Raw genomic sequence first — 140,298 nt, forward strand, 5'->3', positions numbered from 1 at the left:
CTTTGTCCACACAATCCACAAGCAAGGTTATCCTCTAGAAGTTGAATTTGTCTTTTATAAAGGAAATCTTATTTAGAATTTTGATTTGTCAAAATCGCTTAAAAACTTCCTCCTCATTTGATCCCACCTTCAACTTTTGTAAGGTTATATATGTGGATTTAAGTGTGAAGTTATATGATGGGTTGAAGGTCCAAATCCAATTATCTTCTCCAAGGCCTTCAATATTAACATTGTTAACCAAGGCAAAGAACTCCTCCACCAATTGATCCTCCCATTGGAACCATTCTCTCCTCCATCTAAATTCTAAAACCCACCTACCATTTCTCCATGTATCCATCTTTTCTACACATTCTTCTTTTTGTTTTGAATTATGGAACAACCTTACAAATTTATGTTGCAATCTTTCACTGACACTCCCACTCCACCTATCCTTCCAAAATCTAGTATGTGACCCATCTCTTATTTTCCATTCCACCATCTCATCAAACCATATATCATCTTCTCTTCCACACACCTTTTTTATGTCCCTCCACCAAATAAACTTATTTGATTTCCTTCCACAATCCCTCAACCCTTGCCAACCCAAATACTTAAAATCTAACACCCTCTCCTAAAGCTCTCTTCTATTGTGGAAAAGATTTCATCTTCATCTAATAAGTAAAGCAATATTAAACAAAAAAAAAAAATCATTGACACCCAAACCTTCATTCTCCTTAGAACAACAAATTTTCTCCCACCCAACCCAAGATATTTCCTCCCTCCCATCCTCACACCCCCACAAAAAACCTCCTTTGTATAACCAATTTTCTAGAAATTTTTTTTGGATTTTTTTTTAAAAAAGAAGGAAGAAAAGAGGTAAAGAAGTGAGTACCTCCCAGGTATTAAAGATGTTTGTGGTGGTGCTAAAGAGTTTGATGAGATGCTTTGAATTTGCATCAGATTGAAGTGAGTTTCCACAAAAGTAAATTTGGGAGTATCGGAGTGGCAAGGGAAGAAATAGAGAGATTCTCAAAGTACCTAAATTGTAAAATTTTGACCATCCCATTTGTGTATTTGGATATTCCTATTGGTGCAAATTTTAAAAAATTGAAGACTTGAGTCAATCATAACCAATTTTGGCAAGAAGCTTGCATCATGGAAATCATTACTAACCCATAGAATGACCTGACATGTCTAACATTTTTGGCTAGAAAGTCATTAGATTTAATTACTCTTGTTTGTTGGTTCTTATATTTTGATTTTCATAGTTTTAAAGCTCATTTTTAAATATTAATCATTTTCAAATTCTTCCAATTAAGTCCTTCATCCCATATTTTCACCTAATAATTAAAAAGGATGCAATAGAATTGTGACGTATATATAATTGTATTGTGTAGATTCAAAAAGAAAAAAGTATAAAATAAAATCAAATAATCAAAGTGTATAAAATGTAGCGAAAGTCATTTTTTATCCCTACATTTTCATTTATATATTTGATATTCTTTTATGAAGTTATACAAATCAATAATATACCAAACTTATAGCTAGTTAAATTTCTATTAATTATTGGATGATAAAACAATCATCTAATAATTAAAATTTAAAAATAAAACTACGCATAAATGAAAGTAATAAACAAATAAATTATGAATTTTACTAAAACAATTTGTGTGGATTAAATATTATAAATAATTGAGCGAATAATATTCTCATTATGATTGACTAAAAACAAAAATTATCATTATGATTCTAGAATTCAGTGAAGCGTTCCACATCTATCAAGCTAGTTTTTGTTGTGTTAGGGTCTATGACGTACTCATCTCGTCATGTAATAGAATTTCAAAACACTACAACGGCTTAATCAGAATAGGACATGTGATATGATATCAAAAAGAAAAAAAAGAATTGGACATGTGAAAAATTCAAAACCTTACAACGGTACATTTTCCAAAGCGCGATCCTTTTCTTTATTTCCAAATATCTCTTTATTTTTGGGATTTGCTTTTTCTGATTTGTTTGGACTTTGGAGTATTACTATTGTTTTTGTTTTTTCTTTATTCCATTCTTCTTTCTGTCTCAAGCCTTTTAGTCAAACAAAATAAACTTGTAAACGGTAAGCCAGGTCAAATAACGAGTGTTGGAAGGCTCGTGATAGAATTAGCCAAACGAATTTAGTTTCGATAAGAAATAAGAGATGTGAGAGGGATTAACTTATTACGCTAATCAATTTTTTTGTTGAAAGAATTACCTAATCAATTGGAGTGCGTTACTTTCGTTATTTTTTATTTTAAAAATAATTTCTTATTTTTATCTTTTTTTAAAATTTAAAAACATTAATTATTATATTTTTAACCATACTTTTATTTATATATTTCTTTGAATAATTAAACATTAATCATAAATGAGAAAAAGATAAAAATTATATTAGTTAACAAGATAAAAATAACATTAATATAAATAATAATTACACTTGTTAATCTTCATTTTATCTTTAAAAGTAGACAATTGCACTTTTAAAAGATGACACAAACACATTAACGGAAATCATAATAGTATAATGACAATTGCACTTTTAAAAGACTGATAAAGTTAATCAGTGTTTAAAGTTAAAATTGGTCACAACAACCGATTTTGCAATATCTTTCTTGAAAAGAAAGTGAATAAGTTCAACACATTTATATTTAAAATAATTTGAAATTAATTGACAGCATATCTATGACGTCTTTTTTTTTAATTATAGTTGGTATCATAGTAATTATAACGTAACTAAATAAAAAAAAATCTGTAACAGCAAAACGTATTGAATTGAGCATGCGTAAGAATAATTACTTAATGTGATAGGGGCATGTATATTTGTCTTACTCGTATGGTTTTGTTGGAGAAGAAAAAGAAAGAGAGAAAGGGGACAAGGAGACGTGGGAGAGTGATAACGAGGTGTCAATAATAAGATGAGATGATGTAATGTCTGTCATGTTATCACTTGATAAAAATAGACTAACAATAGATATTAAAATAAAACGTAAAAAAAATTTCAAGTACTGGATTAAAAAATTAAATATTAGTAATAATTTAAAAATGACTTATATTTCAGATATGAAAAACTTATCTTTTAAATTCATATACTACATCTCATATTTATATTATCTATCTAAGATATTAGTATACCGATTGATATATATATATATATATATATATATATATATATATATATATATAATATATATATATATATATATATATATATATATATATATATATATATATATATATATATGTATATATCAATTTTAGTAAGAGAGTGAGGTCTTTAATTTATTATAATTTTTGTTAAACATTTTAGGAAATGATGTGAAATAAGAAAATAAGAAATTTCATAAATACATGGATATAAAATAACATACTTGAATCTAAGAGTATTTTTAATTGGTAAGTTTTGGTTAAAATATATATTTATTTTATAAAATTATCAAAGTTCATTTTTTATTTTTTAAAGTTTTTTGTTTATTTTTTCTAACAAAATTAAAATGTGTGACTTTTTTTATTTGGAATTAGATTTAAACAAATCTAAACTTACATAATATTTTTAATTTAAATTTTAAAATTTAATTTTTTTACTATTAAAAACCAACACAACTTATGTTAAAAATTCAAAACATAATTAGTGGGATTAAAAATATCCAGAAAACACAGGAAACAAATTAAAAAAAAAAAAGTGCAAGAAATCCCTTTGACCCTTTCCCTAGTAGCGCCGCACCACCCACTTCCAGGAATATCAACAAATTAGAATCAATCTAGATCAAGAAAAAGAAAGAAAAAAAACACACAAATTAAAATCCAACTCAACTCATTCATCTACTCAAACAACTACAAGGCCTCATCTCCATTGGTGTTATTTGGATAGCCGCGCATCATCAAGTGCCAATAATCCATATTCCTGTTGGGCATATGTCGAACACCCTATGTGCATCAATCATGCTTTTACAATTCTCATACATTTCAATCACCTTGTTGTTAAATGTGAGATCGCTCCTAAAAGCAACTAGCACCAATTTTGACACATTTGTTCAGCTTTGATCCCTTTGTTCATCCATTCAACTGTCTCTTTAACTTTTCCCTATCTGCACTTTCACACCAGTATCAAAGATTCCCCTCCCATCAACAATAACCTCAACGTTTCAACCACAGACCCATCATTCCAACCCTCCTCCTTCCAATCAATTTCCTCACCATAACCATCAACCTTGTGTTAGCCCATATTTTCGACGAGCTAAAATATGTTCTAAGTATGCATTGGATGTCGTCTCGAGGTTCGGAGCGTATTACAGAGCAAGAGTCTGGCCAGGACCTGCTCGAATCGAAAAGAGAGGAGAGTCTTTAAGAAGGAATTCCCAGGTTCAAAGGAGTATTTACGAAGTACAAAGCTAAGACAAGAAAGAGGACTTCGAGTTATTGGGCAATTCGAACTGGTGTATGGACGAGTCGAAGTCGAGGCAGCAAGAGTTCTGGACTTAGCATAATTTCTGAACAAATCTTCACTAAACCAGTTCGACTTCGAGCAAGATGGATAACCGTTCTAAGGAGCAGTTATGTGCATGTAAGATGTACATGCAGGACACTTGGCATTCGGATAATGTTCGACCGTTAGGGCAGTTTATTTTCGAATGTCTATATATAGCAGTTTTTAGTAGATTTTGAGGTCGCAAATCATTTCTACAGAATCCTTATACACTCAAAGTATCCCAGCGCAGAGAGAAACGAGTACACAAGGAGAATGTATGTTTGTTTGTGAACCATTTTAAGTTTCTGTAAACTTTACATTTCGAATGCAATGTTACGTTTCGTTTTATAATTCCTGCATTTTAAATGGTTCATTCGATCGAATGAACTCGCTGAGCCTTTACATTCTGCAATTTTCCTTTCCTTGCCTAGTTATTTCCAGCCTTTCGATTTCTGTTAAACAATTTTACTTTCTGCAAATTTCGAACCAGTAAGTGTTTGTTGCAACGATGAACATTCAAAGCTTTAATTTAAACGCAAAACACACAATGACATGCTCCTGAGATTCACTAGTTGATCTCGCAAGCAATTAACTTAGACTAGCGGTTGTTTACCAAATTCCAGTGTAAACAAATTGGCACGCCCAGTGGGACGGTCAATTGTGTGTTTTGGTTTTAAATTATTTTAAAGTTTGTTTGTGCAGTTGGTTTATTGCTTCTTAATTGTTTTGATTTTGTATGCATTTAAGAAGTGGGAAATCTGTTCCACACTTAACAGAATTCAAAACTCGTACAAGGATGGCTAGACCACCCCCAAGCAATCGAAACAATGACCTTCCAAATATGGAGGGGCAACCAACGCAAACATCTGTCAGTAATGCCAATATAAATTCTGGTATAGGAGCAATTCCTGACCAAACTGTTGGCACAATTAGTTCAACCGCTTCGACGGTTATGAATCAGACAGGGGTAACCTCTCCCATGACCAACATGACGTTGGCAAGTTCGACCACGTCAGCGTCTGCTTTTGCCCCTTGGAACAATCCTAGTTTAGGGAATCCCAGTGGAAGTCCCTTTCGACCGCCTCAAAATCCTCTATATGGCATGCCTACATCTTTGATGGTAGGGTTGCAAAATTCTCAACCAAACATAGAGAATCTTAATATGGCCTCTCCATCAGGATCTGTAGCGGGCAATCAAGGTAGGGTAATTCCGCAACATTTAACTAATACATCCGTTTTGTCACTCAGACAACAAATGGATGAAAGTAACCATGATATGGTTAACATGTTAACACAACAAATAGGAACTGTTATTAACCCCTTTAATTCAAAATACAAATGACAGTTACCAAACGTTAACAAATCAAATAAGTCGAATTGCTGACTTTTTTGGGGCACCACCCATACAGCAACCACCGATTCGACAGATCCAAATACAGGCGCCTGTCCAAGAGATACAGATGCCTAATAACCCGGGATGCAAATGGCTCAAGCACCACAACCAGTGGCACGCATAGAGCCACCAGGTCCAACAGGTCGAACCAAACCCTGGTATAGTATTGGTAAATAGGAACCAAAATGCTGATGAAGTAATAGGGAATATTCAACAAAACCGTTTCGATATGCAGAATAACCTAGCCCAAATGGTCGAAACGATTTTGGTGCAGAATGGTTTGAACTTAGGCTTACATAGGCCTAATTTTGTGTCTCCATTATCTGAGTATGTGTTACAGACAGAATTACCAAGGGGTGTGAAAATCCCTAAGTTTACCAAGTTTGCGGGAGAGACAAATGAGTCCACTGTCGAACACGTTGCTAGATATTTGGTCGAAGCAGGGGATTTGGCTAATAATGAAAATTTAAGAATGAAATTTTTCCCTAGTTCCTTGACTAAAAATGCTTTTACATGGTTTACAACCCTTCCTCCTCATTCCATACATAATTGGAACCAATTGGAAAGGATTTTCCATGAGCAATTTTATATGGGACAGTCTAAGATCAGCCTTAAAGAGTTAGCCAGCGTTCGACGCAAGGCACTTGAATCAATTGATGATTATTTGAACAGATTCAGACTCTTAAAGGCAAGGTGTTTCACCCAAGTCCCTGAACATGAATTAGTCGAAATGGCTGCTGGTGGCCTAGACTATTCGATTAGAAAGAAATTAGATACCCAGTTTTTAAGGGATATGGCTCAATTGGCTGATAGAGTTCGACAACTCGAACGGTTGAAGGCCGAAAAGGCTAGAAATTCTAAATTCCACAAGAAGGAAAAGGTTGCATATGTCGAAACCAATGACAGTGACCAGGAGTTCGATATTATTTATGAAGATATCGAAGACAGTGAGGTTGATTTAGCAGAATTAAAACCTGGACCTCCTTATGTTTGTAAACTCCTTAGACCTTCCAATGGAAAAAACCCTGTTGAACCTAAAAATGATAAATTTGTGTCTAAAACTTATACATTTGACATAACTAAATGTGATGAAATATTTGATTTATTAGTCACAGATGGCCAGATTGTTGTTCCTAAGGGCTTGAAAGTACCCCCAATCGAACAACAGAAAAAAAGGGGTTATTGTAAATTTCATAATTTCCTTGGCCATAAAACCTCACGTTGTGTTCTTTTCAGGGATTTGGTTCAAAAGGCTCTTGACGAAGGAAGGCTAAAATTTGGTGAGAAACCAAAGGTTGTTCAGGCAAATGCTGAAACATCCAAAGCTGCCGAAACTCTCTATGCGGAGCCCCAAGAAATAATGATGGTCGAAACAATGGAGGTGTCCCATGTGCAAGTTCAGGATGTATCTGAAGAGGATTACAACGAACAGATGAAGGTTGTTTATCCTCAAGCTGAGGAGGAGTTAATTGATTTCTTGAACAGATGCAAACTCGAAAACAAGATTGTGATGCTCTGCCCTCGCTGCAGTGCAGTATGTGATAAGGAGGCTACTGAGGGCCTCAAGAAATACCAAGTTGTTAACAAGGGGGCAAGGCAGAACCAACGTTTCGATAAAGGCAAAAGAGTTATGGTGCAGTCGAATACTAATCAGAAGTCAGGTCGAAGGAATACTTTCGCTCCTCCTGGTTCAGTGCCGGTCGAAAAATGGATGCACCAGGGACTCATAAGGTTCAACAAAGGGATTATGGAAGTAGGTGGTTCGAGTGGAACGAAGCAAATTGGCCCACAGGAGGCCAATAGGTACTCGTATAGGAACAATTACAAAGGAAAGAATCCTATGACGAGGACCCAATGGCGTAGGTTCCAGCGTCAGAAGAAATTGGCCCAGCAGAACCCGCAAATGGGCCAATATAAAGAAGTATCTAGGAGGCCAGTAAAGGAGAGACTCCTGCCTCCGGTGGATGAAGATAAGATGGAGGATGAGGATCTACTGGATTCTGAGCCAGATTTCGATGTCATCTGTGTGGTATCTATCTTGCCATCTGAATATGATGTCCAATCTGAAGTTACTGAGATCGAAAGTGAGTTCGATCATTTTGATATGGCTGACCCAAAGCCAGTATGTTACTATGTTATGAATAATGGCTGTGTGGAAGAGCAAGTAGCTTATTTCGAAAAGCCAGATTTTCAGATGAAAAGTCATCTCAAACCTCTTTTCATCAGAGCAAAAGTTGAGAATGTTGGAATCAACAAAGTGCTCATTGATGGAGGAGCGGCTGTCAACTTAATGCCTCGATCTATGCTCTACAAGATCGGGAAACATGACACTGATCTATCTGCCCACAACATTGTGCTTTCGAATTATGAGGGTAAAACTGGCTATTCTTTGGGAGCCATTCAAGTAGATGTTGCTGTAGGCAGTATAGTTCGACCAACTCTTTTCCTGGTGATACAGTCTAAGGCTAATTTTAACTTGCTATTAGGAAGGGAGTGGATTCATGGAGTTGGAGCTGTGCCATCTACCCTTCACCAGAAGCTCATTATCTGGAGGGAAGATGGGATTGTGGAAAATATAGAGGCGGATCAAAGCTTCTATAAGTCAGAGGTCGATAATGTTACTGCACAAACCTTTGACAAAAAGTTGGCTAACATAGCGCCTTGTGGTGACAAGGAGGCTGTTGTCGAATCGAGTGACAATGTTGTCCACTCTGTCAAACTCCATCCTACTTATGGGTTTATATGGGAGAGGGAGGAAATTAATGATGTTCCCTCTGAAGATGGAGTCATTCCACCAACTGGGTGGAATATATATGAAGATTAATATGACTGAGGCCGCTGCATGGGCCAGAATTACGGCTTATATGGCCGAAAATAGACTAAATACGGCCTTCGAGGCTGAGTCTCAACAAAATATGGCAGTTGAAGCCAAGATCGAAGATCATGAGAATAAAGAAACAAAGGATCGAAGACTGGATTGCATATATGACGATGAGCCGCTGGGTTTCGAGAAAAATCCCGTAAGTGAGGTGCCAAAGATGCAGGCTCAAGATCCTTTGGAAGAGGTCGATATGGGAGATGGCTCGATTAAAAGGCCAACTTATATCAGTGCCAATATCACCTCAAGTTTAAAAGAAAAGCTGGTGCCTCTTCTTAGAGAGTTTAAAGACTGTTTTGCTTGGGATTACCACGAAATGCCTGGGTTAAGCAGAGAATTGGTCGAAATGAAGTTACCTATCAAGGAGGGAAAAAGACCAGTAAAACAACTACCAAGAAGATTCGCACCAGAAATCATGTCCAAGATCAAGGAAGAGATCGAAAGGCTGCTGAGGTGTAAATTCATCAGAGCTGCCAGGGTCAGAAATCAATCACATCAGATTTCCCTTTTTACTCCCCAGCGTGACACGTGTCCCACTCAGCCTAGAAAGGTGGAATTAATGATGGGTAATGGAGATCGAGGCGACGGTTACACAGTGAACGTGCGATCGTGACGTCGTTTCAGGAAAGCTGGTAGAAGAAGAGAAAAAATGTCAACTTCTCATCTTCCTTCGATCTCGAATCGAAGCAGACATTTTTTGGGGGCAATTTGTTAGCCCATATTTTCGACGAGCTAAAATATGTTCTAAGTATGCATTGGATGTCGTCTCGAGGTTCGGAGCGTATTACAGAGCAAGAGTCTGGCCAGGACCTGCTCGAATCGAAAAGAGAGGAGAGTCTTTAAGAAGGAATTCCCAGGTTCAAAGGAGTATTTACGAAGTACAAAGCTAAGACAAGAAAGAGGACTTCGAGTTATTGGGCAATTCGAACTGGTGTATGGACGAGTCGAAGTCGAGGCAGCAAGAGTTCTGGACTTAGCATAATTTCTGAACAAATCTTCACTAAACCAGTTCGACTTCGAGCAAGATGGATAACCGTTCTAAGGAGCAGTTATGTGCATGTAAGATGTACATGGCAGGACACTTGGCATTCGGATAATGTTCGACCGTTAGGGCAGTTTATTTTCGAATGTCTATATATAGCAGTTTTAGTTAGTTTTTGAGGGTCGCAAATCATTTCTACAGAATCCTTATACACTCAAAGTATCCAGCGCAGAGAGAAACGAGTACACAAGGAGAATGTATGTTTGTTTGTGAACCATTTTAAGTTTCTGTAAACTTTACATTTCGAATGCAATTTACGTTTCGTTTTATAATTCCTGCATTTTAAATGGTTCATTCGATCGAATGAACTCGCTGAGCCTTTACATTCTGCAATTTTCCTTTCCTTGCCTAGTTATTTCCAGCCTTTCGATTTCTGTTAAACAATTTTACTTTCTGCAAATTTCGAACCAGTAAGTGTTTGTTGCAACGATGAACATTCAAAAGCTTTATATTTAAACGCAAAATACACAAGTGACATGCTCCTGAGATTCACTAGTTGATCTCGCAAGCAATTAACTTAGACTAGCGGTTGTTTACCAAATTCCAGTGTAAACACCTTGCCAGCACAATGTTACGAAGACCAAGACGAAGGAGAGCTCGCACTCACAAAGAAAATCATGGCGGCAATGACGACGACGATGATGGAGCAAGAGACTCCGATGATGGCTGTTCGGGAAGCACGAGGGAGGAACAAAAAATAGATGAAAATTCTTACAAAGACTAAATCCGAATTTTACGTATTTCACAAGAACAAAAATATATTTTAATCTCTAGTTTTTTTTATCATATTAACTTCATACACATTTTATTTTACTGATATTTTTAAATAATTCTTAAATGATTTATCCTTAAATGACTCACATTTAAATTTCTATATACTTAGAAAAGTAACAATAAACATTCTCACAAAAATATTAAATTTAATAGTAGATACAAACTATTATCATAAAAGTTTATACACTTTTAATTATTTATTTATTATAATTTTTAAGATAATTATTATAAAAATAATTATATATATATATATATATATATATATATATATATATATATATATATATATATATATAACCTTTTGAGAATGGTGAAAAAACAACTTTTTCAATTACAATGACATATTACTATTTTAACGATAAACGTCAACCAAAATGATGGTTTTGTAATACGTCTAAAAATTCAATGAATGTAATGTATTATTTATTCCAAAGAGTAAATATAAATGAAAACAGTTGTATACATTGACCCATTAATTAAGGAAGTGTAGTTTACATTTATTATATTGCTTTTTTAAATGTAGAAACGTCCGTGTGCAGTGCCAGATTGCTCGTTTGATACATAGACAACTAGAAGCAATCAGTTATTCCAATTTAGTGATTTACAACTGTATCTTGAGATCATCAATCGTAGAGTAAACACTGTCAAATTTTATCCAAAAATGTAAACAGTATCATACATAGGAAGTAAGAGAGGTTGCAGTTGTAGGAGAATTTTTACAGCAAAGATGTAGTATGAAAATGTGGAAACATTCTTAAAGAACACTATGGTTATATATAGAGGTAATGTGGTAAAAATTTATTTGGCATTCACATATTCTGTTTCTACTTGTATAAAACAGAGGAAGCTAGCTACTCTTTAGAAGGAAGAAAGGGATTGAAGTTGAAGACAATAAAACTTGCTAAATACTAACTAACTAGAAGTAAGTGTGAAAAATATAGTGCACACTGACATAGTAGAGTAAATTTAAGTACCCTTGGACCACTGACAGCAAATATAGCCAAACACCCATTAATGCTATTTGCCAATCCCACATGTTTGGAAGTGAAGAGCGAATTCAATTTGAGACTTGAGAGCATATGATGGTGATCCCAAATTAAGCCAAGTCTAATTTAGTAAAAAAACCAAAGACGCACCCACTCACCATTCAATCCCAAATGGGTAGTATCTCTATCTCATCAACAAAACTCTGTTGCGGAAACAACTCATCAGAAAAAGCGGCACAGATCTCGATTCCCTCTGACCCCATTCCCATTGGCGGAAACACCCAACCGTCAACAACATCGACCAACACGAACTCCGGTCTGGAGTCAACGGAGTCAAAGCTGCTGTCTTCAATGTTGGGAAGTTCAACAATCTCGCTCAGCTCCGAAGACTCCGGAGTCTCCGAGTCCGAGGATTGCGTCACGGGGTCGAATTTAACCATGGAGGCCGCGGCCGTGGCCGCAGCCTGGATGTCACGTGGAGCGCACGTGACGGGCCTGGGGAGCAGGTCCGCAATTTCGGGGAAATTGAGGATTGCTGACTCGCCCTTGATGGTGAGAGCCGCCACGTCGTGGGCTCGCGCCGCCATTTCAGGAGTGGCGAATGTTCCGAGCCAGATTCGGGACTTCTTGCGTGGCTCGCGGATTTCGGACACCCATTTGCCCCAGTTGCGCTTCCGCACGCCGTGGTACACCGGGTGCTTGCTGCAGTCCCTGGGCCTCTTGCTCTGTTTCTGGGCCTGGGCCTTTGGGCCCGAATGCTGCGAGGGTGAAAATGTGGAGGAGGAGGAGGAAGAAGAAGAAGAAGAGGAAGTTGTTGTTTCGGAAGAGGTTGTTGCTTGTTGTGTCATTGTGATTTGTAAGTGAGTGAAGTTAAGAATGGTGGGAATGTTTTTGGTTTCTTGGAGCCCCAGGCACATACATATAATAGAGGAGGAGGAGGAATGAGGAACACAATCATATGGCGTAGTCTTTTTGTAGTGAAATAATAATAGGCTCTCGTACAGCGACCCTTGACCTACCAATTTATATATTTCACACACTTCACTCTCTTTTTTCAACTTTTTTAACCATCCATGAAAAAATATCATCCAGCATGATTTGACTAGCTCACTTTGAACTTGGAACATGAAAATTGATAGCGTGAAAGAGTACACTTTATTATGTTAATTTTGAAATTCAATTATTTCGTAATTTTTATTTGTTTTCATTTGATGATAATTGTGATCTTTTTTACTTTAAAGGAGGAAAATTCTGCATCCAGCAGGAACAATGGCAGTGCATTTTTTATTCTCAATTTGTTTTTAATATATTGAATGAAATTTGATGTTCACTTATTAAGTAGCTTAGGTCTACCTTTTATTGGCGAGACTAATATAAAAGTACACTTCTAACGTTTTAGATGTATTTAGAGCGAAAATAGTGACTTTTTTGTCTTATTTTATTTGTCTTAATTTTTTGGTTGATTTTTTTATTTGTTGTTTAACATAATGCATACATATTAAGAAAATAATTATTTAGACTAAGGTTTATTCATAATAAAATAAGCTTATTTGCCGTTAATAACTACCTTGTATATTTCCTTTTTAAAAAAATTACAATATATATATATATATATATATATATATATATATATATATATATATATATATATATTAGTGTATTTATTTCTTACAGGTATTACGAGAAAAAAATAATTAGTACTTTTTAAATACTCTAAAAGACTAAAATAGTAAAAAAATTGAGAGAAAATAATTCAAAAAATAACAATTTGTTCGAGATTGACCAAACTAATACGTAATAGATGGCTAACTGGAACTAAACTCTACTAGCAGAGATCCAAGATTTTTTGACTAAGATAACCAAGTTGATGTGTCTAAGATAGATTATTGAGTAAAACCAAACTCTATTAGATAGTTTTGTCTAAGATAACCAAGTTGTAGTGTCTAAGATAGATTATTGAGTAAAACTAAACTCTATTAGATGAGATCTAAGATTTCATGACTGATGCCCAATTTCCCATTAGAAGAATTGGGCTCAAGCATAGTCATAAACAAAGAAGAAGTATACTAATGATCGTTTTTAAAATAAAATAGTTGCAGTGATTTTTTCACTTCATTTATTATATTTATACCAACTCATTTAACCAAAGAATGAGACGAAAGACTATTGAAAAGTCCATTTCTCTCATTTCTCTATTATTTAAAACCGTGTAATGGAAGTAGTTTACAAAATAACATTTTTGTCTCTGAAATATTTATTTGGACAAGTACTAGTTGATGTATGTGTGGAGGATGGATTGGAGGAACGAAACGCAACGGGTACAAGTGGCCCCACACCAATATTGTAGCTGCAACGTTCATTATATGATTTCTGGCTAAGTCTCATAAGTCCACATCTCCTCTTTCTTGTGCCCGTTGCCGTTGTGATCAAATTGTCTCTTGTTTTGTCCAAACCCCGTTCCTCACTATTTCAAGAAATTCACAAACCCATTGGCTTTCTTCCACCTTTTTACCATATAGCCTTTGACAAAGTCTATTACACACCATAACTTACTTTTTTAATTTCCTTGTTGTTATTTTTCATTCCTTTCCCTCGGTTTTCCTCCTATTTTTTTTTTCAATTTTCGTGTAATAATTTAGGACTTGGGGTGAAAATGAAGTAATTAGAATCATAACCTTGTATCCTTTTGTTGGAAATTAAAAGAGGAAGGAGCGTATCTACCATAGGCCACACTAGGATTTGGGTTGTCTAATGCACTAGTAGTGTCTTAATCATCCTTTCTAATAAGAGAGGAAAAACATCTCTACCATTGCAAAAGCGTTACTATAGGATTGCAAATTTGCAATGCCCTAGATGCTTAAATTTAATTCGAGCTAACCTCTTGCAAGAGATTGATAGATGTGACACTTAAAAATGGTCAATAATTTGGAGCTAAGATTCTTCCCGTGGAGGAGGTTGAAAAGAAAAGAAATATATATCATTTCGATACAACCACTTAGAGTTGGAGTGTCTAACGGTAAGTATATAAATAATAAAACGTGCAATTTCCACCTTAGTAAGTTCTGTGAATGTTCAACGACTGATATAATATAACAGTAGTATTCAAAGAAATTCAGCTCTATTTTCACAGTCCTAATTGGCTCGTGAGATGGAAGTCTTATTTTGTTACTAATTAACGGACAAATGATGACAAAAACCAAACTATTAATATATTTTTTAATGGTCCCGGAAAATATTAACGTGGTTCCATAATTCGCATTTGTCTTGACATATATATGATCATTATAGCGCCTCGAAAACTAAAAAGAAATAGGACAAAACATGGGAGAGGGGTGTGTTATTAATGATAAAACGATGGTCGCTAACACAAGAGTCGTCAGAGAAACTTCTTTTAATTTGTGCTTAGTTTACACGTTTACTTGACAAAGAAATGGATCTGGTTACAGAAGTAGTCTTTTTCTATTTGCTAATTGCGGTTGGTTTTCATTATATTATTATCAATGCATATTACTTTACAATAATTGAGAGAATTCGTTGATGTAAAAGACCTTTTAATTTGCTGAATTCACATGCCGTTTTATAAAATTACTCCACCAAATGGTCATTAAAATTGGATTAGTACACTACATAAAAATTAAAAAAATTGGATTAGTACTACAAGGTTAACTTACACAAGGGATTTCATTAGATATTCTAATTAATGGTACGATCTTAGTCTATCTTTATCACTGCTATGGTCCTAAAACTACGGCTTTTAATAAGGACATATTCATACATGAATTATAAAATTGGAGGAACTTAAATGCTAATTACTACGGTTTGCGACTGTTTCGACTTATTCAGTAGCCTTAAATTCAAATCTTGATTATAATTACATTAAATACGTAGAGAAATTTTTTTGTTTCCATATAAAATAATTTTATTCGACTTGAACAACATATTATATAAAATAGTTTTATTTGACTTGATCATCATATTTACTAGATACATGTCATCTTTATTTAAAAATAATATAAATTATTAACTTAGAATGATCTTTTTGTGTATGATAATTAACCAGTCACAGTATTGAAAATATATTTGATTGTTTTTTTAAAGAATTATACTGTATTATTTATATAATGTTTTTACAATATTATTTTTTATTTTTTCATTATACCGCCTGTACTCTTAAGTCTTAAGACATATTTTTCTACATTTTTTTTTATCTCTGTCCTTTTTGTATTGTATAAAACTAATGTAATAATAATTTCTAATAAAAACATTTTTTTTACGACAACAGCGAAAAATATTTATCATAGAAAATTATGTTTGAATCAAATATTATTATTATTATTATTATTATGATAGTCAAAAAATTTTCCTCTAAATATTTAATAAAATTACATATTCAAAAAAAAAATCCAAAAGATCAAATTACCTCGTCATAATAAGGCTCACGTGGCCTTCATTTTTTTTAAGAAAGTACAACTAGCTAGCAGAAGTGTCACGTGATAGAATCTCAATATTTTGGATGCCATTGACATCATGATTTTTTATTTTCTCTTCCTTCTTGGCTTGCTCCACTTGTCTGCACGATTCTCGCATGTTTTCCTAGCTTCCAATTTCATCAGCTAGACATCTCTATATCTCTATGACTCTATCACTCTTTTCCCTCTCACTTGTCTGCATTGATTTTAATTTTATTTGTTGGGTGAGTGTAAACTCTATCAATTCTCTTGTGTAAAATCAATTTATGTGGTCAACGTGCATGCGCTGGGCATGAAATAAATGGCGTTACTGACGCGTGCATGCATGATGGGTCCAAATTAACCAACATCTCCCACTATAGCTGGCAAGGTTACCCACCACGTAATCAAAGCCAGTGTTTCTTGGTCGCCATTAACCAAGTTCAATTTGTCCACTCCAACACTAACCTGCTACCTTGTGGTATAACTAGCTTGCTAGTACAACTTCTGCACTTCCCACACCAAGTACAACTTCATTCTTGGACTTCATTATCGCTATATACATATCATTCCAACATCTCAGCTGACAGCACCAACCAATCAAATCGCCTGCTTTTAACCTAATCTACTATTTATAGTCTTATACTATTCCATCAGTTCATTTATACGCTCTGTGATCATATAAAAAGTGGATTTAATTAATGAAGAGACATGTTATTGTTGATATTTAGAAGATTTATTTATTTATCAATCCATTCATAACAATATTAAACGCTTTTTAATTATATTTTTTCTTTATTTAATTCTGAAATATTTTATATGCTTATTATATACACGAGAGAAAAAAATAATAGCATAGGTCATATTAAGAATTTTTTTTTAATATAAATAAAAATGAAAGGAGTGTCAATTTTCTTTAATCTTTCTAATCAAGTATTTTTTTTCTTTTTGTTCTAGCTACTGTCCTTTTTTTTTTTTTTTAAAGTTGTGATTGTTTTATTGATACGTTTAGAGGGAATAAACTAACATAATTGAGATTGTAAAGCAAAAAATTGTTGTTTGTCCTTCCTTCCTTATATAAATAAAATTGTGTAGAATTGAACCTAATGATCTTTTGTCAATGTTTATACAACTACTTGTACTAAAGAAATTCTCAATTGAGCATCAATGCGTTGTATTTTTCTTAATTTATAAGAATCAGAATCTTCAATTAATACTATTAAGATGTACTTATTTATAATATCGTTCTCAATGTGCATTGTATTAATTTCACCTTTTCTAAACAATAACAAATTGGGTAATTAAGAATGTCGCTCTACTTAAATTCCTAATTAATAAAAAATAAAGAAAGAAAAGCTCTGACTTGTTTATCGACAATAATGAATTAAATAATTGTCATCAACAGTTATATACCATTGGCAACGTGTAGCACGGTCCTATTTAATTTGCCATTCCCTTTGTACGATGTCATTAAAGGTTGAATTTGGTAAACTAAATAATGTCATTTGATATTTATTAGATCCACGTACGTACGCGATGCGATCTTGACAATATACGCTGAAGAAACTTTCTTACCTAAAACCTTACCAAATCCTTTAATTAAAATTCCAAGATCTTAATATGGTTGAAGGATCTGGGTTCCCTTTGGATAAATTACCGTGACACAAGTAAAAAGAGATTAAATACATTTTTAGTTTTTTAAATTATCATATTCTTTAAGTCTTTAAATTTTTTTCCTTATAAATGAGAAAAAACACCTACTTTTAACTAAAATCGCACATTTCCTTATAACATACAGAAATTAATTTTTTTATAGAAATTAAAATTAACAATTATAATATTTTCATTTTTCAGTGATTAAAAATATGTTTTAAAAAATTACACGGTATTTATGAGTAATATATGGAAAATATCATATTCTCTTGCAAAATTTGGGCATCCAAAAGATATTAATAGCTATGTCGGTTTGTCTTATTATTCTTTTTAGCCCCGCATGCATATCAATCAGATTAGGTGTCGTCTGTTTTCTTTTAGGCCGAGGGTTTTTGTATATTTAATAAGAAATATTTTTTTATGTATTTAATTTTTTTTAGATCTATAATAAACAATTTATAATTACTGATCATTTATTTTAAAATTATTAAAAAATTAATTTAGAGATTGAGAGAAAAAAAATAGTACAGCACAACAAAAGAGATAAATATATTAAGAAATCAAATCAAATCGATCAATTAACATGATATAGTGCAGCATCAAAATAATTATTGACATGGTTAGCTGACAAGAAATAGATGGTCGATGTTATTTCCCAGCTTCAGAAAATAGAGAAATTTAATGTGGAACACATGTTTTTCTTTATTGGTTATTAACTATTAATTATCTTGTTAGGTTGGGTCATTAATTAGTTCCTTGACTTGACTGGTTAAGGTGTTAACCTTGTTATACTAGTACTATTATACGAGATCACCATAAACAGTAAACATTTCATACTGTCAATTTCATGTTTTTTTAGTTCTCATTTTCTTTTAGCACTCTCTTTATTTCCTGGTAGGGTGGTACATCTCCTAACACCTAAATCATCTGGCTCTCTATTTTAAGGTCAGTTAGGAAGAGAAAATAAAATCACAACGAAAATTACATTGAGCAAATAGTTTTTCGAGAGGGGTTTGAGTTCATTTGCTTCTATCTAGCACAAAGGGAAAGATATTTTGTTTGAGTAAGTAATAGTGCTACATTGTGTGCTGAAGTTGGCTTTTATCCAAGGTAAATAAGCCACAACTAATCGGCAATAGAGGAGCTCAATATAGATATGTTATAAAAAAATGTTTTTTTTTTAAGTTAAAAAAAGGAAGTTATGCATTAATAATATAAAATAATTTTACAATGTTATTTAATTATAGTTTGTCATGGTAATTATCTTCAAAATCATTTCAACAATAATGTTTAATTAGTTGACAATGTAACATTTTTTTATCTTGCATGTTTATTAAACTTAAATGTTTTATTTGGTTCATATGAAATACATTTTTTTTATAGGCTATCTAAGCAGGGGATGATATCAACCACATGCTTGGACAGATATTCAACAACAATATCACTTGGTTTAGGTCAGTAAATTATTGTTGCTTTATGCACAAATTAGATTGTAAACAGAAAAATACGAATAGAACGATATGTGAAGATTATTTCTATTATAGTAAAAAGAAACTAATTGAGTTTTTAGTTTGTCAACATAATTAATACAGTTTGAATAATTTAACCAGCAGCCATGGACAAACAGCCACAAATGCATTTTAATATCTTGCACCATAAAAAAAAGATTTAGGAACGACATCTTGGCCCAATAATCGAAGCATAAAATTAGGCAAATAAGTTAAAGGCCCATAAGGCACTGAAACGGGACAAGCAGAAGCAGAATTCGGCACTGAAACAAAAGGCTCATGTTATTCTTGCCGTTCCTTTTTTCTGTTCTCACTCCATAGTTTTTCTGTTTTAATTTTCTATTGCACCCCTTTCTTTACATCCTTACCTGTCTCTTTTAACTATTTTCTCAACTTTCTCACGAGACACCTCCCCTATTGTACCTTTTTTTTTTGTTTCTCATCGATTCAACGAGAATTATTTTTTGTCATGTATGAATACACAACAAAAGCTACTTTTCTTTTGTATACAAAAAAAGTGCATGCTTGAAAATCAGGGAGAAATTATTTTTGAGGCAAAAATACCTTTGTCAAAGGATTAAGATCCTTGTTTTTGTTTTCATTTTGCTTTTATTTGTTGGATCTGCATTCTAACACGCGATGCAGTAATTTCAACTGCAAACCAAAACATGCACAAAATCAAACATATCAAAAACTTGTTTTCTATTTTTAGTTAAAACAGAAGAAGAATGGAAAGATAAAAAAGGGTATGGAAATAACATGGACTAAACAAAATTTTAAGAATCAAATCAAGCCTCAACAAGGGCTCTTGCTATTTACTTCCCATTTTTCTAAGTACACTCCCATACTTCCTTTCTTCCTTCCAAGTACCCATTATACCCTTTTCCCTTAAAGATATACATCTTTTTTGCTTTCCAGAAATGTGTTTCTAGAAATATATCTTCACAACTATAATTCATAGTTTAGGAAATTTACTTCCAGAATGGTATACGTTATTTCAAAAAGACATTTTTGGTAATAACAAATCATACATCAACCACCTGTTATTGCTCCATACCCCTCCTTTCAGAAATTAAGACATGTTTGTCCTTTGAGATTTGATACAATCTCGGAAAAATCTCCTTAAGAGAAGTTGAGCCTAATCAAGTGTCTTCCCAAAATTAAATTCATTTGTCTTACAATCAAATTGAAATTGTTCTAACTCTCCATTACTCATCAAAGCTCTTACCATCCTCAAATTTACATCATGAATAAAAAATCCATATATTATTGTCATCCAGGCACAATGCATAGCATCCCAATTCCCAATTCTATTTATGAATAAAGAATTCATATTGCAATTGCACTGTAAGGTCATTGAAGTTCAAATATGCCTTCCCTACAAATTTTAAAGTAATCCATTTTTGCCACAAAATTTAGGATCACTGAAGGTCTGAACTCACAAAAGAATTCATAATAAAACATTCATTCTTGCCACAAAATTTATATGGGGTCACCAACGGTCACCAAGGGTTCATTGAATTCACAAAGAATTCAAAATAAAGAATATGTTCTTGCCACAAAATTTAGAGTCACCAATGGTCCTTCAATTCATAAAGAATTCATAATAAAGCATATGTTCTTGCCAAAGATTTAGGATCATTGAATTGACACAGAAATCATTATAAAACATTCATTCTTGCCACAAAATTTAGGGTCACCGAGAGTCATTGAATTCACAAAGAATTCATAATAAAGAATATGCTCTTACCACAAAATGTAGGGTCACCAAGGGTTATTGAAATCATAAAGAATTCATAATAAAGCATTTGTTCTTGCCAAAGATTTAGGACCACCAAGGGTCATTGAATTCACAAAGAATTCAAAATAAAGAATATGTTCTTGCCACAAAATTTAGAGTCATCAAGGGTCATTGAATTCATAAAGAATTCATAATAAAGCATTCGTTCTTGCCACATTAGGGTCATTGAACTCATAAAGAGTTAAAAATAAAAATCCATTGTTGCCACAGAATTTAAGGTCACCAAGGATTATTGAATTCACAAAGAATTATCCGTTCTTGGCACAAAATTTTTGGAGTCACCGAGGGTCATTTTAAAAAAATTCAAAAGTTTGAAACAAAGAATTCGTTCTTGCAGCAGAATTTAGGGTTATTCTGTTGTTCGTGGAAAATAGAACGTTTTTGAATAATCTATGATGAAAAAAGAAAAAATTACCACTATCGCAAACATAAAGGCAGCCACAAAACATTTGTTCGAAAGACGATTTTGGGACTGAGTGGCATTTGCTTAACGAAAGGCACCATTTTCCCATATCAATTATAAAGAAATTCAAAGATAGCAGAATCAGAATGAAACAGAGGGAGAGAGAAGAACCTGCCAGACGAGCAACACCAAGGGTTCTTAGAAGCCCATGTGAGAGTTTAATTCTGTTTTTATGTGGTGTAGATTTAATTGTACATTGGATATAAGAGAGTAACAGAATTTTAAAATTCTGTTATAAGTACCTAGCCTAAGTGAGAAGGGTTGTTGCTCTGTTTTGCTTGTATAAAAGGGCATACATGCATCTTAATAAACAGGTTTTTCATTCTATCATTTTTCTGTGTCTCTAGTGCTATTCCTAGTGTGTAGGTGTGCAATTCTGTGTAATTTTGTGCTTAAAAACAGTGAGTGATATACGAGTGAATGTGAGAGGAAGTAAATTGCATCTCTTGCAATTGAGTGAGGAACAGTGTGTTCCAACAGCCCAATCAAGAATACTCTCGTTTCCCCTCAGTAGCATTGAAAACTCATTCGTAACGTTAAGATAGCAAAATGAAACAGAAGAGAGAGAGAGACTGAAAGCTCACATGAACCCAGACGAGCAACACCATGGAGTACTCTTCTTCTCTCTCAGTAGCATCGAAATCGAAATCGAAACTGACCTAAGCCGCAATTCGAAACACAAAGCATGTGAGCCACGCCATGGTGATGTCTCGTTTGTGAGTCAAAGCTCATGTGTAGGCCTATTTATAGTAGCTTTTTTTACATTAACGTTAAAAATTACCATAATTTAATTTTTAAAATGCCTTTTGCTGTGTATATCAAGTTTACCGTCTATATCTATATCTTAGTCTACTTTCTATCTATTGGTTCTTTAGGAGGGGGAAAACTCAATTTTATTGATTTTTTTTTGTCTTTTCAACTTTTTTTGTCACCCTTCTTATACACGATTAGTATGTAACCCATGCCTACTCCGCTAGGTTGCATTAGATTTATTTTTTTGTTTAGTAGAAAAATTGTGATTTGATTAAGAAGTAAATTTATTTGTTAAAGGTTATAATTTAGAATTTGGAATGATATATAAACTTTAAGAGTGTTACAATAATAATAGATACAAAATTGTATAAGAGGCTATGATCACATGCTATGTATTAAGCATTTTGGAGTGGAAAAATTACATTCTAATTACGTTAAGTAAAAAATGTTTGCTTCAAAATTGTACAAAAAAAACAGATTAAAAATATATATCATGTCAAAAGGCAATTGGATTAATCAGCAAGCACCAAAATAAAATATATATTAAACCATGTACAACATATCCAAAATTCAAGAAAAAAAAAAACAGTCTTTGCTCAAGGGTGATGCCATCCAGCCAATCCAAGAGGTCAAACTCTATTGTGTTAATAACCTTTACACTGCATAGATTAGATACTGATCAATGAATCCCTCAAACAATTAAATTCGTCCAACTATTTTCTTAGATTAGACACTGCAAAGATTATGTACAACTCTTCAAGCATTTTGATATAGCTTATCTTCAGTTAAAAGTATCAAGTCCAGCTAACCTTAGAATCCTTTTGTAGAGGTATTAGAGCAGCAACCGGTGACTGACTTTGGATTAGGATGCTCTCGTGGTTCAGATTGCAAACTCATATCTTTATGTTATGTAGGGTGATTAATTTTTGTTTCATCCTATAGCTCCAAAGTAACAGCAAAATCAAGTTCTTAGCCTCTAATTAGGCATTTAAATTAATTTATAAAAATGAGTGTGGTAGACAAAATACTCCAACAATGATTCCTCTGTAACATCACAATAAAAAAATATGGTTTACTCCACTTGTTTTAGAATAGGTGAAGAAAATTGAAAGAAATATGGATAATAATATACTAAAAAATGGAGGAAAACTAAAAAGAGAGAATAAAACCAAGTTCTTAGCCAAGAGAGGAAAGAAAGAATATAAAAAATCTATTCCTCAAAAACAAAATCTGAATCACAAAAGCAAACACAATCAAGTTGTTAACCAATGGAAAAAAAAGATTAAAATATATAAGAGACGGTTTGATTTGGTTGTTTTCTGTTTTCATTTCCACTGAAAATAGAAAATAGTGAAGGAAATGTGTTTGGTTGGATTTCTGTTTTCATTTTCAGTGAAAATATTTTTCCAAACGAACTAAAAACAATAAAATTTCATTTTCAGTGTTTTCCATTGAAACCAAGAAACTTATTTTAGGTAAAATGAAAACACGGTAACAAGGAAGGTAATTTTAAGCAAATCTAAAATGCATTTTTAGTGTTTTTATTTCTTGAAAGCTGAAAACAAGAAGTCAAACCAAACTTGTTTTCAGAATTCTAATCTTTTGAAAATGAAAACAATTTTCAGAAAATAAAAACAGAAAATGAAAATGCAACTTAAACACACCCTAAAGGATTGTCTTATCTTTGGAGAAGAAATTGAAAGATGCAACAAATCCAATTTTTTACTTCGCTAAAGTTAGCACCGCACATAAATCCCTCACAGTCAATTCTAGGCATTGCTTTCATCTTCTTTGATCGGCATTCAAAGCTCATGAGACCATGCTCACTATGAAACATACCCCCTGCATTTTAACACCAGTAAAGCGTTAAATTCCACATGCAAGTTATCCTTTGAAATGTATTTTACTATCTCTGTTAGTTACTCTGATAAGACTTAGTAATTTGAATGGTGGTTTACATACCAGTTGGAACCCAATCTGGCCATTAGAACCCTGCTCAAACAAACAAATTAATAATCAATCCCAGAAAGATTAATAACATCATTTATACATTGTCAAACCACACACCATTTATACATTGCCAAACCACACAAATTGCCATGTATAGATCAAGAAGATAGAGACTTAGAAATGTTACAAAAGTTGTCCTAGATCATAAATCCAAGACTACCTTGAAGTTCCTTGAGGACCTGATGAGCATGGTATGGACCCCTGTCGTGAAGAGTTTGATATGCTTCGGTGATAAACATGGCCTCATTTGTTCCCTTTGATAGCCCATACTGCTTGAGAAAGCATTGGAGGAATTGTTGGACATGAAATTTTCAAGAGTTGTATATCAATAATTAGATATTGGTTGTAAGAGGGACCTTATAAAGAATATGCTCCAAACTAAATGAGTTAGATAAGTAGTCAGGGACGATGATTATATGACAATTTACCCCATGAAAATATCTAAAATACCAAAGATTTAACGCTGTAAATAATATGTGTATTTCTATTTATAAATTTCAACTTGCCCCCCTTGAATTTGAAATGCCAGAAGCTGGAAGAGGAAACAAAGCAATTGAAGAAGAAGTCAAGCAAATTAATGGAAAGAGGCAGATTGAGAAAAAGTGTGAAGGCAAACAAACAAAACTCAATAGACTAGGAAGATTTAGAAAAATGTGAGAAAAGAATTACCATAAGAAATGGTTTAAATTGATAAATTTACCTTCCACCTTCCACCTTCCACCATCCTTCAGTTGCAATTAACCTAAACTTACCGTAATATTGTTGGTAGTAATAGTAATGGTTGTTAGTAGGGAGATTTGAATTTAAGATTTAATAACATTTTTAATTTGCCTCGAAAAGATCCATCCATTATTACTGCCAACTTTGGTGTGGTTTATTTGTTGTTTTTTTTAACTCATATCCTTATCTATTTTCCCCACTCGATTCATACCCAAGTCCAGTTCTAGTATTAATTTTGCTGCCCCTTTAAATAATCCATTTGTTTAAGCAACCTTAGTATTTTGTGGTTGCCGTAGTATTTGACTTGATGCTGTTGTCTCAACCTCTCAAATGCTGATAGGATTGTTTAATAAAAAAAAGTGTTATGGATAGTAGTATAGTAGCATTGCAGAAGTGTTATTAGTAGTAATATATTCGGAAAAGGCTTTTGTTGTTGAATGACTGAACTGAACGCAAAGACATAACAGAATTCTAGTGGCAATAGCACTTAGACAAACCCAGGGAAGCAAGCTTATGTGTCAACATGTCGAAAATAAAAGGAAAAAACATCAATTAAGTGAATATATGAACCGAGGAGGTAGTGTCTTAGCATCTGAGATAACAATCAAAAGATAGCACAGATCAAATATATTATATAGCATAAACAATTGTAGTAGCTTGAATTTAGAAAGAAAAAAAAAGTAAAAACTTTTCAAAACTCATCCGATGATACAATTGTATCATTTGAAGCATAAAACTCACCTAGACTGGGATATCTTCCTTTCCTCTATCGTAAGACATAAGAAATCCTAGCTTTCGCTCTCGTCATCACAAGATAAAAAAAAACCTTTAGCTACCGCCTACATAATAATAATAACAATAATTAAACAAACCCAAAAAATACACAAACTAACAAAACCTAATTGGAATTGGAATAATAAAAGAGAGAGTAGAAAGAAGACTTGTACTTGTTAAAAACTTCACTTTTTTAGCCCACTCAACAAAGCAACAATTGATATCTTAAAAAATTGAAACTCAAGTACCCATGATTCTATTTTAGTTTATTTTTTGGTTAAAAATTTGAGATTGAAAGTTAGAAAGTGAAAAAGGAAAGAAAGATTTGCAAGTAGGAGTGAAGGCACCGAGGACCCCAAAGATCCCAAAGATGATGACCTTCTTGCTACTGGTTGTGTTGTGGTAATTTGGTTCTTGTGAAGTAACTTCAAAATCAAAATCAAAGTACAATTTTTTTATTTCTAATAAATGACTACTTTATTATTTTATAAATAACTATTTTAATACTTTTAAATATTTATAAATGGATGAAGATATTAATTTTTATTATTTTTTACCTTCAAAACAATATTTCTATAAATATTTAATACTATTAAATATTTAGTATATATACAAATATATTAATAAGAAATATTTTTCTTTTACAATATTACCTATTTTTTGTTTAACTAAATTTTAAAATATATAAATTATAAAAATTTACAATTTTTTATTTAAATATTTCAAAATAACTATTTTAAATATATTAAAGTATTAACATAGTTATTTATAAAATAATTAAATAACAAAAAAATTATACATTGATTTTTAAATATAAAAAATTATTAAATAAATTATTTATTAAATAAAAAATTGTTTCAAATAAAATAAAATAAAAAAATAGTTAATTAAATAAAAAAATATTTAAAATAAACAACAACAGTTATTTATAAAATAATTAAATAACAATAAAAGTTAAACATTGATTTTTCAAATAAACAAATTAATTAAATTAATAATTTATTAAATAGTGGAATAATTTAAAATAAACAAAAAATATGGATTGGGAATCCGTATACTTCGTACCGATTACGAGATTGATAATCTGTATGGAGCATACAGATTATCTGTGTGAATCATACATATTGACAATCCATATGAATTATAGAGATTTCCATTTTGTATATTTCATACAAATTATCAATTCATATGAATCATACAAATTCCCATTTTGTATAATCCATACGGATTAATGCCAATTCGTATGAGTTTAGTGTAGTAAAAATTAAACAAACACACAGTTAGAGAGATAGAGACACTCACGGCGATGACAACAGCGGGAGGCGCACCAACAAAATGATCCATAGAATGATAAAGATGAATGGAAGGATGAACATAAAGAAGAGACTCGCAGCGGCACAATAGGAATGGCGAATGCAGAAACACGAGAGGGGGGACGAGAGGGGGGATGGACGTATGGAGGGGATGAGTGTATTCTAATTCTAAGTGAAGGACAATTTGATCATTTTACTTTAATTGTTGGGTGTAGAAGAAAATCCTCTTTGGTGTAGGAAGAATAACCCATGTGTTTTTTTTTATTATATATTTTGTAAGCCCAAATTATTAATGGTTAAACGAGAAATGTCCCCATGCATGGAATCCAGCGTGAGTCAGTCCAAGCCATTTCAAGTGGTTTGCAGTGAAGTGAAGGGGGTAGCACTTAGCTCAGAATTATAAGGCTTTTTGTTATTATTTATTTATTTAAATGCTCTTTGAAGTTGAGACTTTTCTTATCTTGGATTATGATATTATTCTCCCTAAAAAAATTGTTGAACAAAAAGTGATGATGGGATCTCTTTCATTGATCAAAATAAGAATGGTGGGGAAAAAAGATGATAAAATTACTGCTCTATCATTGTGTTAGATTGATTTTTATGACAACCACAGTTTTTATTTTCGGTCAAAATCTTTAAAAAAATGTTTTTTTGGGGGGGACGGAGAAAAGTGCTCTTATTTAAAATTATAGAGACAAAATATGATTGTTGAGATGTTACAGTTTTACTATGCATAGAATGATAGAAATGTGAATTAAACTAATTATGGAGAAGGTGGTGTTTATTTGCATAGATCTAAAATAATATATACGTTTACGGATGATGACAAATGGAACTATATAAGCATTACATATTCACGCTTTTGATTGGGTAGGATGTGAAGGAAACTAGTTTTGTTAGTGAGTTTGTTCACCTAAAGTCTTCATTATCTTCCGATTACCACCTTCATCTACCATATCAAGCCATGCCCCGCAGCCTTCAAATTTGGTTTAAACAAATTAGATCAATAAGCCTTTAAACGTCAACCCCGTTACTTAAAATTTGCAAATTAGTTGGTGGTTAAATGCATCACCAACATCACTTGCTTTGGTGAGTTTTGTCGTTTAATTTAAATACTAGAATAAACTGACAGATACGTATTTCGTGAACAACAACATGAAACAGAACTCCTTTTTTTTTTTTTATATTGTTTATTCATCGTTTTAATGTATTATTGAAAGGAATTTCGGAATGAGTAACCGAATAATCTTAAAGCAGCATTGTATAAAAAAGTAAGGTATTTCACTTGTGTTACATTACATGTTTATGTTTATTTAACTGAAAGCTTACAAATGCTTTCAGAGTGGTCTTCACGACTTCAAGTCCTCTTCCACGCGCTTATGACAAAGATACCCTGTTAAATATTAATATTAAGAGAATGTCTAAACAACCATATCTTGTTCTTTCGTTTCCATTTAATAAACAATTAATTAGAATCAATTCACCATAATAAAAAAAAAATCAATGTTTGCATGGATAATCTTTTGATGAGATGCTCTTCACACAGGCATTGAAAAGACTCGGAGTGGTTTTGGCGCATGACTCCACTTCGCACCAAAGATAGTTACATCCCACCAACTTTGTTTCCCCAAAACCTGGTCCATCAACTTTGCATTTTAATACAAAATAAAAATATGGCCGGGCTTAATTAATTAAACCCATCTACATTTATTCCCCAAAACCATATCCATCTGTCAAAGTAAGCTATCATCATGGTTTTGCACCAAATAATTAATTGGATTCAGTCAAATACTATTTTAACTAAAAAATGTTTAGGTGACACAAGATATATATATATATATATATATATATATATATATATATATATATATATATATATATATATATATATATATATATATTTAATATAATTTATTTGATACTTACCATCAAAATTCAAATCTTGAACAATTTAATTAAAGAACATAAGTTATTATCATTTGCATCAATTATTATTGATAGCTTAATAAAATTATGATAGATAACAAAATTCTTTCAAAAGTTTATTTAACTCATCTATATTTATGATTTTGAATCCAATATGACTAGTAAAATTGAAATAAAATTTTGATCTACTAGTTAGATGACTTACTTAATTTGAATTAGTTTTGAGATAGTGGTACTAGTGGCGCCACATAATTTACTGAACAATAGAAAGCAAACCAAAGTTTATTGATTAATGATTGATGAAACGAAATAATTGAATTACGGTTTTGACTGATTAGAAGCACACAGTGGCCACGTCTGAGACGTGTGCAACGCTCCAGCGTATAAAAAGGCGCATGGTAAGATTGAAGTACAAGTGCACAACCCAACGCAACGCAACGACGACGACGACGACAACGGCACAGAACAGTTTAAAACGGAAATAACAGTCGCCGGCAGAGAAGCGTAACTTTTCCGGCAAGGAAATGGCGCGCTCCGGCGACGGTTACGGTGTCGGAGTGGACGAGTCGTATCGCGCGCTGCCGTGGCTGTACCTGACGTTCTTGTCGATCTGGTTCTTCTCTGCTTGCTCTTGGACCGTTTACACCTACAAAACGCGCCATTCTCAGGTTTCACTTTCACGTTAATCGTTGTTTCGTATCATGTTGGCTTTTCGAACTCGTTAATATTCGAGTTTGATCTCTTTTGCTTTATTGATAATAATATGCAACGCGAGAAAATGATTTTTGTTGCTCTTTTTTTTAAAATTAATTTTCGGTATGACATAAATATTGTTTGAGTGAAATTAAGGAGAATTTTCGATCAATATGTGATAATTAATTGTTTTGGCAGTGCATAAATGAGGCAGTGCTGTTGATTTGAGGTTTGAATTGACATTTATGCTTTGAAGGATGTGATTGCTTTGGTTTCATAAATGCTCTGTTTTATGATGTTGTTTTTGCTAGAGCAGTGGAATAATTTGCAGTGGACACTTGCTTCGGTTCCGTTGATTAAAGCATTACAGCTCATGCTGTCCTTCCTCTTCTGGTAGGTTTTTCGATTAATTTGTGTTTTGATTTTAATCAAATGCTGTTTGGAAAGAGTGAGTGACGACTCTTGTCTCTGTTGATAGCTCAGGAGACAAATTAAGCGTATGATTGGTGCAACAGAAGGGGATACCAAAGTTTCTATGTTAATTAAAAACATTCCATTTATTTGAGAATCATTACTTGTTTTTTGTTAACATTTCCTGACACTTTCAATTTAGAAACAAAAAGATTAGCCAATCCATCTTGAATCAAAACCTTAAGACATCTTTGATTCACGCTTGCATTCTTAATAGTTTAATTTCCAACAAATAAGATTATATGGGAGAGTACTCTGCTTTTCAGAATACTTGTGTTCGTGGAAATATGTAGCTATATTTGTTATTTGCAAGTGAAGGACAAAAGGTACTTGTGATGGGAAAGGGCAAATAATTTTGATAAAATTTAGATTCATTAGATATGACTGAGTCGTGCAAGCCTTCTGATGCACAACTCTATCGTTCAAATTTTCTGAACGCGTGCGTGTACCTATATTATTTTGCATAAAAGGCAAAGGGATTCAACCAGTGGAAAGCTTATGACGGGGAGGGAAGGGCAGTGCTCAAATTATTAACCCCAATTTTGAAGTGTTTTTGTGGGGTTGTCTTTTTTACTGAAGAATCAATTACGTCATGTAGCAGTTCAATTTCAAAATGGTAGTTTGTGAGGTCCACTGTCAAGTAACCTCAAGTTTATAAATGTTAAACTGTGTGTTTGGTGACTTTGGTCACGCATTTGGGACGTAGTTTTCTGCCTCAACAGAGTAGTTACCACCTACCAAATGTAGTTTCCACTTTATTCACCATTTTGACGGTATTTTTTTTTTTTTTGCATTTATGATGTTTACCAAAACACATTGTCAGTTTGCTAATGATTCTACGTGCATTTTTAATTTGAGACTGGACAAAGCATGGCAGGCTATGCAATTTGTTTGATAACACATCATAGAAGTGCGAATTTGTATAGTTTCATTTGTTGTGTGCAAAATTTACTTCATTGGGTCTCATGACACTATTCTTGCAGGTATTCCTGCTTCAATTTTCAGGCCTGCTCTTTGTGGATGTCATTTGGGGTGTATGTAACAGGGGTGCTATTTCAGACAGCTGCTTTTGTCTCCTTTTTGCTCATTTCTCATGGTTACTGCATCATGTGTGAGCGTCTTTCTTTAAACGAACGCCGTTCAACTGCCGCACTTGCATGTGTTTTTTACTTGACTCTGGTTGGTTACAAGGCTTGTGTGCCATACTTCTCTGTAAGTTACTAAGCTGGTCTATAAAATGTGCAGTTTAATTGATAAAACTGTCTGTTATTTGTGATTTATAATAAGCATGCATGGTTCTTTGATGCTAATTCATAATGGACCAAATGTACAGGTTCTTCTGCTACTAAATTATTTTATATCATTCTACATAATATTCCACCATATATCCCAAAATCTACTAGTGTTGCGAGAACAATTGAGCATTATAGAACATGAGGATATTCAAGCAATGCATGATGCTGTGTATAAGAAGTACACAATGTTCAAGTAAGTGCCACACATCTAAGAAGTGTATATGAGTAACTTATTCTCAAGTGCATAGATATATTTCACCCATGCTAACAATAATTCATACTAAATGGTCGACATGCTTTCCTTTGTGCAGGAAATTTCAGGGTGCAATGCAGATAGTAGCTACAGCAGAAACTATGGTATTATATTTGGGTTTCTCTTCATAGTTTATAAACTTGATATATATAAATATCTGACTTTGACAAGCTCATCAATTTTAGATATATATGAACATCGATGACTCTTCAGAGAATTACTGGCTTCGTTTATTGCTCAGAGAATGGGCACAATTCTGCATCTTTTTGTACATTGGGTATGCATATCTGTGTTCCAGTGCAAGAACACTTGAATTATCTCAACTTCATAAAATTTCTCGTAAAAAAAAACGCGCAGTATGATTTTCCTCCAATTATATGATCCTTTTATATCCTTAAATAGCTCTTAATCTATTCCTTTACATACAGATGGATTTTCAGGTCACAAGATTTGGCACCAAACTTCTCTGTTATGCCTACCACAAAGTGTAAAGGCGAGACTCTGGTGCCTCCCACCTACAGTATTGTAAGTTATTCTTCTTCACATGTAGATCAAGATTCCTAATAGTATGTATTATGTTAGCTTGTCATGTGCCCTTGGAACATTTTCAATATATATAAATTCTAAAAATCATTATCTGAATTTTCTTTTCTCTCATCCAAACACATCTATAGTTTATTCCCGTCTTTAAATCATGTAGTTAAAGAATTAATCTAGTTTATATGTAGTTTACGGATTATTTTCTGTTTTCTGACCACACTAAACACCTTGATGCAGGAAATGGATGCAGGAACATTTAAAGAATTTAGTAGCCATGAATGGCACATTGGGGTGGTAAGAGTTACATAAATCTGCTCTCATGTTCTTGAGTTATACAGTAAATAGTTTACTAATTTAGTAATGGTATGTTACATTCTTAAAATATCATCACAGCATTCGTATAAGCTTTAAGTGACTTATGTTACATTCTTAAAATCTTCCTTTATTATTTTTTACTCATACACTCTTTATGAAGATCAACTAATTCAAATAGTTTCATGTTGTATTTTCTGCCTGTGTAGCCAACCTCTACTTCTCATGATGAAAGCTCCAAAGATGAAGTTTTGGTAATCATTCAGCATCCTCGAGCACAGAGGCTAAGAAAGCTCGATGGTTTTTCGCAAAACGCTGACTGTTTTGTTGTGTCAGATCTCAATGCAAATTCACCTCCATGCCCAACATAACGAACACTGCTGCATGATCAATTATACCTGCATTCCAAGCTTATGCCTTTTTCCTTGCAGTCGGCATGGGCACGATGATTTATATCTTTAATTAATATACCATCAATTTTTCTCGACTTAGGAATCATGGGCTAAGGGTAAAACAATGAGTTTTAGCTCGTTTACCACAAGTTAGAGGTTAGAGGCAGCTGCAAATATGTAACAATACATTATCAAAGTAGTTATACATGTGTATATTCCTCTTGATCCAAGTGTAGGTTACACTTACATTCATTTTCAAGAAAAGCCATGTTAAAGGGTTTTAAATTTACTTAAATATATTTTTATCTATATTATATATTTAACTTTTGTGTTTGATCTCCAATAAATGTTTTTTTCGAATAAGATTTTTGATATTTGAAAAAGTTTTATTTTTAGATCCCAATAATAATGTGATGATGTCTATGTCAAATATTAGATAACTCGATTTGTAATGACTTAAAACGGTTAGTTAAGTGATGATGATGTGTACAAAATCATATTTAGATTTTTTTACGGTTATGGCCAGAATCAATTGAAGGGGTTTTGGTTCAGGAAATGTGGCCATCTAGTTGGGAAGGGTCAGAAAAAAAAGGGACACTGCAGGAAAAAGCCAAAAAGCCTTGATGTGTGACAAGTGACCATGTACGATTAATAGATTGACAAGTTTGAATCAGCTCATCATTTCCCTCAGCACCCTCTCTTCGCAATGCTGGAATGGAAGCCACTACTACTCTCTTCAACAACACCCATCAATAAAAATACATCATAACAAGTCTTACTGTTGGGTCAAAAAGTGCCTTTAATACTAAAGTCATAATCATCGTATTCATTAGATGCACTGCACTTCCCGATTGAAAAGTGACACTTCCTGGCAGTGGCAATATCCAAACACGTGGCTGCGGCGGGGGAGCTGCTCTCGCCAGGCCACAAGCCCAATGGATCGGCGTGGACACCTTCACCTTTGCGAGCCCGGATAGGTCGAAACACATGTCGAAGAGTGAGAACTCCGACGCACGCTTCAAATGTGAGGCCTCGATACGGAAGGTGTCTTGGAGGGCAATGTAGGCGGGTCGGGTCATGGAGGTTGATGATGCCACAAATTGCAGTTATCAGATAATTGACAGTTTTTTTAGTGATTATAAATTATATTATCAAATATTTAACAAATAAATTATCGATTACATAAATTTAAAACAAAACTTTTTAAATATCAGACATCCAATTCGAAACAAAAATTTATCATAAATAAAAAAAAATCAAATATATATATTAAAAATAAAAAACATATTTAAACCTTTAATTTTTATATGCTTCATGAAAAGTTGATCAACTAATCTGTTTACTTTTCTCAAGTAGGGGCAGGTCTTCGTGAAAATCAACTTTGATTTTTGTCTTCTGTATTTAGTTACATACTTACATTCAATATGCCGACAAGTTGGCATTTTAAAACAATATGAATGCTTAATTTGCTGAGCAAATGTATTAATAACAAATTTGAAGCAAGAATGTTTTTAATAAAAAAAATGCACAAATATATATTATAAATACAATATCTCTTGTTTTTTTTTTTCCTTTCAAAATAACAACTTCTCTGGTTGAAATAAAAATAATACAAAATTATAATAATAGCATCAGTTGACATTAAAAAAAGAAGATGAATGATAAATTTCATTCCTAAAAGTGTAAGGCCCTGTTAATTTAATTTTGAAAGTAATAAAATGAGCGAAAGTTTTTATTATCATTTTAGTTCTATAGGAAATGTTAACATTGTGTTATACGTTAACATTTTTTGAATTTTGATTTATGTTAATATTGTTTTTGACCTTAACATTTTTTGAATTTTGAAGGAAACGATTGATAAATTGTTTCTTGAGAAACTTTTTATTATTTTATTATTTTCAAGGAATAAACTGATAATGTCTTTTTTTTAAGAAATCGATTATTTACTCTAAAAAAAATTTCATTATAATAAGGATTAAAGATATTTGTTTTTTTAAAAAATGAAAACTTCTAAAAAAAAAATCGATGTATCTATTGAGTTGAAAAACGTATTTTATTTAGCCCCACAAGAATATTTATCATTTATCAACGCTCTAGCATGGGGAAGTATCGTAGGTCTCCCACGGTAGGGAAAGGTGGTTCAGACCGTTGGATTCCATTCAATTTATTTATTTTTTAAAACCAATTCTTTTTGTTTTTCTCTTTACCCATTTACCCCTTTAATTCATTTTTTGTCTCTCTCCTTCCTAGTGTTCATCCTGCGGCGGCACCGGCTACCTCTGCTACAAATCTTAGCTCCTGGCCTCCTGATTTGATCGGCCCGAACAACAGAAAAGATCGAACTTGCAGCTGAAATTGAAAGTAACTGCTTTCTGAGATTCTGCAACCGCATGAAACCCTAGAAATGAGTGCCGTAGGTATTTGTTTCTCTTTCACTTCTCATCCTTTGTTCCATCAATTGCTCACAAATTGTTGAATTTCTTGTTCCTAAACTCAATATCTGTTTGTTATTGCCATGAATATGAAACGAAAGGTGGTGCATTTGGTGGCAATAGAGGGCTCCGTCCAGTGCCTCCCGAAAAGGGAATTTTCCCATTAGATCACATGCATTTGTGTGACCTAGTAATATGCTTCTTCTTCGTCTCTAACCGTAACATTTATTCTTACTTTTACATTTTCTGTTCCCTTTTTCATTTGTTTATTCATTTCAGGAGAAGATAGAATATCTCAATTGTCTAAAGACTGCTGGGCACCAGTCTGAGAAATGCAGGCTATTCTCAAAAAAATACCTGCAGTGTCGCATGGAGAAGTGAGTTGCTTTCATTACGTTCGTTTCTTATCAGTTTTTAATGCACATTTTGTTTTCTGCCGCTAAATAGATTGTTCTCACTTATGTGAATTCAGCTAGACCTACCACCAATGTGGTTTTTCACTTGTCATATTGTTTTTACTGTTTTAGTATTTGGTGTTAGTATACTTAAGTAGGCTACCCTTTTGAGCTCAATGTTGTAGCGTACCTTGATCAATAAGCAGCTTTACGGATGAAAGCATTAATATCTTTAGTGGATTTGAATTAGTCATTCTAAATTTTTTAGTGTGTTCTGTCTGAGAGAGCAATGCAGTTTTGGTGAGGAAAAGAGTGAGCAGTGCTCATTGAAATTAATTGTGACATTGAGTGTGCAACTAAATGAAATAAAAGAAAATACGCATACAACCATACCATTTACCTAATTATAGGAATGATTACCTTTATACCCAAAAAGAGAGGAAAAATACAGGGGACAGCAATAGCATTTTAAGGCATAGGGTCATTATATGGAGGATTAACTCCTGTAATTCCTTCGGCTTCCATTATTAATCTTTGTGCCCAGGCAGTAGTTTTGTCATTATTTTTCCAAATACGTATTGTTTTTATGACACCATAGGAGCTTGAGAAGATGATAGTCACAACTCACAAGTAGAATGCCATTTTATCTAAATTTGTTTTTCATTTGGCAATGAAATGGTGGAATCTCATCTCGTATGATCCAAAATACTATTCTCATGATAAATTTTGAAGCAAAGAAGTTGATGGTTTTAGTAGATATCTTTGGTCCTGTTTTCTTGTTCATTGTAAAATGTTGATATATTATGCTATTGATATTGTTTGTGGCATATATATATGGTTCTTTGGTTTGTTTTGACTAAAATTTTTATAACTGGTCCATGAACTATATAATTGGCATCTTACAGGAACTTGATGGCAAAGCAAGACCTGGGTGAACTTGGTTTTAAGGAAAGTAATGTAGAAACTCCTGGAGGGAAAATTACTGACAGGGTTGATAATCAAGACCAATGAACCCCAAGAATTAAGAATGTATATTGATTTTGAGGTTGAGTTTTGGTGATGCCATTTTTTCCGTTGTCTTTCAATTCATTTGATAAGTAACGTCTAACCATGCGCTGTGAACGTATATTGATTTTGAGGCTGAGTTTTGGTAATGCCATTTTTTTTTGTTGTCTTTCAATTCATTTGGATAATTAATGTACCAGCACTGTGAACAAAATATGATGGACGGTTTGTCCTATTCCCTCTATTAGACATGTAGTTAAGATTATATAGACCTAGATAATTAATGCAAAGAGGAATTTTGGGTTTTGTTCATTCTTAGCCATGATTAAAAAAATGGACCGGGTTAGGGTAGTCAATTCAATCGAAAAATTGATGAACGAGTTAGGTTTTTGGTCCATTCAACCAAAAAACCGGATGATCATGGATTAGGTGGTTGAGCCACTCTTGAAACAAGTTTTTAATTTTTTTAATTCAATCAAAAGAACTTTTTAAAGCCAAATAGACTAAATGTTAAACAATAGAGCTCTCATATAGTAATTTATTATTATAAAATATTACAATATCTATTTGTTATCAGTTTGATTTGTCGGAGTAATGAACCTTAAATTGGTATTTTTAACGAATCAAATAGATTGCCGATATAATGCAAAATGTGAGAAAATATGTCGAAAATTCAGTACAATTTTTCAATACATAATTTCTTCTGTACCGTAAAGAATGATATTAAAATGTGTTTTTGAATAAATTCTTCCATGATTTATTTGCTTTTAATTAATTACAATGGTTGTTTACTTCACCGAATCCCTGTCTCAAAAAAAAAACAATTTTTTTTTTCGAATCTTTTACTCCTACTTAAATTAAGACAAAATAATTGTCCAGTTTTGAAATTTTGGGAAAGTTGATAAAAATATATCGTTATATTTTTTTTAAAAGTTGAACTTGACACGTATTTTTCGTAAAAAAATAACTTGACACGTATTTATTGTTTTATATACAATTGTAGATTAATATAGTTTTATAATATGAGATGATATAGTTTAGTTGGTGGAATGAATTATTATAAATTATTTCATAATGTTTTCAATTTTTACCGAAAAAAGTTACAATTTCAAGCAAGAATTTATAACAACTAACACATTCAATTAAATTAGATTTCTTTGATAAAATTTTATTTATTAAAATGAAAAGTTAAACTAATATACAGTTAATTCAAATATAATTTATGAAAGAATTAATTCATATTTAATTTTTCTTTAAGTCAATAACAATCACACATTAGACATATATTATTCTATGAAAATAGACACAAATTTTCATGTAAAGATGAGTGGCGACCATGTATCCACCCAGCTCTAACTCTTCAACAACAGAACAGAAACTTAAGCCTCATTCAGGGCAATGCTTGGTGTTGACTTTGACTTGGATGAAGCACAGTTGAGTTCAAGTTTATCTGTTTAGATTTCTGACATCTTCATACTAGCCATTGTTATTTATTTATTTTTGTTTTAAGGTTTTGTTATTTACCAACTTAACATTAATTAGCAAGCAAAACAGCTAACAGGAGCTAAATCCTAAGGGCAATGTATAGCACATTGGATAATGAAGTGAATCAATTATAAATTAGTCTCTCTCTCTCTCTTTCTGAGCCTCGATGCCACCGCTCTTACATTAATCCATTATTATCTATATGTTCCAACATGCCTAATCTTTTTCCTTTTTCTCTTCTCTTTCTTTTCCTCTTTCCATGGCTACTCACTTCAATCTGCAACACCAACTATTTAACTACTCGTAAGCTCTTTTTTTTTCCTTCAGTTACTTCAACTTTTGTTCCAAACTCTTCAAAATGACGGAGTGTGACCCCTTATGTCGTGTTAAAAGAATAAATAATATTTGATATAGATTATGTATATTAAACTCACTACATATTAATGTTAAGAACAATCATTTCCATTTTGGAGATTTTGCTACATGAAATTTGAAATTGGTTATCATGCATATACACTTTAGGATTTGTGTAGATTATACAGAAGATAATATAGCTAAGTTTCTGAGTTATGTGGATGAGTTTCCATTATTGGTATATATTCTTTTGCTACCCCCTTTTTTTTTTCTTTCCTTATGAAATTAAGCTACTCCTTTTTCATATCTTCCCTGTCTACTAGAACTTCTCCAGAAATAAACCAATTATCCGTTGAATTACTATCAACCAAAAAGTTTATGCATCCCTGTTTCTTCCTACAGCAGATCCGTGGGATTAGATATCAGACAAAGAACAACGGCTTATGCCAATTCAAATGCATTATATGAGAGAAACAACAATTCTTTGAATAGTGGCCTGCTAGTTGGATCTCTGTCTGTATGTTACACATCCTTAAAGAAGTGCTCATCATTGGCAGCATCAACTAAGGCTCATTTTTCCTGTACTGATGATCAAAGCAAAGAAGCAGATGAGGTTACCAATGTTACATCCACTAGTCAGGGAATGAAATTTAATAGGGTGGATTGTGTTGTGTGGTTATTGCATGAATCTTCCAGGAGCTTTTCCGAAGCAATCAACTCGCTCGGACTAGCAAGGAGTGGTCCAGCTCTTGCAATGGCTTGGATTGGGAAGGATGTGCATGAATGGCATAGACGTATTGCTTATCAGGTACATGCAGCAAAATATTTAGTTGTCTCCTACAAGTTAATTCACTTTTTTTTATATACATTATTAGCTAACAAATTGTGATATAAGCCTGTTAAAGAAAAGGTGCATACACTTATTTTCTGCCCTGAGTCAGAATAGTTGATTGGATCTAATAAAAATATGACAGATGACATATTCATTCAGGTTGCAGTTCATGCTTTAATTAAAGCAGCAATTGGTTTGGAGATATTGCTTTCACATGAACGGCTAAATGAATTTTCCCCTGTTAAAGAGATGTAAGCTTTTACCCTTTTCTCTTGCATACTTGTAACATAATTTTGGGACATTGCTTTTCTTGTCAGTTGTAACATTGACATATATATATATATAAAAGATGTAACAAGTTAGGCTTTTATCAACCCTATGATTGGAAGAATAGTTGTGCATCATATTATATTATATTTACTACTTCCACTTTATCCTTACTAGTTATGACTAGTAATAGTAAACGTGATATTGCCAAATTCAACTGATATAAGCATTGCTCAGATCTGAGTAACTTTTCATCCCTGGTTTCAGTCTGAGCCCAATAATGAATCAAATAGGAGAGCACATTGAAATTCGACTGAAAATGAAGCATCCGTATTTGGTGCAGTGGTTTAGAGAGACTGAAATGCCACGAATAGCTGGATATTTTATTCCACTTCTAAAAAAGTGGTCTGTGGAATATGCAGGAAGGTTTGCTTGAAACAACCTTGTTTTCAGAAACATATATTTGAACCTTGGGGATGAAAATCCTTTTTCATAGTCAACAAATGTCCTTGCATTGGCTTGACTTTCAAAGTTATTCTTCAAGTTGATGATTTTATTATGTTTATTTCTGTTAGATTCGCCAAATATTCAGCAGAAGGAATTTAGCCTGACAGAAAACTATTCAGCGGTATTGCAGGAATTATTGTGGCTATAACCTGTTGTAGTGCAGTGGTGAAATTGGGCGCTAGGCGCATCTGCTGCCCCTTACTTGTATTGTCTCTTGAAGATGTTTTGGTCAAGCTCATGGATTTCTCACTCAATCTTGCACCTGTGGACAAGTTACACCGGTTAGCAACTGAGGCGGGATTTGAACTGAATTTCTTGTCCCATTTTGGTGGGAAGGTCTTTCCCAATGAGAAAACTGAGGACCTAGAGTTTTTGATTGGTTTGGCCCATAAGAAATTATTGAAAGCTTTCTGTGAAGAAAGCATCACTTCAAAGAAGCAAAATTTTCAGCAAAAGGTCAAATTGCAGACTCATGCAGAAATTCATGGATTCATAAAACTTAATCTTATAATTTTTATTTAAGAAATTTGCCACATTCACAGTGAATAGCAGAAACATTTAGGCAAACATATTTTGGATCAAATTTCAGTCCTGTTCTCTAGATGCACAGTTGACATGAAGAGAACATGTTTTATCATTGTGCATGCATTTTTCTTTTTTCAGTTTTAAAAAACAGAGAGGATATATTCCTAGTCACAGTTTACATGATCACGTCTGACATGCCTACCAAATACCCGATCTTGTTAATCTCGTTTTTTTTACACGTGTAGTGTTTATATATCATTCTACATTCAGATAGTTGTTTATGGTGTACCTTTTACAGATAGAAGCAGATAGCTTGGCCACATTGGGACTTTTTACATATCTTGGAAGAAGGACTAGAATATTTTTGTCAGCAATGGGCATTAAGGATCTTGACGGAGTAATTATGAACTTCCTCAGGTTGATCTCTTTGCTTGTTTGTTACATTTTAACCATTCCAATTTTCAAGATACCGATCCTGAAGATTCAATGCTTTGATTTTAGTTACTTGGAATGTGGAATTCTTTTTGTTTATCCAGAATTTTCCTCCATTCGAGTGTATCAGTGTTTCATGGAGGTTAGTTTCTGTTAATTCAGCCAATGCTGATGTTAAATACCTTTTCTATGTCGGGCTTAAATGTCACTAATTGTAATCTATTCTGTCTTTCAGGTGGTAACTGAGGAGATAGGATGGCTTGATTTTTATGGTTCATATGTTCAAATAAATTGCAAGGAGAAAAGGTCTAAATATAATGCTCGCCAGGCAGAGAAAGAGATAATTTCTTCTGTAGTGTTTACTGTATGCTATGATGTTTTCTCTGGATTTGCACACTTCAATCGCTCAACTCAACAATCATTGGACACAGCTTCGCGCTCATACTTGCTTCGTTGGTAATATTTAATTTATACATCAGTTTTACTAGTCAAAGTTTCTTTGCCTATAATTACTATTGACCTTGTATTTTTTATTCTCTTTTTAACATCCTAGTCAGGGTTTGTTAAGTATTTGTCTGCAATATCACTGGGCTGCTTATGACAATTCAGGGTAGGTTGGTTCTGGTTTGATGGATTCTTATATGCACTAAATATTGTGGATCATTAAATAGTGCCTATTTGCAGTGAATCACTAAATACTGCGGATCATGCTGCATTTGACAACCATACATCATATATGGGAAGTATAAATGGACCCAAGTTACCTCTGGTGTTTGAAGTGCAGCAGATGCCACATGATTTAACTACAGAAGGATGTCCAAAGAACAATTTTCAAAACAGTTGTATATTCAATAAGGTATGTTACTTAGGCAACGCACATGATAGATACTAAGTTAAGGAAATTCATTATCTTGCTAAACTTGGGATGTAAATTGCTGCCTTCTATGATACTCAAATTTATCTAGCCATTTTTTAATTCGATTGCAAGGTTTTGGTTCAATTTTTGTTCTCAGTGTTGGCCTTTTAGCTCATGTATTTTGGCAATGATGAAGGTTGGTTTTATTGATGTTTATTTTTATCAAGTATCCTTGGTAGTTGGCAATTTATTCTTGAAGGATAAGAGAGAATCTAAAGGGTTTTAATAATTCCTTTAGGAAAATCAGTAGGATTAGGAAACAAAGTGAATCTTGTTGTCATGAGATTTATTGAATAGCTTCATAGCTGAGACTGAAGGCATTGTAAAAACAGAAATCAGCTACAGTGATCAAAGTACTCGGTAGATATCCACCAGAGAGAGAAGTTCTTCAGTAGTGAATTTTTTATAATGAACTCCTTTTGTTTTAGGAATGGGGTTTGAAAGGCAATTGCTATGTGGTCATGATCTTTTCTTTTCCTTCTAAATATTAATAATGCAAGTTAGCAGAATAAACATAGTTTGAGTGTAAAAATTGAAAGTGATGAGCTCTATTGCAGTATTACTGCATGTGCTTTCTGCACGGCATGGATGCATGGTAGTAAGATTCCCTATTCTGCACGAAATATGTTGGCCCAAGATTTAATGCATAACAAACCAATGACCTACAGTTTTGAACTAGTGTTTTCAAGTGTCAACTTTGTGGAACATCAGTTATACATATTCCTTGCTCTTAGTAACCAATTCTTTCTCATTTCTTTTAATCATAGGCTCCAATTTCAGCAATCACGAATAAGAAAACATACGAGGAAGATACCTGTGTCGACAAGTCAAATCCTCAGCATGAAAGTTTTATCAAGAGATACAGCATCAAGTTGGCATCCACAAGTGCAGTAAGAGTTCTAATCACGTGTTTCTTGTAAACAAGTTGTTTTGTAGGTTCTTTATTTGTGGAAAATTTTACTAGGACCTCTGGATGGGTATTGTATTGCTCTTCATAGACATTATGGTTGCTTTAGAAATACTTGTAAGGCAAGTGCACGGCTGCAAGGCTTCCGGGAGTCAAAGAAAGAGACTAAACAGAACCATGACTGACATTATTGTGCTAATTCCAGTGACAATCTTGATGCTAATTCCTGTGAGCACCTTTACACTTTCAAATCCATGTGATCTAGTTTACTTTCCGTTTCCTCTTATGTGGATGTAATATCAACTAATTGTTTATCAGCTTCATAAGAAGTTTGGTAGATTTCCCGTGGTAAATAGAAGCATCAGACTAAAGAAGGACAACAAAACTGTGTTTACAGATAGTGAACCCAAAGTTACAAAACTTGAGTGTGGATATTTTGTTAAAATGCAGTTTGTGGGCTTACTTTAATTACATTTCAATTGCTTTGGTTTGTTGAATGTTTTCCATGTTGACATATACACAAGGGGAATTCAAAATTTCAAATTCAGATCTTTAGCTGTTTAGACACTGAGAGAATCAAGAGGTGCCATTGTTGAATAAATAATTATTGTCAACTTCTAATTGTCAAATGTATTAATAAACTTAAGAGTTGTAGAAATGTGGAGATATGTATCGGGTTAATCTTTGTTTTTATCAGTGTTTTATGAAAGAGTTTACACTTGGACTTCAAAGATGAATTTTCAATGTTATTTTTCACACACATTCATCCCATTTTTAAGGCCATACTAAACTACCCATTAATAAGATGATGTGTAATGCTTTTTCTAACATATATTAAATTTTTTTAATTCCTCTAGCATTTTCTTAAATGGTGTCCACTTTATTTTAGAAACAAAATCAAGTAGTTTTACACTAGTATTTCAATGAAACGTTTGATTTTCATTGTGTTACCAGGTAACAGCTGTAGGCCATGCAGCTATTCTAGCAGCTATCAAGAAGTATATGCCATGCTTGGTAACTTTTTGCTGCCTTGTCCATTACTATTTTCATTTACTCCCTCCATTTCTAATTAGAAGACCCTTTCAACTAATTCACACCCCTTAAGAAAACTAGTTAATCATATTAAATTTGTCAATTATTTGAACTATTATTCCAAAATTATCATTTTCTTATCTCTCTATCCACTTAATTGTTTTTCATTAATGTTTGAAGAGAGAATAATTAAGTAAGGATAAATAGGAAAAATTAATTAATACATCTAAAAATTAAAAAATGATCTTATAAAATAAGACAAACAAATTTTTGAAAATGATCTTTTAATTAGAAATGAAAGGATACACTATTGATCATGTTTGCTACTGTATGTAGATCCCCTCCTCTTTTTCTTCAGAGCGGTTGGATGTTGTAAAGCAAATAAAGCGAACTAGAGAGATGGGTTATCAGTTACATTTGGCTCAGTTTGACCTTGAAGATCAACCAGCAACCACTTCTTGACTATGAACGAGTCTCGATTCATCCATATTGATTAAATTGTTTGAGTAGTTTATCTCTGCTATTTGTCAGTTCAAACCCTCCTCACTGAAACTCGTATCAAATTAATTTCAGATTAAGTACATAGTTTACAAATAGGAGTTTTCCTTTGGAATTAAATATGATTTCTTTTGTTTGCCTGAGTCGATATTGAGTTGAAAGCTATATGAAATAATTTATATAGCAGCAGCAAATAGAGATTAGAAAATATCCAGTGTCTTAGTCTTCTTAATTCTCATCCGCATAAACCGTACACCATGTAGAGGCCTCAATGATTTTCGGATATCAGAGTTCATCTTTATACTCAACTGGTTGCTATCAAAGACTCGTCTGCAATATGATTGAATCATGTCATTCGAAACATTTGAGAATCTGATTCTTCTGAAGCTAGAGTCCATGGTGCCTCTCACTCGGAGCGGTATAGCTTGGTTGAGAATCATACTCAAGGCTCAGATCTCTTTCTAATAGTTGTGCTTTTCATTTCCTACAACTTGAGCTCTGATTTCTTTCAAGGACGTGTGACAAGAGAGAATTTTTTTGATTTTTCGAGAATCATACGTTGAAAAATTAAGTTTTTTTTTATTTTTTATGTTTAGTATATAAAAAATAACATTCCCAGGAAAAAGAGGATTCCCATAAATGATTTTTAATTATTTCGCATGAAAATTTTTCCGTGAGAAAAAGTGAAAATATTATTTTTTAGAGTTTATTTTTCTTTTACTATAATAAAAATATCATGTTATTTTTTTATTAAATATAATACAATAAATAATTAAAATAATCGATAAAAAATATGTATAATTCTTTGATTTCTAAGAAATCTTTAATCTAAAGATTTCTAATGGTCAAACAAACAAATTTTATTTATTTTTAAGAAACATAATTCTTAAAATTTATGATTTTCGAGGGTAAAAAAAATATCTCAGATTAAAATGTTTTTCGTCATAATAAATATGAAAATGTTCGAAATTAGTTCATGCAAAATTTTACATCTTTAATGTAATCCTACCCCAAGTGTATTGGATAAAAGACTCTAAGAAGATTAGGCCAGAGACGTAGGAGAAGGTCATAAAGTTCTCATGAGCCTTAAGTTAAATTTTGGGTTTATAAGTTAAATATGAACTCACTTATCTTTGTATATATTATATTATTGTTTTATTATTTTTGAGTTTTGTATTTAGGACTTTATAGTGTAGGGAGGATACCCTAGTAATGTAGGATTTTTCAACTCTTATATCTTAGGACACCTAGACTAGTTTTTGTATTAGGGGTAATTTTGTAATTTCACATGTATTAAGTGTTTGGGAGAGAATTTTAATTGAATTGAGAGAAGCCTAATCCAATTGAATTTTGGACTATCGTAAGGGGAAGTGAGTATTTGCTTGTTACACCTTATTGTCATATCATATAGTCACACACCTTGTGTATAGTCACACACCTTGTGCATAGTCACACACTTTGTGCATGTCTTTCATGCTTTACATGTCTCATGATACCTCAGCACACACTTAGTGGAGAATCTTGAACTTGATTCATGATACCTCAGCACACACTTAGTGGAGAATCTTGAACTTGATTCTAGATTAGTGGACTGAACCATAGCTGAAATTCACTAAGACTTTGCGTGTGCATTTTTTGAACTTTGATTTTTGAGAAATTAAACTTCAAAGTTTAGACCTCATTCTCCCCCTTCTCTCTTTCAAAATTTCATTTCCCTCTCCGCCTCTCCCTCCACTCATCTTCTCCTGCATTCAAACTCTTATCCATGACTTTTTATGATGGTGAACTTTTTCTTGACTCATCTTCATCTTCTGCTTAAAGTGGCGTCTTCAATCACCTTTCCTCCTTTTCCATTCCGTTGTCATTGATCTTCAAGAAGCAAAAGACTCTATTGATGAAAAATATCTAAGATCTACAAACTCTACATAAAGTTACATTAATCTTTCAACGATGATTTTATTACATTAATTATATGCATTACTAATATAATTATCACATTTTTTACATCAGGAAAATGTGATGTTTTATAATCAATGTAAAAAAATAACATATAAGTTTGGATGTCCAAACCTTACTCTTGGATCAAAAAGATACATTTCTATTTTGAGATAAAAAAAATACTAAATTTTTTACCCTTTCTTTTATCGCGTGCCTAGAAAACTTTCCATAATCTATGACAAAATCGTGAAGCTACAACAAAGTTTTCACGTAGCCTAAAGACCATTTCTCTATTTCACATACAATGGATAACAATAAATATGAATGGAAATTTGCAAAATCCGATAGTTGTATTTTACTTGACGCCTGAATTACAGTTGCAAAATCTCAACCATTAACTACATAGACAACAACATACCATGAAAATATAACATTACAGCGCTACACAACACTCATGCTAAAATCTAATTAAAAGCAACAACCAATTTGAATCCCTTCTTCATGTCCAAAATGTATTCTCATTTTATTATTTTGTTGTCAACATGGACATGTAGATTGTCATTATAGTGCCCCATCATGGCAAGAGAAATAAACTTTTTTGCAAAGGTAAGGAAACTATAAACTGTTTGATCTATTATGTAAAACCAGCAATTCCACACCGTAAATATCCTCCACAACAGCACAAGATAGAAAGTTTAAATCATTCTCCTTGAATCACGACCAGAGGTCATATGGTCCTACAAACACGAAACAGTGTGATCATGTCATTTCACCAAAAGCTAAACAAATTGTATCATCTCAATCAATTCTGCCCAAAGCACACTTTAAAAAAAAAAAAACTTGAATATGTTAATTGAATTACCTATCCCATGCACAGCATATGGATTAACCGAGGACTTGTGACATTGTAATAATCCAGTTTATTAAACCAATTTTTAACATTTTAACATGAACAGGAATATACTTCAGTCATCAACAAAAAGGCAAACCAGCCGGTTACTGGATGTTCAATATTAAATTTCTTGTTTCAAGCCTATGTTTACATGAATAGCCTGTAAAATACCAAATGAACTTTTTTTAAAGATATTCACATTTTAAATGATTTAAATACAAGTTGCTAAATTGAATACTAACAAATCTGTATTTCACAGAGCAGTAAATTCAAACCAGACCCTTAACAGAAATTAAACCAATGGAACGTACTTGTAAATTATTTATGCCTAACTTACCGAGATAAAGTCAAATGCTTTAGTTTCTTCTTTCCTTGAAGTGTTGATCATTGAGCTAGGAGTTTGAGTTTGAAAATTTGGTTGAAATATGTCTGGCAAAGGTGATCTTCCATTGGGTCCAGCCATTTGAGCAACACCATCATCTTGCATGTTGACATTACTAAGGTGTTGGAAATTAGCCATTGTTGCCAGGAATTGCTGTTGAGCTAAAAGGGTTCCCATGGCACTGTAATTGAGGGGCTGGGAAGAATAAGGTTGGTTCAACATGAAACCAGGCTGCATATTATAAGGCATAGGACCAGTAGGAAACATAGGATTTACATTAAACCCCATTGGCTGAGAGCTCAACATGCCGCCTGAAGTATTGTCAGGGATATGATTATTTAAACCTGAAAATAAAGATTCAGAATGTATGGAAGGAGACGTTCCCTTCTGCTTCGTACTTGAGGTATTTTCATCCATTGACAGACCGGCCATTAAATCACTAACAGGCTCCTTATGGTTTCCTTGTTCAGAATTGGAAGCAAAAATGTCAAAAAGTTGAGGTTCAGTTATATTCCCCTGCCTGTGACTCTTAAGATCGCCCTGTTTATCGCTACCAACAGTCATTCCAGAAAAGAGATCATCAGCATGTTCTTTGTTCTCACTTGTGTGAAATGATACATCAGCAAATGGATCACCATTTTTTGGTTCTTGACTAGCTCCAATAGAGCCACTAAAATCTCCAAATAGATCATCAACCAGAGGAGTTGATGATGTCAAATTTGCTATATTTTGATCACTTGTACCCTTTAGAGTGTCATCATTTCCATGGTAATCATTTGAATCACCAGTGTCTATCAAGTCAGGCAACTCAGCAACAGTAGCATTCTCAGTTTTCACAGCCTTCTCTGAATTTATCATAGAGCTGTTTGGCTGGCCTCCACCTAAAAGACCAAGAACCTGTCCATCAAGGGGCAAAGTGATAAATTAAATTACAATGGTTGCTCTAAAACTTATTAAGCTCACATTTACTAAGTGACAAGTGGTCTAAGCTATTACTATTAAAATATTTTAAAAAATTAAGATGGCACTTAGATATTTCATATTTGGTATAGAGTAATTAATTTCCTGTACAATTAACGAAGAGAAAGAAAGAACAGCACATTTACAAGGCTTTGAGACTCAGAAGAAATTCCTTACTGCTTCAATAGGTAACCTCAAAATATTTAATTATCAAGGCTGTTTTGCAGAAGAAATTCCTTAATGCTTCCATAGGTAACCACAAAGTTTCAAACCTTAGTGCTCTCCAAATCCACAACAATAAAGGCATGCAATCAAATCTGCTTATAACATCAGCTTAGAAACCTTTGATGATATTATCCAAATTACCATCCTTTTCTTAGGGACAACAATAGCATGCACAGTTGACTTTAGCCTGTCAACTATTGAATTTTATATTACTACATAATTGCAAGCTCAGTACAAACTAGTTATCCATATTACCTAAGTTAACTCTAAATGACCAATTTTTCTTCTTCCTGGTTCCCTAGTTTTTTCATTACTGCAACTTGAGGTAACATATTCACACATAAAAAACGGATTGGAATAAGTGTAAAATGTAAAAATGATTGAGAAGATGGAATTTTCACATAATAACTATTCATTTAGATTGATAATGACAGTACCTTCACAGTCCTTTCCCTTAAAGAGGCTTGGGGAGATTCAGAACATCTCAGCACCACATCTTTATTTTCGGTGAAGTAAGAATCCACTGGTGAAAAATGATCATCGTCCTTCTTTCTAAGGATGGCCTCAAGGACACAAACAGCTTTCATGCGAACCTGAAAAAAATATTCTCACTAGAAGTTAAAAAAATAAATCATTGCAGCAAGACCTATTAAAATTAAAATGCATACAAAACCCATTTAAATGTAAAATGTTTTACCACCAGAAAAGGGTCATGTAAAGTCTCATCATATTGTGATCCAAAATACTTGAAAAAAAATTAATCTGCAAATTTTAAAGACTTATTTAAATGAACAAGTGCATGTTTGTATAGTTCACATGGTCTTTCATGTGTGAATTTATATTTTTGTAGAAACATCAACATAACAGACTTGCCTGCCAAATTGGAGATTGGAGCTTCAGCTCAAGGGCGTGAGATAAAGCCAGTGCATCCAACTTTGCAGCTTCTGTTAGGAAAACTTGAATGGCATCTCGAGTAGGTTGCAGGCGAACACCTCCTGATGTTACAATTGTCTCCAGCAACTTATCCTCTCTTGTCTTACTCTCTACATAACTTGCACCAGATTCCCCATTTGATGTTTCCACCTTAGTTAGTCTTGAATCCTGATTCCAAGGACCAGTAGATTGATTCTTCGATGCTCCAAAACTACTCTGAGTTTCATTACGATATGCAACTGGTTCATATCTGTCACCATGTTCTGTTTCATTGGTCAAAGACCTTCGAAGATTTGGACTCTTGTAGCTTCCAGGGTCATTCTTCATTAGCGAATGCCCCTGTGTCAAACTATTAAGTCCTTGCTTAATCGATGCGCTTCCAATACCAACAACCTCACTGATAAAGGATTTCTTATCTTCCAGTGGCGGTTCATAGTTTGTATTCCCAAACCCTTGTATCCGCCGATTTAGATCTTCAGCAGGCGCTGACTTATTATTATTATTGTCTTCTGAAAAGATGGCAGAGATAGTCTCATGAGCAGTGTCTCTCACAGCCTTATTTAGGGCATCACCTTTCAAAGGATCCAGCTGTCCCTTGTAATGAAACAACTGACGAACCGCCACTGAATGTCTCTGCATTTCCCTTCTGAACTCCACACCAGACTTCCCAACCGCATACTTTATCAATCTTAAAGCCTGCCATCATTAACAAAAGCATGTAGCACAGCATAAATAGCTTAGACAAATGATATATGAATCTGTGATGCAATTTCCAAACTGACACCAAAAACGATTATGATTCTTTCTCATATCCCCACCTGGAACTTTTCACCATATAATTGCAAAGCTAGTTCTAACTATTTCAGTTTTCAAATCCACTATCTCTTTAACGCCCTATGCCAACAGCTATTTCAAAAACTCTCCACACCCCATAACAATAATAATAATAAAAATAAAAACTTTGAATCACCCAGATCCAACTCATCCAATCTCATGCAGTTAACATTAACCAAAAACAAATGTTTTTTTTTTAAAGTACCTTCTGTTTAACAATTGGGCTTTTATGTTCCAAACGTTTTAAGACAAACTCGGAAACCTCCTTCACAATACTAACATGCGAAGAACGCAAAAGTTCGCAGATTTCCTCCAATTTGTAAACGGGTGCGACTTTATCTTCATCGGACGTAGCTGAATCGATCAATCGCGACCGCCAGTACGATTCAACCGCTCTCCGACTTGATTCCATTTTTCCCCCAAATCACAACAATCCCAAACCTACCCACTAAGATTTTAAATGCATCAACTTTATTGAAACCCGAAATGAATGCTAATTGTCTGAATCTCAAACCCACGGATCGATCGGGAATGAAAACCCAGATGGAAAAGCCAAACAGGGATTTGAAAAGTCGCAAAATTTTGAGGGGAATTGAACGGAAATCAAATCCCCGAGACGCAGTTTTGAGATTTGGGAAGGAATCGAAGACGAAGACAGAGGAAGAAAAGACAATTTGTGGCAGCAAATATAACTTCGTTGTTGCGAAAATAAACTCGTAGAATGAAGTTTCACTGTATTTTCTTCCTCTTCTCCAAACTGAAAAAACAAAAACAAAAAAATCAATTATAAATTATAAATTTTTAATAATTAGTAAAGAGTCGTGAATTGATAAATAAAAGAATAAAAAAAATTCCTACGTAATCTGATAATAATAATAATAATAATAATAATAATAATAATAATAATAATAATAATAATGTTATCTGGAGTGGTTATAAAACTGACTAATTTTAATCAAATAGTATTTTACTTTTAATCTAATTTCACGTATAATTGTATGGTGTTATATTTATACGTGGGAAAAAAAAATCCAGATGTACAAAAATATTACGTGAGGTTTTTTTTTAATTTTTTTTATTGTAGTAGAGTAATATTATTTTTGACAAAGACAAAACCAATTCTATTAATTTGTGATGGTCGGTTGAAATTTTGAAAACTCATTTGAATGTTTAAAAAGATTAGGTAAATCCGTAAATATATGGATTAAAAATCTATCACATTTTTCATAGAGACATTTCAAAATATTTTGAGAGACCCAAAGCTAATTTTATATGTTAAAAATTATAAATCTTGATGGGAATGATAAAAAAAAATGGCATGATCAAATATAATCTAATGGACGAGTGAATTAAATTATTTAATTTTAGGGTCTCTTAGGACATTGATTAAGGAAAAAAAATTAAGAATATAATAGAAGATAGTAAAAAATTATAAAAAACACAATTTTATATATTTTAATTATTTTTTTCCTTCTAGGGCTCGTTTGTTAGTTAAGATAATAAAAGACAAAAGAACAACTCATCCTATCTCATGCCATCAACATATAATTTATTATTTGGTGCGCCAATAAAATATGGTGTATTGATTATCAAAATAGTGATTATCAAATGAGTCTTAATTTCTTAAAACCAATGTCCCAAAAATATTCATGTTTACACTGGAATCCTATCACTAACTCCAAGTATCTTTCAACCTAGGCGTCTGCTTGTGTTTGCGTTTGTTTCAACCAAAAAGAATATTAAATAATTGTAACTTTAGTTTTTAAATGTTATGTGTCCTCGTTTTTTGTGTGTCTCCCAGGGAACCGTTGTGTTAAGCCAAGAGGCCACAAAGACAGAAAAGTTGGTAGGAGTAGGAGACAATTTGATTAGGGTAGAAAAGAACACTCAATTCGTTTTGCTATGAGATCACTTCTTCTGACTTTAAATATAAACAAAAAATACTTCTATTTAAATATAAGTAAATTTTAATTAATTTGTTTATTTAATAAGTTCATACGGAAAGTATCTTTCATTTAATAGGAGTTTTAATTTCAATGAATGACTTTCTTTTATTGATATCAAATTTCAATATTTAAAAAAAACTTATTTTTTTAATTAAGATGGATACAATTTATTTCTTAGTTAGCGTTAAGCATTATTTTCTGCTTATATTCAAATTTGGAGGGAGTAATTTAGACGTTCTTTTTTACTCCTTAAACAGTAATGAATTTAGTTCCTTTAAATTTCTATTTTCTTAATTTAATTTTAGTTCTTCTAAGTTTTTTTTATTCTATGTAAGTTTGAATTTCTTTTAATTTTGGTTTTAGTAAACTTGTTTGTTCGATTGTAGTTCATGTTTGTGCTTTTTTAATTTTAATTTCTTTAAAATTTTAAATTTTTCATGTGTTGCTCCTCTAAGTAAGTTTGAGTTTTAGGGATTAAAATTAAAAAACTATAAACTTATATGAACTAAAAATAAAAAAATACATTAACTAAAATAGAAAAAGCAAACTTACAAAAACTAAATATATAAAAACGAACCTGTTATAGACTAAAATTTAAAAAATTAAACTTATTGAACTAAATTCGTATTTAAGCCCAATTGTGAGGCCCAAACTTACTAGCCCCTCTACTTTTATTCACCAAACCAGGGTAGCCCAGAAGAGCACCTTGGACCAAACAGCGAAATCATTGTTTTCTAAAGCAAGGAAATTTCTAGGGAGATTCCTACATCCATTGTAACTCTTTTTTTAAATTTATCGAAAAATTATAAAACTATTTTTAATTTTGTTTTTTATTTAATAAGTCTCACTCTCACGTGTTTTTTTTTCCAATAAGTTTTAATTTATATCAGAGAGTATATTACTACTACTCGTTCTAATGAAATCTTGCGGCAATTTTCCATGTCAAATAGCATGACTTTGGACGAGAAAGTGATACTTTGTAACACATGGGACATCAAAATTGTTCTCCTTGAAGTTGAAAGGCAGAGATACAGATACCTATATCATTTTGATTTTGACGTGGCTCCAAATTCAGATCTATCTGGCAATAGAGATTGCCATGCAGGGAGTGAGTTTATCTGAAACTGGGATTGGAAATTTCAATTTGCCATAAAAAAATAGGTTACGCTGTACGTTCTACTAAATTGGGTTCTGACGTACGTACAAATAAGAGAATTAGAAATTTAAAAATTGCTCCATGTCCTAAGCTACATGCCTATATTAAAGTGTCTTATTCTGCAGCCTAGTGGCTTTATTTTATCTAACAATAGGTGGCAGATAAGGATTAATTCCAATTCAATTGTAAATTATATAACCTGCAATTTAGACAAAACATGAGCGGCTGCAATGGCATCACAGAAGTACATGAGGTAAATCGACCATTTTAGAGATATTTCTCATTCTAATTATCTTTTTTTTTTTCATCCACAAAACTCAAATTTAAAACATTAATTTTTAAGGAAATTAAACTCAGTATCACTAAAACCAACGACTTATTGTTACACACAAAATCACTTTGATTAGCATCTTGGTGTGTGCCTAAACATTCACTTAAACTTTTCTTAATAGAATGTATTGAAAGGATATTCTTTTCCAATTCATGGATCCCCTAGGGGAGATCTCTTGTATACTTATCACTTTAATAGTAAAGTCTGTAAATCCTTCTAGAGTTTATTATAACAAAAAATTACTTTGAATAGCTGGTTCCGGTTTGCCTTATCTAATGAAACTTCTTTAGAAAATTTCAGTATTTCAGAGAACGGTTTCTCCAACTGAGTCAACTGTGCTTTAAAATGACACTTTAAATTCTGTTGAAAACAAAGCCATTGGACTAGTGATGAGTCATGTCTTGGATAGTCTTTTGCATCGTAGGTTCAAACCATGGTCCAAGGGCATTCACTACTAACCACTTCACCTTCAAGTTTCAACTTTTGGCCAATACCAAAGGACAAAAGAGTTACCTGTAGATATCCAAAAGTGTCTTTTCTTTTTTCCCTCCTTGATAACATCAAATCAAATAATTAACAATGGGTTTGTTGGTGTGTATAAACTTGTGATCACATAATCATAATTGACCAAACATTTTTGTTTGAGAAAGGAAAAAACATCTAACAGAAGCGCCAAAAAAGTCCAATAGATTTCTTTGCTCAGCACTAATTGGCCGACCAACTTATCCATAACATAGACCTAAACAACCAATATGTGACACATTAATTGCTTAAAATTTTAAACACCAAGGAATTTATAGTCACTCATTTTCAAATTCCACAACCTCTTTGCCATTTTTTTAGAGCATGGCCGGTGCTATTTATGGCCCGAAGCCATTCAAGTTCTCTCCACTCCAACTTTTCTTTTATGATTATTTCCTTCACATTCTACCCCACCACCAAACATCACCTCTACCATTCTTCCTTGCTCACATGGAGGAATCATTCATTAGCTTCCGGACACTTCTAATAAAGCACACCAATGACAGCTAAGCTTGCCACTAAAAGACTTGATTGGACATACATGGATATGTCGCACATAATAACAGTATTCAATTTTATCATGCAAGCAAACATACACTAAAATAATGATTATAAGTGTATCAAGGGGTCTAACTATTTGTTAAGCAGGATGCTTGTAAATTCTCATTAATATTATCTTCCATTTCTATGGATAATTTTTTTATTTATAATAACAGAAATCAATTATTTAAATAAAGAGTAAAATATATTTTAAATTCCTCAAAATTTAGTTAAAATTAGTTTTAATACCAACATTTATTAAATGATGATGATTTTCATATTTTTGAAATGTGGTAAATTGGTCCTGATGACCCTATACTTTTTTTTGACTTGATATCAGGGATGAAATACACCATATTTAAGCAAAGATCAAAATCATGGCCTTTAAAATATAGGGATCAAAACCTATTTTAAGTTATCTAATAAAACACATACATTTTATTCTTAAATAAACCTTAATACAGCATTTGACAACTTCATCTGCATATATATATAACCCACCAGAGAAGCCTTTTGTACTACCTTTCTTATTTGGAACATTTCCTTATCTATATTCACCTCCATCTTAAAACAGTTCCCCTAGAAACTTCGATCTGAAGATGGGTGGCATTGCATTTGGACGCTTTGATGATTCTTTCAGTTTAACCTCAATCAAGGCCTATATTGCTGAGTTCCATTCAACCTTGCTCTTTGTTTTTGCCGGTGTTGGTTCAGCCATAGCCTATGGTTAGTTTTATCTGCTTCACAACAAAATTGAACCTAAGATCTTAGTTACATTCAAGTAGCTGAAGGGTGTTTCACCATGATTTAAGATAAAATAACCCTTAAAATAAACGAAAAATGATGAAACAAAGTTTTCTTTTTGGTTTGTAATTAGTTATAAGACATTTTTATTTTGAATTGTCACCATGTAGAAGTTTACAAAAACTATGAAATCATCGTGCTTTTTTAGTTTCAACATGTTTGACTTTTCTTTCTCTTTATTTGCAGGTAAGTTGACATCAGATGCAGCACTTGATCCTGCTGGGTTACTGGCAGTTGCTATTTGCCACGGTTTTGCACTCTTTGTTGCAGTTTCTGTCGGTGCCAACATCTCTGGTGGCCATGTCAACCCTGCTGTGACTTTTGGATTGGCTCTTGGTGGCCACATCACCATCCTCACTGGCTTCTTCTACTGGATTGCACAGCTTCTTGGCTCCATCGTGGCATGTTTTCTTCTCAACTATGTCACAGGAGGCTTGGTAAGTTTAAATTGGACGCATCTATATGGCTCAAAATCACTTGTGGAATCAGCATTTGGCAAATCTTTTCCTTGCATTAGAATCTTCATTCATAAGCCAAGGACATATTTACATCTCTTTTTCTATCTAACATTCTATATAGGGGACCAAAGGTATAATTCCAATTATGGTATCCATTTAGTGTTTTAGTATATACAACAATAACAAACAAGTTTTTTTTTTCTCCCAAGCATTCAGCTCGGTTAAAGACCAAATTTTCAAAGATATTATTTATCATGACACGCCTCTTAACAACTTCTCCCAATGTCCTTCTTGGTCTCTCTCTCTCTCCCTTTTGATATGACTAAAAATCATGCAATATAATCTCTTTATTAGTGTTTCCAACGACCTTCTTTATACTTGTCCAAATTATCTTAATCAATTTTCTTTCTTATGTAACCAGTACTCTTATCCTTTTCTCGCGCTGTTTTTTTAAACAGCAGCATGATGTTCAGTTCATTTTTGCTAAAAACAATAAACTGAAATGCTGTTGTTATTTGTTTTGTCAGCCAACTCCAATCCACAGTGTGGCTTCAGGGGTTGGAGCAGTTGAAGGAGTTGTGACCGAGATCATCATCACATTTGGTTTGGTGTACACAGTGTACGCCACAGCAGCAGATCCTAAGAAGGGCTCATTGGGAATCATTGCACCAATTGCCATTGGTTTCATTGTTGGTGCCAACATCTTGGCAGCAGGGCCATTCTCCGGCGGCTCGATGAACCCAGCACGCTCCTTCGGGCCTGCAGTTGTTAGTGGTGACTTCCATGACAACTGGATCTACTGGGTTGGACCTCTCATTGGTGGTGGTTTGGCTGGCCTTATCTATGGCAATGTCTTCATTCGCTCTGACCATGCACCTCTTTCCAGTGAATTTTGATTTGGTTCAAGTCATGGCATGTGTAATTCATGTTTCTTGATGATAAAAGGAGGAAAAAGCAGTTCTTGTTTTTCTTTCTTTTTCTATCTATCTCCTTTTTTTTCTTCTTCTTTTAATTTATTTGTAAAGTGTGCTACTACTGTTTAATTTGGTGAGAATTCAAGAGGATGGTGGTGGGCACAAGTGCTTTATTATCTCTAAAGGTTTACTTTTTTGGCTTTCCTTTTAATTTGGATGCCGTGCACGAGGACTATAGTACCACTGGCGTTTACACTATGCAGAAGTTCACACTTCCTTACCTTAATTACAACACTGAAAATTAATGCATAGATCAAGAAAATCAAAGCAGATTCAAAGAAAAAAGCATGTATATCTTATTCTTTTGAAAATCTCCTTAGGAATATTGGTTTAGTGAATGGAAAAGTGTAACAGTCTTTATTGCGTTGATAAAAAAACACAGGGAAAAGGCCAATAGTTAGTTGTTCAATACCAGATGGGAATTAATGCATAGATGAAGAAAATTAAAGCAGATTCAACGAAAAACCTATAACTTCGATCTTGCTCTTTTGAAATTGTCCATGGGAATAATGGTTTTAGTGACTAAGTGTAATGGAAGATGCTTAGTCTTTAATTTACTGTGTTGATAAAAACAGGGAAAATGCCAATATAATTAGCTGTTCAATGCCAGATGGAATATCCAAAGTGGCATGAGACTATCACTGTCTATTAGTGCTTTGGGAATTGATAGCAACAAAGTGTGTGTTTGAGTGCTTTTTTTTTTTTAAAAAAGTCATTTTAGAATTTTTGTCAATTTTTTTTAGAGAACTTTGAAAAAATAAGCAATTATTGCTTAGAAATAATATCTAATTATATATTAAACATGCACTAAGAAATACTGTGTTGCTTGATGCAAAGTGTAAACACAAGACTTTATGTTTGCCCAAATGTGTAAAAGGTGTGGTGAGGCTCAGCAAGTGAGCATTATTAATCTTCAAATGTAAGCTTCCAATGAATACAAGCCATGGAAAACCATTACAGAGTCACGTCCTTTAAGATTATGATGAAGAAGAGGGAGAACAAGATTCTATTTAATCTGCTGTGCTCACATGGTTTGTACTTAAAATATTTTTATCAGTAAAAATTAAACATGGTATCAATTATTAGAAAAGTTACAATATAAAGTGTTATAAGCATTCCATGGTTACTGTTTTGAAGCATGGCTAATGTACCAAATTAGGGCACTTCTATGAACTAAATATTTAAATGAAGTTGTTTTAAAATATATTATTGGCACCAAACAATTTTAGTTGTTGACCAAATTAACTCGGCAGTCTGACCAATGAGTTCCATATTATGCGAGTTCCAATCTTAATTTATTTTCTAAAAAATGTTCCTACCTAACATGAAACTGGTTAGTCAATTTATAGCGAGTTGATGTCAACGATTAAAATAGTCTAATCCCAACAATATGTTTTAAAACAACTTCATTTTAGTGTTTAGTTTGTAATATATATATCCTAGTTTGTTTAATGAGCGTTAGGAATATCACTCAATGTTTACTTTGACCTAAAAATGGTTCATGCAATATTTGTATTTTAATTTAAAGAATGATCAATCTATCCTAATACCGTCTTTCACACTACAAAGTAGAAATATGCTAGTTTGTTTTAGATGTATAACATTGTCAAGAATACAACTAGGTCACAAAAAAATCTTTGTTTTGGACAATTATTGGCCCAAAATTACTAGGCTCAAAACTTGAATTCTCTTTCTCACTCAAGGACTTTCTTAGCACTACATAGGGGCTTGTGATAACACGAATCAAGGGATTCAAGAGTAAGGCACCTTTCACACACCATCACACGGGAAGTAGATCCCTACCTTAATGAGAGCCTTATTTATAAGTCTAACAAGTTGAAAATGCTAGTCAAAGTAGAAACTGTTTAGCACTTCAGCATATATTTTAACAAATGCATATTAAGAAATCAATAAAGAAATTCCTTCAAAAAAAAGGAATCAATAAAGAATTGTCAAAAGGGTAAAAAAAAAAAACAAGAAAGCAATTCTTTTATGCAGCGACACGAATCCAAAAAGGGTGCACCACATAAGTAAATAGCAAGATATTTGATATTCTGCACATTCACAAAGAAACTGAGACTTATCAGTGTCTGAAGGCACAAAAATTCAAACGCTACATTACGCACGTTTCGTTTTATTTCTTACAGAACCATGAACTCAAATTCTCCTCTCTTTTTTCTTATTTTATTTTTTTATTAAGCTCAAATTCTCCTCTCTTTTTTCTTATTTTATTTTTTTATTAAGCTCAAATTCTCCTCTAAACCTTCTTTATATGCTTCAGTGAATGACCCAGTGGTGGAGCAGAATCTTCTGTACTAGTATTGGCTCCTAAATTTTTCCATACCCCTTGGAGCTGCAAGAAAATTAATAACATATTCTTAGTTAATCTTCCATTTAATCTATTAAAAAAATTAATCTTCCATTTAAAATATAAAAAGAAAAGTATCATATTCAATATATTGACGACTTTTCACCTAAGCATGTAAAAGCGAGTTTAAAATTTATGAGTAACACATACCTAGCCCGATTGCCTCAGAGCCTTTCATTATCCTTAGTTTCTTACATGACTCAGTGAACATTCTGTAGTGACAAGTTATCATAGCATCAGGCAAGGAACAACATTAAGATAAAAATGATTACAGTTGTAATGAGAAGATTCAATGAGATTTAAAAGTCGCAATCAGAAATCACAAGCTTGTCTTGACATATTAGAAGTTTATACACATGATAAAAACATTCTGAAGAATTGCTTATGATTAATAGCATGTTTTCGTTATATTTCTTTTAATAAAAAGAGATTTTAAGTGAATTAGTAATTAGTGAGGATAGAAGTAAAAAGAAAAAAAGAAAAAGGAAAAAAGCCAGTAATATGTAAGTTATAAGCTAGTTGAAGTAATAAGCCAAAAATTACATAAATAAAATAGCATAATGTATATCTAATAAATTTATTTTGATTAAAATAACTAGTCAAACTAACTTATACTAGAGTGTTGTGTTAAACACAATTGGAAAAAATTGTTGACGGTAATTATTATTTAAATACGTTTATGATTTATATTATTATCAAAAATTATAATCTTAATAGAAGGAAAAAAAAAACACCTTAATGGTTTTAAAGCTATTGAAAGCAAAGAAAAAATTGAAGAAAAAAAAAAGAAGTGAAGTTGACCGGTTCAAACACCAAGTATTGTGGTAAAAAAAGATGACATATATGTATATATATTGATCAGTGAAGATTTAAAAACAAAAATGAAAAGAGAACTTACTTCCAAGGGACATCACCCACAAGCATCCAGTCTCCTTCCTTATCTTCATATGTAAGAACATATTCAGAGCCATCAACAAGATCCCTGAATGCACTCTCACTTAATCCATCTTTCCCAGGAAGTGCACGAGAATTGCATTGACCTGATTTCAGGATATTGAGTTGTTTTTATAAATACAATAGTACTAGCTTAATTTATTCATTTTTTATATATAATTTTAGTAGCTTAAAGTAGCTAGTTTGATAATCAATTCAGTTATTGATACTTAAAATCATAATTGGTAATTACTAATTAATTAGGTGTGCAATTCACAATTAGACCACAGAGACTATTATTCAGTTCCATATCATGTTGTTACAACATTGGTTAACACATTAATGAAGGAGATAGAGAGCGAGTACCATACCAATGGTAAAGCAGCTGAACATTTTCTCAAGAGCTGAAGAAAGTTCAATATAGTTGCTGTAGGTTTTCAGATCAACCTTTCTGAGATATGGAGCACCATCCATGCTGACCTTAACGTAAAGACAACCTACTCCTGATTTCTCCTCAGCTTCGTTGTCACATTTTGCCAAATTATAAGCCATCATCGTGTTCTTTCGAAAAGATCGAATTGGTGGCCATCCCACAACTTGTGCTCTGCCACAAAAAGTTTGATATATATGTCACCCCCATATAGAAAACTCTATCATGCAAGTATCAATAATCAAACAGTAAAAAAGATCCATAAATTAAATTCAATAGCCAATACATCTAGCTGAAAATAGGATAAAAAAATCAGTAAAAATTGAACAAAAAATAATAAAAATACAGTAGACCAATACGTCAACGAATGTTTTAACAAGGTCTTACTAAAAGAAAACAGTTTCATACACCTTAGTTTTAATAAGCTTTAACAAAACCATGAACTGATTATGTTTAGATAAACTTTTATATAAGCACTCACAAGAGACAAAAATAATAAAAAATAAAATAAATTGAATTTTTGTCATACAGGTTAAAATCAATTCATGCACTTCAATTTTTGGACATATAAACTAGAGAACTTTTATAAAAAATCAAGTGGATAAGTTAATCTAAATTTATAGGAGAAGCTCAAATGCTTAATTCATTTTACGGTCTTATTTTTTATTTTTTTTCCCTATAAATGTTTACGTTGTGGAGCAGTTTATTCAAACAGGGTTCAAAACATAGGCATATGAAGAAAACTTACTTTGGAGCAGGAGCAGGAGCATGTTCATTTGTTGCAGCAACTTGAGCTGGTTTCTCATAGTGAGGAACCATTCCAACCTCTTTGTTGCATCCTCCAGAGATATTAGAACCACTTTCCAAATCAGCTTCAGTTGCTGCATCACTCGCCGAGAAAATCCATTTCCCAGAAGAGGAAGAAGAAGAGCTAATGGCATCAGGGAAGCCCCTCTTGAGGTTCTTGTTGGAAGGAGTTGAAGAAGCAGAAGAATAGCCATTATTCTTCTTCTGCAAATCCTTGCCAAAAAGAGAGACCCCTGATTTGTTGTTGTTCTCAGGAGAATCACAACCTGGCAGGCCAAGCCTCAGCTCTGTCTCCTTGAAGTTCAGAGATGAAGTAGTGTTCTCATCCTCAGAAGAAAGATTGGAGGAAACTGAAGAGGATATCTTATCACAGCTTTTCTCCATGGATGGAGCCTCTGATAAGCCTATGTAATCATGTTCCAAGGGTGTAGTCATCAAAATTCAACAGTGAAAGGTTCCAATTTTTTGAAACAGAAAAATATTTAAACAAGTGACTCAAGTAAGTATGCGTATGTATGTATATATATATATATATATAGAACTTGTAAGAACATAACAAACAAAACAAGTCAGAAAGTAGAGTTTATACTGCAGTTATCGCATGGTATGGTACGAATTTGCCGGGAGCTTTTTTTTTTTATTCCCTTACGAATCTTCTTGGCCTTTATATATGAATCAAATTTCCTCTTTCCACAGGCATATTTTTTCTCCAGTACTTATCATAATTTGATAATATGATATTAATTGATGCGCATGTTGAAGCAATGTTATTAAGATCATAATCATTATTATTTAATTAATAATGACAACTATAACTACATTTGATTCTTTAAAATTCATCTCCCTCCCTTACTTTAATAGATTTAAATCCTTCTTTAAGTGAGATGTTAGGAACATAATTAAGAGAAAAAAATCCATTAAAGACATTCCAAGTAAGTGAGTATTCTACAACAAAAACATGGTTAAAAAAGAAGAATTTCTTAATTTATAGTAGTTATATGCAGTCCGGGCGCAAGTTAGACGGACAACGTACCATGCATATCAAGACATTCCAATTTGCAAATTAAAGCATTAAGAATAGAATAAATAATAACTCTGTATGAGTCCAGACACAACACAGATGAAAGGGATTCAACAGAGGTGAATCTTCTTTCTTTAGTTGAATATGAAGTGAGTCCCAAACTGGCAGACAATCCTCCCTATCTTAGTATATATGTGCCGTTTAGATATTTTTTTTTCTTTTTCTCTTGTTTTCTGCAAACAATGTGAAACAAACCATAGATAATGCCATAATGGTTGCGAATATAAGACATGAAACACATTAATTCTCGGAGTTAAGAACCACAAATATTGTGTGCCCTAGAAATATCTGCTTGGAAATTCGTAATGTGAAATTATATGTCTTGAGTTATACAGTTTTATATACCTTATGGATTAGTGTTATAATATGTATCAATTGGTTATTGGTATTATCCTATAAGCATATCCAAAGAAAATCACGGGAAAAATGTGTTGAGCTCTTGTAATGTGTAACAAGGATTATAAAACCGCATAAAAAATTGGACAACTTGAAAAATGGGGAGTTGTCCAAGTAATTACTAATCCGCACAGCTCAAAATTAATTATAAACCATGCTTGCTATCTAAACTTTTCACCATTAGGCTGATGTTAATAATTCTTATCAACCGATCTCTCTAAATTCACGAGACATCAACCAATTGTTTTTAACAATTTAATTATTAATTTAGCTTTTAAAAACGTTTATATCTTTTGGTAACCAAGGAACTTTGACTCTAGCGAGGGATTGTTTTAGGAAATTTTATTGAATTCTCAAGAGGAGTGTGAAGATAAAAATATGTATTCTCATATTTGTTAGAAGAAAATTAAAATATATTATTAGACATAATTCATCCTTAAAAGAAATCCATATTATACATTCCCATAAAAATATTTGAAATAAACTTTTCATTTTCTTTTTATTCAACATCTTTTATTTATTTAATTAATATTTTTATTTGTAAAGTAAATTAAATTTAAAAAAATTCTCAGAAATTAGAAGTATATATCAAACATCTTTGATGAAAATAATATTTTCAGTAATAACATTCCAAAAAATATTATTTCCAAAAATATAATTAAATCTGTGAATTAAACGCCCCTACATTAAAACTTTGAGCCATCCCCCAAATTTCAATCTTTTATACCAACAATAGATTAATTTGTAACAATGAATTAAAATTGGTTACAATATATATATAATATGCTTTGCAATTGGAAATTGGAAGAGTCTTAGAAAAATTAATGAAATTAACCTAAATGGTGAACGAAGGTTGTAATAATACGATCAATAGAGACAAGACGTGTGAGAAGATAAATTATTATATGTATAAAATATTAGTTTTAATTTTTAAAGTTGGTCTAAAATATTAATTGGGATCACAAAAACCTTGATAATTCACTTTTTAATTTTTTTTTTCAAAATTGACCAAAACAAACTGTGAAAGCCATTCACGTAACATAGCCATCACTTAGAAATTTGATAATCGAAACAGCACAAAGAACTCCTTATTGTCTAAAATTGAGGCTGAAATTGACTTTTAAAGATGACAACATATCGAAAACCCAAAAAAGTTGTTTGTAAATATTTAGATATATAGGGAGAAGGAAAGAGATTGCTATTATAAGCACTTATTTCCTACAAATTATTAGTCTTCTAAAACTTGGAATCATTAAAAATAACTTTTTTTTTTATTTTTTAATGCTTCTTTTTAAATTAACCAAAATTGCTTTTAGAAAGAAGAAAAAAACAAAACAAACATAGTTATTACTTGATAAAAACATCACTTGTGCTTCCACTAACAATATATATATTAAGTATATCTAAATGGAAAGTAAAAAATTAATCTTTTAAGACATTAAAATTCATTTAAAGATTAAATTTCTTTCAACAGATTCCCAATAAATATATATGAAACATATTTGGTAGTTTGTGATATTGTTATTTTTATTAAAAAAATAATATATTTTTTAATTATATCATCTATCTTATCACACTATTTTTTATTTATCTCTTTTTTATTATAGAAATTATTATAAGCAATTTTAGGTGGAAATCAACATAAAAAATTGTATGTTTTCTTGTGTATTTGGTTATGAGGAAATTGAGATCCCATTCTACCCTCCTACCAATAAGTGGCACTAGTACTCTTCATAATTCATATCCCTTCATTATTATAGTTGGGAAACTCATTATTTCACGTCTCACTAGCTAGTCACAAGCTTGAGTATTGACCATTGACCAAATAGGGTTAGGGTGTTGCCGCTAGGATCAATATCTCCCACAAATAGTTTGACTTCAACACAGTTGGTACTGGATTTCTGTAGTTTGATACAATATATATGTATTTAAAATTTAAATCAAATTACTTAGTCCTAGTGATATTAGGTATTAGACTTATATTTTTGTTTCTTCTGAAAACAAAATATCTTAACCAAAAATTATGAGAACCCTTGAGGCTTAGAAACTCTTTATTATTTTAACTTTAAGTTCTTGAATTAATCAAGACAGAAATATAAAAAAAGAATTCTCATAAAAGCATAAATAAATCAATATAAGTGATATGTATTATGCAACTAATTAATATACACACATATACGTACCTTACTGGATTGATTATTATTATGTAAATCACAGTAGTTAAAAAAAGGTTGGCAATCTTTCTAAAGGAACAAGATGCGAATAACCTATGGTTCAATAAAGTGAGGAAATTCTTGAAGGCACTAGCCCCGGGACCAAAAATTGGAAAACATCAACTTTCTTACGATGCATAATTAGACGAATCTGCATATTGTGTCTGGGAATTAAGCCAAAAGTAAATGTTCCAGGATATTTCAAGGAAAAGTATCTAGTCAGTCTTATTTTTGAAGGGTGGTATATATCGACGGCAGAAATGACAGAGAACATATATATGAAAAAAACGTTAGTGTTTTAATGTTTTAAAATCTGGCCCATGCATCAAATAGTTAGGAAAATCTTTAATGAGCTTTTGTTTTATGCTGGAACAATGGGTTAGAGAAGCATATTATGATGACATTAACAGCTTTGTGACTTTAGTATGCTTGGACCATACTCCATAGTGTCCCTGTTGCTCCCACCCCTTGTGATTATTAAAGGGTTCATAGTATAGCTGGAAAACTTTAATTTTGCACAACCAAACCTGGCCCTCTATCACTAGTGCGCCTTTTACTCATTCAATCTCATCTAATGATCTTTGACCAGAAACAATAAATTTGCTGATTTAATGATATCAAAGATATTAGAACCCATCAATCAGGATAGGGGTGTTAGGGGTTTTAGTTAGATTTAATTAAATTTATGATTTAACTTAATCAAATTTAAACGGATTGACTTGGGTCAATTGTTCAAGAAAAAAAAAAACTTAACCAAAACCAATCTGTTAGTAAATGGTTTGAGTTGAGTCAACGAGTTAAAATATTTAAATTTGTTTGTTATTTTTTAAATCTCATATTTTTTATAACCCAAATACATTACTTATAATTGTTAGTGTAAGCATAAACTAGAAGAAAAGTTCAAGGGAGGAATTGTTGTCATGATCATCACATAGGTTAAACATACTATGTTAAATATGATTTAAAAATTGAAATATAATAAATAGGCACCACACCATCAAAACCTGCAAATTTAAAAACTAAAATTATTGTATCATAGTTTAAAATTTTCAATGTTCCTAAATAGTTAAATGAGTGAGAAAATAAGAAAAGACTCTCTCTTAGTTAAATTAGTAATTGATTTTTTAAAATTTTAAAAATAATAATAGACAACAACAACAATAATTATAATATTATTATAAATTAACAGGTACATGAGTCGGGTCAGCAGACCAACAGATCTAAATACTAAAATCCGTTACTCAATCCAAAATTTAATGAATTTGATTAATTTAATTCGAGTCTAATTCAAACATAAAAATTACCAAATCTAAATTATTTGAATTAGTTTGGATTTGATTCCTGAATGATCCCTACCATAAACATCCCCCATCCTCCACTTCTTAACAAATAAACGGTTAAGATAAAAGCTTGGTGATAAGTAAACGAAAAGGAATCTAAATTTAGTCTAAATGCTCTATGCATGCAATTTACTCTTCATGCCAATCTCCTCATTAAGGCTTACTATTTTTTTAAATAATTAAATTTGGAGGAATAATCATTAATTTATTTTCTATTTTAAAAAATGAAAAATAAGATTTTTCTTAAAAAATAAGTTGAACGTAAACAAAGTCTTAAATTTTAAAGTATATATCACATCTTGCTACACAATTCACCGTTAATCTTCCAAGTTGGTTTTAATAGTAGTTAAACTTTTAGGAGGAGAGAATGATATCTCACTTTAAGCCAGAAATTTTTTTGGACTCACAAAGCAATCAGAGATGAACTTACATTTAATCCTCAAAATAACTTTCTTATAAAAAATAAATGACTTTTTTTTTTTATCAAAATTAAACTAAACCAAACATATGGATGGCATGCATTGGTTTCTTAGCTTGCTTTTGAAGGAAAAAAAGGTGTTCAAAACATACCGCGGAATGAAAATTTATTTTGCATCTAAATTATATTTAAATAGACGACATATTAAATGTGTACATATTAATAAGCTCTTAAAGCATAAAAATTTTCTTCAATAATGTGAAAATTTGTTTCTTTTCTTTCACCAAATATTTATATTATTTATATTTTCATTGCTAACAAAAAATATAATAATATTTTACTTAGGAAATTAATTAATCATTTGTTCATATTAAATTCTCTAATTTAATTGATAATCAAGTATTAAAATAATTTCCTTAACAGAGATTAGAACACTCGTTTGTATGTGATCTCGTAGGTTCAATACTAAGCTGATAAAATATTAATCAAATTAATATATTAATCAAGGTAGACATCTAACAACACTTCTTAGCGTTCGAATAGCATAAAGTAATGTTTTACTTTCAAGAACCATTAGAAGAATAGTATAATACTTTCTTCCATCTTTACATCTATAACTTAACTCTAGAGTATGATATTACTATCAAACTATACATAACTTGTTAATTATTATGACAATATCAGGCCAAAGAAAATTATTAAATCTTTTTTTGAGAATTTTCTATTAATAGTTTATGGTAAATGTAACAATTAGAAAATCTCAATTGAGTTAGTTCATTAATGACATCCACGTATATATCATTTATATATGTAATTTAATAGATGAGATCTATTAATTTTTCTTCAATAAAGACCATTACATATATATTAATTTATCCAAATTATTGATATCTTATTCATAATAATCATACGATCAAGAAAAATTTAAATTAAAATTATATAAAACTTATTTCTCATTATCATAATCTTTATCATAATAAAAAGTCTTTAATTTTAATCAAAAGACTTATCAAATTAATAATTTAGTAAAACAATAAATATGATAATAAAATAAAGAATAATTTTTTAGGATACATATTTATACCGAGCAATTTTAATAAACAACATATACGTAGGATTGCTTTACAAAAGATATATAAGCCCTTTATTTGGCTTTTCCAGTTGGGCAATTCCACTGTTGTTGAGGTCATTTATTGCTATGCAGCTCAAATGAAAATACTCTTTCAAAGCCTTCTAATTAATTTCATCAAAATGACTAAAATCCATCGTAAACGTATCGTGTTTCTTTTTGGGTAAGCCCTCTAGGCTTAATATGGCTGACATATATAATTCGTTCTCTAATTTATTTGAATATATATATATATATATATATATATATATATATATATATATATATAGTTACTGATCCTACTTTAGTTAGCACTCAATTAAAATGACCGCAAAAGGCAAAATAGCAAATATGAAAAAGAATAGAGAAATTGATACAAAACTATTATAGAAATATAATTTACAATGTAAAATATGTGATTTCCTTACTTTCCTAACTATCTTAAATATTCTGAAACTCGCTCACACGTATTAAAGTGTGAAACATGTGGGACCTGTTTGCCGTGCACCATTGCTACAGTGCACATAATCCTGAGACCAGATAAGCATGCAGGGCCAAGCTAGGGACCTCGATCACTTTCAACTTTCAAGTATCACTAAAGACAGATTCTATTTGTTGTGCACTACCCCATCACAAAAGCTTTGGTTTCGTGATCAATGCATGCCTTCAACATATATACTTTCTCTTTTTTGCATGATAATATTATTTATATATAGGCATAGACCTCATCCCCTCCATTTCCGATATGACATGTGGATGTGTTTGTTCCATTTTGGCTGCTTCATTGCCTCAGGTGCCATTGCCCAATGGCCTTGCATTCTATAGCTCAAGACCAAAACAATTAATGAACAACAATGCATTCTCCTTGTATAGTGATTATAGCTAGTGTACACTGTTATATATCTGTTATATATATATATATATATATATATATATATATATATATATATATATATATATATGTATGTTTCATTAATTGATCCACAGTTCACATCGGTCTCAGACTCTCAGAGCGTGCGATTTAGATGCACGTATTCTTCAATTTCCACTCATCAAAATCTTGAAATGATGTAGACGTAAATCACACTGGTGGAAGTGTAACCAAACATGTAAAATATATTAAAATGTTCATTTATTTTAAAAAAGAGAAATGCTTATTAGAACAAAACTAATTTCATACAAATCGTATATGAACGGTTTTCCGTAATAAAAACATTTTATCTTTTTAATTTTTAATTATTTAAAAAAATAACAACCTATCCAGGATGATTTGTGAGTTTCGTGTATTTGTTTTTGTGGTACTGAATAGAAGTAATCTTTAAAAATTATATTTTTAATTTTTTAAAATATATACACGCAGTAAGTTTTCAAAAAAAATGTACTGAAGTTTTCAAACTGATTGAGATATATACATGTAGTAATTAAGTTCATGAATAAAGAAAACAAGTTTTTTTTTTAAATTGAAATAAACTTAAAGTACGAACTTACAGTAACTAACATTGAAAATTTTTAAACTTACTAGAATAAAAATAAAGCGAAAAACTTAAGGGAACTAAAGTTAAAAATACACCAATTTACCAGGATTAAAAATAAATCAAAAAACTTACATGAATCAAAATTAAAAAGTATGAACTTATAATTTAATCCATTTAGTTTCGCACCATTAAAATAAATCACAGTCCTTTCTCCTAACTAAGATAGAAATATAGAAGTATAAGAAATACTAACGACAGTGTGCCTTTTATATTAATTAAAATATATATTAAATTATAGTGGCCTGCTAAAAAAGATGTGAATATTATTGCTCCTACCTTCTTATTATAAAATACATAGTTTTGTAAATTTAGCTTCTTTTTTTTTGTAACGAAGTCGATTTAGTATATAACACCATTAAGGAATATTCCTTAAAATATTTTTTTTAATTAAAATATATACTATAAGCCAAGATCGAGTCTTTAAGATGTAGTAAACAAAGGAAAATACGATGTATATTTCTTTTTTAGAAAAACAAGAAATGAAAAAAATAGAGAGAGAGAGAGAGAGAGAGAGAGAGAAAAAAGTTGACTTTAAACAAAAAAAAAACTTCAACTTTCTTAAGTCAAATTTTAAAATTTTCTCTCTTTTCTAACTTTTTCTCCTTCATATAAAACGAAGCATAAATATAAGGAATAGCAGTAAAAAAAAATAAAAAAATCTAAGGGAATAAGCATGTTCAAAGTTTTCAAGATAACAAAAGAAAGAAGGTCACGGTCCATTTAGAAGAGGTTGGGTCGTATAAAAAGCCATCTTCGATCGGAACTTTAAATCACTACCTTCTAATCCTCTATGGGACGATTTTCATGAACTGCAAGCTTCATATTCTTCAATTGACTTGACCCCATCTTCATTGGTAACTAAGCAATGTTAAATGCCTGATATATGCATTTGTGTCTTCTTTTTACTCATTTTGATCGTGCTTCTTACCAAGGTGTTTCATATGTATATTTTAAGTGTTAAAGAGATGTAGCTTAGATGGTTGAATAAGATACATAAATTGTTATAAATCCCTTGACAATCTTCGAGATTACTGATAAAAAAAAAATGTATATTTTAAGCTTTGCAGATAGATTTTTTTATTTCGGCTAAAACTTCTTTCAATGCAATAATGAGGATGAGGAGGATAATAAACAAAAAATGCAACAATAAAAAGAGAAAATGGGGTATATGCATTGATAACAGCTTTTTCTAACTTTTTCATTAACCTGAAGTAAATATTTTTATTTGATATGTTGTTACACGAATGATAAGAAAAGTTAAGCTTTAAGAAAATTTATTAATGTTTCTATAAGGACAAATAGCTAGTTGAGATCTAAAAATTATTTTGGTGATGATTACATATTTACATTTCTTTTATACATAAGCAAGATTACAACAATTGATGAAAATGCTTACATGAATGGTTGTTTGATTATTATAAAAGATGAAAAGTGACTTTAATCTTCTCTTTTAGAGTATAAAATCTCTATATAAATGCACGGAAAAAAAAAACTAGTTGTAAAAATAAATGGAAAGATGAGTAACAGTAAGGAGGACCGTAAATACAAGAAAGTAAAACTGACAAGAACGTATCTTGCTCTTTTACTTGGGATAAAACTTGAGATACAGAATACATGAAGCATCAACAGACTAAATTTTCCCACTGTCCTCTCTCTGGTTTTTTGTTTGGGGAGGAGGGGAGAATTAAGCATCAACCAAAGCTAGCGGCAAGTATAATTCTCATGAAAAAAGAAAACAAGTTTGATCAATTTTTTGATACAAAATTTAAATTGATTGAAGAATAAATTTACTTTTATCACAGCCATTGACGACATCCAGGGAGTTAGAAATGGTGTTGTTTCTATAACACATTGGAGGATGTTCTACAAAAATTCTTCAGCTGTATTTAGATAATCTAATATTTCAGACTTTACTTCATGTGACAGTGGAGCTGATGGCCCTGCTTTTGAGTAATAGTTTGCCAAAGATCTGATTACTTTTTCCAAAATAACATATGATTCCTGCAAGGAATCAATCCAAATCATGATCATAGATACATATCTTTAAGAGGGTAATCTACAACAAAATGGCCACCGATTAATAATAGTCATTAGTCAAGGCATTAAATTTTCATTGCTTAAAGAGTTTCAGTTAGAAGTACGTACTTCTTGAGCAACAATCTGATTTCCCCTCCAACTGCCCAAATACTCCCGAATTGACTCCTTTGCTGAGTCCGCAGTCCGTCTAAATTTGGCATTATCATCGGTGCCTTCGTTTAAAGATTCACGCAGTGTTTTCACTACTTCCCTTGCTGACCTTAAGTAAGCCTTTGGCAACACCTTTCCAGACTTTGTTTTCTCATTAGGATCAAATAGTGATTTGATGGCCCCAATAACCCCTTTATCTTCTTCCTCTTTGTCGCCAGACTTCTCTTCGGCCCATACCGTTGGTGGTGATAAACCACACGTCAAGGTAAGCAATGAAGGACCAACACCGATTAAGAGATGCCTGCGACTTGATGAAGCTTCCGAAGGAGGCAGTGCAATATTAGATCTGGATTGCATTTTATCTGTTACATTGCAGAAGTTGTCAATAAATAAAGGACCTACTGTTACTTGGGGGTGTATCATGTTGTTGTCCATTCTCAAGTTAAATATATTATTGTTATTTATTCTACTTTCTTTTTCCTTCTTGACTAGAATAAGTCATCATCTCAAAATAATCAATCAGAAAATAACGATGTAATCCCTTTAACAAGACAAATTTGGATACAGGAACCTCAAGGAAGAAGAATAGTATAGAAACAGCAAATATACTAAAGCAACAAAGAAGTTGCACAATAATTTCTCATACAACAAAAGAGAATTGGGAATTTGAAGGAAAAAGTATTTCGAATTTTTAGGACATACCTTCAATATCGATTCTTTTTATCACTTCAACCGTTTTGGAATTTGTAATGGAGCACATATTTGCTGCAAGGATAAGTGCCATCCTCCTTTTGTAAATTTCCACAATGCCGAGCTACATCCACCAAGTACACAAGGTAGCAATAGTGTCCTTCCTTTCACCCATCCTTAAGAATTAGAACTTAGAGTTTTATTCTCACCTTTTATTAAATTTTATAGGCAAATTCACCTTACACTCCATTCCACTAGGTTTTATCAAAACAACCAGAATTAAGATTTCATTACTATTATCATTTGTATTAGTTGTATTGTCATTGTTTGATAACTATTATTGTTATAGTTTTCGGTTATTCTTTCATTCACCCAAGTCCAAAATAATTAGGAATCCATTCTTTAAAACTTGCCTTTTACTTAAAGTATCTCTAAATTGTCTATATTTCCTTTCCTAACAAGTAACAACTTCAAGACTTAAATCTCTTCTTTAAATTAAATGTTTTATATATTGATATTATTTTGAGCAATACAAGTTTCACATTCTCAACCAAACCGAGTTAAACTTAATCTACTTTTAAATCTGAAAACCAATAAGACTCAATCACTCGAGTAACCCACAAATTTGCTCAGTCCAACAACAATAAAAGGAACAGATGCACAAATCATAGAGAGCCTCACAACACGATGTAAATCAGTAAGGAAAATTTGCAGCAATCCACTTAAGCATTCAACACAAGCAAGCTGAAAAAAATTGTTCAAGGTATTCCTACCTTGAATAAAAAATCTCTGGAACTGGATTTCTTCTCTTGGTCAAACACCCTTTCACCGAGCACCTTCAGAAGAAGATGAAGGTTGTTCTCCCTGGGAACAGTTGCCAACAATCTTCTTCCTCCAATCTATGCTAAGAAACTGCAAATTTTCCTAACCGTACGATTGAGCTCAAAGTTTCCAATCCATTGTGTTGTGTGGATAAAAGCTTGTAACTTTATTTTCCATAAACTGACCAAAAAGGCCATTACAGATAGCAAGGTTTTGGATACCAACACTACTACATGAGAAGGGCAAAGGCGTCATTGAGCAACCAATTCATGAAATCTAACAAGATAAACTTGGACCTTGTTTCATTTCATCTTCTGTTATACATTATCGATGGCTCTGTCTCTGTTCCAAAACCCCACCTTCCTTAAACTTAAACCCCAACCTTCAACCGCCACGACGCCGAGGTGGGGCTACGTTCGGGTGCGGTGCGGTGGACCGCGGTCCCATCGAACCCCTCTGGTGAAAGGCCGAATCCTGAGCATCGAAGCAATCCAAGCCATCCAAACCTTAAAACGCCTCCACCGAACCAACCCTCCAGAACTCACCTCCCTCGTCTCCAACACCCTCACGCGCCTCATTAAATCCGACCTCCTCGCCACCCTGCGGGAGCTCCTACGCCAGCAGCACTGCACCATCGCCCTCCGCGTCTTCTCCACCCTCCGATCCGAATACGGCGCCGACCTCTCCCTCTACGCCGAGATGGCACAAACCCTCGCCGCCAACGACATGACCGACCACCTGGACCGTCTGATCCTCGACCTCGCATCTGAGAATGAAATCAAGTGCGGCGACGATCACAAGGGGCTAGCCAGTTTGATCAAGGCCGTCGTTGCTGCCAGGAGCAGAGAATCAACTGTCAGGATTTACGGGCTCATGAACAAGAGTGGATATGGTTCCGTTACTGAACCCGATGAGTATGTGGTTGAGGTTTTGGTTAGTGGGCTCAAGAGTTTCGGGGAAGAGGCTCTTGCTAAAGAACTTCAACATGAATACAAAATTGCACTTGCTAAGTTCTCTACGCCCCAATTAAACACATTACGCTTTTAGTCAAGTTTGTAAATATTTCTTCTTCTTTTTTTTTTTTTTTTTTTTTTTTTTTTAAATAGTCATTAGGTAGCTGCAGAAGAAGAATGTCCTGGCAATTTGTCAACCCCAATTTATTTTTTCTTACAAATGTTATGATTAGAATATGCTTTACAGTGTTGCAGTAAGCTTATTTTGAATTGAATGGTTTCTGATTAATTTATACTCACTTTATGAGCAATGTATATTATTATATTAACACATTCTTGGGATTTCAGACTTAAAGACTTGTAGGTAATAAATATATATAGGCAAAGTTCTGAATTAGCTACTTACTTGGCTTATTAGTTATTTGGTTATTTCTGATTAATTTACACTCACTTCAGGCTGTAATAGTTATTTGGATGACGTGGTTTTGTCATTTTATCTGTATATAGATTCGTTGATTGCTTGTGTTTTTTTGTGAACTGGTTGAAAGTTATAGTGCATGGTTCAATTGCATGTTGGAAAGTTACTACGAGGTAATTTGAGCCTGAGGCTAAATGTTGCACTGTTAATTTTGTTTGTTCAATCAATTCAATAATTGCAACAGTTCATGTATATTATAACTACTAGTTAAATATGTATTAATTTTTTAATATATGTGACTTCCATTGTTCATGAATTGTAAAGTACTCGGGTCAATGTAACTAGTGTAAGTTGATTTCATAGTGAGAACTGATAATCACTATGAGTGAGTAAATTTGGTGCAGCCAAAAGTATATATACTCCCTCCTATGTTGTTCCTAAAAGACACCAGATCTCCATTTCCTGGCAGCCCCCTCTCCTGAATGTGTTCAAGGTTAATGTGGATGGATCTCACCGACAGGGTGGGTCAAACTTCAGCTTGTGATTGTCTCATCCGAGACTTCAAAGAGAAGTTTATTAAAGGCTTGCATTGCAATATTGGTCATAGTAATGCCCTGTGAGCAGAGTTGTGGGAAATCTATCTGGGTACAAAGCTTGTTCATCAACTCTCTTCGTCTCGCGTGATTTTTGAAATAGACTCTCAAGTTGTAGTAAATTGGATCCTCAAAGGCAGGATGAATTGTAGTAACAATATCTTTATGCATTGTCTTCTTGATCTTTCATCATTTGTACTTTTGATTAATGATATTTGCATATTCCTATAAAAAAGTTACTATTTTTGCGAAAGTAAATGCAGAGCAAGTCTTTCTTGGATTGGTCTTACAAATTTTACACTAATTCATTAAGATGTGATGATTACTTGGGGTGAAATTTTGGCTTTCAAATTATATATAGATAGAGAAATGCCTTTCTTACACAAAATTAGTCTGAAAATACGACCATTGTCAAGTACATAAACATCACTTAATGAATTTAACAATACATAAATTATCAAATTCAATTTTCATTACTCACCTCACTAATACTCTTTTGTAAATTTTTAAATTCTTTTACCTACTATTCTAGCCAAAGTTATCCCTACAAGAACAATCCTAAGGCCTAGCTAGTTGAAGCAGTCATTATTCGGACTTGGGATTGAGTTGGAGTTCTATCCCTGATTACTGATTAGGTTCCCCTAAATTGGCCAAGATTGGGAGCATAAAATCAAGATCCTCCTCATTGAGTGTCAATAACTCAGCAATCTCTTCGTTTGACAGCAATCTCTTCGTGTGAAATCTTCATAAAATTTGGAAATTTTTTTCTCATCTTTTATCTATTTCAACAATTTTAAACCATGACTAGAAGTCAAACATGGATCTTCATATGGATAAAAAGAAAATGAGTCTTCATTCCATGTGATGGAAGAGCTCTTTGTCCTTACAACACACTTATTAATAGTCAGTCACTTTATATATTATTACTAGATTATTTATTGAGTTAAAATACACTAATTAATTTTTTTAGTCATATAAATACTTATCATAAAATGACATTTCTTTACCAAAAACTCCTTCTTAAAGGAATTAAAATGCCATGGTGAGCAAGTGATTACTAAGAAATTAAAAAAACAGATGTTATCAAAACACCGTAGTTTCCAATGCAATCTAACTTGTGATTACTAAAATATTTTAAAATTGATACAGAAAAATGAGTGGAAAAAAATCTTTCAAATGAGAAGTAAAAAAATAAGAGAGAAAAAAAATTCAAATCAGAAAAAAATGCAAATGATCGAGTAGAAAAATGTGTAAGAAATGGTACAAATAAATGAAAAATAATTCAAATTAGTGAAAATGAAACATGTATTTAGGAAAAACGATGAAAATGGATGGGAAGAATCATTTTAATCAGCAAAAGGAAAAACAGATGAGAAAAGAGTATGCAAAAGGGTAGAAAAAATAGGTGGAAAAAAATATAAAGTTGTGGGATGATTTCTCTATCACTGAATTGAAAAGTTAGATTCCGTGACATGGTGAAATGTAATGCAACAACAGTGCTGCCCCTAATGACCAGAACATCCTAATCTCTCTTTCTCTCTCTAAACTAAACAGTAGGGGTAGAGAGAGAGAAAGAGAGAAGAAGCGGTGCATGGACACACCAAACCAAACCAAAATCATCATCATCATCACGCAATGACTCTCCCTTCACACGATGCTTGGATTCACACTTCACACACACTCCTCCCCAGATGGAAATCTCTTTCCCTCCCTCATCAGGTTCTTCTCTCTCTCTCCCTATTCACACAATTCAATCTTCAAACTTCAAAAACCCCTTTTTTTCTGATTTAGGGTTTGCCCACCTTCTCTTTATCCATCTTCATAACCGAATTCCCATATTTATTCATTATTACTTACTGGGTATTTTTTTAATTTTCTGCTAAACCCTTTAGCTTGTGATAAAAATTAGTTTTTCTTCTTCTATGGGTGGGTTTTTCTCGTTGAAGCTAGAGACGTGCTGAATTTATGCAAACGTCATGGAGATTAATAGTTTAATGTCATAAGAATTTGTTTTTTATTATCAAATTGAAGATTGAGTGTTTGATCGAGTTGCATAGTGTGTTTTCCTATCAACCCTGTACTTTTTGTTTTGCAATTGCAACAACACTGTTGATTAAAGAATTGTCCGTGTTGGGTTTTCAGCAGTCAACTCTTCCAATTTCTATATCAAGAGTTAACCAAGTTGATGCAGCGAGATTGGACGTTGAAATGTCAGCCATGTTGAAAGAACAGTTGGTTAAAGTGTTCTCATTAATGAAGGTACTGTTATTTATGACTTACTGTAGTAATTGTTGTGTGAAAGGAATGTGTGTGGTAATTTTGCTACCAATTTGGAAATTGTTTTGAACATCTTTCAAATTTCTTTTATGCTTTTTGGGATTAGCCAGGAATGTTATTTCAGTATGAAGCCGAGCTTGATGCTTTCCTTGAGTTTCTTATTTGGAGGTTCTCAATTTGGGTGGATAAGCCAACCCCAGGCATTGCTCTCATGAACCTGAGGTACAGAGACGAGCGTGCAGTAGAACCAAGAGATAAAGGTAGGAAGGTCTGAATCTCATCTGTATGCACTGTAGTTCTATTTAGATAAGCAGGTCTTCAATGTTATGAGATGGTTCTGAATTCTTGTTGATTATTTGATAAGTTGTAAGGGTTAAAGTTAAACACATGGAATGAACATTCTGGAAAACACCAGCTATTGTTGACATTACTTGCATCATGGATGACTCTGCCCTGCCCTGAATAAGTGTAATTGATGATATCCTGTTGATGCCTTTGAATAAGAAATTTTAACACACGTATAAAAATGTTTTTCTTTGTTGTACATTTTTTCTCAGATTAAACTTAAGTATACACATCATCTGTGAACTTTTGTACTCTGCATCACGGTCATATAGCATACTACTAAAGGTGTTTAATTGTCTAATTTTATGAGGTGCTTGCTTGCTTTAACAAACCAATGATATAGAGGCAAAAGTGTACATTTTTTCTGGTGGTCTGTTTCCAGTGCATGCATATCTTGATTTGAGTATTGCTCATCCTTGTCCAATGTTCATCCCAACTGCTAACTTCTTATTCTTATGTGGTACTTGTACACAGTCCGAACTGGTCTGGAGGGACCTGGACTCACTGTTGCTCAGAAGCTTTGGTATTGTATTGCCACTGTTGGTGGTCAGTATATATGGGCTCGCTTACAATCCTTCTCTGCTTTTCGTAGATGGGGTGATACTGAGCAGGTATTTTTTTAAAGTTTCCCTACACTGCTTACTTGCCAGCCTATAGACCAACATGGATTGAAATGAAGTGAGCTCTAGTTTGACTTTCAATTTTTCTTTTTCCCAGAGACCATTGGCTAGACGTTTATGGATCTTGATACAACGGATAGAAGGAATATATAGAGCTGCTTCATTTGGAAACCTGTTGATATTTCTTTGCACTGGAAGGTGATTCCTTTCAACAACCAAACAATTCACACAACACCTGTTTTTGTCTTTTAAAATATATGAGCAATGTATCAAGTGAAAACCCTTGTTATTGTGAGAAATGAGAAAAATAAATTTAAACCATTAGATCACATTTAATTAGTCAAAATTAAAAGATAAATATACATGACTTTTTTGAGTAGTGATGTGACTACAAATCCATGACTGCTAATGAACTTTTAAATTTGGCCATTAATATTTGTATTTCTGTTTCCTCACAATAAGAGTTCTCACTTGATGTATGTCCCATATATAAATATTTGAATGATCAAAATTTAAAAGAAAAATGCATGACTTTTTTAAGTGGTTATATGACCACTAACTAATTTTTAATCTTGATAATCCATTTATGGTTGTATGATCTAGATTTAAAGTTTTCTCATTTTTCACAATAAGAAGAGTTCTCACTTGATATATATTTCTGAATCTTTACTCTTTAATCAAGCATAACAGCATTGGGTGATCCATGTAACCGACCTCACCTAATTGGATAAGGCATTTGATGTTGTTGTTGTTGTTGTTCTTCTTCTTTTTCTTCTTCTTTTCTTTGGGCCCTCCAGGACATATTCCTAGCATATAATTGGTTTCATTCAGTTTGAATTTTCATTGGGTCCTCTAGGGTGAAAATGTGTGATGATTGACTTGCTCTGTAAAACTTATCTTCTTGTTGTGTGCTATTGTGAAGCAGATATCGAAATCTTATTGAAAGAGCCTTACGAGCTAGGCTTGTATATGGAAGCCCGAATATGAATCGTGCTGTTAGCTTTGAATATATGAACCGGCAATTAGTTTGGAATGAATTTTCGGTACTTCTTCCTCTCTTCATTTTTTACTTAATTTGTGGAATCATATTGGTCACATGAGACCTTTCATTTATTTACTAGTTAAGACAAATGAATGTAAAAATGGGCATAGCTGACTGAATGTTATAGGACCGCAAAGCCCATAACCCTTAGGGCCCCTAAATCTCTTCAGGTTTACACTGGAAGGCCCAAGAATAGTTAGGGCCCTATATTCACTTGGGCAGGAAATGACTAAAAATGGAGGGGAACTAATTATACATCTGTTATATAGGAATGGGAGATAGAGAAGGGTATGTTGGTTGTGAAACAGTAAAAGTAGCTTATGGCTTTCCCATAAGTTCTATTTTGCTTATTTTGTTAAGTTTCATAGAAAAGTTTATCATGATAAGCTCTTATTAGCTTTTTTAAATAAGTGTTATTATCAAACATATGAGTAAGCTCTTATTTGATAATAGCATAAATAAGTGCTTAATTGGATTGGTAATTCAAATGCAGAGCCCTATTCCAATTCCTAAAAATGTTTGTCACATCCTGAGAGCTGCTATTAGTTGTTTTGGGGGCATTTTACAACAGCTAGATGCTATCTTGATTTGATGGCTGAGTGGATTTGCAACAATGTTTCACTTCTGACTTTACAATCCATTGGAGCTAATTATGCCAAATTCTGATTGCAGGAAATGTTATTGTTGCTTCTCCCCCTTCTTAATTCATCATCCGTGAAAAATCTCCTTCGACCTTTTTCTAAAGATAAATCATTAAGTTCAGCTGAGGATGGCTCAGCATGTCCCATTTGTCAGGCTACTCCCACAATTCCTTATGTTGCTCTACCTTGCCAGCACAGGTACATCTCTCTATAATAGATATTTACTCTCATCTCACATTATTGTTTTGCCACTAGAAACATCTTTTAGTATTTCGGCGGGATTATAGCTACAGAACTCTATGTATATATGTGCTTCAAATTCAGCTGTTTCTCATTAAAAGAAGAGGACTAAGCAATGGTTCACAATTTGTTTGTGGCAGATATTGTTACTACTGTCTTAGGACACGATGTGCTGCTGCTCCATCGTTTAGGTGTTCCAGGTGCAGTGAGCCCGTTGTTGCTATGCAACGACATGGTGGTGTCCCTTCAGAATGATTGATTGTTACTAAGAATCAGGGAAACATTCTTTAGAGTTAGGGAGCATTTGATCTACTTACAGAATTAGCATATAAAATACTACCTGAAATTGTGGTGGTATTCTTTTCCCCTTACTTTCTCTTTATTATTATTATTATTATTATTATTATTATTATTATTATTATTATTCACATTTAATTGGGAAAACAAATCAAAATATCTTCACAGAATCACTTACTCGGTTCAGTGGGAAGCATTCTTTCCCTTGTAACAATGTATCATTTAGTTACCCCCTCATACATTTCTTTCCGTTATTTTGAAGTTAAACTTCTTGTAAATTGTATGTGTTGTGATTGGATATACATACTAAACGATTAGCTCTCCTATAAACTAAAAAGCTAAGCTATTAAAAGGGGCAGAATATCATTCTGTGTGTACTTGGAACTAGACTGATTTCAATCAACGGCCGAAATTATAATTAATATATTTGATTTTATTTATTATATTTTCCCGTTATTATTTAAATATGTATTACTGATTTACTATATGGAAATAAATAATTAAAAAGACATTTTTTTATCCTTTTAATTGGTGTCTTTACCGATGTAACTTTTGAGATTAATTTTTGTATTGGGAGTGATACTTAAGTTAAAATTTCTTTGGAGTCACAAGGTCAAAATGAGAAATCTAGGATAATATTTTCTAACATACTCTTTTGAGCACATCTTATTTCATTGGTTTAAATTTATTTAACACACTCTTTTGAACATATCTTATTTTATTGGTTTAAATTTATTTAAAATCATAAAATTCAATCTCATAACTTTACAAATAAAGTTAGGTTGATTGATATCATTGTTTGCTTATTTCCATCAATCTTAATTATTAAAATAACCTGGTTTTTATTAATTGGAATTTTAATTTTTACAATGTAAATAAAACATTAAATGGGATGGGAAGAAAATAACTAAACGGTGAAAGTGGTAAATTTCGACTTGTTTATTTTTCTGCTAAGCATGTAGTGGTCTACAAATACAATAGAGACACAAGAATGTTATATGTCTGTCTTCCAACTCACATCAAATAATTGAATTGTGGGATATGAATAACGAGTATACGGCTTTAATATCTTACCATGCATCTTGTTCATGTCTCGTTCCTTTTCTTCTCACTCAGTGTTTATTATGAATCTTTCATTGAGGAAAAAAAAGGGTTAAAAGTTCAATTAATATGGATTATCTTTTACAAAAGGTTCTGGCTAGAATCATTTGACTAGGATATTTTGTTGACAGAGAAACGACCCGAAGGCATAAGCATAGTGCTTTTGACTTCAAAAATTGCGGTCATAATGATCAGTACCCAGATTAAATTTTATTTGTGATATCACATATCAACAACACAAAAAGAGAAAACAAGAAACAAAATCAACAATGTGTCAAACTCAGTCTCAGTTCTTTTTCCTCTTTTTCTTTATCAATTTTGTTGTTTCCGTGCATGATTAAAAAGGGCAATTGATAGATATCACTAGCTTCTGGTCCGTTGGAGAAGCATAAACTTTCTGGCTATTATTATTGAAATTGAATATTCTTGAGTGGAAGACCAATGGTCAAAAGGAATCCATCTGATCCAATTCTTATCCGGTCCTCTAATGATCATTCATATACTACATGACATGTGGTACGTTGAATTCATAACCTTTTGTTTTTAAATAGTTAAAAAAAAATTGTGATGAGCCAACTTCTTTTTCTTTCTTGTTTTCCTTTTAGCATATATATGAGGTTATGTCTTTCCTTTTCATTGATTCTTAATGTGCGGAAAAAAATTGTTCTTAGAAAAGATATGCACCCTCGAGCAACTTCCGTATAGTATGACTTTGACCACTAATAATTTGATATTTAACTGATAAAATGATTAGGTTTTGTTTGGATAAATTTATTTATTGGAGAACAAAATAAGAAAGTAAAATGAAATACGCTTTTCTATAAACTAATTTTAGTTTATGAAAAAAAATATTTAACTTTTTTCTCTTATCAAATTTATAAACAACACCTTAGTAGTATACTTTTTCATTTATGATAAACTGTTTATATTCAACGTATTTGTTAATATTTATTATTTTACTCAAATCAACATCAAGCTGGAAAAACTTGCTAATAAATTAATTTCTTTCTTGGGTGAGTTTCTTTATGCTAGCTGTTAATTATGAGGTCCCAAGGCAAACAAAGAAGTATATATAAACATGCATATACATAACATACAACCAAAAACCACGTATATACGTACAAGGCCATGTGCTGGTATCGATCTAAAACTTATTCTTTGGCGTTTGGTAAATGTAATTTTCTTTATGTTGCATATCCCACATTCTTTTCCCATTTTTGGATCATTGTGCACAGAGTTCCTGATTTTTTGGTCGGTACTGGGTGAGTGGTGCTTGTCTCAAATTATACCAAAACTATCACATGATAAAATTTGTTTAGTGACAAATTATTAAGGTGACATCATATAAGAAAGTTTAATTTGAATAAACGATCAAATAAAATTAAATACCAAGGAAAAATTCGTCCTTAATCGCTTGGAACTGTCTTGCTAATTTAAAATTTATGTGAATGGGTTTAGGAGTTCATGAGAACTAGAACAAACTTCAAGGCTCATGTTATTAGAGATACTTATACATTATCTATTAATGATATTTTTACATCAACAATAAAAATTAAATTCCCATTCTTATGAGATACGAGTCTATTTTTTTTATCAACTTAATAGATTTTTATTGGCCACTTGAAACTTTCATAAGTAAAATTATCTTCATAAAAAGAAATAAATTAAAAAATATAAATTGCTGGGTATTCAAGTAATATCATATATAAAATTTTCATCAACACTGAATTTAGTCTAAGTAATAACTGAGAATTTGGTATGTCAATTCCCTAATCCTTTCTCTCTCTCATCAATAACAAAGAGGAAAACAACATTATTTGACCGTCTCCCCTCATACCTTTATAGACTGTCCGTACAGGTAGCAGCGGCACTACTCTGGTGCCTAATATAGATCAATGAATAGTTTTTTTTTTCTCTAATATTATTATTGGGCAATTGAAACCTGAAGCTGCTCTTGTATGAGGCAGCATATCTAATAGTTTTTACAAAATCTTCTCAACCATACATACGGTTTTTTTTTTAAATGGGTTATTTTTTAATTATTTACTTAAGGTAAGTCGTAATAGGTATTATCACTTTTGAGTTAGAAGTCATAATATCTATTACGACTTTAATTTTTTTTTTTTTTAACTGAAGTCGTAAAATTATTTATGATTTTAGTGTAATTTTTTTATTTTATAACTTTGAAGTTGTAACCTTTTTTTGAAAAAAAATAAAATCTTAAAATTATTTATAACTTTAATATATATTTTTTAATTTCACGAAAAATATTTTTTATTATGACTTTAAAGTCGTAATACTTTTTTTTTTAAATTTGGAGGTGCATGGAAGTGAAGTCGTGAGCTTGGCTACGACCTCACTATATCTTTTTTCAAACTTTATAATATTATATATTATTTTATAATGTTATTTTTGAATTAGTTATCTAAAGACGATAAGTCATAACAGGTATTATGACAAAAATGTTTAAATAAAATAATATTAAAAAGATATAATATATTTTAAATAATAAAACATTACAAAAATATACAACATATCAAATAAAAACTTAAAAAATATACAATATATTAAATAAAATTAATAATAAGTAAAATTAAAATTATTTATTTGATAATTAAATAAATAAATTTTGTTAGCAATTTTAAAAAAATAAAAACAAAACAAAATAAAATAAAAAATGCCTAAAAAATTATTAATAATATAAAATAATATATAATATTATAAAGTTTGAAAAAAGGGACATAGTAAAATCGTAGTCAAACTCACAACTTCACCTCCATGAACCTTTAAATTAAAAAATAAGTATTACGACTTTAAATTCGTAATATCAAAAAAAATTTATAAAATAGAAAAAGTATACTAAAATCGTAAATAATTTTATGACTTTAATTTTTTTTAAAAGGTTATGACTTCAAAGTCGTAAAATAAAAAAAAAATACACTAAAGTCGTGTATAATTTTACGATTTCAATTAAAAAAAATTAAAATCATAACAGATGTTAGATAAATAATTAAAAAATAACTCCATTTAGAAAAAATGAAAAAAAAATCCCATTTTCTGTAAAACAGCCCATACATCAAGCATAAGGATTGCAAATTGGACCTAGCTTGCTTGCGCATGCTTAGCATGGAATTATCCATGTCGGCAGAATTCGTGGATAAAATTTAACCGATTGAATTTGAAGATTTCCTATACCTGTTTATTATTCACAGAGGACAAATATTGAGGTGTACTTGTAGACATTCTTTACTATATTTAAATGAAAATTTAATCAAATTAATTCCTTATCAGTAGAACCATTTTTATTATTTTTGTCATGAACTTTCTGTACTTTTTAAAAAAATAATTTAATACATATCACAAATGTTTATAAACATATGTAAATATTCGTCAAACATATATAGGTATTCATCAAAAATAGGATACCTGTTTATATATAGAGTAGGGACAGAAATATATAGGTTTCCATGGACAGAGGCTAATTATTGGTTGCCATTGATGGTACAGATGGTGCAAGCCTGCAATGCATATATTGGACAAGAAATTACATTGGTAACTCAATTATCAGAATCTTATGTTATAAATTTAAATACTGAATTTTTAAAAATATATTATTACTTTTATAGTTCAAGTTATTTCAAAAGTAACTATTAATAAAGTTATTTTATATTCACTAACTTCTTTTCTATATATTAAATTTTATTAATCTAATCGTATGTTAAATTTATGCATGTTTCTTGTTAAATAGATTATCTTAACAAACTTCATTCAATAAGTTTAATTTAACGTATTATATATATATATATATATATATATATATATATATATATATATATATATATATATATATATATATGTATATATATATATATGCTAACTATGAAATTATATATATACATTTTTTATCCATTTAAAATTTGGTGGTGCATGATTATTGAATCTGTATCAAAATATTTAATGGTTGTTAGCATAGATAGAGTGCTCCTCCTTCTCGATTCTCATTCAAGGTTTGATGTATTTTCTGTACGTATTTTTGTGTTTTCTCCATGAGTATGTGTGAGTAAAAATCCTTCTTTTTTACTTAATATTGAGACATAGCCCTTGTTTGAATAATTATTTTTTAATTAAATTGCTTTTTTTAATGTCTATTGTGTTCTCTTCTTGATTCTTTTTTTATCTTATTAATTTTCTTTATGCAAAGCATTTAACTATTATTTTTCATAACTTTAGACGTGCATGTAGGTAAAACTAGACGTTGGACTCATAGGGAAAGAACTTATGCTTTAAATCACACGAAAATAGGTTTAATTATTCTAGGAGCAATTGTATATCGGATGAGTATTCGGATACGAGGATAAGACGTCTATATGGACACTTAGCGTGCAACATATCCTATAAAATTGAATATTCATGCTCACATATTTCATATAATATGCCTTGATCTTCAACATATACAAATATGAAGTACCACCATTCGACGTTAGTCATAGTTAATAAATTCATTAAAGATAATTAATTATGAACAAGGTTACGAGACATATGATATATTACTTAACGGGTGATTAAAATATGTAGATCTAAGGACCTCAGGCCCAATAAAATCAGTGTATAAAGGGAAGAATCCTCGTTTAAATATTAGAGTTCATTTTGGATATTCCTTTGATATCTACTTGAGCGTCACCATAACAAGTAACTCTTGGATGGAAAAGATAATGTTGGGTCTACTTGTGACATGAACAAATTGAATTAATAAAAATCATAAATATTTTAACAAAACTACCATGAAAATATAAGTCAATTTAATTATATATATCTCCATTTCATGAAAGGAAGGAATCGTTGTGTGAAAGCTCAATCCTGAAATTTTTCTACTATTGATTTTTCGTCAATTTTAAATGCTTACTTTTATTTGAATTTTGAATCTAAACTAACTTCATCTCAAAATATTTTTGTCATCTAATTAAATATTTATTGTTCAATTTGTGTTTAAATTGTGATAACCGCTAAATCAAGTATGCAGTACACGTGGATATAATTATATTTGAATGTATTATTTGACTACCACTATATATATTATTTATTACCATCATAATCATTTTCATTGTTATTAATTATTACTATTTCCATTATGATTGTCGAATCATCATTATTCCATTGTCACCCCTAACTTTTTTGCCACTGCAAGTTAATTTGTCATTGTTGTCTCCCCTTTCTTGCCTTTTGATCCCTTGTCGATCACAAAACAAGCTTGAATTAAGATGTAATTTGGATTTAATAAAAAGCCTATAATGAAAGTCACAAGTCACAAAAAATCAAGACTAAAAATTAAAAATTGAAAACTATTTTTAATTTTTAAGAATTTCAAAATGTAAAACTAATTACAATCATATGGAATGAAGCCTAATGTTTTAATTTTAACTTTTGACCTATAATATCATATTTTTAGATAGAGTGATGATTTGTCTTCAAATAATTTTTTAAGAGAATTTCTATCGTGTCCCTGTTAATTTGTTTACATATGATAAATAAAATAAGTATTATAAAAAACGATAATGGAATAGTAACCTACTGGTTTTATTTTTAAGAGTAAACTATATTTTCTTATAATAATTTAAAATATACACTCCTTTTTATATGAGATAAATATGAATTGTAGTTTAATCTTTTTTAATATAAGTACGAATCACTTAATAGTGGAGACCAAATATGAAAATGTCTACTGATATTTATCTTTGTCTATAACTTTTAATGCCAATTTTGAAATTTCTTCTAAAATCTTTATTTCACTTTCCAAAATCCCAAAATTGATAACGGATAGGATATTCAAAACTAGTAGTTAATCATGTAAAAAAAATAACAAGAAAAAGGCTTCCGAAAATCTCATTTACATTAAAATGGACTCAAATTACATACATCTTTCAAGAAAGAAAAATGTATGTCCTAAAATAAAAGGAGAGCGAAGTATAATTCAAACTATTTTTTTCAGAAAAGAAAATATAATTTAAATAAATTCTGAAAATTAATACATAACTCGACGAGAGTGATAATAGATTTTTTTTATGTGTGGGAAATTAACAAAAAATAAAGCAGAAAGCGAAAAAGACTCGCTTTGTCGTAGGAAACATACTCACAGAGCATCATCAGCTATTAACTTATGAATAAGAGCTGGCGGGCATGCATCAAAAAAGATTAAAGGATTCTCTTCTAATGCTCCTTTTGTTGCCAACCAGTAAGCACACAGGTTTCCCTTCCTCATAGAATGTTGGAAAACAAGTTGCTAGTTCAAGTCTTTGAAACTTTGAATCTTGCCCACTATAGGGAAGTAAGGATGGGTGGGCACAACTCCATTGCAGATGAAGTTGATTGTCATTTTTGAATCGGATTCACCCGTGATTTTTGCGGATCCCCTCTAGTCAAACCATGCTAATACCATGGTATATTGCTTGAAGTTTTGAGTTCATTATTGTAGTGACACACACGAACCTGAATAGCCAAAAAGCCACTGGCCATAATGGTCTCGAACCAGTCCTCAAACCCGAACTTACCAGGATTGCCAATAGATCGAGCTCCCATCTTTGTTCAGTTTGTATCCATTTGTCTCCGGAGGAGGCCATCGAATTTGTCTTTGCTGCGGAGCCTTCTTCTGAGTTTGAAACACTGTAGAAACTATGCCATGCAGACTTGCCACATGGTTCAGTAAGACGATGTCTAAAGTTGTTTCATTGTTGAAGACTTCTTTGTTGCGTGCTTTCCAAATCAGCCAACATGTGATAGCAAAGAGATTCCCATGATCTAAGAAGCACGGATGGGGCACTTCAGCGGCATGTCCCGCGTCGAACTCACACCGAACACGAATACGGACATGACATGACTCCGGTGCGACGCGGTGCCAGGTGCTTCCGCCATCACCGAACACGGTTGGACAGCCGGACACACGCGATTACACGCGATCCAATAAGTGGACGCAGACACCTAAGCTATTTTTATTATTTATTATAAAAATTAAAAAAATGTTTACCAAATACGAACTGTTCTCATTCTCATGCACCTTCTTCTTCGTTTTCTCCTTGATATTTCCCGCAAGCGAACCAAATGCCTCCCTTACTGCATGTCGTCGCCTCCGTTTTCCCGCGCAGGTAGGCCCTTGTTTCTCTTTTCTAATTTGCTCAGCTACTCCCTGTTTCTCTTTTTTTCTTCTGTGGAGAATAGAGATACAAAAGTGTTATTGCTTTTTGTTTGTTTTTTGTATGCGCTGCCCTTTCTAGTTTCTTCTGGTATATTGCTTTTTGTTTTTTTTTTCGCTTAGAAATTGTTTACATTGATTTTTATTTTTTTAAAATTGTTGTAGAGATGAGTGCTTCTAGTCCTAGTCAAGCTAAAGAACAAGATGATGATACCAAACCTTTATGGACCTATGTTACAAAGATAAAAAGTGTAGGTGGTGGTGAAAATTATGAGATAAAATGTAATATTTGTGATGTTACCTTTAATGAGTTTTACACTAGAGTGAGGACACACTTGTTGAAGATTATTGGAAAGAGAGTTAGAGGTTGTCAAAAGATAACAAATGCCAAACTTATAGATTTGAAGAAGATAGACAATGAAGCTACATTGAGGGTGGAGAAGTCAAAAACAAAATTTGTGTCATTGCCTCCGGTTTCTACTCAACACCAAATGGATACAAACACTCTTGGTGTTGATCCAAAAAAGAGAAAGACATCAACGGTAGAAAGTACCTTTAATTTGCAAGCTAGAGAGACACTTGATCATGAAATTGCTAGGATGTTTTACTCTTTGGGGCTGCCTTTTCATTTAGCAAGAAATCCTCATTATAGGAAGACGTTTGCCTATGCTGCCAACAATTATATCAGTGGTTACCAACCTCCAGGTTATAATAAATTAAGGACAACATTACTTCAAAATGAGAAGAGACATGTGGAGAACTTGTTACAACCAATTAAAAATGCATGGAGCCAGAAGGGTGTGAGCATTGTTAGTGATGGATGGAGTGACCCGCAAAGAAGATCTCTTATTAATTTCATGGCTATCACGGAGAGTGAACCTATGTTTGTAAAGGCCATCGATTGTTCAAATGAGATAAAAGACAATGATTTCATTGCCAAACATATGAAGGAGGTAATTATGGAGGTTGGACCCTCAAATATTGTGCAAATAGTGACGGATAATGCAGTTGTTTGTAAAGCAGCAGGTTTAATAATTGAGGCTCAGTTTCCTTCTATCTATTGAAATTCATGTGTTGTCCATACATTACATCTTGCTGTGAAGAACATATGTGCAGCCAAGAATACAGAAAAAACAATGCTATTTATCAAGAATGTTCTTAGATCACCCAAATTGCGAAGGATGCAATGTTTGTGAAAAACTTTGTCATGAGTCACTCTATGAGACTATCAATTTTCAATTCATTCAATTCATTGAAATTGCTATCCATTGCTCCCACAATATTTTCCTCCACTATTATAATGCTCAAGAGATTCAAGCAATTGAAGAAAGGACTCCAAGAGATGGTCATTAGTGACCAATGGTCTTCTTACACGGAAGATGATGTTGCAAAGGCTAAATTTGTGAAAGATACTTTGTTGGATGATAATTGGTGGGATAAGGTTGATTATATTCTTTCTTTCACTAGTCCTATCTATGATGTTCTTAGAAGAACTAATACGAAAGCTTCATCTCTCCATCTAGTATATGAGATGTGGGATTCAATGATTGAAAAGGTGAAGAATGCCATATATCAATATGAGGGAAAGGAGGAGAGTGAAGGATCAACCTTTTATGAGATAGTGCACTACATATTAATTGACCGTTGGACTAAGAGTAGCACTCCTCTCCATTGTATAGCTCATTCCTTAAATCCAAGGTAATTAACTCTATACTTTTTTACTTACATTTTTTTTAGAATTGCATAAATTCTAATCATGTATATATTTATTTTTAATTGTAGATATTATAGTCATGAATGACTAAGTGAAGATTCTAATCGAGTTCCTCCACATCAAGACATGGAACTCACTCGTGAAAGAGTAAAATGCTTCAAGAGGTTCTTTCTTGATGTGGAAGTAAGGAGAAAAGTGAATATTGAGTTTGCCAACTTCTCAGATGAAAGAGAAGGTTTTGATGATCTTGATTCTTTAAATGATAGAGGTCAAATGGATCCAAAAAAGCTTGATGGCTAATTCATGGCGTTAATGCTCCAATACTTCAAAAGGTTGCCCTTAAGCTACTTGCGCAACCTTGTTCATCTTCATGTTGTGAAAGGAATTGGAGTACGTATTCATTTATCCATTCTTTAAAGAGAAACAAGATGGCACCATATAGAGCTGAAGATTTAGTATTTGTTCATAGCAACCTACGACTTCTCTCAAGAAATACTCCACAATATCATCAAGAGGAAACTAAAATGTGGGATGTAGCTGGAGATGATTTTGGATCACTTGATGATTGTGGTATTCTTGAAATTGCTAGTTTGTCTTTAGATGAACCAGAGTTAGAGGGTGTCTTTTTCAATGATGATGATCACCTAGGGGGTGAAAGGCCTTAGATTGTGGAATTTTTTAAGACTTGAAGTTGCTAATTCATCATCTTGCTTTATAATTTTTTTTTTGTAAAGAAACGAAGCGTACAAATTGTATAATAAGGTCTCTTAGTATTTTTTGTAAGACTCATTATCATAGGAAAAGTTATTTTGAGATGATGATGAATATATAAATCTTGATTTTCAATTTAGATCTTTTATGCATATCGCTCATATTTAATTTTATGTAATTTTATTTTATTTAATTATATATATATAGCCGTGTGCGTGTCCTATATTTTGAACATTACAAGTGTCCATGTGTCTGTGTCCGTGTCGTGTCCGGTGTCCGTGTCAGTGCCGGTGCTTCATAGCCCATGATCACCAGTTGAATCTGTCTTGATCTAACTAAGAGTGCCCACTTGTTTGTTCTAAAGATCAACATCCAAATGCAGCATATTCCAAATTCTGTTTGCTTTGGGACAATCCCTCAACAAGAAAATAATGGATTCTTGAGATCGTCCACACCTGCAACAAGAAGAATCACTAGAGATATGACGGTTAGTTCTAAAAAGATTGGTCGGAAGACTTTGATTATCAACCAACCTGAGGAAGTGTTTGATATATATTTTCCGGTAGGTGGAGCGACCACACCCAGGATCCCTTTCCGGAGAGATTGACAACGAGTTGACGAGCTTGATTAAGCCAATGAAAAACAGATGAAGGTGGGTAAGAACCATCAGAAGAATGAGCCCAAATGATCCTGTCTAGGACGATTTTATTCAAGAAGAGACTTTAGACTTCTTTTTTTAACTAGTCAAGAATAGTAGTGAATACATGATCCCAGCACCAACAACCATTTATCCAGAGATCTATAATGGAGAGGCCAGCATCTCGATACAATGTCCTAAACCATTTAACAAATGATTCCCTTATGAGACTAGCGATCATACCAAAGTAAGCTAGTCCCTTGGCCCGCTCTAAACATGTATCCTGGTTCTAAGATATCAAAGGCTTTTTTAATGGATGCCTAACACGAAGCTCCTAGAAACTCACGTAAATGAAGGATAGACTCACCATGCAGATATTTGGTATCCATAAGTTGAATCCAAATCTTCTTTGGTGTTGAAGTACAAGTGTGAGGTGAAGTTCCACATCGAGTAGAAGTGAAAAAGTTGAACATCATATAAGCGAGAAGAAAACCCATAAACATGAGCCTTAAGGTTTTGGGTTAAAGTGTGGTGTCAAGTTCCCTTGTGTACCAAACTCAACCCATTTTACTGTAGGAAAAATTGATGCAAAAATTAGAAAAAAGGCCTTGAAGAAAAATTGAAGAAGTGGACAGCTTGCTTAGCGCGCCACCTAGGCTTAGCATGTGTCCACGCTTAGTGCACAACTCAGGTTTAGCGCGTGGAAAAGCCCACAACAAAGCCCAAAGGCGTGATTAGCGTGAAAGCCCGTGTTAAGCGCGAAGTTAGCGTAAATATTAAGTAACCTGGAGCCTATATAAAGAGGAGGAAGCAGAAGAAAAGGAGACCAAGTCTCAGAGCTATCCAAAGCCTGGGGCTATCCTTTAGGGGAAACCTTTTTTCTTAGTCATTCTCCTTTTTCTTGCTATTAGTCATCCATCCCTTTCTTTTATTAAACTTTGAAGTGTAAAGTCTCTCATGACTATGAGAGGCTAAACCCCCTCGGTTGGAGCCTAACAGCCAAAACCCTTGTAATGTAACTGTTATTCTTATCTATTAATGCAAATTTCAATTTCTATTGCTCTTTTTTGTTTTTCATTATTATTGTGTAGTTTGGCTATCTATGCATTTGTTTTTAGGGGTTATTCATTGAGAAATGGTAATTTAGAAGTGGGTGGAAATTAGGAAAGCAATTAATAGAGAAAAACATTAATATTGCATCAAGGGTAGTTAGGCATGCTAGGCTCCAACATTATCACATTCTGAACTCATCTTTTGCATTTAAGCTATTGTTTAATTTTCTTGTTATATTTTTCTTTTTCCCTTTTTACTCTCAAATTTCACAATTACAATTTCTTTCCTCTTCTACTTTTTATGTTGCTTACAAATTGGGTATTTATCAACGCAAGTGCAAACAAAGTTCCTGTGGACTCAACACTCGGTCTTCCATTTTAATCTTTACTACTTGTGATAAAATTGGTACACTTGTCAATCTGTTAACACCATGCAACTTAAAAAACAAAGAATTTGTTTCTCCTCATAACAAACTTTAGGCACAAGATCAATATGGGATTATGATTAGAGCCATGTGGCTGAAGAAGCTCTACCAAAGCATGTGGGAAGAGAATTCTTTAATCAGGGTTGGATTGGCACTTATCAAGCCATTTACAGACGTGGCTTCCATTAATATGATTTCTTTGCCACATGAAAAGACCCCCCACCATGTCCATCTCAATCAAGTGGAATGAATTTAAGGCATTCGTAAATTTACAGGCTTTTATTAAAGAAAAGTTACCTCCCATTGTTTTTTAGGGAAGAAGTACTTTGTTCCAATCATCCATAACAATCCATAGATCCATGCCCATAATAACTAGGTAGTCCTAAAAGTTGGACCGAATATTTGGAATTGGAGAGGCATACACAATTGAGCAAACCAACTAGCAATCAAGCTTCTTAATATTGAAAGTGATTGATAATTACAAAATTTATGTTTAATTGATAGTCAATTTTGGCTAAGAATGATTAAAATTCATTTATTTTACTGTTGTTTTTAATGAAATAATGAGGAATTTAATATCATGTTAATTTTTTACCAGTAGGATTGAAAAGAAGTAAATTACAAGTGCTTTGGAGGAAAATTAAAGTAAAAAGTTGAAGATTAGGACAACTCGCTTAGCACGCAAGACAGGATCAACGCGTCTCCTCGCTCAGCGGCCAGCTCAGACTTAGTGCAAAGAAGCCTAAAGGGGCGCTTAGGTGAATCCTGCGCTAAGCGCGATGTCACATGAATTTTAAACTACTTTAGGCCTATAAAAGGAGTAGGAAGCAAAGGAGAAAGACACACCGAGACTCATAACTCTCTAATGAATACATCCAAAGCCTGAACATCTCTAATAGGGGAAACCCTCCTTCTCTAGACATTCTCCCTTTTTCCTTTATCCATCTCTTTTCTTCTATCCACATCAGCACCTAAAGTGTAAAGTCTCTCATGACAATGAAAGGTTAAACCCCCATTGTTGGGAGCCTACCAGTCAATGACCTTGTAATGTAATCTTTTCTTACTATCTATTTAATGCAATGCCAATTTTTATTGTTTTTTTTCCTGTGCTTTATTGTTATTATGTGGCTTGATCATTCATGCATTTGTTTAGGGATTAGGCATTGGGAAGTGTTTAATTTCTAAAGAACTGGAAAATGACATTTAAACAACTCATTTTTAGGGATAGAGTGATCTTATTTTGTCTATGCATACATTTCTAAACTTCATGTAATTTACTATTTTATCTCTGTAAAAGGATTTATGAGAGATAATAGATAAATTAAGCTTTTCATTGGGAGGGATCAAGATTAGTATCTTAGTAGATGTGGGTGAAAATTGGAAAACATTAAATAGAGAACCTTAACATTACATCAAGGGTAGTTAGGCATGTTAGGCCTCAACATATTTTAAATTCTGGATTTACCTTTAAGCATTCAAACGCATTATTATCATCTTTATCATCTTTTACTTTAAATCTTTATCTTATTTTTTTACCTTTCTTTATCTTCTATTTTAAATTCCTTATCTCTTGCTTTTACATTTGGTTGGCACCAATCTAAGTATAAATAAAATTTCTATGGACTCGACACTCAGACTTCCGTTTTACTTTATTACTTGTGACAATTTGATACATTTGTCAATGAGTTAACAAAGATCATCTGAGGATTTGAATCAACCAATGAATAATTAAAGTCATCCCTACTAGACAAAATCCAGATTCGACCCGAGTAGCCTCTAGCTTCTTGGATGAAAATAGGTTTGTAACCCTCTCCAAGCCACGTCTTCTCTATTGCATGAAAAGGAACATGTGTCTTATAAATCATGATCAATGAAGGGTGATGATGCTTGATCAAGTCCTTCAAATGACGCCAAGTTTTTATACCCACCACTGCAGAAATGAGAGATAGAATTAATCAGTTTTAACAATAGGAAGAAAAAAAGACATTTATATTGACTCTCACTAATTATTTTCAAAATTGATATTAGTCATATATAATTGATGGTTCTTGCTCTTCAATTTGGAATTTTTAACATGTTGGTGTTATTTAGGCATCAATACTACATATGTGACCTTTAACAATATTTCTTTGCTTAACACTTGGTAAAAATAAATTGACATTTAAAAAAATATCATCAAATATGAATAAATGTTACTAATATATTTTCGCGAAATTTTATCACATGTTGTGAATAGCTCATACCACTAAAATATATTAATAACATTTATTTATATTTGACCACAATTTTTAAATGTTGCCAAAAAAATTTAGTAACATTTTTACTTAGATAAAAAATGTTGTTAAAAGTTATTGTGTAATGGTACTTGAAATTAGATGCTATATAAACATGGATATGTTTTCGTGAATTTATAACAAATAAAAACAAATGTATAAAAAATGAAAAAAAAATTATTATATTTTATAAATTTGTCATGTTACTTATTTATTTTCTCTTTTCTTTAACTGTAATTAATTACTAAACATTCCTAAGATCTTTTGCACACAAAAATTATACTAACGACATTCCCTTTGTAATTTGTATAATGTAGTTGCAAGTAAGCATGTATTGCTGGAGTTTTACGAATTTTCTGCTTTGGTCTTGTTATTTTAATGAGCTTCTTAGATTCTGTAGTTTAGTTTGTTAAAGTGAATTATTGCTCTAGGGAATAAATAAAGCATCTGACATTGATCTCACTACTATTATGCCCTACCTCTCTACCCCAACCCTAGCTAGCCCCAAAACAATCCCAAGGTGCAACCCCAAATTAAGGAAATAAGTCTGAGCAACCCATTAATTTAATAGCCTTAAAACACTGGCCACCAGCTTTTGCGCTCCACTTTATAATAAAAAGGAATACTGAATAAATGAAAGAAAGGAAAGAAAAAGTAACATATGCAAAGTTTCTCAACCCCAACTCTATAAAATACTGAGACCCCATAACTTTAAGTTTCTTCAACAGCTAGTAAGAAAGCAAAACACAACACTTAAAGCTTTAGCCAAAGGTTTGTTTGGTTGCACATACAAGGAAATATATATCACAAAGGTGAAAGAGGAAAAGTATATGGGAAAGGATATTAAATATTTCATTTCCTACATATGGTTCATTTGCAAGCCATGAATTGAGTATTATTAATTCCACACAAAAAATTTCTTTAGTTCAGCAAATGATGGCTGGGAACCCTAACTGGTGGACTATGCATCCACCATCTTTGATCCCTCCCCAGTATGTGTTTGGATCTTCTTCAATTCCTTTTAATTCTTCTACACAAAACCAAGAGCCCCCTCAGTCATTGAGCCAACTTCTTTTGTAAGCACTCTCTTTCTCTCTCTCTTCTTTGTGCATGCCTGCAGTTTGTGGCTTCTTGGTCAATACATATCTTCCACTTTCTCCTTTTAAGTGTTTGAAAAACTGTTTGTAACAGCTTACATATTATACTTTCTTTTTCCTTAATCATCAAGCTTTCTATTCTTCTTCTTCTCTTCTTATTTTTGTATTAATTGTTGTAAAATTTTCTTGGTTATGCTTGTTTTGCAGCACTGGTTTACCAGGAGAGGAAGAGAGAATTGCATTCAGTCCTTTTCAATCAAAAAAGTTGGATGAATGGAATGACCAAATGCTTAATATTCCGTCCCCTATAGTTCCAATGCCTGATGTAATAAAGCAAGAGGTTTCCCAAAGTGGCAGCTTATATCACCATGGACATGATCAGGAATTTCAGGTTTCTGGGGCACCTTGGTCACATATGGTGCCAATTTCTTCTTCCCCTAGGTCTAGTGTTGCTAGCTTCAGTAGTAATAATTTATTGGATTTCACTTACAACAAGACAGATCATAGGAAGAACCAACTACCAGATACATCCGAGGTAATTAAGACTGATCATGTTCTTAATTATTATTCCTTCTTTTATAAATTCTCTCATCTATAGAGTCTAGACTTTCACCTAATTTTCAGTACTAATTTTAACATGCATAGATTATATATTAATTATTGCTTCAAAATTATTTTTCATGAATATGTGTCTCTTGTGCTCTTCTAGTGTAATAGCACAGCCACTGCTGGAGTTTACAAGAAGACTAAGAGCCAACCATCTTCAAGCCAACCACCTCTCAAGGTGACTACTCTCACTGCCTCATCACTTTCACTACTAATTAAGAGAGAGAGAGAGTTAATTACTGAGTGTTTGGTTGTGTGTTGTCTTTCTTGATTGTCTCTCTCTAAAAAACTGTAATATTCTTTTTGCAGGTAAAATATGCATGATAGTTGAAAGTGAGAAAAACACATGATGAATTCATGTACTAACTTAGCTTCCTTAAATATTATGAAATCTCTTGTAATCACAGGTGAGAAAGGAGAAGCTAGGTGATAGAATAACAGCTCTTCACCAGCTAGTTTCCCCATTCGGAAAGGTAATAAACAAAACCATTAATTATTACAATCGCTACATACACAATAAACACTCACAAAATACAAAAACTAGAAACCAATAAACCATAATTACAAAGCGCCTTATGTGTCTGGTTTTACTAGTCTCTTTAAGGAGAGACCCCATATGAACAGTTATTTTTATGATATCCAACTCCTCCAAATACTGTTTTCCTCTTTCTTTTTTTCCACATTTATCGTAATCTCATTTTTAACCTTAAAAGAGACATATATATGACCGGTGTTGTGGTTGTGGTATGTGTGTGTGTGTGTTTCACTTTTGCAGACTGACACAGCTTCCGTCTTGTTAGAAGCCATTGGATACATAAGATTCCTTCAGGGTCAAATTGAGGTGATGTTTCTCCCTCATATTTTTATACCCTCCTGCAAGCTATTGATCTGTGTTGGTGATAGAGCATGCAGTTAAAGTGTCACCAATTTTAATGTTAATTTCTCTCATATAACATTCTTTAGTTTTATTTTCCTTCTTGGGTGCAGGCACTCAGTTCTCCTTACTTGGGCAATGGATCAAAAAACATGAGGAATCCACAGTCTGTAAGTACCCACTTTCCAAAGTTTCTCTCTCTTTCAATTCGTTTATACTAACTCTCTCAAATTAACACGCTCACATATATGGCATACCTATACACACATTTTGAGTAGGACAAAAATACCTACTAAGACATATAATTGAGGGGAAAGTTTCCTCTTTTCTTTATTTTCTTTTGAAGCAACAGGTACACGGAGAAAGAAATTCTGTATTTCCTGAGGACCCCGGTCAGGTATGCTTGCTTTATTGGATCCATCAATTCATTACAATCAAATTAGGAGGAGGCTCTCTTTTGTAATTATTACTTAAATATTTAATCAGGGAATGAAAAAAGCCATAAAAAAATAACAAGGCTTTCTCAGCTTTTCATAACATCTTTATAAAGCTAGTGAAAAGTATAATGCGAGGCTGCATTTCTCATTTGAAGTCAAAAAGCTTGGAGAGAGAGAAGTTGAATTTACTAATACTTTTTTTTTTTCTCTTTCCTTTTTTATTTCCATCTAGCTGTTGAATGACAATGGCCTGAAAAGAAAGGGAGCTCCAAACCAGGTATTCTTTCTTTTTATGCAAAGGTGTACCACGCTTATTATGTCTTTCATTTACTCATGATTATTATCTTGGATATCTTATAAGGTTCATCCTAATCATTATTATCATTATCACCATTAGTTGCATAACTGTGCAGTAGATGCATGCATATATGGCCCAGGCAAAACTATGTATTCAGGCTTTGCATTAATTAATGACGAAGATAATATATTCATTGATGACATTTCATTCATTAATTACCATCTAATCATTTATTTCATTATTAATTAATTAATTAATCAGGATGCAAAAGATAAGCCAAGCGACTTGAAGAGTAGAGGACTGTGCTTGGTTCCTGTGTCTTGTACCCAACATGTTGGAAATGAAAATGGAGCTGATTACTGGGCACCAGCATATGGAAGTGGATTTTAACAGCATGGAAGAAAACTTATGGATGATATAACATCGTGAGCAGTCAATCTGTGATAATGAAAAGGCTGATTGCTCACGATGCTATATGACATTCATGAATTGAAGAAAAAAAAAACTTATCCATTATGATGTACTGTCTCTAATCTAATTAGGTTAACACAATAAGTTATTAATAAGTGTTGTCAAAACATTAATTAAGATGCAATTTTAGTTTTTCTAAACATGCATTTTCTGAGGTAGCAATTATTAATTCCTGCTTTTGTTATGAAGGATATGATTATTGATAATTAGCATTCTGTCTATGTTAATTTGTTTAAGATTGTAATATCTACGTACGTTAATTCATTCCCTCCCATCTTCGTATTCTTCTTTACATTTTTTTTTCAAGTCTAATGTCTGAAAGAGTACAGGAACTCATCATGACGACCTTAATTTGTTACTGATGAGATATAAAATGGACGAAGAGCTAATACCTGTGTATTTTTAACATAAACAAGTTTTAGCATTAGTTTATATATACATAGTAAAAATAGAGCATAAAATTAACTTATAGTGGGCAAAAGAAATCAAGAAGAGGTGATGGAAAAAGAGAAAGTGAATATCATATGGATTCTCATGCTAATTAATGCGAATCAAATATTAAATATACTTAATAAAAACGAGAAATAATGATTATGATCTTTTTAATTAATCTCCTCTGTTGAATTATCAAATTAATTTGGTCTAGGAGACCATGAAAATTTAGAAATAATAATAAATATAATTAATGTAATTTATATCGTTATCCTGGTGAAAATAATAAAATTATGTGTACAGCCACTAGTTAGTTAAAACATATCACTGATATATATGATATCAGTACTAATATATATAGTTTATATATAGATGAATAAGTAGGTGCGATGACGTATTTTTGCGGATACATCTTTTCATCCATTCTTATACAAGCATGAAGCATGCATTAGAGATTTAAAACAAGAATGTACAGTTTATCTATTCCTATTTTGAAATGCTATAAGCTATACGGTATTCTTCAGACAAATCAGAAATAAGGACTATATATACAGACACGAATGCATGCATTGAAGAGAAAAATCTTCACTGTCAACTGTCAAGCTTCGAACTGAAGAAAATTAATTTGTACGCATATATGTGAGGGGCACATGCATTATATGATGATCATAATTCATAAGTACTTTTCTTTAAAATCATCACGTTAATCATATTATTTTTCTCTTTGATGGAAGGTCTATCTCTGATTTCAAACTATATATATACATATAAGAAACATATATATTATGAATACATGTTGTTTGCACAGAGAAAGTTTGACACTAAAGGTGGAATACTGCACCAGTACTACTCATGATTATAGCAATGAATATGAATTTGTTTATTAACCGTCTCTAAAGATAGTTAAAAATAAAACAATTAAGTGGAGGGATGTGAACAGTTGATGGCAGAGACATTCATGTGAATGGATATATTAATTGTTTGGCTGACCCCGAATGTATATATATGGACCCCATCTCAGCTCTCGGGTCATTTTTGGATCACCTTTTAGTTCAACTACTCAAGTGCCCCCATGCCCCATTTCTCCCACGCTCACAACCCCAACTGGCACTTTCATCATACTTACGTTACATATTGCATCATCTCACACAATTAAATTATTATATAAAAGTTATAAATGTTAAGTTGATTTGAGGAAAACTAGATTCAAATTATTTTTTTAGGTAATATTTTGTTTTGAGTTTTGTAAAAAGAAAAGATATTATTAAAAATAAAAATTCTACTAAAATTCAGTGAGATTTATCGACAGAGATATTAATGATAAAAAAAAAACAAACCTAATGGCCAGTACTTCTTAAATGAATTTGTCTCTTGCAAATGTGAAGTTAGGAATTTGTGTTTTCATATGCTGCCTTAATTCCCACTTTCAAATGTAAAGCCAAAGGGGTAATGACTGGTGATTACCTTTTATCCACTAGCAAGTCGTTTATATATAAAGAATGGTCATGCTAATGATAAATAATGAATTAGTTAAGTGATTAGTCCATTACGGAAATTTAATTATTGGCCTATACATTTGTACTGTTTTTCACGATGACGTACCCCATGTAAAGTTGTAGATTAATTAGAATTTTTTTTATATGTGTATAAATATATTAATTATGTGAGAAAAAGCAAAAGTTAAAAGTTTGAATGTGATTGTATCATTTGTTCCCTAGCATGTCCCTCTTTTTTTTTTTCTGAAAAATAGCATGTCCTTCTTAATATGCTTTCCATTGTTAAAAACAAAAGGGAGACAAGAATAATTCAAGAAATGAATTTATGTTAAACACGCGTGCACACAATGAATATACATTAAAATAGAAATCTTAAGTTATTATCTAAAAAAGTAAATAAATATCCATCTTTCTTTCACAAATGTTGGGTAATCACAGGAATTTAAAAATGGCGAAAGATCTTAAACAACGGTCGATCGAGCAGAATCATATAAGTGATCAATCTTACATAGCAGTAAAAACAAAAAGGTTTCTTAAAATATATCCGTTGTGTAATAAATGGGGCTTAAATATAAGAGAAATTTATCAATAAACTATAACAATCATATAAAAATTTGACATCACCATTTAACTCAAAATCTTAAAATTTAATTTTATAAATTTTTTATTTATTTATATATTACTTAATATTTTTATTTCTATCTTAGGTAAGACTTCACTTCATATTTATACTTCAATATCTAAATCAAAATATTAAAGATTGGTACATGATTTTTATCAGTAATTTATATATATTACAATATGGTAAACTTGTACATTCACACCCACATCTAATATGGAATTTCTTACATATTCACAAGATGCCATTGTCATCATTCATAAAGTTTAACGTAACTTTACAATTAAATAGAAAAAGAAAATTGCAATTAGGGTTAGTCAATAGTCATCTTTAGAATTTATTTTCTTTGTGAAATAATCGATCATCATTATAATTTGTAACAGTTAAGATGGTTCCCAGATCTGTCTAAGTAATTTTATATAATGTATATGCAAACTGAAATTATGATAAAATGCATGTATGAGAATAGTAAATTATAAAGTTTTAATATTTAATAAAATCCACAAATATAGAAATAATAATAAATACTACACGTGCATACATTACCTTATAATGAGACAAAAGAACAAGAATGATATGGGTTAAATTATAAAGAACAAAATTACAAAAGCAAAGGGTTATGGGTGAATCTTTATACCCTTGTTTTTAAATAATAGAGTAGTGCTTGGGCCGTGTTGCTTTCTGTTTGTCTTCACCTTCTAGCCTTCGTGCTGCCAAGCCAACCCTAGGAAGAGAGGAAGAGGAATCACATGCAAGGATATATGAAAAGAGAATGGAATATTACATAATAAAATCTCTTTTAAATAAAAGATAATTCATTACATTCTTATAGTATGTTTGTTTCTCGTTTTTAAAAACTGTTTTCTGTTTTTAAAAATATAAAAAATATTTTATTAGAGTAATTTTTAAAATTATTTTCAAAATTAATATCTTTTTAAGTTTTAAAATGAAAATAAGAAAAACTTTAAATTGTTTTGATTTTCTACATTTTTTGGAATTCAATGGACCTAATAAGTCCAAAAGGAAAAAGACATTAGTGAAACTAAGCGAGAAGTAGGAACTCACATAACATCATAAATTAACAACACTGACTAATCTCAGTAGGAATCTCTCATTATATATAAACCACATGGTTAGGCTCTTGATTACAAGCCATATTGGCCAACGCATTAACACTCCATGTTCAGAGGTTGATGGATTACTTAGACAAGACTCCAACCATGTACACTCCTTGCTGTCGATCGTCTCACCTTCGATATATACTTGAAAATTTTCCATTACTCATATTCCTCCTTACATTTTTACATCTTACATCTCCACTTCTAACTTTCTAAATCTTTTTTTTTTAATTTTTTTAAAAATACTTTTTAAAAGTAAAAAAAAAATAACAATCAAATAACCCTAAATATTTGGGAGAAAATCTTAAACCATTATTTTCTCAATGGAATTTATGCAGGACAATAGTTTATTATATATATATATATATATACATTTTAAAAACATCTTGGCCCAAAGCAAAAACTCTTATTTTTTTCGTTTCATCTATATTATCTTCTATGTATAAAAGATAAAGTATGAGATAAGAAAATATCATGCATGTCAAATTCTTTTTTACTTTTATGTTACATTAATTAGCAAAATACTAATGTTAATTCTTTTTTACTGTCTATTTTTCGTAAGTCTTGTCACCGTATAGACGTAGTAGTTATATTGTCACGCTTAATTTTTTAAAGTTTGTCCAGCGCAACTTCAGCTCTCTCAGATACTATGGGCGCCATGTTGATTTAGGCTGTAATTTTGTTTTATTTGTTCTTGACTGATAAAAATAAATAGTGTCACGCTTAAAAGTATCCATTCAAAATTTTTAACTCTATTTAACCTAAAATGGGGAGGGGGGGAGTATAAAGGCAAAAATTAAAAATCATTTGATTAAATTTGTTCTAATAGTTAAGATTTTACTCATTTTGTTCTTAATTTTGATGTGTTGATGTTAGGTAATAAATAAGAGAAGGGTTGAGCATAAAATAGAAAGTTCCAATTAAAAAACTGAAAGTTAAATTAAAGAAGATCGTTTGGTGCCAAGAAGGCTAAAAGCACGACATATGAACGCTCATGGTACCCTTTACTGAATGTCTTTAACATGATAAGGGAATTCTAATTTCTAAGGCATACAGGCATTCCACCCCTATATAAAGGCATGTCAAAAATATTGAGGGGAGTCAGGGGACCTTTTGCTCATTTCTCTAGTAGCCATAATAACACCCCTTCTTCTTGGATTCTCTCTTGGAGCTTTTGGTGGGTATATGAAAAACATTACCGTGGAATCTCTAATTTTTTCAAGGATCAACGAAATTTTCTAGGGTCAAGTGAATTTCTATAGATTTAATTTATGAACAGTTGATTTAGTTTTTAATAGAAAAAGAATCTCTTTATTTTTTGTACTCATAATTATTGTTTTTCATACTTAATTTCTAAGAACCCGATATCTCTAGCTTAAGACGATTTTAGGTTTTTATATTGAGTGAAAATTTGATATAAAATCATGCTATGAAATATGACTTGTGTAATTTTCTAGGATAAGAATAGTCATTGAATACTTACCTCAACTTTAATCCAAACATGCATTAAATCAAGTTCAGTTCTTCTATCTATGTTTTTTATACCTAAAATCCTCAAATTATTGTTATCTATCCAAATATTTGCCGGTTTGTAATGGATTTCTAGCATGCAATAATTTTATAAAGTTTAAAAAGTAAAAAAATTAGTGAAAACTTGATAAAATTTGAAAGATTTTACAAAATGAGGGATAAGGGTTTAAAGAGGAAAATTTGAGATTTATTTTATTTTATTTTTTACCTAAATTTGATGTTTAGATTGTGGGTTTAGAATAGAAAAAAGTTCAATTTTTTTTATTAATTTAATTTGTGAATAATTTGAGGAAACAAAAATTGACAGCTTTTAATAGAAAGAAAACAATTACTTAATTTGAAAATAGGAATATTTAACGGACTCAAGAATACTCGGAAAACTAAATTATAGAAAGCAAAAATGAAATTAGGCTAAATTTTTTTCCTTAAAATTATGGGAAATTCTAATATAGTTTATGAGATTAGTGATAACTGCTAAATAATTGTGAATTAATAGTAAATAATTAGTCAAATTTTGGCCTGAAATTAATTATTTAGCAGTTATTTGTGATTAAAAGTTAGAAAGTTAATTAAATTGAATTTTTGGTTGCAGATACGAAAATTGAAGCTACATTAAGCAAAAAGGCAACAAAAAGTGAAGGAAAAGAAGAAAATCTGAAGCAGGCTCAGCCCAATACGCATGCTCAGCGCGCGTCATGCGCTAAGCGCACCTACGAAGGCCCAAAGCCCACTTCAGTAACTATAAACAGAGAGCAAGTCCAAGGGAAGCAGACACCACCACAGAACCCTCCTCTCCTAGGGGTTTCATTTACTCCCTTTCTTCCACCCCTTTTCATTCTCATTGTAAAGCCCTCAATGGCCATGAGTGGTTAAACCCTTAGTTAGGGCCTGGCAGGCTTAGAAGCCAATGTGATGTATGATGTACTCTTCACTATTTATCAATGCAATACAGGTTTTTCTTTCCTATTTTCTTTTCTGTTTTTATCTTGCATACTCATCTTTATATTCCGTTAGGGGTTAGTCCACTCAGGAGAGACTAACTTCTAAGTAAGATTTAAAGAAGATATGCATGCATTAGTTTTAGGGGTTAGACGCTCGGGAGAGGATAACTTCTAATAGAACACGAAGAAAAGATATCATACTAAAATCATTGCTAGGCATAGAGTGATTGCATTATGCTCATGCGTCAAAGCAAACATCTAGAATTAGAACTTCATGCATTTTATCTATTGAGCCTTTGCCTTTTGCAAAGGCATTTGGGAGATAGATAGGTAGAATAGGCTTGTCATCGTGAAACATCAGAGGCAAGGCAAGTAAATGAATAGATGTGGGTAAGGTAGAATCACTTGAAGTGATAAAAGAAAAAATCATAAACTCATACATCCTAGGCAGACAAGGCAAGTCAGTTCCTAATATTATTTTATCGTGAATTTATCCTTTATTTAAATCTTTTATCTTTCTTATCTTTCATCTTTTTCTTTATCTTTAAATATCTTATCTTTTCTTTTATGTTCTAATTTTATCTTTAAATATCTTATCTTCTATCTTTCTTTATCTTTTATTTTAAATTCTTATCTCTTGCTTTTAAATTGAATTTGCATTAATCTAAGTACAAACAAAGTCCCTGTGGATTCGACACTCGGACTTCCGAGTACTTTACTACTTGTGACGATTTGGTACACTTGTCAACGAGTTAACAATTAGCGATAAAGTTAGTTTTGCTGTTACGTTTAGTCAATAGACATATTGATGTGGCCTTTAAAAAAAAAATAGACATATTGATGTAGTACATTATTTGTTTCATCATAATTATAAATTTTTATTTTGTGAAATAAATAAACAAGTATATTTCTTCTTCTTTCTGTATTTTTTTCAAGTATTTCTTATAATATATGATAGTCTACTTAACGATTTTTTTCATAAAAGTATTAAAAATAATAAATTTTTAAAAATAAATTTATTAATTTCAACTTTTATTTTTAAAAAGTTAAATAAGAATAAAAGGTGAAAAAAAAGTTAAATAAAAAACAAGTATAAAAAGTGAAACAGAAGCAATATACGCGAGTGTTTGACCAAGATAGAAACAGAGAAACAATATATGCAAACAGAAGCATAGTTATCACTTATTAACATGGTCAAAACTGCAGTTTGGTCCACTTTTGTGAGACCGCAATATAAACCTGCACATTTCAATCTCTTACCCCTTCCATTTCTGAAGCTGAATTCATCCAATTGGAGCTTTCGGTAATACCTTTTTCTCTCCATTTTTTTTTTTCCTTTTTTCCCCCTATTTATGTGGGGTTCATGTTTCAAGTTCCTGTGCAGTGGGACCAACACAGTACATAACAAGCGACCCAATTGGCCAAAGCCTTTGTCACTGCGCTCAAAATCTGCTCTTGCTGTTGCTGGAGCTGACCCTTTGGAAATGGCAGAGGATTGGAACCGCACAGCCCTTCTTGTGATCGACATGCAGGTACTTATTTACTTAATTTCCAATGTTGTTCCTTCTCAGAGAGAACATGTTCTCGGAGAAATTAAGCTCTCTCTCTCTCTCTATCTATCTCTCTATCTATCTATCTATCTGCAGAAAGATTTTATAGAAGATGGGAGACCCATGCTAGTAAAAGGAGGCAAATACATTGTCCCAAATGTTATTAAGGCTGTGGATGTTGCTAGGCAGCGTGGAATTCTCATAGTTTGGGTAACATCATTCTTTTTATGTTGTTCCTTGTCTCTGGATAATGATCTTTCATGTTGGGGAAGGTGGGGGTGATGTTTCAAATGTAAACCAATGTCTTCCTTTCTATGAAATGAAACAAATATTAATGAGTTACTTGTTTGCCTGATGAATGCCTCCGTGCTTGGTGAAGTTGCTAGAAAAAGTTTAATAGGAATGCACTAACCAATCAGAAATAATTATTAGTATGACTTTTTAAATGTTTATTATAAAAGTCAATAAAATTACCATATATTACAGTTTGTGATTAACCGACAATGTAAAGAATCTTTATACTGTATATATTATTTTTTCATTCAAGTATTGTTTGATATTAGGGAAAGAATATCAAAATGTATATAATTAAGTTTGTTTTAGTTTTCATAATTCATTAGGTTCTTGATTTTTAAGATTTTATTTATACATACCCGGATATGTGCTCTGAATTTTGGATCAGAGGTTTGTTTTTTGCTTGTCTTCTTGAATTTGAAGAGACAAAATTATCTCTTTGCTTATGTTTTCTTACAAACTAATGGTGACATGACAAAGTTATTTTCCGTGGGCAATGCTCTGCACATGTTTAGCAGCCAACACAGAGAAATCAAAGTCTTATACTGTTGTTTTCACTGGACATTTCGGTCTGTTGACCATCAATAAAATAGTTCCATGATGTTGAATTCTGTCTCCTAAAATGTTTCCAGGTAGTACGGGAACATGATCCCTTAGGAACAGATGTTGAGCTCTTTCGTCGGCATCATTATGCAGCAGGGAAAGTTGGTCCAACTTCTAAAGGAAGTGAAGGTGCAGAGTTAGTTGATGGACTGGTAATTAAAGAAGGGGATTATAAACTTGAGAAAACCAGGTTAAGTGCATTCTTTGCTACACACCTTCATTAAGTCCTTCAAGGAGCAGAAATTAATAGTCTGGTGGTCACTGGTGAGTAGTAATAGTTGTAATGCACAATGTCAACTTACTTACGGTTTTATATTTATGCATTGACTTCATATAGTTAAATCTGTAGGTGTTCAAACTCCGAACTGCATTAGGCAAACTGTGTGTGATGCCGTAGCATTGGACTATCAGCCGGTAACTGTTATTGTTGATGCTACAGCAGCAGCCACACCTGATATTCATCTCGGTATGTATATTTCAATGTCTCAGATGTTTTTGCGATTGACAGGAACTTTATTTGAATAATCATCTTAGAGAAGATCTTCTCTGCAGTAGATATTTAAGTAGATAATGATTTTTAGCTTTGCAATGTCCTTGTTTTTAAAAAAATTCTGTTATCTCTGGAATAGTATCAATTAGTTAACATATATTATTCACTCATATGTCCTAGAACTCTGTGCAGAGAGAGATTGAACTCCGATCTTTATAAAGTGCTGCAATTAGTTAGTTTGGCATATGAATACTAGAATTTGGTCACTTTACAAGTTGTACCATTGTTAGAGATTAAGAAGTTATCTGACTCTGCAGATACCTAATAAAGTAAACAACATCTAGTAGGTCAGTACTGATTTCTGAAGAGGATTTTCTATGAAGACATTTTTTTTAAATGACAATTCATAATTTTCTATGAGAGGAATGTAATGTCTCATAAGTGGTGACTTGTTTGAGGAGTCGAGGACGAATAGTTGTAAAATCAAAATTTCTTGCTGAGTCTTCTTACTCTGTGGAGTTAACATGGTTGCTCTGGGACATATTTAATGCTATCATATACCACTCTTCTTTAAATTCATTTCTTCTTTTTATGTACCAAAAGAAAATTCATTTCTTTTTGTGGATACCTTCTGATATTATAGATACCTTCAAAGCAGGTAAACTTTTTTTTTTTTTTCAAAAATATGATCAAAGTTCAGTTGATGGCAATGATGACCAATATTTCGTTGGTTTCAGCCAATGTGTTTGACATGAAAAATATTGGAGTTGCAACCCCAACATTACAAGAATGGAGCGAACCCAAAGTTTGATCTTATATGAAGCATGCTACTTTTTGCACCTAGTGGTGTACTGGTGTTCAATTCCAAGACTCAAGAAAGGTGCTGACGTCTTTGACAGGTTATCTACATGGCTAAGTTTGTTTATTTTAATATTCACTTCACTTTTGTTGTGACCACTATTAACTTATTTTTTCTAGTCCAATGCACTCCAATTTAGGGGGAAAAAACCTAGTTGCTTGTTAGGAACCAAGCACGGGAACGGGAACAACCTAGCTTCGAGGGCTAGGAACCTCCATAGAAGAAGAGGGAGAAAGCGAGAGAGAGACTAAGGGGGAGAACTTTTCTGATATATTTTCAGCATAGCATTGCAGAAGCGCTTCTTACAATATATAAGGGCTACCAAGGGACAAGTTCCTGACAACAATAACAAGAAAATACACAAATCCAGGGAATATCCTAACAGAATGATATTCCCTTATTCACCACTACAAAGGCACTACCAAAAAGATACAAATCCTACTACACTCTTCATGTACGTGCAATGCATGCAGCATGTGTCATAGCTAGCCACTTAATGTTGTTGCCTCCCTTTTGGGTCTCACGCATTTTTTTGCTTCTTGCAGACCCCTTACTTCCTGCAGTCCCATTGATACAGAGGAACAGACCATTGCAGTTCAAGCTCAAGATGCAGGACCAATTGCAGAACCAATTTCACAGACTCGAGAACAAGAAGAGAATGCAGAAGCAACAGATCAGCAGGTGCAATTAGTAAAGAGGCCTAAGAGGGTAGTAACAAAACCATCTTACCTTAAAGACTATGTCTGAGGGTGAGATGGGTATTTTAGTTAAGTAATATTCCCTTGCTTGGTGCTTGTTTGATAGTTGGGAACAAGCATAACGAACTTGCGTAATTGGGCTCCAAAATATCCAATTCTGTTAGGAAGAACTAGTATTAATAGCTATGTAATAATTCAAGCAAGGCATGAATGAGAATTACCTTCTTTGATTTTTCTTCTTGTGTGGAGGTGCTGGTTCCTCGAAAACCAGTTTTGCGTTTTCCCCTTTTAATTAGGTGTATCAAGTGGTGCTTTCATTGCCTCCCATGTCCGATCAACCACCCCTTTCTTCGACTAAGCTCGAGGAGATCCTCGTTGCTCTTACCACACAGCAATTGACCCTCTCCCATAAAATTGATGACCTTATCCAGCATATATCCCCTGTTCTTCACCCCCAACCATCTATCACCTCCTCCATTCCTCGCCTATACCCCATACCTGCACAACAACACAGAATGAAATTAGAGATCCCCCGTTTTGACGGCGTTGATCCAATTGGTTGGATCTTCAAGGTGAATCAATTCTTTGATTACTATGGCACCCCTGAGCATGAGCGATTACAGATCGCTGCGTTTTACATGGAGGGCCGCGCCCTCTCTTGGTTTCAATTGATGTCCGCCAACGCACAGTTCACGTCGTGGCCGGCGTTCATCCAGGCGCTGCAAACGCGATTCGCGCCCTCTCAGTATGAGGACCCAATTGGAACCCTGTGTAAATTAATGCAGAAAGGCACAGTGGCTGCGTACCTGTCGGAATTCGAGGACATTGCGAACCGTATTGTCGGTATTCCTCCTGCGTTTCTCCTTGGCTGTTTCATCTCCGGCCTCACACCGGAGATTTGTCGCGACGTCCAGCCCACCAGCCCCTCACCCTCACCCAAGCCGCTGGCCTCGCCAAACTCCAAGAGGAAAAACTCCTCGACTCCCGCCCCTCTCCACCTCCTCCCCGACCATGCCCACCATCCACATCCTTCTTTCCCACCATACCTCTCCGTAACACCAACTCTCTATCCCTACCCTCTTCCCTGCCTTCCTCCTCCCCGCATCAACCAAACCCAGCACCCTCCCCGCTTCCTTCGCCTATCCTTCGTCCCCAACCACCTCCTCCATTTAAACGGCTCACTTCCGAGGAAATTGCATCCCGCCGTGAAAGGGGGCTTTGCTTCAGTTGCGATGAGAAATACCATCGAGGACACCGGTGTGCCTCTAGGGTATTCCTCTTGCTCGCTGAAGACGGCGACACCTTCCCTTCCCCTGAATCCCCTCTTATAAGCCATCCGGACCCTGACCCTGACCCGACACTTGACCCGGCCCATCATCCGGACCCATACCCGACCCATGACCCTGACCCATACCCGGCCCAGTTAAGTTTGAACTCAATGGCAGGACATCTCGCGCTAGAGACGCTCCGTTTCATTGCCACCATCTCCGGCAATGAAGTCGTGCTTCTCGTGGATGGCGGGAGCACGCATAATTTTATCCAAAGGCAGCTCGTGGATCATTTGGGCCTTCCTTCTCGGCCGACAACCCCCCTGCATGTCATGGTTGGCAATGGCCAACAACTGGACTGTGACACCATCTGCGAGGCCATTCCAATCATCATCCAGACCCATGAATTTCACGTGGACCTTTATGTTCTTCCTATTTCCGGTGCTAATGTGGTATTGGGGGTTCAATGGTTGAAATCATTGGGACCCGTCTTGACTGATTATAATACCCTGCTTATGAAGTTCTTTCATTCCGGTGGCCTGATAACATTGCAGGGAGACATGGATGCTTCCCTTACATCCCTTTCGTCCTTTCGTCCTTTCGTCCTTTCGTCGTCTCACCCGTAAACTCGCTACTCCCATGTACTATCATATTACCTTATTAGCAGACCACAATTCGACCACTCAAATGATTCCTCCTGCCATACAGACTCTTCTTGATAAATTCGCAACCCTATTTCAGCCACCTCAATCCCTTCCGCCACCGCGAAACACTGATCATCATATCCATTTATTACCCCAGGCAGCTCCCGTTAATGTCAGGCCCTACCGTTACCCCCATTACCAGAAGAAGGAAATCGAAGAGCAAGTTGATTCGATGCTACAAAAGGGGCTCATCCAACCAAGCACCAGCCCCTTTTCTTCTCCAGTGCTTCTAGTTAAGAAACAAGACGGATCATGGCGTTTCTGTGTGGACTACCGCGCATTGAATGCCTTGACGGTGCGTGACAGGTTCCCCATTCCCACCATTGATGAACTCTTGGACGAATTGGGTGGAGCGTGCTATTTCTCGAAGCTTGATCTTCTGCAGGGGTACCACCAAATCCGAATGCACTCCGATGACATACCAAAGACGGCATTCAGAACTCATCACGGGCATTACGAGTTCAAGGTGATGTCGTTTGGACTCTGTAATGCCCCTTCATCGTTTCAAGCTACGATGAACCAGATATTCCAACCATATCTTCGCCGTTTCATCATCGTCTTCTTCGACGATATTCTAATCTACAGTCGCTCTATGGATGATCACCTCCGGCACTTGGACATTACCTTTCAGGTATTGTTTGTGAATCAATTTGTTCTCAAACTTTCTAAATGTTATTTTGCTCAGCCTCAGGTGGAATACCTTGGCCATTTAGTCTCGCATAAGGGTGTTGAACCTCTGCCTTCCAAGATCTCTGCTATTCAGCAATGGCCTACTCCTCACACAACTAAGGCAGTTCGAAGTTTTCTGGGTTTGGCTGGGTTCTACAGGAGATTTATACAAGGGTATGCTACCCTTGCAGCACCCCTGGTCAAAGCAACGACCCTCGACCCTTTTCAATGGACACCTGAAGCACAACTTGCTTTTGAGAAGTTAAAGCTTGCACTATCGTCGGCACCGGTGTTGGCATTACCAGATTTCAGTATTCCGTTCACAGTTAAGACAGATGCCTCAGGGGTAGGCATGGGTGCCATCCTTTCGCAAAAGGGACATCCAATTGCGTTTTTCAGTAAGCCATTTAGTGCCAAGTTGCTTCGTTCCTCCACTTATGTAAGGGAACTATTCGCTATTACTGCTGCCATTAAGAAATGGCGCCAGTACTTGCTGGGGCATCGTTTCATTATTCTAACAGATCATAGAAGTCTTAAAGAGCTTCTCACTCAAGCTGTGCAAACCCCAGAACAACACATGTATCTGGCCAAGCTTATGGGATATGATTACCAGATTTTGTATCGTTCCGGCGCCCATAATCAAGCTGCAGACGTGCTATCTCAAGTTCCTGAATCTCAGTCCCACCTCTCTATGATTCTTTCTGTTCCATGCTTCACATTTTTAGAGGAACTTGCACAGCAATTGGCCCACCATGATGATTATCTTCAGTTATGCCGGAACATTAGTGAAGCACCTGCGGTGTTTGAGGGATTCTCTCTTACTGATACCTTCATTCTCTTTCGAAATCGTATTTGGCTTCCTCGTACTCTTCCTATCATACCCACTGGGGGTCACGCCGGAATCACAAAGACACTGACCCGCTTGTCCGAAAACTTCTTTTGGTCAGGAATGCGAGCTGATGTCTCGACATTTGTGGCAAATTGTTTCAAATGCCAATGTACCAAGTATGAAACAAAGAAGATGTCTGGTCTCTTATGCCCTTTACCGGTGCCGCGGCAACCATGGGAGGATCTCTCCCTTGATTTCATTACAGGTTTGCCACCCTCCAATGGTCACACAGTCATCCTGGTTGTAGTGGATAGATTCTCAAAAGGGGTTCACTTAGGTACATTACCTACGGCCCACACCGCGCATACTGTTGCTTCCTTATTCTTGAACATCGTAGCAAAGATTCATGGCCCACCCCATAGTCTGGTCTCTGACAGAGACCCTTTATTCATAAGCAAATTTTGGCAGGAACTTTTTTGATTAAGTGGTACTCAATTAAGGATGAGTTCAACATATCATCCTCAAAGCGATGGCCAAACTGAGGTCCTCAACAGGGTCATCGAACAATACCTGAGGGCTTTCGTTCACCGGAGACCCACCACGTGGGGCAAGTTCCTTCCCTGGGCAGAGTATTCACACAATACTTCTTAGAGCTCTTCGACGGGTTCAACTCCCTACGAAGTTACATTTGGAAAGAAGCCTTTCAATTTTCTGGCGTACGTCACTGGCCAATCCTCCATTGACGCCGTGGACACTATGCTCACTGACAGAAATGAAGTCTTCCAAATGATTCGCAAGAAACTGTTGAAAGCACAAGAGCTCATGAAGACCAAAGCTGATACCAAATGACGTGAGGTGAATTATCAAATTGGGGACTGGGTGCTCCTTCGGCTCAGACCCTATCGTCAGTCATCAGCTAAGGGATTGGAACCGACCACAGGCAAGCTATCAAAGCGGTTTTTTGGTCCCTTTCAAGTTGTTGAGCACGTAGGCAAGGTCGCTTATCGGCTCCAACTTCCGGCAAAGGCCAAAGTACACCCTGTTTTTCATTACTCCTTGCTGAAACGTTTCCATGGTGATCCCGCAGCAGTTCCGGCAGCTTTCCCTGCTGCAATTCTCACATCTCAGCCCTCCATTGCTCCTTTAGCTATCTTAGCAGCGCGCAAGGCCTCCAATGCAACTACTGAAGTTTTGGTCCAATGGCAGGGCCTTTCCCCCGATGATGCCACTTGGGAAGACTGGATCGAACTCCGCAATGAATTTCACCTTGAGGACAAGGTGCTTTCCCATGGGCCGTGGAATGATACAGAGGAACAGACCATTGCAGTTCAAGCTCAAGATGCAGGACCAATTGCAGAACCAATTTCACAGACTCGAGAACAAGAAGAGAATGCAGAAGCAACAGATCAGCAGGTGCAATTAGTAAAGAGGCCTAAGAGGGTAGTAACAAAACCATCTTACCTTAAAGACTATGTCTGAGGGTGAGATGGGTATTTTAGCTAAGTAATATTCCCTTGCTTGGTGCTTGTTTGATAGTGGGGAACAAGCATAACGAACTTGCGTAATTGGGCTCCAAAATATTCAATTCTGTTAGGAAGAACTAGTATTAATAGCTATGTAATAATTCAAGCAAGGCATGAATGAGAATTACCTTCTTTGATTTTTCTTCTCGTGTGGAGGTGCTGGTTCCTCGAAAACCAGTTTTGCGTTTTCCCCTTTTAATTAGGTGTATCACCCATATTACTATCCCTATCATTGCTAAACTAAGCTCAAATCTATTCTTCAAAATTATGATCATCCATGCAACCCAACTGCATTTTCATTCTTCAAATACGCTCCCAAATGTCTGTTATGGGAAGAAAGTTCTTAATTCATCGAAGCTAATATCAGGTGAGTTTTTTTTCTTTTATTACAAGAAAAGAATTTTTAAGGATGCCATCAGTTAAATTGTTCTGGAGTTTGTAAGTGATTTATAATAGCGTTTCTTGAAGAATGCCATCTTGGGATTTAGCAGCGTTTCTTGAAGGATTTTGCAAGAATAAATCTTCAAATTCGTCTTCAAAATTATGTAAATTAAGTATTTTAGTATTTGAAGTTTCAAAAAACATTTATTAATTTCTGATTTTATAAAACAGTTTTGAAAACTGGGTCTCACCGGATGGTTTGGCCGGAAAACTGTCGAAATGATTTAGTGTCCTGTATAAATAAATCATAGATGATAGAACTGGACTCAAGAAAAATTGATTAAAAAGAAAGTTAGAAAAACCAGAAAATCAGTCAAAAGAAGTAAAGAATTGGTCCACATTAGGTCATAAAAGTGTTTAATAAGATCTTTATCTTTTTCTTAAAAATGAAAAAAATCAACTCAAGGAGTTTATTATTTTCTTTATTTTAGACATAAACTTGTTATTATTAATAAATATTGTATTTTTTTTTATCAAAAATATTGTATTAGTTTAACCTTATATTATTTTCATTCCGGTATCACTTCAAAATGTTCTTCACAGATAAAATTACGTGTCTAAGTGTGTTTAGATTATAATATATGCTATATTTTAAAAAATAGTAATTTAAATGCTTTTGATCTATTTTTAAAATAAATATTTCTTAAAAAATGGTTAGCATGCTGTAATTCAATATTTAACAATATATTTGCTGAATTTTTTCATTAGCATGCTTTAATTCAATGTTAAACCAAATACTAGTGCTTTAAAAAAAAAAAACTAGTACTTGAAAAGATAAGACAGAAACAGAACACATGAGTAGGAATAGGATGCTTTGCAGATCGTGCTCATTTCTTAACTGTGAGAGATCCAAGCTCTTAAAATTTGATTTTCTAATTAGGATATATTAAAGTAAATGTTTTTTTTACAAGTTTTTAGTTTTTGGATTATGAATTGTACGACATTTTTTTAAAAAAAACTATAGGTAATCATTTCTTCTTTTTTTACGGAGTTGGAAGAAACTTTTTTTGTAAGAGTTGGAAGAGTTTGATTATTCTATGATAAAGCCACGTGGTATTTAGTGTGATAAATTATTATTTTTTTGTAACTAGTGTGATACATTATTAATTGACCGATATAATAATTGTGTGCCTAGCATATAAACCCAACTAACTTTAGCTATATTTGATGGAGTCCAATTTATTTCAAAGTTAGGTCCAATTTATTTCAAAGTTAGGTCCAATTTAATGTTGTAAGGTGCATATTTATTTATTTATTCATATGAATCAATAGGTAGTTTAGGTATATCTCTAAAAAAAATATTTCTAATCAATAATTAAAAACGAAATTTCTTATTTATATGATAATATCAAACGTTTTTGGGTCATTATTTTTTTCCTTTTTCTTTCATACCTCTCTTTTGATGTACTCATATTTCTCTCTTAATTTATTCTTACTTTTTTCTTTTTACAAAATTTATGCATAATACTAAATTATTAATACATGTAGAAAAAATATTTTATTCAATGAGAGACGTGTTCAAGTTCATTTTATGTAAGATTTTCTAAGACCAATAATATCACGTACTATAAGTGAGATTAATATTTGACTTAGTGGGTTAAAAAAACTCTCCAAAAATGTATTATTCCTCACCATAGAAATTAAACTAATTAGATTTGAAAGCAATTGTACGTCACTAACTGGTTAATGCATGTTTGAGTTAAAGATAATAAACTTTATTTTGAAATGTTTTTCATTTCGTAAGAGTTTGCAAGACAACCTTCATTTTATATTTATGAAAACTTGGTTTTAAACAAAATAGAAGTGTGTGAATGTACTTTTGACAGTAGCAAAAAATATTACGAAACTGAATTACTTTCCAAACTAAACTTAGAGCACTCCAAATCGAAATGGGAATCCAAACATAGCTTTACTCCTCTGTTCTTGCGGTACCTAATTTTGGTGATCCCATTCATTGAATGTAGAAATAATGGACAAAACTGCAACCCCTTGAGCATGCAAAACGTTTTGCGCTTTTCTTGTGTGGGAGTTTGTTGGCGTGTCACCACAAATATAGGCAAAAGGTGCTGCAACATTCTTATCAAAATCTTATCTACAATATTAACATATAAGAAAACTAAATTTATCTTTTAATACAATAGGAATTCAAATAGATTCAAATCTAAAAGATAAACTCCGTATCATGTGAAGTCTGTTGTCATCTTAGCCCAAATCAGTTTTGATTCTTATTACAAAATTACTAATTAAGGTAGTGCTTTGGACAATCACCAAAACTATTTGTAAACCGAGTATATACAACTTTTTACTCTGTAAAAAAAGTAAAGGAAAACATGAAAAAATTATTAAATGAAATTTGATACTTTATTTATTTATTTTAATGTAAGTTTAAGAGCATCTTTTAATTTATGATAAATTATCTTATATCATCACGTATCCATAATCTCCATTTATGGTGTACAATATAATTATAGATTCTCATGATTCTTATCATGAATCTCATGTAATAGATGTTTAATTTATAGTTAAAATTATTGCGACACTTATTTTAATATAAATCCAATAGATAAAAAACAAAAACAAACATCCTAATGTAAAAAAATTTAAGAGTTTCTTAGATTAACAATTATAAGAAACTCACATGACCTTAAAATCTATGATTCTCACATATAATAGATAATAGATAAATGATACTTTGATGTCTTAGAAGAGGAAAGAAACAAGATTTCATTCTTTTGACTATCATTTAAGGTTTCTTCTTGGTGCACTTTGATTTCTTGGAAGAGGAGAGAAACAAAATTTCACTCTCTTGACTATCATTTATGTTGGGGACCTTGTTTCAGGTTAGTGAATATTTAATCCTCTTTTATAACCATTACTTCCATCAAATTTCATATTTAGCTCAATTATAATTTAATCCCTAATTATTAATTATTTATTTATTAATCCCTACATAAATCAATTCACATTAATTCTAACACCTAATACTTTAACAAAATTACTTTTGCCTTTTTCATCAGGCTTCCGAACATGTAATTAATAAGATAATGCTACTATTGTTGATATAACTTTGTTGGTGGTGGTGATCCACGTTTTTTTCCTTCCCTCGTGTTGAAATATAGAAGGTAGAATGAAACCCTGCAGCCATTGCAGCCTGGTCAACTTTTGTGAGGTTGTTATATTATATATACTACCTCCACTCCACATTTCACGCTCCCATCACCCCCATTTATTTGAGTTGCTGATTGATGGTTCCTACTTTGGGGTTCATATATGTTTCAAGTTCTTGTGCAGAAACCTTTGTCACTGCACTCAAAATCTGCACTAGCTAGGTGGAACAGAAATGGCAGAGGATTGGAACCGCACGGCTCTTCTTGTGATCGATATGCAGGTACTTACTTTCCAATGTTATTGTTCTTAGCTAGTCCTTGTAACCGATGTTTTTGGAGAAATTAAGGTCTCTGTGTGTGTGTGTGTGTCTCTGCAGAAAGATTTTATAGAAGATTGGAGTCCTGTGGCACTAAAAGGAGGGAAAGACATTGTCCCAAATGTGATTAAGGCCGTGGAAGTTGCCAGGCAGCGTGGCATTCTCATAGTTTGGGTAATATCTAATAACACTCTTTCTCTGTCATGCCTTATCTATGGACTTTTTCTGAGTAACTTCATGCCAACACTTATGTGCTAATGGTCCTCAAGATGCCAATTTCTACTTACAAAAGGAAAAATGTTAAATTTTTATGTAAATATTCTGTTGGGGAAAGGTGGGGATAATGACTCAATTAAATAATTTTTTTCCCCTTGAAATGAAACAAGTTTCGATATGAATTACTTGTTTGCATGATGGGAGTGCAGTTGCTAGGAAAATTATTCTTGGATATCAGGAACCAATATGAAAATGTACACAATAAAGTTCTTTTTAGTTTTCACAATTCCATAGATTCTTGATTTTTAGTTTTTATTTATATATACTCTGATATGTACTCTGCATTTTGGATCAGAGTTTCCTTTTTTATTTGTCTTTGTGAACTTGAAGAGACATATTTCTCAATATGACAAGAAATTATTAAGTAGTCCAGGATGATCATTTATCTCCATGTAACACATAATTAAGTGTTATTAATTGTCTCTTTAAGTATATGTCATATTAAAATTAGCAGAGAGTATTGATATTTCTAGACTACCTAATAATTTATCTACCACAAAGGTGTTTTCCCCGGGCAATGCTCCTTATATCTTTAGCCACAGACATGCAGAGATGAAGAAAAAATAAATAAAAAATTCACTTACCAGACATCTCAAGAGAATAGTTCTATAATGGTTGAATAATGTGACTCACAATGTTTGCAGGTAGTACGCGAAAATGATCCCTTAGGAAGAGATGTTGAGCTCTTTCGTCGGCATCATTATACAGCAGGGAAAGTTGGACCAGCCAATAAAGGAAGCGAAGGTGCAGAATTAGTTGATGGATTAGTAATTAAAGAAGGGGATTATAAACTTGTGAAGACCAGGTTTAGTGCATTCTTTGCTACACACCTTCATTCTGTCCTTCAAGGAGCAGGAATTAATAATCTGGTGGTCACTGGTGAGTAATGCACAAAGTGAACTTGTATACTTACCGTTAGGAAGTCTCACATCTCACATCATGTGTCTCAATTCTAGAGATGTAGCTGAAATCTAACACTTACAAATTTATATTTATTTATATATTGACTTCATATAGCTTTATTTGTAGGTGTTCAAACTCCAAACTGTATCAGGCAAACTGTCTTTGATGCTGTATCATTGGACTATCAACCTGTGACTGTTATTGTTGATGCTACAGCAGCAGCTACACCTGATGTTCATCAAGGTATGTATTTTTCAAATTCTTAAGTTGATAGTGATTTCTGGATAGAATTTTATATGATTTTTTTTAAATGTCAATTCATTATTTTCTATTAGAGGAATGTAATCATACAAGTGGGGGTCATGTAACATGTTTGAGGACTCGAGGATATATTGCTATTCTAAGACAATTTCTTACATTATGACCAATATTTTTTATGGTTTCAGCCAATATGTTTGACATGAAAAACATTGGAGTTGCAACTCCAACATTACAAGAATGGAGCGAATCCAAAGCTTAATCTGTGGACCATGCAACTTTTAATTTGTACCTCGGGATGTTCGATTTCAAAGGTGTTGGTTGATGTTTTTGGCATGTTAAATTGTAACGTGAAGTGAACGTATATGTAATACTGCATTACCTGGTATTGTTGTTAGCTGCTCTGTAAAATGAATTTCGTTAATGATTTTTAAGAAATTTTAGTCAATAATAAAGTGTATTGTCTGTATTCTTCAATTTGAAAATGAAGTGAAACTCTTTTACTTCACTAGAATAATCTCTTCAAGTTAAAAAATACAGCAGTTATTTTCAATTTGCTTATATTGAAACACAATGTGATTTTATGACAAGAAAAGTCGGGAGCTTGTTGAGTGGATGAGTGGTGGCTGCTAATGAAATTTTAAGGTAAAAAAAAAACGTATTTAGTTATATATTTTAAGATAGAGTTTTTTTTTTTTTTTTGCTTTTGAAAATATATTGGATTAAAAATGAAAGAAATTTTTTTTGCGTTACTATGTTTTATTGAAAACTTTTTTTAGATTAAAAAAAGTTAAACATAAATTACTTTACTTTAAACTTATTTTTAATCAAAATTAATTTTATGAAATAAAAAAACTACAATTAAGTTGGGAAACGGTCATTCAAACACAAGTTGAATAACATTTCTTAAAAGGATTTTGCAAGATGATGAATTTTTTTGGTAGAGGTAAAGTTGATCTCTAAAACATAGAAAAGAATTGAAATTGAATATGGGGAGCACAAAATGGGAGATGGGCCTACGTTAGGTTTTATTAAAAGGAAAAAATTTGGATGCAATTTTAAATATTTTTAGTGTTGTTTTCTTATTAGAATTAGAGTATTTACAATTTTTTTATGAATTTGCTAATATATATTCATTTGTTTGTTTAGTTGAAATATATTAGCCAGTTATATTTATAAGTTATCTTAAAATAACTTGTTAACATATTTTAACTAAAAAATAAATACTTGTATGTTAGTAAAGCAAATACATGTAGACATTGACGGATTCAAATTCTAACTAAAAAAATAAATAAGTATATGTTAGTAAATAAATCGTAAAATGATTATATGAAAATTATTTTGATTTTTTCAGTCATTTTTGTTTCTTTGTGTAATGTTATAATAATAAAATTTCCTAATAATATGAATTAGTTAGTTTTTATTTTTTTCACAATTGCGTTGAAATTCTATTTTATCTTTCTTTTTTATATCAAAGAACTATTTCTATTTTTTCGTTGATAAATTATTTAATCATTTTGAAATTTACACATTTTATATATAACATAAATAATTCTATAATTTTTTTATACACAAAAAAAACTCGACAAACCAAAAAATATGTTTCTCCATTACATGAATCACATACACTAGTTATTATTAAATAGACGAATAAAGTTAAAAATGAATATATAATTAATAAAAACATAACATTTTTTTCTTTTCTCTAATTTATTTTAAAAATTTGTGTTACATTTATGTTTACATGAAAAACTTGTTGTGAAATCTTACTCCCTCCTATCTCGAATAATTGAAAGAAAAAAAAAAGAGATTCGTGTACTTAAATAATACTAGGTACTAAATACAAACTAGTTTTCTTAATTAACATAAATTTCTTTAATTATTCTTAAACTAGTCTCTTAATTATGATTTAAATAATTTACAATTATAATTATAAGAATTTAATTTTGAATTAAATACATTTTTTATTGTTGTAATTTAAATTTTTATTTTAATTCTTAATATTGTATTTTTTTTATTTTAATCCTTATAAAATATATTTATTTTATTTTTTATATTTAAAGTATTTTAGATAATAAAAAATTTAATTTTTAAAACTATATAAAATACTTTAAGATGAAAAATAAAATAAACATATTTCACAAATAAAAAAAAAGGATGAAATGCTGAAGTGAAGGTATGAAAAAAGTATTTAAAGTTTAAATCTTTAATTTTACAAATTCTTACCGTACCGAACAATCAATTATTAGAACACATTGTTATCAATACATTCAAATTGAGACAACACTTGATAATCTGAAGCCTTTATGATGGGAGCATAGAAGAGAGGGTTTGTTGGCCATTGATGACTATTGAGTTGAGGGTCTGATAGAAGGAGGTGGCAAGCTGTGGCGAGTAGATGGAGATGTGTGTCATTTGTACTAAGTCTTTGTTGTTGCATTAGGAAAAGGGTTGAAGAAGGAAACTCCAACAGTAGCTGATCAATGGAGATGGAAGTAGAACTTTCTTCAGCTCAACCCAAAATGGGTTCTCAGCTTATTTCCCAACCCCAAAGGTGTGGTAAGGGTGGCCTCGTTACCATGCCTTTTATCATAGGTTTGTGTCCCTCAACCTCGGACTATGTTTTTCTCAGATCCTGTTAGATTTGGGTGTTGACTTTATCTGAATGAATGGCAGCGAATGAAGCACTTGCGAGGGTGGCAACTTTGGGGCTTCTACCCAATATGATATTGTATTTGATGGGAAACTACAATCTTCATTTAGGCAAAGCTACCAAGATACTCCTCTTATCAGTTGCCACCACCAATTTCATGCCTCTTCCCGGTGCCTTCATTTCTGATTCTTATCTGGGTCGCTTTCTCGCTGTTGGTTTAGGTTCCTTCATTACTTTCCTGGTAAGTATAAGCTATTCCTTTTCCCTCACCACAATCACCATGTCATGTCATTCTCTAAATTTAACTTCCATATATTTCATTATGAACACAATCTTAGCGTTTCAATTTCCCTTTCTATTTTGGGGAAAAAATCATTCAGTCCATTGGGTTACAAGACATTCAAATTAGATTTTTTTTTATCAGCAATGTTAATTGTTAGTTTGTTAATTTTTGTTAGCAGGAGGGATTGAACCCGCGACCTTTCCCTCCTTTCCTTCTTTCTTAACTACCCAACCAACCTTATGTCTCCTGACATTAAAATTAGTTATCAATGTAGTGCCTCATGGTTGGCAAATAACAAAGTTTCTTAAGCATGTGGTCCTGGGTTCGATCCCTAGGATTATGTGTATGGAAAAGAAAATGTCTGTTGGGAGAGATGAGTCCCTCAAAATTAAACTGGCTCAAAGAAGAATGGAATACCCTTGGTTCACCCAGAAAAAAAGACATTCAAATTAGTCATTACTCATTAGTTGATTTAGATGTTCTCAGAGTAATTCAGTATTTGTTAAATGATGACCTGACATTTAGTTATTGTTGTTAAAAGTTAGTTTAGATTCTGTTAGTTAATGTTTTAAAAAAGAAAGTTGACTTTTTGGTAACAGGGAATGGCACTGTTGTGGCTAACAGCCATGATCCCACAGGCACGGCCTCCGGCTTGCAATTCTCAAAGTGAAAGATGTGAATCAGCAACACCTGGGCAAATGGCAATGTTAATCTCTTCCCTTGCTCTCATGTCCATTGGAAATGGTGGCCTTTCATGTTCCCTGGCCTTTGGTGCTGACCAGGTGAATAGAAAAGGTAACCCCAATAATCAAAGGGCCTTGGAGATGTTCTTCAGCTGGTACTATGCTTCGTCAGCGATATCAGTCATAATTGCCTTCACTGGAATTGTATATATCCAAGATCATCTTGGATGGAAATTGGGTTTTGGAGTTCCAGCAGCACTTATGTTCTTGTCCACTTTTTTCTTCTTTTTGGCTTCTCCACTTTATGTAAAGAATAAAACACACAGCAACTTGCTCACTGGCTTTGCACGTGTGATTGTTGTAGCCTATAAGAACAGGAAACTTCGATTACCACATAAGATCTCAGATGGAATGTATCATCGTAACAAGGACTCTGATCTAGTTGTTCCATCTGATAAACTAAGGTTGAATCACATATTCACACTACCCACATTGTTATCTTCTGCTTACTCACTGGATTAAATAATATTGAACTTCTGGTGGTGTTGTTTTTTCTAGGTTTCTGAATAAAGCTTGCTTCATTAAAGACTCAGAAAAAGATATAACCTCTGATGGGTCAGCTTCAAATCCGTGGAGTCTCTGTACAGTTGATCAAGTAGAAGAACTAAAAGCTATTATTAAAGTTATTCCCATGTGGTCTACGGGGATCTTGATGTATCTTAACATTGGAGGCTCTTTTGGATTGCTGCAAGCTAAATCCCTTAACCGACATATCACTCCAAATTTCGAAGTTCCAGCTGGTTCTATGAGCGTAATCATGATATTTACAATATTTATTTGGATAGCTCTTTATGATCGTCTCATTATTCCTCTAGCATCGAAGATCAGAGGCAAACCAGTTAGGATCAGTGCCAAGAGAAGAATGGGACTTGGGTTGCTTTTCTCTTTTCTGCACTTGGTAACTGCTGCAATGGTTGAGACTATAAGGCGAAGGAGAGCAATTAGTGAGGGACATGTTAACGACACACATGCAGTGTTGAATATGTCTGCAATGTGGCTCTTCCCTCAACTTTGCTTGGGTGGCATAGCTGAAGCATTCAATGCAATAGGCCAAAATGAGTTCTATTACACCGAGTTTCCTAAGACTATGTCGAGCATTGCTTCTTCCCTTTTTGGACTAGGAATGGCTGTAGGATACGTGTTATCTTCTTTGGTATTCAGTGTTGTGGAAAAGGTTACTTCAAGAGGGGGAAAAGATGGATGGGTTTCAGATAACATTAACAAGGGTCGTTTCGACAAGTACTACTGGCTTCTTGCCACACTCAGTGCTGTTAATGTACTGTATTATCTAGTATGCAGTTGGATTTATGGACCAACTGCTGATCAAGAATCAAAGGTAACTGAAGAAAATGGTTCCAATGAGGAAGAATTGCCATTAATTTAATCCAGGACTGAGGGTCAGTTTGATAATGTATCTCAGGTTAGTGAGGAAATTTTAAGAACTTCATCACATAAACTGTAACTGATTTAGATGAGTTTTGGTGTTTCAATAACAAAAATAAACGAAAGATTCTTGTTAAGGAGCCTCGCCCTCGATTCCTATGTGGGTCATCCATAAACAATCCTTTTTGTGATAGCTGAAATTGAACAATCATGAATTGAATTGAATTCTGTTCTACTTTATAATTAGGCAACTGAAACCGGTAGTTGATATTGTACCAGGCACCTATCTGGCCAAGCAATTTAAATATTATAAGCTCACATACTTTGAAGTGAACTAACTTGTATCATAATCATTTAAAATTAATTATAATAGAACCAAATTTTTTAATAACTTTTTTAGCACCTGTAAAAAAATCTAATAGTTCTAATGAATATTTGTGTAAAAGATTAATTAAAATAGATTTAAATATATTTTTGATTCATGTAATTTAACGTTTTTTTTATTTTTGTTTCTTCAAAATATTATTTTTTATTTTAGTTCTTATAAAATATAATTGTTTTGTTTTTTATCTTTAAAATGTTTTAGATGATACCTTTTTATTGTTCAAAGCATTTTTTTTTTACTATGTAAAGTACTATCTAAAAATATTTGGAAGACGGAAAATAAAATAAACACATTTTGAAAGAACTAACATTAAAAAATTATAAGAACAAAAATAATATTAAATTACAAGATAAAAATATATTTAAGGCATCGAATCAGCATTCTTGATATTATTTTTTATTTAAAGAATTAATCGTTAATGGTACTACATCTTCCTAAAAGCTTTTTTTAAAAAAAATATATCTTCCTAAAAGCTAATAATGTGAACACCAACGTTAGTCGTATTCAAAGTGATAATCGGGCGGTTTCTATTCTCTTATAGTTATACTTTTACCAACCGTCTTTGCCTCTTCAGTAATATAGTGAGCATCTTGAAGATGAATGCCCAAGTGACAAACGTACTATAATTTTGCTTTTCAAACACAAAATACAAAGACAGTAACTATGATCACAAGATTCCAAAACACTAGCTAAATTACAAAGGTGCTTTCACGTCCTTTTCATAAAGTTGTAGGTAAAGTAGACTTCTCTTTTCCAGTAGTTTTATATTTATAAATGATATTTGTAGTAGCAATACAGTCTTTAGATTATTTTTTAAATAAAAATAATTATATTAAATAACTTAATTAAAGTTAATTTCTTTTATTTTTTACTTTAAATTAATTCTAAATTTAAAGAAGAAATAAGAATTTTCAAAAGTCAAAAAGGTTTATTAAATAATTAAATTGAATTAATGGCATTCGGGGGAACTAATTGTTGACTGAGGGTCGATTTATCTTGATGATTGAGGGAAAAAGAAAGCCTCAACACATGTGACTTGGTATTGTGCAAAAATAATGTAATGGAGAGGCAGATTGTTTAGCAAAACTTGCTTTTAATTTTTTTTCGAAATGTTTTGGATGAAGAATTATCCTTATTAGAGATAATTGAAAATGAAACGGAATTTATATATATCCAAAACAGAATGTAATCAAGGAATATATATATATATATATATATATATATATATATATATATACGCGATAGAAATAATTGATTTCATCCATAAGATACACAACGAATTTATTAGATTTTCTTAAGGGAATTTAGTAGATTTTTTTAAGAAATAGTTACTTTAAAAAAATTAAGTTCAACCAAACATATATAGTGTAATAATCAATGCATTTCAATATCATTTAACATTTATAAATATTTGTAGTTGTAAAAAGTCGAAAAAAATTGTCTGCATAAAAAAGGAAATCGTACACAAATTCCATGTTAGTATTTAAAAAAAACATTAATTTTACAATTTTTATTTGTTTACTATAACTTAAAATTAAGCTACACTGATTTGATCAAAAAGTCAAAATTTGAATAACGAGTAATAACTTCACTTGTGCAAGTAATGCCAGGGTGGGCATCTTAATAGGTAATAATAATTTTTCACCATTATATTAATCTTGTTTTCTTTTTACTGAAATTGTATTAATCTTGTTATCATAGGTTATTTCACATCAGATTAATCTTGCTATAAATGCATATATAAATATATTCTTTTGCATGCTGACAAATATGCAATTGCCAACTTGATGCAATCTTTAAGCTCCGTCTGTATGTCATTTGCCCCATTTTAGGCGTGCAGTCTGAAACCAAAAGGATAAAAAGCTGAACCAACAAGTTTAAACACAGTTTTGATAGATGATTAGGTTTCTTAACAGAAATTTGATTTCTTTATCATGTTTATGAAAAAATATATATATTTTAATGATTTTTACGCGTTAAAGTTTAGTTTTATGACTTTTAATTTTGGGATCTTGTTTCCAAAATAATAATAATAATAATAATAATAAGCTGGAAACTTGGAATACGCGCATTTATTTGACATTGACCCCAAATCATGCATTAATTGTTCAGTGTTTCTGAATAGTTAGCCAATTCGTTCGGCTGGTATATAATGCAGCTTCACTGTAACGAACGAATAGTAGTTAAAAACTAAGAATATAATATATTAAATTTTTTAAAGTGCTTTATATTAAGAAATCATTTTCTATTTTCAATACACAATGTGCTTTAAAAATACAGTATTTATGTAAAATTTATGAAGTACTCTACAGTACTATAATAAACACATAGGTGTGCATTTTTTTAAATTTTTTATCTTAACTACAAGAATCATTGGCCCATTTTCAAATTATTAATCGTTAATTCTTTTGGCAAATGTTAACTATTACATTTTTTTGAAGATCAGATTTTATTAAAAACATGTCATTATTTTTTGCTGATTTTTTTATTAAAAACATGCCATTAATACACTTCTGTTAGGATTTCTAGTGAATTTCAATACAAACTTTTCAATACACCATTGATTAATTAGAAGAATTCATTTCTTTTTTATACTCTTTATTTATTGTAAAGTTTATAAATGAGAGACTCACTTACTTTTATACATTTATTACTCCCTTCACCCCATAATAATTATTGTACAAGAAAAATAAATTTGTTTTAAAATAATTATCTTTATAACTTGAATGAAATATTAATTTTTTTCTATTTATATCTCTTATAATATTAATGATATGGACTAAAAAATAACAATAAAACTAATTTTGTAAATTTGTTATTTTTTTATTTATTTATTAATTTTTCTTGATCACTAAAAAATAACTAAGACAACAATTACATTAAGACGGAGGGAGTAATTTATTAATAATTTAAATTAATGATATTATTAATTAAAATTAACTAACTTAATTATTTTAATTCATATCAATTAATTGATTGATTGATTATTTCTTACATGTAACTGCTGCATTTATATATGTAACGCATACATTGTGAATATCGTGGGACATTGATAGATAGCATAATATCGTGGGACAGTGATGATTTCTCACATGGTACGCTGGAGTTCTATATTATATTTTTATTAATTAGCATAAAGTATAGACAGAGATCGGAAGCTGTGACATCTTTCTTAGCTTCATGGAGAGTACTGCTAGTATTTAAGGGCTCTGTGTGTTTTCTTTCTTTGCATTATGAAGGAGGCAACAATGGAGAAGGAAATGGAGCTTTGTACAAGTGAAGTGGAAATGGCTTCTCAACACAGTCCACAACCACAGAAGAAAAAGGGTGGTATTGTTACCATGCCTTTCATCATGGGTATACACTTTGTTTTGTTCCTCATAATAACAAAGAAAAACATGGATTTGGTTTGGTGTTTTTTTTTTTATGGGTAAATGTTAATTGTTAGTTTTTGTTAGAAGGAATGATTGAACCCATGACCTTGCACTCCTTCCTTTTCTTTCTTAACCGCCCGACCAATCTTACCTTATATCTCCTATTTGGTTTGGTGATGGATTCTCATTGTTTTTGGTTTTGGTTGTGTTTGCAGCAAATGAAGCACTTGCAAGCGTGGCGAATATCGGTCTTCAGCCGAACATGATATTGTATTTGATGGGGAGTTACAGGTTTCATTTAGCCAAAGCAACTCAGGTGTTTCTGTTATCCTCTGCAACAAGCAATCTCACGCCACTCATAGGTGCTTTCATTGCTGATTCTTGTCTTGGTCGATTCCTAGCTGTTGGGTTAGGTTCTGCCATCTCTTTCCTGGTACTTTCTTTTCAGATTCCTTTCTGCCTTTTCTCTTCTGAATTCTGTTAAACACCACTAAGATCACTGTTATGTACAATGGTTTAGATTGACTTAGTCTGTTAGACACACATCATAGTATAAATATGAATATATTAGAAATAATTCATCATCTTTTATTGTATTAATATTGTTGTGCATGTGAGGGATAAATTTCGAAGAAATTTTCAACCAATAGATTATGAATAAATTAATGTGAACTTGATATCATTCTTTAACTCAAAATTTAAAAGGTTCATGTTTATGAGTATTTTTTATGAAATATTTTATGGTAATCGTCTTGTACTTGAACTCTATGAACTTTGGGCTCATTAAGTTGGAATAACTTGTATCTCATCTCAAATTTCTGATAAATTCACAATTCTAGTGTTCAGTTTAAGGAGCTTCACTTGTCCTTTTCTCATCCAATTATTCTCAAAAGTAGTAATAAGGAAAAATCAGTTGCTTTTTTAGCAGTGCGGAACAAAATGCACCGATAACTTTTTTACTTCTCGTGACACAAAAGTGGCTTTATGCACCCTACGGTTTCACAAAAAACAGCTGAGACGATTGGAGAATGTATGTAGTTTTTTCTTCAATGTTGCTATCTTTAAGTAAGCTTTGCTCTACAAGGAAGTGGTTACTTTTTTGTGGCTTTATGCACTCTACGGTTTAAAAGAAAAAAAAAAACAAAAAACAGCTGTGATAATTGGAAAATGTTTGTAGTTTTCTTCAATGTTGCTATCTCTAAGTAAGCTTTGCTCTGCTCGGAAGTGGTTACTTTTGTTCGTTTAGTAATGATCAATTGTAATTTATTGATGGAAATAACTTCTTTTTTTCTTCTATTCTTTCTGTTGGCGGAGGGAGGATTTTCTGAGAGAATTAACTAACATAGAGTTGGCCACTTTTTTGTTGAAAGTTAAGCACCACAAGAGCAGAATTCATCTAATGAAGGTGGATATGTATAGGATTTAAAATTATAGTTGTGATCATAATTATTGTTTTGTCACGATCTTTGATATTATGGAAAGGAAAATAGTATTTGTTACGAAAACAAATTTCTTTATAAGTGCACGACAATTGTCCATTTTACTTCTGTGCAATTCCCGTGGTTTTGCTTTTGTAATAATAAATAACATCACTGTTTCTTGAAACCGTAAACATATTTGATTGCATCGAGTTTATTGGATATCAAAATCTGTGATTCTGCTATCTTTCGTCTTTACGAAAGTAACCCATAATCCTTTAGAGATATGATGTAATGGGAAAGAGGCATCTAAGGTTCATTACTTTTGAATATTATATAAATTTATAGATGAATGTTAATCGGTGTCTTTAAGATATTGGTTAAGGAATTAAAATGAGAAATATTTTTATTGGGATGGATAGAATTATACCACCCATGATTTTTTTACGTTCTTTTATAATGTTCATAATAAATATTTTTTTTAGTTCTTTAACTAATACCATAAAAACACTGACTAGTAACACTCAAATCTATAAGAAAGAAAATACTTTTATAGCAAGAAATTAAGAAATATTTAGTTCTGTTTTTTAAGAAAGAAATATTTAGTTTTGTTGCACTTGCACATTAGTTATGAACAAACTTCATGGCATTTACTAGTCCTCTGAAAATTCATAGGTTATTGGCATGGTCTGTGTAGTTGTCCCTTCCACTTAGTTCCAGTTTAAGAGTTGTAACTCGTAAGTCGTATATGGTTTGAGATTTGTTTATACTTTTATGATGAAACAAGAATGAATAGTGCAACTTTATTAGAGACTAGAAGTTATTTTCTTCATATAATATTGAAATGCCTAATCGATGATTATTCCACTGGACCTCCATTATATATTTGCATAAACAGAAATGTGAAGCCAGAAGCCACTTCACATATGATAAAATATAAATTCACAACTATACAATATTTTCAACGTATAAGTGACATATAAAGAGATAAATAAGCTATCCTGAATCCTGATGCATGAAATACAAGACAATCTTAACATTTTTTATATTTTTAATGTACTAATAGTCTAACACTAAATACAAACCTGTTTCACATTCTTTTCTGTTATCTGTAAAACTTGATCAGACTTGAGGGCTACAAGACATTCAAAATAATAAAGTTAAAATGAGTTAATTTTATTAAAACTTTATCATTTTGGTAACAGGGAATGGCACTCTTGTGTCTAACAGCGATGATCCCACAGTCTCGGCCTCCTCCTTGCAACCCTGCAACTGAAAGATGTAAACCAGCAACAGCTGGCCAAATGGCAATGTTAATCTCTTCCTTTGCTCTCATGTCGATTGGAAATGGTGGCCTTTCATGCTCCATCGCATTTGGCGCAGACCAGGTGAATAAAAAAGATAACCCCAACAACCAGAGGGCCTTAGAAACATTTTTCAGCTGGTATTATGCTTCTACAGCTTTTTCTGTCATAATTGCCCTCACAGTCATAGTATATATCCAAGATCATTTTGGATGGAAAGTAGGTTTTGGAGTTCCAGCAGCACTTATGTTCATGTCCACTTTCTTCTTCTTTCTTGCTTCTCCGCTTTATGTAAAGAATAAAATACAAGGCAGCTTAATCACTGGCTTAGCACAAGTAATTGTCGTGGCCTATAAGAACCGGAAGCTTCCTTTACCACCTAGGAACTCAGCTGAAATGTACCATCATAGGAAGGACTCTGATCTTGTTGTTCCTACTGACAAACTAAGGTTGACCACACTCATTATTATCATGTTTTGCTTATTCACTGAATGAAAAAATTCCGAACTTCTGACAATGCTTTGTTTTCTAGGTTTCTGAATAAAGCTTGCATCATCAAAGATATAGCCTCTGATGGATCAGCTTCAAATCCGTGGAGTCTCTGCACAATAGATCAAGTGGAAGAACTAAAAGCTATTATTAAAGTTATTCCACTGTGGTCTACAGGGATCATGATGTCAGTTAACATTGGAGGCTCGTTTGGAATACTGCAAGCTAAATCCCTCAACAGACATATCACTTCACACTTTGAAATTCCAGCAGGTTCTTTTTCTGTAGTAATCGTATTTATGGTATTCATATGGGTGGCTCTTTATGATCGTGTCATTATTCCTATAGCATCAAAGCTCAGAGGCAAACCAGTTAGGATCAGTGCCAAGAGAAGAATGGGAATTGGGTTGGTTTTCTCTTTTCTCCACTTGGCAACTGCAGCTATTGTGGAGAATACAAGGCGAAGGAGAGCAATCAGGGAGGGACATATTGATGACACAAATGCAGTGTTGAATATGTCTGCAATGTGGCTTGTTCCTCAACTTTGCTTGTCAGGCATGGCTGAAGCATTCAATGCTATAGGCCAAAATGAGTTTTATTACACTGAGTTTCCAAGAACTATGTCAAGTATTGCTGCTTGCCTTTTTGGACTTGGAATGGCTGCAGGAAATGTGTTATCTAGTTTGATATTCAGCATCGTGGAAAATGTTACTTCAAGGGGAGGAAAGCAAGGATGGGTTTTAGATAATATTAACAAGGGTAGTTATGACAGGTACTACTGTGTTCTTGCTTCACTGGCTGCTGTTAATATACTGTATTATCTAGTGTGCAGTTGGGCTTATGTACCCACAGTTGATCAACTATCCAATGTTTCTGACGAAAATAATTCAAATGAGAAAGTATTAATTCAATTGGGCAATATGAGCCAGGTAGATCTTAGTGAAGGATTTGGGTCAAATGAGAAAAGAGTTAACTAGATTTGACAATGAATAGGGGATCCTGTTGAAAAGGTATTCAAGATTAGTGAAAACAATGACTCAAAGGAGGAAAAGTTAACTGAACTACAGGTTCACAATAAAAAGGAAAAAGGAAGGATTTGTGCAGAAGACCCGATGATTGCCTAGTTGAGATGTTGAACTTAGTAAGACATACACTACTTGGATAGCCATATTTATATTTTCATGTTTTGATTAGTAGTAGATGCAGATATCAACAGGCTATTAATGTGTATCTGTAAACTGTAAGCTGTGTTGGTATGCCAATATGTATATTTGCTCCATAGTAAATTGTTATTCTAAAATGTTGCAAACGATACAATTTGATCTGAGAATACTCTCAGTGATCTTGAAATATACAGATAATTAAAACCACAGATGAAAAAAAAATGTTTTTTTAAGTATCCTCTGATTGATGAATTTCTAAAATGACAGTGGGGACTCTGGTGGCCACAGTAACCTTGTACCCAATGATCATTTCCACAGACGATATCCTTCCATGATTCCAAATATTATTGATTCATCGACTCAAAAAACTAGATAATGGTTCACTTTACTTTTAGTGCATTAAGGAAAAATATATATGATTCACTGTATAAAAGTAATGTCTACTTTAATGGAAAGAGTATCAACCAGATCAACTACTCGGTTTATTTAATTATTCATCATTGTCGTTATTATTAGTAGTAATAGTTGTCCTTATTATCATTGTTGTTGCAGTAATTGCAATGACTTTGAATGAATATATAAGAACTGTTAACAAACTAACTAATTGGTTTAATAAACTTGGCAAAAAAAAATAATGTAGAGGAAGCACTGAATTTACTCGTCTGGGATCCTAGTAATAAAACACCGGAGTAGTTAGAGTTTACTTGCTGGGTGTTTTGGATTCTTTCTAGCTACCATCCACAGCTTTCCAAGAGCAACCAATTCTCCATTATGCTTTTTCCTGACTTCCACAATCACAGAAATCAACTCATCCTTCTTTCTTATAACCTTTGCCTCCACTTCAACCTCTTCCTATTGTTAAAAAGTAAATTAGACATGCCAAAAAAACAAACTAAATTTTGGTACAATGAATGAAACAATTAGACTCAAGGCTATAAATTTCTTCACAAACACCAAAGATATTACATGAAATGAAGACTACCTGAACCTTTGCCGTTGAGTAGAATGAGATACTTAAATCAAGAGTAACCTGGTGACACGAGGTAATGGAGTAGGAGGCAAAACTTGCAAGCATGTCAACTAATGTTGTTATGGCACTGGCATGCCAATTTCCATTTTCATCCTATAGACATAGAAAGCAAAAATCTTTATGAAAGAGAAACATAAATGCTCCAAGTAAGAGGAGAATCAGATTATTATAAATTTATTACCAACAAGCCACTGTGTATGATCAAGTCACAAAGGATGAAACCTTTGTGTGCCTTTACTAGCCGGATACCCTTTGTGGTGGAAGTCTCTAACTGTTGACCTTTAGTCCCATCTGACAGGCCTTTTATCCATTTCTGGATCACTTCAAGAGAGGGATCTTCCATCTCTTTCTCAACCATGCCCACAAACCAGAGAGAAACAGAAACTTTCTGAGTTTCACTTCATCACTCTTTCTTCAGGGTGTATCAGATGGGGTGACAACTGAAAAGTGAAACCTTGTTTACTCACCCAAAAAAAAACGTGAAACCTTGTTTTATAACAAAGTCACAATACTTTCAACCAATAAAATAAGGTCTATCTACAACACCACCCCAGTTGAGGAACAACACACTACGAACCAATGGAGATATCACCAAAGCAGAGCATATACACAGATAAAATCTATACTCATACATATTTGGGATTTGTTGAAATCAATAACAGAGATGAATATGAAAATAATAACAGCAAGTGTAATTGAAATACAATTGCAAAAGATCCATACCTTAGTGACAGAGGGAATTGAAGCTGAGAGGTTGTCGTTCTCCAAGTTGCTACCAAAACAGAGATTAATAGAAATATGTATACTGGTTGGTTGTTGCAGAACAAAAAAGAAGACAAATTATATTTCAGAAGCAATCGATAAACACTACAAGTTGTAGATTTGATGAAGACATTTATCAAATAGAAAAGAGAATGCGCAAATGAGCAAAAGATCCTATGAACAAGTAACCAGACCGGCAATAAAAAAGAAGCGAAAATGATCCAAGTTTATGGGACACTGCCAGATTTAGTTGAAAGAATTGTTTGTGTAAAATAAGATACAATAGGATGGAATCGTGGAACATATACCATTTTCCTCGCATTTTAATTCTGCTTTTCCAAACATTTTTTTATTGGATGAAATCCATATGGTGAAATATTGTAAATATACAAGTTGTAGGATAAACTATATTTTTGTTTCTTTATATTGCGGTGAATATTTGTTTTGGTCTCTTTAAAAAAATTAAATCCAATTTTAGCACTTGGAAAATTTTGTATCTTATTTTCATCTCTCTAATTTAAAAATACTCTACTTTTAATTCTCAAAATATATCTATCAAAAAAATCCTCAAAACATATTTTAAGCAGTTTATAACGGCTATGAAATGTTATGAGTATGTTTAGATAAATTTCTCTAGGAAAGATTAAACAGATCGAACGTAATAAAGAGAAGAAAAGTCCAAAGAATTAAGATTAATTGTGTTAAGAGAGAGGGAAATTAGAGTTAAAATGTACGGTTGGTGCAATCAAAAGTGTAAGTCATGAATGGTCTTTTTTAATTTCCATGAGGACATTTAAGGAAAAGCTGAGAATTGGAGTTGCTGAAAATTGTGGCTTCAATAAAAGTTATACCGAGAGCTTCTAACTTTTCCAAAAGCTGAAAAAAATATTCATGTAAACACCACTTTAATTATAAAGAGCTTATGTCAATAGAGAAGCTCATAGAAACTCTTATAGGATTCATCCAAACAGGCTCTAATAACCACTTTGACTCGCAATAAGCAGGATTTTTTTTTTATCAGTTTTTGCTGTTTTAAGTTTTTGATTATTTTTCAATTTTTTGACTAATTCTTCTCTAGGCTGATTGTGTGATATACCCTTGAACCGGACATTTGATCGTTCGCCAAATACCAATTTTCTGATTCAGTTTTCAGAACAATAGTCAACACTTTTTTAGCATTTAATATTATTTTGTTTCCTTCTACTTAAACTTAGAAGGAATAAGATGAAATATAATGAAAATCTAAACTTCTATAAAAAAATGGGAAGTCGAGGATTTTCATACATGTTAAGCACATCGTAAAATATTCCAAATGCCATTAGAAAGTTGTACAAGGGATAAACCAAAGACATTAAAGTCCATTATCAACAGAACTAAATTTAGAAAAGCAAAAGATAATACAGAGAAACGAAAAATATGGGAAACTAACTGCCTCATTACATTTCCACGCTGTTTTTCATTTTCAGTCATCAAAAGCATCATGAAAAATAATCCTAAAATGAATTCAGTAACAAAATTACAGCCCTTGAACCGATTATCTCAATCATGCAAGAGACAGTATAGAAGCGAAAGCAAAAACTGGTTGTAATTCAAACCCAACCAACAGTCATCGCAACAGTTGGAAAACAATATTATGAAATGTATTTCTCCTGCTGCTCTTGAAGTAACCTGGCCGATGATTTGGCATCCAAATATAGCGTACAAACTTCCTCAAGATCCGCCTATAAATTTCACAATAATGACTCATTGAGTTGAGGATAAGCACATAGTAAACATTTTTTCAAATGCTGAACATCAAATGGTCCAATTTCATAATTACCTTGCAGATGTTGTCTCGGCCATTCATTTTTGCAACAATGCTGGCAGGTGATAACAGTTGAACTGCATGCCTGATATGCAACAAGTGTAAGTAACAAAAGAAAGAAAAGCATAGGAACAGCCAATCAAGAATCCAAACCTTAAAGATGTTTGTTGTCCAATCTCCCCAAGGAAAGCTAAACTTTCTTCATCCACAACCAGTTCCTCTACTTGAGCACGGATAGCTAGAATCTGTCCCACAATTAAGAAGCATGTATGTTTGTATATCCAAACACATAATGCTTAACATTTTGAAATCTATTTGAAAGAAAGATGAAGGCCATACTACCTGTATCATTTCAGCAGGACCATATGTTTGCGTTCGAATGATCACCAACCGATCCAACAGGTCAACAGGTATGCCATGAGGACTTGTCATATCAGTTCCTCTGTATAAAAAGCAGGCAATGATGCTTAAATTTAAGCATTGTAAAATAATGAAAACAGGACCATATCAATCCAACAACTAATCAATATGACCATTGACTTAAGGTTTACATTGATGCATGACAAATTGTCAATTAAGTATGAACTATAAACCCTAAACATCAAGAAGGGTCCACAACCAGAGAGATTTACTTCTCAATTTTTATTAATCACAAGCACTGAAGTCTTATATGACCAAGAGCTAAACTCAATATCATGAAGATAATTAGGAAAGGTAATTAAAAAAATAAGAATCATGGTGTTGATGCCTGCTATGGTAATAATACACCAAAAATGACCAGCTATCAATCACAGCATTGCATTCATTTGATTTATTCAAATTTACCACTGGACCAAAACTTCTTTAAAAGCAAAATTAGTTTATTCATACCTTACATTGCATATTCCTCTATTAGTAGCAAAGATTACTATTGGAGATAGGGAGCTCTCTAAAGCACGATTCAAATACGAAAAACACTCCATATCTAGCATATGAACCTGTAAAAAAGCATTAAAGTTTGATTAATTAGATGCAATAGTATTTGCAGACATTAGTCGGTGAGAAACTTAAAGATACGGTCACCTCATCAATGAATAGAACTCCAGGAACAAGCTCTGCTACACCTTCATCAATATATCGGTTAACAACCTGCCACCAACAAAAACAGTTACCCTCTTGTTTTTATATTGTACCTTCTTTTCTTTTTTCCTTTGGTTTTTTCTGGTCAGAACTCATGGGTATGACTTTATTAATCACCAATGTCAATTTATGCATAAAACATCTGAAACAAGTAATATGCTCAAGGACAATTAAAAGCAATTGAACAAATTGCTAAGACAAAAGCTCACTTTTCGACCCTTAATTTTTCCCATAAATAAGAAACTACAAACTTGTATCAAAAGTTATTAAAATACCTTGTTAATCTCTTGCCTCAACTTGTCAGTGATTTCTGTTTTCCTGGGCTTCATCATCTGACCCATCAGAGACAGAATATCTTGTCCCCCTTGAGGTCGTGCATTGGCAGCATCCAGATCATGTAGGGTAACATCCTTTAAGAACAACAATACAAATCACAATAAGAAATCTGAAATATATAATATAGTCAATGTCTAGAACACATTCAAACAGAGTACACCAGTACAAGCCTCTGATTATTTTTATTTAAAAGTGTTATCCAAAGATTTTTTGAGTATTCTGAAAACAAATAAGTACATAAAAATTATCTCCTTTAAATTGAAATCTAGAATAAAAAATTCTGATGTCCGCATAAATCTGGATTAAAGTTTTGTCTTCCCCCTTAGTGACATGGCTTCAATTTAATAATTGCAACAAAATTTGGCAGTCACAACCATGGTTATTAAAACAAGACCAGACTGTCTGGTCCAACTAGCTGGATCAAGAACCAGCTTGGTGACTAGGCTTTAATTTATCAACCACTCACAGATCAACTTGAAGTAGAACTATAGAATTCATTTTATTGACAAAAACAGTTAAATTCAGAAATGAAAATTGACATCAACATAGTTTCTAATACCATCAATTAGAGGATTCAAATATGATAATTATACTAAATTAGCAAATCTTAGGGGTATTGCATAAACATAAAATTGGTCTTCAAATTCAAATTAAATACCTGAACAATCTCCTTTTTTTTGTGAACCTCTCCCTTAGGCAGTGGAACATACTCTTCAGCTTCAAGGTCAAACTCTGTAGCGAAAGCATCACTTCGACCCACCCTTTTTACAGCCCCGCTATTTGCCTCAATGTATATAACATCGCCAACAGCTATCTGGCATGTTGGCAAAAATCCCCCAATCATAACATCAGATTTGTTGACACAAATATTACACAACTTCAAAACTAAAACAGCTTCATACAAAATAAAGAAAAGAAATTTATAACTTGCAATATCTTAGTTACACAATGGAGCACACACAGAACAAGAGGAAATTAGAGACCTCACCTTTTCCTTAATCAAGGCATCATATATGGTAGGATCCAACTTGAGTTGCTTTGTTCCTTTCACTGTCTTCAATCCAATGATGACATGGCTAATACTTTTACCATAACCACCTGTTACGCTCTCAGTTTCTTCTGGAGAGAGCTCGGTGA

At 32.7% G+C, this 140,298-nt stretch overlaps 16 protein-coding genes and 1 long non-coding RNA gene across 33 annotated transcripts in view; 10 read left to right on the plus strand and 7 right to left on the minus strand.

Moving 5' to 3' along the window:
• Positions 1 to 11,354: 11,354 nt before the first annotated feature.
• LOC100801780 (ethylene-responsive transcription factor ERF036) lies at positions 11,355 to 12,545 on the minus strand. The gene has a single exon (XM_003531607.5). The coding sequence runs from the start codon at positions 12,465 to 12,467 to the stop codon at positions 11,712 to 11,714; it is 756 nt and encodes a 251-aa protein (XP_003531655.3). The 5' UTR covers positions 12,468 to 12,545; the 3' UTR covers positions 11,355 to 11,711.
• A 10,962-nt stretch (positions 12,546 to 23,507) lies between these two features.
• Positions 23,508 to 25,071, minus strand: LOC121175314 (uncharacterized). The gene is made up of 3 exons (XR_005892617.1): positions 24,347 to 25,071; positions 24,139 to 24,168; positions 23,508 to 24,018 (listed from the first exon to the last, which is right to left on the minus strand). It is a non-coding gene; the product is annotated as an uncharacterized lncRNA (long non-coding RNA).
• Positions 25,072 to 29,281: 4,210 nt separating this feature from the next.
• LOC100787313 (uncharacterized) lies at positions 29,282 to 33,170 on the plus strand. Its single transcript, XM_003532997.4, has 9 exons — positions 29,282 to 29,587; positions 29,929 to 30,005; positions 31,067 to 31,295; positions 31,417 to 31,571; positions 31,690 to 31,735; positions 31,817 to 31,908; positions 32,060 to 32,156; positions 32,409 to 32,465; positions 32,693 to 33,170. Exons 1-9 carry the CDS (start codon positions 29,444 to 29,446, stop codon positions 32,852 to 32,854), a joined length of 1,059 nt encoding a protein of 352 aa, XP_003533045.1. The 5' UTR covers positions 29,282 to 29,443; the 3' UTR covers positions 32,855 to 33,170.
• A 1,926-nt stretch (positions 33,171 to 35,096) lies between these two features.
• On the plus strand, positions 35,097 to 37,019 carry LOC100527673 (CHCH domain-containing protein). The gene is made up of 4 exons (NM_001349718.1): positions 35,097 to 35,292; positions 35,409 to 35,497; positions 35,587 to 35,684; positions 36,608 to 37,019. The coding sequence occupies exons 1-4, from the start codon at positions 35,280 to 35,282 to the stop codon at positions 36,711 to 36,713; spliced, it is 306 nt and encodes a 101-aa protein (NP_001336647.1). The 5' UTR covers positions 35,097 to 35,279; the 3' UTR covers positions 36,714 to 37,019.
• A 1,019-nt stretch (positions 37,020 to 38,038) lies between these two features.
• Positions 38,039 to 44,665, plus strand: LOC100787840 (uncharacterized). Of its 7 annotated transcripts, none has more exons than XM_006585516.4 (14): positions 38,039 to 38,140; positions 38,949 to 39,354; positions 39,538 to 39,629; positions 39,913 to 40,071; positions 40,272 to 40,608; positions 40,976 to 41,094; positions 41,179 to 41,251; positions 41,345 to 41,565; positions 41,663 to 41,719; positions 41,794 to 41,965; positions 42,793 to 42,915; positions 42,990 to 43,160; positions 43,887 to 43,946; positions 44,301 to 44,665. In XM_006585516.4, exons 1-14 carry the CDS (start codon positions 38,106 to 38,108, stop codon positions 44,424 to 44,426), a joined length of 2,151 nt encoding a protein of 716 aa, XP_006585579.1. In that variant the 5' UTR covers positions 38,039 to 38,105; the 3' UTR covers positions 44,427 to 44,665. The 7 variants fall into 7 exon arrangements, 6 of the variants coding, with proteins under 6 accessions (XP_006585579.1, XP_014634623.1, XP_014634622.1 ...); XM_014779137.3 differs by having other exon boundaries at positions 38,040 to 38,140; positions 38,952 to 39,354; XM_014779136.3 differs by lacking the exon at positions 38,039 to 38,140 and adding an exon at positions 38,222 to 38,495 and having other exon boundaries at positions 38,952 to 39,354.
• A 2,237-nt stretch (positions 44,666 to 46,902) lies between these two features.
• Positions 46,903 to 51,392, minus strand: LOC100803368 (protein MODIFIED TRANSPORT TO THE VACUOLE 1). The gene is made up of 5 exons (XM_003531610.5): positions 50,832 to 51,392; positions 49,733 to 50,488; positions 49,297 to 49,452; positions 47,630 to 48,571; positions 46,903 to 47,137 (listed from the first exon to the last, which is right to left on the minus strand). The coding sequence occupies exons 1-5, from the start codon at positions 51,036 to 51,038 to the stop codon at positions 47,096 to 47,098; spliced, it is 2,103 nt and encodes a 700-aa protein (XP_003531658.3). The 5' UTR covers positions 51,039 to 51,392; the 3' UTR covers positions 46,903 to 47,095.
• Positions 51,393 to 55,641: 4,249 nt separating this feature from the next.
• Positions 55,642 to 57,477, plus strand: TIP2-4 (aquaporin TIP2-4). Its single transcript, NM_001255187.2, has 3 exons — positions 55,642 to 55,847; positions 56,112 to 56,362; positions 56,911 to 57,477. The coding sequence occupies exons 1-3, from the start codon at positions 55,721 to 55,723 to the stop codon at positions 57,277 to 57,279; spliced, it is 747 nt and encodes a 248-aa protein (NP_001242116.2). The 5' UTR covers positions 55,642 to 55,720; the 3' UTR covers positions 57,280 to 57,477.
• A 1,911-nt stretch (positions 57,478 to 59,388) lies between these two features.
• On the minus strand, positions 59,389 to 62,855 carry LOC100804782 (auxin-responsive protein IAA27-like). Of its 2 annotated transcripts, XM_006584528.3 has the most exons (6): positions 62,485 to 62,855; positions 61,837 to 62,299; positions 61,030 to 61,262; positions 60,624 to 60,765; positions 59,876 to 59,937; positions 59,389 to 59,710 (listed from the first exon to the last, which is right to left on the minus strand). In XM_006584528.3, exons 2-6 carry the CDS (start codon positions 62,277 to 62,279, stop codon positions 59,673 to 59,675), a joined length of 918 nt encoding a protein of 305 aa, XP_006584591.1. In that variant the 5' UTR covers positions 62,280 to 62,299; positions 62,485 to 62,855; the 3' UTR covers positions 59,389 to 59,672. The 2 variants fall into 2 exon arrangements, with proteins under 2 accessions (XP_006584591.1, NP_001241183.1); NM_001254254.2 differs by lacking the exon at positions 62,485 to 62,855 and having other exon boundaries at positions 61,837 to 62,392.
• Positions 62,856 to 71,545: 8,690 nt separating this feature from the next.
• LOC100805317 (photosystem II D1 precursor processing protein PSB27-H2, chloroplastic) lies at positions 71,546 to 73,776 on the minus strand. 6 transcript variants are annotated; one of them, XM_003531614.4, is made up of 4 exons: positions 73,637 to 73,776; positions 72,876 to 72,987; positions 72,132 to 72,535; positions 71,546 to 71,987 (listed from the first exon to the last, which is right to left on the minus strand). In XM_003531614.4, exons 2-4 carry the CDS (start codon positions 72,955 to 72,957, stop codon positions 71,850 to 71,852), a joined length of 624 nt encoding a protein of 207 aa, XP_003531662.1. In that variant the 5' UTR covers positions 72,958 to 72,987; positions 73,637 to 73,776; the 3' UTR covers positions 71,546 to 71,849. The 6 variants fall into 6 exon arrangements, with proteins under 6 accessions (XP_003531662.1, XP_040874235.1, XP_006585582.1 ...); XM_041018301.1 differs by having other exon boundaries at positions 71,546 to 72,042; XM_006585519.4 differs by having other exon boundaries at positions 72,876 to 73,039; positions 73,637 to 73,773.
• Positions 73,777 to 74,015: 239 nt separating this feature from the next.
• On the plus strand, positions 74,016 to 74,937 carry LOC100788379 (protein THYLAKOID ASSEMBLY 8, chloroplastic). The gene has a single exon (XM_003532999.5). The coding sequence runs from the start codon at positions 74,016 to 74,018 to the stop codon at positions 74,730 to 74,732; it is 717 nt and encodes a 238-aa protein (XP_003533047.1). The 3' UTR covers positions 74,733 to 74,937.
• A 2,159-nt stretch (positions 74,938 to 77,096) lies between these two features.
• On the plus strand, positions 77,097 to 81,226 carry LOC100805856 (peroxisome biogenesis protein 2). 2 transcript variants are annotated; one of them, XM_006585522.4, is made up of 8 exons: positions 77,097 to 77,368; positions 77,795 to 77,908; positions 78,033 to 78,186; positions 78,746 to 78,882; positions 78,989 to 79,089; positions 79,817 to 79,934; positions 80,606 to 80,772; positions 80,955 to 81,226. In XM_006585522.4, exons 1-8 carry the CDS (start codon positions 77,285 to 77,287, stop codon positions 81,067 to 81,069), a joined length of 990 nt encoding a protein of 329 aa, XP_006585585.1. In that variant the 5' UTR covers positions 77,097 to 77,284; the 3' UTR covers positions 81,070 to 81,226. The 2 variants fall into 2 exon arrangements, with proteins under 2 accessions (XP_006585585.1, XP_003531663.1); XM_003531615.5 differs by having other exon boundaries at positions 77,099 to 77,368; positions 77,792 to 77,908.
• A 15,550-nt stretch (positions 81,227 to 96,776) lies between these two features.
• On the plus strand, positions 96,777 to 100,234 carry LOC100806379 (transcription factor bHLH68). Of its 2 annotated transcripts, none has more exons than XM_006585523.4 (9): positions 96,777 to 97,283; positions 97,512 to 97,839; positions 98,014 to 98,088; positions 98,318 to 98,383; positions 98,686 to 98,751; positions 98,898 to 98,954; positions 99,131 to 99,181; positions 99,454 to 99,498; positions 99,781 to 100,234. In XM_006585523.4, exons 1-9 carry the CDS (start codon positions 97,141 to 97,143, stop codon positions 99,907 to 99,909), a joined length of 960 nt encoding a protein of 319 aa, XP_006585586.1. In that variant the 5' UTR covers positions 96,777 to 97,140; the 3' UTR covers positions 99,910 to 100,234. The 2 variants fall into 2 exon arrangements, with proteins under 2 accessions (XP_006585586.1, XP_003531664.1); XM_003531616.5 differs by having other exon boundaries at positions 96,810 to 97,283; positions 99,137 to 99,181.
• A 19,032-nt stretch (positions 100,235 to 119,266) lies between these two features.
• Positions 119,267 to 121,224, plus strand: LOC100499982 (uncharacterized). Its single transcript, NM_001248234.2, has 5 exons — positions 119,267 to 119,442; positions 119,539 to 119,652; positions 120,399 to 120,633; positions 120,784 to 120,900; positions 121,104 to 121,224. The coding sequence occupies exons 1-5, from the start codon at positions 119,395 to 119,397 to the stop codon at positions 121,175 to 121,177; spliced, it is 588 nt and encodes a 195-aa protein (NP_001235163.1). The 5' UTR covers positions 119,267 to 119,394; the 3' UTR covers positions 121,178 to 121,224.
• A 1,912-nt stretch (positions 121,225 to 123,136) lies between these two features.
• Positions 123,137 to 126,114, plus strand: LOC100807986 (protein NRT1/ PTR FAMILY 1.2). Its single transcript, XM_003531619.5, has 4 exons — positions 123,137 to 123,510; positions 123,592 to 123,809; positions 124,451 to 124,998; positions 125,093 to 126,114. Exons 1-4 carry the CDS (start codon positions 123,399 to 123,401, stop codon positions 125,976 to 125,978), a joined length of 1,764 nt encoding a protein of 587 aa, XP_003531667.1. The 5' UTR covers positions 123,137 to 123,398; the 3' UTR covers positions 125,979 to 126,114.
• Positions 126,115 to 129,405: 3,291 nt separating this feature from the next.
• Positions 129,406 to 134,247, plus strand: LOC100808510 (protein NRT1/ PTR FAMILY 1.2). Of its 2 annotated transcripts, XM_041018302.1 has the most exons (6): positions 129,406 to 129,457; positions 129,602 to 129,719; positions 129,952 to 130,169; positions 132,360 to 132,907; positions 132,991 to 133,220; positions 133,296 to 134,247. In XM_041018302.1, exons 1-6 carry the CDS (start codon positions 129,443 to 129,445, stop codon positions 133,922 to 133,924), a joined length of 1,758 nt encoding a protein of 585 aa, XP_040874236.1. In that variant the 5' UTR covers positions 129,406 to 129,442; the 3' UTR covers positions 133,925 to 134,247. The 2 variants fall into 2 exon arrangements, with proteins under 2 accessions (XP_040874236.1, XP_003531668.2); XM_003531620.5 differs by having other exon boundaries at positions 132,991 to 134,247.
• A 344-nt stretch (positions 134,248 to 134,591) lies between these two features.
• On the minus strand, positions 134,592 to 136,171 carry LOC100809050 (Acyl-coenzyme A thioesterase PaaI domain-containing protein). Of its 2 annotated transcripts, XM_014778367.3 has the most exons (5): positions 136,097 to 136,171; positions 135,864 to 135,945; positions 135,322 to 135,580; positions 135,093 to 135,233; positions 134,592 to 134,962 (listed from the first exon to the last, which is right to left on the minus strand). In XM_014778367.3, the coding sequence occupies exons 3-5, from the start codon at positions 135,496 to 135,498 to the stop codon at positions 134,804 to 134,806; spliced, it is 477 nt and encodes a 158-aa protein (XP_014633853.1). In that variant the 5' UTR covers positions 135,499 to 135,580; positions 135,864 to 135,945; positions 136,097 to 136,171; the 3' UTR covers positions 134,592 to 134,803. The 2 variants fall into 2 exon arrangements, with proteins under 2 accessions (XP_014633853.1, NP_001240118.1); NM_001253189.2 differs by having other exon boundaries at positions 135,864 to 136,115.
• A 1,148-nt stretch (positions 136,172 to 137,319) lies between these two features.
• LOC100809596 (ruvB-like protein 1) overlaps positions 137,320 to 140,298 on the minus strand; it is a 3,806-nt gene continuing 827 nt past the window's right edge. The window contains exons 4-12 of the mRNA XM_003531622.4: positions 140,150 to 140,298; positions 139,820 to 139,975; positions 139,101 to 139,235; positions 138,769 to 138,834; positions 138,577 to 138,683; positions 138,049 to 138,148; positions 137,860 to 137,951; positions 137,722 to 137,791; positions 137,320 to 137,623 (exon numbers count right to left, since the gene is read on the minus strand). The exon at positions 140,150 to 140,298 is cut by the window's right edge and continues 1 nt beyond it. Coding sequence (XP_003531670.1) covers positions 137,534 to 137,623; positions 137,722 to 137,791; positions 137,860 to 137,951; positions 138,049 to 138,148; positions 138,577 to 138,683; positions 138,769 to 138,834; positions 139,101 to 139,235; positions 139,820 to 139,975; positions 140,150 to 140,298 — 965 coding nt within the window. The 3' untranslated portion in view covers positions 137,320 to 137,533. The remainder of the gene's footprint in view (positions 137,624 to 137,721; positions 137,792 to 137,859; positions 137,952 to 138,048; positions 138,149 to 138,576; positions 138,684 to 138,768; positions 138,835 to 139,100; positions 139,236 to 139,819; positions 139,976 to 140,149) is intronic.

Source organism: Glycine max, chromosome 8, assembly GCF_000004515.6.
Source record: "Glycine max cultivar Williams 82 chromosome 8, Glycine_max_v4.0, whole genome shotgun sequence".
Taxonomy (NCBI): Eukaryota; Viridiplantae; Streptophyta; class Magnoliopsida; order Fabales; family Fabaceae; genus Glycine; species Glycine max.

What these genes read in the sequence shown, in the direction of transcription:
- LOC100801780 (XM_003531607.5), bottom strand. Translation starts at nt 12,467, where the DNA reads ATGTGCCTGGGGCTCCAAGAAACCAAAAACATTCCCACCATTCTTAAC.
- LOC100787313 (XM_003532997.4), top strand. Translation starts at nt 29,444, where the DNA reads ATGGCGCGCTCCGGCGACGGTTACGGTGTCGGAGTGGACGAGTCGTAT. An exon ending in ACAAAACGCGCCATTCTCAG is followed by an intron (nt 29,588 to 29,928) that starts GTTTCACTTTCA and finishes TTGCTAGAGCAG; the next exon opens with TGGAATAATTTGCAGTGGAC. An exon ending in AAGAAGTACACAATGTTCAA is followed by an intron (nt 31,572 to 31,689) that starts GTAAGTGCCACA and finishes TCCTTTGTGCAG; the next exon opens with GAAATTTCAGGGTGCAATGC.
- LOC100527673 (NM_001349718.1), top strand. An exon ending in ACATGCATTTGTGTGACCTA is followed by an intron (nt 35,498 to 35,586) that starts GTAATATGCTTC and finishes TATTCATTTCAG; the next exon opens with GAGAAGATAGAATATCTCAA. An exon ending in CTGCAGTGTCGCATGGAGAA is followed by an intron (nt 35,685 to 36,607) that starts GTGAGTTGCTTT and finishes GGCATCTTACAG; the next exon opens with GAACTTGATGGCAAAGCAAG.
- LOC100787840 (XM_006585515.4), top strand. Translation starts at nt 38,452, where the DNA reads ATGGCTACTCACTTCAATCTGCAACACCAACTATTTAACTACTC. An exon ending in CACCAACTATTTAACTACTC is followed by an intron (nt 38,496 to 38,948) that starts GTAAGCTCTTTT and finishes TTCTTCCTACAG; the next exon opens with CAGATCCGTGGGATTAGATA. An exon ending in GCTGCTTATGACAATTCAGG is followed by an intron (nt 41,720 to 41,793) that starts GTAGGTTGGTTC and finishes GCCTATTTGCAG; the next exon opens with TGAATCACTAAATACTGCGG.
- LOC100803368 (XM_003531610.5), bottom strand. Translation starts at nt 51,038, where the DNA reads ATGGAATCAAGTCGGAGAGCGGTTGAATCGTACTGGCGGTCGCGATTG. An exon ending in GCCCAATTGTTAAACAGAAG is followed by an intron (nt 50,489 to 50,831) that starts GTACTTTAAAAA and finishes TAATGATGGCAG; the next exon opens with GCTTTAAGATTGATAAAGTA. An exon ending in TCCAATCTCCAATTTGGCAG is followed by an intron (nt 49,453 to 49,732) that starts GCAAGTCTGTTA and finishes TATTTTTTTCAG; the next exon opens with GTTCGCATGAAAGCTGTTTG.
- TIP2-4 (NM_001255187.2), top strand. Translation starts at nt 55,721, where the DNA reads ATGGGTGGCATTGCATTTGGACGCTTTGATGATTCTTTCAGTTTAACC. An exon ending in TGGTTCAGCCATAGCCTATG is followed by an intron (nt 55,848 to 56,111) that starts GTTAGTTTTATC and finishes CTTTATTTGCAG; the next exon opens with GTAAGTTGACATCAGATGCA. An exon ending in ACTATGTCACAGGAGGCTTG is followed by an intron (nt 56,363 to 56,910) that starts GTAAGTTTAAAT and finishes TTGTTTTGTCAG; the next exon opens with CCAACTCCAATCCACAGTGT.
- LOC100804782 (NM_001254254.2), bottom strand. Translation starts at nt 62,330, where the DNA reads ATGACTACACCCTTGGAACATGATTACATAGGCTTATCAGAGGCTCCA. An exon ending in GTTCAGCTGCTTTACCATTG is followed by an intron (nt 60,766 to 61,029) that starts GTATGGTACTCG and finishes TCCTGAAATCAG; the next exon opens with GTCAATGCAATTCTCGTGCA. An exon ending in CTCTGAGGCAATCGGGCTAG is followed by an intron (nt 59,711 to 59,875) that starts GTATGTGTTACT and finishes ATTTTCTTGCAG; the next exon opens with CTCCAAGGGGTATGGAAAAA.
- LOC100805317 (XM_003531614.4), bottom strand. Translation starts at nt 72,957, where the DNA reads ATGGCACTTATCCTTGCAGCAAATATGTGCTCCATTACAAATTCCAAA. An exon ending in AAAAAGAATCGATATTGAAG is followed by an intron (nt 72,536 to 72,875) that starts GTATGTCCTAAA and finishes GCAATGTAACAG; the next exon opens with ATAAAATGCAATCCAGATCT. An exon ending in ATCAGATTGTTGCTCAAGAA is followed by an intron (nt 71,988 to 72,131) that starts GTACGTACTTCT and finishes GATTCCTTGCAG; the next exon opens with GAATCATATGTTATTTTGGA.
- LOC100788379 (XM_003532999.5), top strand. Translation starts at nt 74,016, where the DNA reads ATGGCTCTGTCTCTGTTCCAAAACCCCACCTTCCTTAAACTTAAACCC.
- LOC100805856 (XM_003531615.5), top strand. Translation starts at nt 77,285, where the DNA reads ATGACTCTCCCTTCACACGATGCTTGGATTCACACTTCACACACACTC. An exon ending in ATATTTCTTTGCACTGGAAG is followed by an intron (nt 79,090 to 79,816) that starts GTGATTCCTTTC and finishes ATTGTGAAGCAG; the next exon opens with ATATCGAAATCTTATTGAAA. An exon ending in TAGTTTGGAATGAATTTTCG is followed by an intron (nt 79,935 to 80,605) that starts GTACTTCTTCCT and finishes TTCTGATTGCAG; the next exon opens with GAAATGTTATTGTTGCTTCT.
- LOC100806379 (XM_006585523.4), top strand. Translation starts at nt 97,141, where the DNA reads ATGATGGCTGGGAACCCTAACTGGTGGACTATGCATCCACCATCTTTG. An exon ending in TTCCTGAGGACCCCGGTCAG is followed by an intron (nt 99,182 to 99,453) that starts GTATGCTTGCTT and finishes ATTTCCATCTAG; the next exon opens with CTGTTGAATGACAATGGCCT. An exon ending in GAAAGGGAGCTCCAAACCAG is followed by an intron (nt 99,499 to 99,780) that starts GTATTCTTTCTT and finishes TTAATTAATCAG; the next exon opens with GATGCAAAAGATAAGCCAAG.
- LOC100499982 (NM_001248234.2), top strand. Translation starts at nt 119,395, where the DNA reads ATGGCAGAGGATTGGAACCGCACGGCTCTTCTTGTGATCGATATGCAG. An exon ending in TAATAATCTGGTGGTCACTG is followed by an intron (nt 120,634 to 120,783) that starts GTGAGTAATGCA and finishes CTTTATTTGTAG; the next exon opens with GTGTTCAAACTCCAAACTGT. An exon ending in TACACCTGATGTTCATCAAG is followed by an intron (nt 120,901 to 121,103) that starts GTATGTATTTTT and finishes TTATGGTTTCAG; the next exon opens with CCAATATGTTTGACATGAAA.
- LOC100807986 (XM_003531619.5), top strand. Translation starts at nt 123,399, where the DNA reads ATGGAGATGGAAGTAGAACTTTCTTCAGCTCAACCCAAAATGGGTTCT. An exon ending in GTTCCTTCATTACTTTCCTG is followed by an intron (nt 123,810 to 124,450) that starts GTAAGTATAAGC and finishes TTTTGGTAACAG; the next exon opens with GGAATGGCACTGTTGTGGCT. An exon ending in GTTCCATCTGATAAACTAAG is followed by an intron (nt 124,999 to 125,092) that starts GTTGAATCACAT and finishes TGTTTTTTCTAG; the next exon opens with GTTTCTGAATAAAGCTTGCT.
- LOC100808510 (XM_003531620.5), top strand. An exon ending in TACCATGCCTTTCATCATGG is followed by an intron (nt 129,720 to 129,951) that starts GTATACACTTTG and finishes TTGTGTTTGCAG; the next exon opens with CAAATGAAGCACTTGCAAGC. An exon ending in GTTCCTACTGACAAACTAAG is followed by an intron (nt 132,908 to 132,990) that starts GTTGACCACACT and finishes TTTGTTTTCTAG; the next exon opens with GTTTCTGAATAAAGCTTGCA.
- LOC100809050 (XM_014778367.3), bottom strand. Translation starts at nt 135,498, where the DNA reads ATGGTTGAGAAAGAGATGGAAGATCCCTCTCTTGAAGTGATCCAGAAA. An exon ending in TCATACACAGTGGCTTGTTG is followed by an intron (nt 135,234 to 135,321) that starts GTAATAAATTTA and finishes CTATGTCTATAG; the next exon opens with GATGAAAATGGAAATTGGCA. An exon ending in ACTCAACGGCAAAGGTTCAG is followed by an intron (nt 134,963 to 135,092) that starts GTAGTCTTCATT and finishes TTTTAACAATAG; the next exon opens with GAAGAGGTTGAAGTGGAGGC.